The sequence below is a fragment of the Sciurus carolinensis genome, chromosome 8 (genome assembly GCF_902686445.1).
Source record: "Sciurus carolinensis chromosome 8, mSciCar1.2, whole genome shotgun sequence".
NCBI lineage: Eukaryota > Metazoa > Chordata > Mammalia > Rodentia > Sciuridae > Sciurus > Sciurus carolinensis.
Genome location: NC_062220.1, coordinates 132,503,013 through 132,637,370, shown reverse-complemented (window position 1 = coordinate 132,637,370; position 134,358 = coordinate 132,503,013). Strand labels below are relative to the sequence as shown.

Sequence of the window (134,358 nt, the reverse complement as noted above, 5' to 3'; positions counted from 1 at the left end):
CTGAGCCACTACCCCAGCCTCCCTACATTTATTTATTTTAAATCTTTTTTTTTTTTTTTTTTTTTTAGTTGTAGATGGACACAATATCTTCATTTTTTTAATGTGGTGCCCAGGATCAAACCCAGTGCCTCACACGTGCGAGGCAAGCACTTCTACCACTGAGCTACAACCCCAGCCACCTACATTTATTTGTAGAAGTGTTTTAGACACGTAGGAGGAAGGAAAAAGATGAGAAGGAAAAAAAATTGTCTCTACAATTTTTATTTCTAGAATTCTAAGGGAGAGAAAGCCAGCGTGACCGGAGGGCAGAAGTTGAGGCTGTTGAGCCGGGATTAGAATCCAGATTTCCTGGTACCGATTCTGGTTTCAATCGCTATTCATTCATTCATTCAGCAAATTGTACTCAGCACCTGCTACGTGCCAGGCACAACTCCAAATGACACCATTTCCAATAGAATTGTGAGAATGCGGCAATGGCAAACGCCCGATAACACAGAAGTTGGATTCCGACGGGGGCGGCGAGTCAGAGAAAACACTGCAATGATGACAGTGATGATGGTGTCAGGTGCCATGAAAAAAACGCAGTCAGAAGATGGCGAGGAAGAGGAATGGCATGTTGGCTACGGTGGTGCGCGCTTGGAACTTCCACCGCTGTCCCTGGACTTCCATCGAGGGAGCTCCAAAGAGATGTCGGTGCCCCCGACCCAGGTGGTACCACACGGAGACTGGAGGCAACACGCATGCGCTGGAAGAGAGGGCGAAGCCAGGAGGAACCCGCAGAGCGCACCCTCCCTTTAGCTCGGCTACTCGGAGGATTTTGACACGGACTCCTTCGGTCGGGATGATAGCGCGCAGGCTCCGCCGTCTCCGTTAATGCTATTGAGAAGGCGTCGTCCAATGGGAACTTCTATTTCAGGTCCTGGTCCCGCCCTCAGGGCTCTTTTCCTACTTCCGCTTCCGCCGCTTTGGTGATCCAGGTCAAAATGGTGGCGGCGGCGGTGTCTTCGTCCCGTCTTTCTAGGCTGCTGGGTCGGTCCCGCCCACAGGTGGGGCGGCCCATGTCGAGTGGCGCCCACGGCGAGGAGGGCTCAGGTACTGGGGCTGGGGTCGGCGGGACGTGTCGCATCCCCACGCTAGCGAGGCGGGGCGGGACTGTGACCTTGGGGGAGGGAGAATGAGATCCGGCTGGTCTGCTGGGGCTGAATGGTTGTGGCCCCTCTGCAGCTCGCATGTGGAGAGCCCTCACTTACTTCGTCGCGCTCCCGGGGGTGGGAGTGAGCATGCTGAATGTTTTCCTCAAGTCGCACCACGGAGAGCACGAGAGACCCGAGTTCATCGCCTATCCCCATCTCCGCATCAGAACCAAGGTACGCCCTTGCGGTCCTTACGATTGTCCATTCCCTTTTCATTGTGTATGCCCTAGCACAAGTTCTTCAAGCTCCAAATGCGTGGGTGCCAGGAGTGTACAGTTTCTTGTTTAATTTTTGCAGTCAGAATATTTATATGCCCCCATTTCATGGAAGAGAAATACATTTGGGGTCATATCTTTTTTCCCCCAAGGTCATAACAGTGAATGCCCTTCAGGTTTCCTTTTTTCTGATTCATCCAATGTTCTGCCTTGTGATGCAGTTTTGAAACAGTTGTTTATTGCTATAAAACTTGGGAGATTTGGGAAACCTTTATGGAGTGACATGATCTGAGCATTTGCCAGGTACTAGCTACATAAAGAAGAGAGTGACAGCTTCCTCTACTCCCCGCAATACCTATCTCCTTTTCCCTGTGGCTATTCAGGTATGATAATCATTTGTTTAGCATTATCCTTGGACTCTATCCACTAGATGGCAGTACTGTCCCCCCACCCCACCCCAAATGTCTCCAAATACTACCTCATGTACCCTGGAGGGGCAGAAATCACCTTGGGCTGGAAATCATTGCCCTAGAGCAATGCTTTTCAAATGCAGTGAGCAAAGTAATTGAGGGTGGGTTGTAGTTTCCCAGTACAGAGAGTGTTTTAGGTCTGGAATAGAGCCTAAAATCTTATTTAAATGAGTATCTTCTCCACTGTGCCTACTGATACCATTCTGGTGTAGGCGGTTTGAGAATTACGCTTTTTCCTTCTTTACTTTTCTGCAATGCTGGGGCTGAACCCACAGCCTCACACATACTAGACAAGTGCTCTACCACTGAGCTATATCCCCAACCTGACTCCCCACCACCTCCCCCACCCAGAGGTGGTCTTCACTGTATTGCCCAGGCTGCTCTTGAGTTCATGGGCTCAAGAAATCTTCCTGGCTGATTGCATTGGTGCAGCTGGTAATCCCAGCAATTTGGGAGGCTGAGGCAGGAGAATTGCAAGTTTGATGCAAGCCTCAACAATTTAGCAAGGCCCTGTCTCAAAATAAAAAATAAAAGGGCTGAGGGATGTAGTTCAGTGGTAATGAACTCCTGGGTTCCAAAAGAAAGAAAGGGAGTGAGAGAAACAAAAGGAAAGGAAAGGAAGAACGCTTCCTGCCTTAGCCTCCTTAGTAGTGGGGGGATTACAGGCATGTACCACCATGGCTGGTTTAAGGATTACACTTTCACAAATACAGCACTAGATATACTAGTTACCAGGGAGAGTCTTGTGAGTAACAACTAACTTGAGCTTTCTTTTCCTACTTCTACTTTAAGAATGGCCCCTGGGCCAGTGTGGTGGTGCATGCTTAAAATCCCAGCTACTCGGGAGCCTGAGGCAGGATGATCTCAGGTTGGTTAGTGGCCATCCTGGGCAACTTGGACCTTATTTCAAAATAAAAAATTTAAAAAGACTTGGGAATATATCTCAGGGGTAAATCACCAATACTGAGAAAAAAAAGAATGGCCCCCCTGGAAGGTAGTTATAGGAGCTCCCTTAAATTATGGGAAGGTTGGAATATGCCAAAAAAAGGACTTAATTTCCATTTTGCTTTTGTTTTTTTATATATTACCCTGTTGTAAGCAGTTCATGGCAGTGTTCTTTCTGAACCGTTTTCTGGAAGTATTAACTGACATCTTCATTCCACAGCCCTTTCCCTGGGGAGATGGTAACCATACTCTATTCCATAACCCTCATGTGAATCCACTTCCAACTGGCTATGAAGATGAATAGAGAATCTGGACCATTACCCAGGCACCAGGGACCACAGCACTGGTTTGGACCATTACTCTGCAAGAAGACCAGAAAAGTATACGGGACCTTAAACTACCTTACTTGTATCAAATGATGACCATTATACTGATCTTCCATCTCTTTGTGGCAGGAGATGGCTTAAATAAATAACTTAAACTTAGATTGCATTGAGCTGAAAGTTGCTTTTTTTGAGCGGGGTCGGGGGGCTTACTGGGATTGAACTCAGGGCACTCAACCACTGAGCCACATCCCCAGCCCTTTTTTGTATTTTATTTAGAGACAGGGTTTTGCTGTGTTGCTTAGCACCTCACTGTTGCTGAGGCTGGCTTTGAACTCATGATCCTTTTGCCTTAGCCTTCCAAGCTGCTGGGATTACAGGTGTGTGCCACCACATCCGACTGAAAATTACATTCTTTAGTGTATTTTTCCTTAGAAATTAATATCGTTATTTCTATTTCTGTACTGAAGGTCTGTGCTTTTTTATAGTATTTAAGGTCCACCTCACAGAAGAACTATAACAGATCCTTGGTTTCTTGTGCCTAGGATGGGTAAAGCCAAAGAACCAGAGTACAGAGCAACAGATCTAATTAAGTATTAAGAGAGGCCCCTGACAGACTTGGGGTGCCAAAGACATTGAATGGCCAGCAGATTGGCTGCAGTTTACACCTGAGATACCTGTGATTCTCAGTAAGAGGTGCTTCCTCTGGGTTTCAGCTTTCTCATGTCCTAGTCCAGAAGCTTTTGGTGCAGAATCCTCTGCATAGTTGGAAAATTTTCTCCAGAGGAGTCACGTTTTTAATCTTGGGGTTAAGATTTAGCATCTTCAAGGTTGGCAAGGTCAGAAACCTTTAGAGAAATAAAGGCAGTGGGACACATTTCTGCTTAATAGTCTTGGTTTTATTTGTTTCTGAAATCAAAATTATCCCATAGCCATTAAGAATTAGGAGAAACAGGGCTGAGATTGTAGCTCAGTGGTGGAGCGCTTGCCCAGCATTTGTGAGGCACTGGGTTCTATCCTTTCAGCACCGCATAAAAATAAATAAAATAAAGGTATTGAGTTCATCTACAACTAAAAAAATTATTTATTAAAAAAAAGAATTAGGAGAAACAGTATTAGTTACAAAATTATCCTGAAAGGGTGATAAATTTGTCATTAAAATTGAAAACTTTTTGGTCTGGGGTGTAGCTCAGTGGTAGAGTGCTTGCCTACAAGTGTGAGGCACTGGGTTCAATTCTCAGCACAAAATAAACAAAAATAACACTTTTTAAAAAATTGAAAACTTTTAAAGCTGAGCTAGTTGGAGTCACTTTCTAGAGAGGATGAAGTCAAAGTAGGATGAAGAACAGTTGACATTTAAAAAAAAATTTTTTTTTGTGGTTGTAGATGGACAGCATGCTTTTATTTTTTATGTGGTGCTAAGAATCGAACCCAGTGCCTCACAAGTGCTAGGCAAGCAGCTCTGCCACTAAGCGACAGCCCCAGCCCTGAAATTATTTTTTGAGTATCAATTTTATATAGTCTTTTTTGCCAGGATGTGAGAAGTCTATTAATATGTGGCCTTTTTAGGCTTAACAGTAATTTGAATATGGTAAGCTTTTGTGGTTTTTTTTGTGTGGTGCTGGGAATCGAACCCAGACCCTTGTGCATATGAGGCAAGCATTCTACCAACTGAGGTATATCCTCAGCCCTGAATATAGTAAGCTCTTAAATTATACATCAGAGAGATTTCTGGAGATGGGATCTTACTATATTGCCCAGACTGGTCTCAAGTTCCTAGGCTTAAACAACTCTGCCTCAGAATCCCAAGTGGATGGAACTATTGGCACATGCAACCACACCCTACTATTTGAAGGATTGTTGGGGTTTTGTTTGCTTATTTGTTTCTGATACCAGGAATTGAACCCAGGAATGCTTTACCACTGAGCCACATCCCCAGCCCTTTTAATTTTTTGAGAGGGTCTAAGTTGTTTAGGGCCTCATAATAAATTGCTGAGGCTGGCTTCAAACTTGTGATCCTTCTGCCTCAGTCTTCTATTCACAGGAATTACAGGTGTGTGCCACCATGCCCAGCAAAGAATTTTTTGTTGTTTTTTGGGAGGTGGGTACAAGGCATTGAACTCAGGGGCACTCGACCACTGAGCCACATCCCCAGCCCTATTTTGTATTTTATTTAGAGACAGGGTCTCACCAAGTTGTTTAGCGAAGGCTGGCTTTGAACTTGTGATACTCTTGCCTCAGCCTCGTGAGCCACTGGGATTATGGGTATGCACCACCACGTCCGGCTAGCAAAGAATTCTTAACAGATCTGTTTTGGTAATCAGTGACAGTATGTGCAGTGTCACATACCTGTAACCCCAGCTACTCAGGATGCTGAGGCAGAATTGTAAGTTCGAAGCCAGCCTGGGCAATTTAGTGAGACTCCTGTATCAAAATGAAAAATAAAAAGACTCAGGTAATTACAGTGTCTCAGGAGGCTAAGGCAGGAGGATCACAAATTCAAAACCAGCCTCAGCAACTTAGTGAGGCCCTAAGCAACTTAGCGAGGCCCTAAGCAACTTAGCAAGACCCTGTCTCAAAAAAGGGCTGAGATGTGGCTCAGTGGTTAAGCACCCCTGGATTTAATCTTCAGTACAAAAAAAAGAAAAAAAATGGGCTGTGTATGTAGTTCAGTGATAAAGCACCCCTGGGTTCAATCTCTGTACACCCCCCCCTCCCCCCCGCAAAAAAAAAATCTGTAGACTACAATGGATATAAATTTTAGGAAAAAGTCAGGTTTCTATACCTTACCTCTATATGGTTCTATACCATATTACCTACCTTACACAAATCTTCACTTTTTCTTTTTTTCCAGTATTGTGAATTCCATCCAGGGCCTCACACATGCTAGGCAAGTGCTCTACCACTGAGTTACATCCCTATCCCTTCTTATTTTTTACTCAAACTGTCTCACTAAGTTGCTCAGGTTGGCCTCAAAATTGCGGCCCTCCTGCCTCAGCCTCCCAAGTAACTGGGATTATAGGCTGTGCCACCACACCCAGATAATCTTCACTTTCTCTTCAGCTTTAAATTATAAAGCACAAACCTCTCTTCAGTATATATATAAGATTATGTGGGATAATAGGTATTCCATAAAGTAAACCAAGTTCCAGGGGCAAATAATGATAAAAATTAAATGTTAAAATTTATTCCATCATGATTACAGGCATTATAGGGCAGGGTGGGCAAACAAGGCAAATAAAGCAAGCACCTTTCCCCTCCATTTAACCAGATGCAGCATTTTGACTTTTTTATTATATGCAGGTTGACTTAATTTATTAACTTGGGATGATAATTGGCAATAGCAAACTTTTGTGGTTTGGGATCTTTTGCCACAGCAACTCCAAGTAACGTAATTCCAGAACTATGCTGTGAATTCTGAAATGGTGTTCATTTTAACATTCTTGAAGCTTCATGTCTTAATTGGACAAGAAGGCAGGAAATTGTCTGCTAAAAAATGTCTTCCTCTTTGCTAACCCAGGCCACCAACAATCTTTGTGAGTTACTATATAAAAATAAATTAGATGAGACTGTTGTGCCTGGATCCCGTTTTAAAGCATTAGCTACCTGAGAGAAAAAAGAGGTCCTAACTGATTGCTTTCATGAACAATGACCCCAGTACAATGTACCTAATGTCTTTTGCAGCAAAAACCAAGAAGTCAGGCAACCCTGATCATCTTGACTAGTTTATCAATAATTTATATACAAGATATATTTAAAGCTGATTCTAGATCATGTATTGCAACCATAATCCCGAGAAACTGTTCAGTTTTAGCCCACTGAGGTTCTGGAAGATGCCAGATCAAGTGAGAAATCATCTCAAAGCAGAGCGGTGGTTCATCATCTTTTACAAGTGAGAGGAAAACATCAATAGAGAAGAAATAAAACAACTCCCTCCTAAATTCATTGAATCCCACAGCTATCTTCACAGCCTTAGTTGACAAAATCCAGAGTCCTCAATTTCCTGATATAGGAATCCATTTTCAAGGTGACAGTCAATATCAAGAAGAGTTTTCAGGCTTTTCTTTGCCATGGCCCATGAACTCCAGTCCTTCAATAGGAATCTCTTTCTCTTTTATTGCTTTCTGATGGAAAAAGAAAACACATTATAAAGCTGCATAGGAAGCTTAAAGTCAAAACTTTGCAAATAAAATATGTTGGCACAACAGTAAAATCAGATTGAACCATATAGACTCAGAACCCAAGATTCAAATGACATACTTTTTAACAGTACCATTATAAAGAAATCAAATGTATGAACAGAAAGATTCAAAAAGGAGTTGCTAAAGGAACCATTAAAATTCAGAATTCAGAAGAGAAATCTGACAAAGGGCATCCTCACTATTTTAGTGATAACATGGGTTCAAATCTGGATTCCAAGGACTTACTGGCTTTGCCAGCCTTGCTGTCATCATCTGAAAATAGGGTAAAGACAGCAACTCCCTGGTGGAATACAGAAGGCTGTTTTAGGTTAACTCAGTGAAAGTGCTTTTCCCAGGACTGTTTGAGCCAGAATGAAACTTTACTAGCTCCATTTAGGAAACTGTTCGAGAAACAGGCCAATAAAAGAATTATAACGAAAATAATAGGACCGTTCACAGTGTGGAACAGGCCAGAGGATGGTAATCACCGGAATATCTAACAGTAATTGGTGGAAAGGTGCACCACGGGCAAAAGAATCAAGGAAACCTAATACTAGTGAGTTAAAACCAGTTAATTTGTTTCTGGGTGTCAGTTCTCCATGTATGAAATACGGATAACTGTGGCCACTTTGCAAGTTCAGGATGAGCACAAATAAATGAACCAAAGAATGTACTGTGCTCCGTAAAAAGTAAAGCATTGCAAAAATATTTAACTTTGTCAACCGGAAAGGCATCCAGGCGGCCTCAGTGGTAATGGTAGGGGAAAGGACTCCTGCCACCGGCTTCACTGCGGTCTTCCTCCACCCTCCCAATCCCAAAGTCCGCCAGACACGACGCTAGTGGCTGGGAACACAGCGGAGAACACGGGGCCTGGGGGTAGTCGGCGCCTCCGGTGCGGCTCACCTGAACGCACTGCTGGTAGCGCTTGAAGAGATCGGTGCACGGGTCCCCGGAGCCGTCTCCTTTGAGGAACTTCTCGGCAAACCAGCGATTGAAGCACTGGTCGTACTCGCGCTTCATGTCGGTGCATGCCTCCCCGACGCTGTTCATGGCTATGGCGGAGGCGACGAGGCGCACTCTGATGTCATCACTCTTAGGCGCGTCGCTCGGCATTTCGTTTGGCCTCACTACGGAGACCGAAAAGGGAAGAAATGTGCGCACGGGCGGTGTGGCTGGCTTTTCGGGCCCCGCTGGGCGGGCGCCGGGGCTTCACCTGCCAGGCGGATTCTCAGGTAAAGGCCATGAGCGTCTAGGTGGGTGGCTGACAGACGGCGTAGGCCTCTCCGCGACCCACATCCCCTTTACCCCAGGGAAGCGGTCGGATCACGGCCGAGGTGATCGAGCACCTGGAACGTCTAGCGCTGGTGGACTTCGGCAGCCGCGAGGCGGTGGTGCGGCTGGAGAAAGCCGTCGCCTTTGCTGACCGGCTCCGCGCGGTGAACACCGATGGGGTGGAGCCCATGGAGTCGGTACTGGAAGACAGGTAAAGTCGCTTTTGCGGTTCCCAAAGCCCTCACTGTGGACCCTTCGCAGCGGTTTGTGGTGGCGACTGATGTACCGTTTCAGGGGGCGAAAAAGCTGTAGCATGGTTAGGAATTTGCCCAATGTCACCTCGCTGGTAAGTGGTTTCATTCTTCTCTTTGTTCATTATGGATCGTGTTTAGAATCAACGAGTCCTCCCAGTTTACGTAGGAACAAAAGCCGAACTGCTTGTTAATCATCGCCTTTCAGGCCTTACTTTAGAGTCCTTGCCTAACCACTCTGACATACTATTCCCGCTGTACCCCCAGCCACACTTTACTTTTTGGTTTTGGGAACTACAGATTAAACGCAAGGGCGCTTAACCACTGAGCCGCACGCCCAGCCCTTTATTTTTTGAGACAGGGCCTTGCTAAATTGCTTAGGCGGTCTTTGAACTCCTGAGCCTCCTGCTTCAGCCTCCTGAGCCGCTGATTGTACAGCATAATGGCTTTCTTAATTGCTTCCCCACTAAGTCAAGTTCATTCGGTCCCTAGGATTTTTGCATTTGCTGATGCTTTTTCCTGCAGTCCCCGTCCATATTGTTACATAGCATTCTCCCTCTTGGCACTCGATTCTCTCTACTCAGGGCTGCAACTTCTGTGTCCTTTCAGTCACCAACTCTTGTTTTCTTCACGTTTTGTTTTGTATTGATTTATGTCTGTTATTACAATGTGAGCTCATTTTCCGACTTGATTAGTGTTATTACTGTTTCAAAAATTTAAATGTACATATTTTCTGACCCAGTGTTTCCTTATGGAAAGTATGTGAAAGACCATCAAGATACAGACACAAGGAGTTGGGAGTCTAGCTCAGAAGTAGAGCACTTGGGAGGCCCTGGATTTAATCCCCAGTACTAGAGGGGGGGAAAAAAAAGGAGGAAAGAAAAATGCACAAGTGACCATTGCAAAACTGTTTAGAACACCCAAAACCAAGCCAAACCCAGAAATCACCTAAATAAATAACAAATATATCCTCATGCAGTGGAATATTTGTTCTTCAAAATAATTTAACTAGCTGGGCAGAGTGATGCTTGCCTGAAATCTCAGTTACTTGGAAGAGTAAGGCAGGGGGGTCACAAGTTCTAGGCAAGACTCGGCAACTTAAGACAGACCTTGTCTCAAAAAATAAGAGGCTGGGGATGTGGCTCAGTGGCCCTAGTACCAATAAATATATAAACATTAAAATAAGAAATAAAATAAAATAAATGGGAAGTTCAGTGTGGTGGCCAACACCTGAAGTTCCAGCTACTCCAGAGGCTAAGGCTGGAGGTTTGCTTGAACCCAGGAGTTCACAGCAAGCCTAGGTAACACAGGAGACTGGTCTCAAAAAAAAAAAAAAAAAAAAAAAAAGTGGCAATGTGGAAGGAAACAACTTTTCATTGTATACCAGGGGCCCAAAGCAAATGCCTAATGGGACAGAATATCTAGTAAAGTACTATAGTGTAGTAAAATTGGAGGCGTGGGTCACTGACAAACTAGCTTGTGAATACAAAAAGGGTACAGCCTCTACCCACCATTTGTTGCTAAATCTTAATACAACTTTTAAAAATGTTTTTATTTGTGTTGGGGGGGTACTGGAGATTTAACCCAGGGGTACTATACCACTGAGCTACAGCCCTAGCCCTTTTTTAGTTTTTATTTTGAGATGGTCTCATCAAATTGCTTAGGGCTGAGGCTGGCCTTGAACTTATGACCTTCTTGCCTCAACCTCGCAAGCTGAGTAGAGTTGCTGGAATTAGAGGTATGTGCCACTGTGCCCAGCTAAAAATGCTCTATTTTGAAAAGCTTCCTTCCAGCAGTTTTGTTTGCTGTTTGGAACTGCACTGTCTTAAAAAGGAAGATGGGTATCTAAGGACAGGGTAATCTACAACCATCTATCCTCTCCTTTTCCTAAAGGTAATTTTAACCTATTTTTATTTTTAAAACAACTAACTATAAGTGAGACCAAGAAAGATAAGTTGTCATTAGTGACAACAGAAAGCCGGATCTATAACCAAACCTTTGTGTAAAGTGCTTTGGGAAAGTTATGTCCAGTTAGCCTCATTGTCTGTTCTTCTCACCTTCTAGTGTTTGATTTCTTTACATCTTTTCTTTACTTTGCAATCTTATGCTCAGGTTCAGAGAGTAACCATTTGCCTAAAATTACACTGTGCTTCAAAAAGAAATCTGATGTTATTTCCTGCCCAAGACTTTCCACATTAGGATACAGACAAAAGCTACACCACAGCTGGCAGGACATCCTGTAACCCAGCCCCTGCCCACCTCTCCAAGCCAGCATTTTATCTTCTCACTTCTTCAGTCTCTCATACTCTTTCCTTCTTAGAATTCTCAGCCCTTGCCTTTATCCCCAGCTCACTCTACCAATTCCTTTTTTTCTTTTTTTGTATTTGCAGATGGACAGAATGTGCTTCTTTTTTTATCTAGTGCTAAGGATTGAATCAGTGCCTCACACATGCTAGGCAAGCACTCTGCCACTGAGCTACAGCCCCAGCCCCTTCCTTTTTTTTAACCTACTTAATTCCCTTTCTTCTTCAGAGGTCAATGGCCACTTCCTCAAGAATCTTCATTCTTTGTTATTTATTTATTTATTTATTTATTTATTTATTTAGCTACTGGGGATTGAATCCAAGGGTACTTAAACTAAGCAACTTAGCGGTGGTTAAGTGCCCTTGGGTTCAATCCCTCTACCGAAAGAAAGGTGTCAAGGCCACACCCCCAGAGATCTACTTCCTTCAACCACCCCCCAACTGCATAGTTACTATCCAGTAGTTCATTCAGCTTATTAATCCATTAATCTGAAGAGGCTACAGTTCTCATCATCCAATTTTTCTCCCAAAAGCCCTCTTATCCTTGCTGCATTGAGTAGCTCAGTGGTAAAGCAACCCCCGATTTAACCCCCAGTACCCCAAAAAATCAAAACAAAAACCATGAAATTTTTTGAGATGACAGTTCCAGATCCAAACCATAATAATGAGTTAGGTTCTTTTTCAGAACATGTGGCTCTCTCACGATGTGTGATAGAGCTGATAATCTACATGAAGATTATTCCACTCCTCTTCTCATGCTCATTCAGGGAGCATGTTTGGTTTTGCTCATGTTGTTTTCAATGCCTAGCACTGAGCAGATACTCAGTCAATGTTTGCTGAATCAATTCTTTTTTGGTACTGGGGATTGAACCCCACGGGCACTTTACCACAGAGCCACATCCTCAGCCCTTTTTGAGACATGGTCTTCCTAAGTTGCTTAGGGCCTTGCTAAATTGCTGAGATTGGCCTTGAATTTGTGATCCTACTATCTCAGCCTCCAGAGTTGCCTGGATTACAGGTGTGCACCACTGAGCCTGGCTGAATGAATGTTCTTTACTAATTTCCTTGATAAAAGAAAACAACAAATTAGTCAGAATTTCCTAAGTCAAATAGAGTGGAACTATAAAGAAATGTGTAGCAACTGGGAAGGTAGGGGCAGGGGGTGGATAGATAACAGTTTTATTTCATTCCCATTACAAAGAGTTTGTGAAAAAAAATAACAAGGAAATTGGACCTGGAATCTTAATTTGGCAGTAAGTGATCTGCACTCTTCCCATAAATTTTACATTGTTTGGGTTAATAATTCTTATTAATTATTCAATGTGCTATTTGTAGGACCTGAATGTTTGGAATACACTGCCTGACTGAATATGAAAGAGAACCTAGTAAAGTGAAGACAGGTATTCACCAGGGTTTTGGGCAATAGTCATACTAGGTGTAAAAGTCCTGACTAGCCCACAGAAATCTCTTTGTCCACTAATAACATGTCATTGAGCTAAAAAGCATTAGCATGTTTAGTATTAGGGATTAAGACTTTATACGCATTATCTCAGTTATCACAACCTTGGAAGACAAGAATATCTGATTTTAGATGTAAAGGCTCAGAATTTCATAGGTAGTAGAGAACCCAGCACTTGGGATTCAGACCCTCCTCTCAACTACTACTCTATATATGCCAGCTAAAGTGAACCCCTAGGTGCACACCTATAATCCCAGTGGCTCGGGAGGCTGAAGCAAGATTGAGAGTTCAAAGCCAGCCTCAGCAATTTAAGCAAAGCCCTAAGCAATTTATAAGCTGCAACTCATTTTGAGAACCTGTCCCAAAATAAAAAGGGCTGAGGATGTACCTCAGTGGTAAAGTATCTCTGGGTTCAATCCTCAATATCACCCCACCCCACCTCTGGTAGAACTGGCCCATCAGCCAGTCCAAGGACCAGGGGAAGCACAAATGAGTCACTTTTCTTTTATTCTATGCTGGAACGGCACTTTCTGTGTTTTTTAGGAGTTATTTTCCTCAGCTTCTGGTGACGTCTTTGAGCTTTAGCGAGTGTATTTCTAGTTTCACAGCCTTAAGCCTTTCTCATCTGATCAGAATACAGAAAAAGTGAAGTATTTTCTTCAATTCTTCCAACGATAATACATAACTAATATTAGCCCAGATGCATACGAGATTGATTTATTCACAAAATGGGTGTCTCAGGAGTATTTATACTAACTTGTCTTGTAGAACTCTAATTGAGAAAGGAGGTGAAGTAGACCTTTGTCAACAATAACTGACCTGAGGCACAGCATGCAATCCCCAGCACTACAAAAACAGAAAACACCAGAATAGCTCATCTCCTCCTGTTTTAAACAAGATTCTGGGGTACAGGAAAATTAAGCAACTTGCCATGTGAAGGGGTCTATTGGGCCACTATCAGAGACCCACCCTGGGTTCATTAGCCCATGATGAAGAATATAGGGAGATGTGTATCTACTCTAGGAATAACTCCATTGTAAATAGCAATTAAGTGGAAATGTGTGGTATTTAAAGGTGTGAATTTTGTTTTCCCGGAAATCTCACTTATGTAGGTAACCTGTACCCAATGAGTGAACAAATCAATTACTATTAAGCCTGGCAGAACTGGTCCATTAGCCAGTCCAAGGGAAGCAATGGCTTTTAAGCCTGTTGTTGATAGCAGAATCTTTGTCAGAACATTCAAATACTTTGAATGAGTGATGGAGACCAAGGTATAGTAGGGTATACTTGCTCTTTCTGAAAAATGAGTAAAATGAGTGTGCCATTCAGCACCCCTTTTACTGCAGGGAATGTGGTCCCACCATTATCAAATTTTATTCTTAATACCATTATTTTTGATCTTCCCAGCAATCATATAAGGCATTTTACATGGGTCAGTCCCCAGTATGACAGCACCAAAAACTAAATAAATAAATAAATAGCAAAGACCAGTGGTTCCCTTTATGGGTGGTTTTAATTTTTGTTCTCCAAGTTGTCTTAAATGAAAGCATAATCCCATTAAAAATACCAACACAAAACTTTTTTTTTTTTTTTTTTGAACAAACTTAGGGTCTGGTAAGATCATTCTTAAGGCCACAGTTAAGATAGGTTAAGACCTGGAAGACTCCAACTCTCATAGCATGAATAAATATTTATTGTTTCTAGCTCTGGGCTGGATGCCAGGATTCTTTTAGTCCTTTCCTAAAAGAATCTTGTAACTGAGCCTTCAATGCAAGCAGCCTTTGCCCAGGTATTCATATTATTCCTACCCCTCTGTGACATGACTCAAACCCCATTAGGGCAGGGCCCAGTAGCACACACCTGTAATCCCAGTGACTCAGGAGGCTGAGGCAGAAGCATCTCAAGTTTGAGGCCAGCCTCAGCAACTTTACAACACCCTGACTCCAAAAACAGGGTGGTCAGGGGAAGAGGTGGCTAAGGATGTAATTCAGTGGTATAGCACTTAGTAATCCTGAGCAAGTTTCCTTCTCCATCCCTGCTTAGGTATCCAGCTTCCTCTTCCATCCAAGCAGACCACACAGCAGCCTGATGAACTCCCTGTCCTCTGAATCTGCTGGGCTTTTGCACTGGGATCCATGCATCTGCATCTACCAGGAAATTCACTCTCCATCCTTTAACAGTGACATTACCTATTCTGAGTACATGAGTCTCACTCAGGCTGGGTTAGGTATCCTCTTACTTGTCTGTTGGCAGGCTTTGCTTACTTGTTAGATTTAATATGACTATATTGTAATTGCGTTCCCATGTCTCCACCAAAAGTAATCTAATCATAGTAAGCTTCCAAAAACATTTGTTAAATATAGCAATCCTAAGCTGGGTACAGTGGTACACACTTATAAGCATCATACTGGGTAGCTGAGGCAAAAGGATCCCAAGTTCAAGGCCAACCTCAGCAACTTACAAGACCCTATCTCTAAATGAAAATAAAAAAAGAAATGGGGATATAGTGATAGAGCACTTGCCTAGTTTGTGTGAGACCCTGGGATGAATTCCCAGTACCAGGAGCAAAGAAAACTAAATTCTGAAAAATAATTACCACTTACCTTATAGTTGTTGGGAGAATCTATAAACTGTAGATGAGTATTTGGTCTACTCCTGACCATAGCTCCTCTATCCCGGAGCAGTGACCATAAATCAAGAATATGAATATGCTGTTCCCTTGTTCTCCCATTCTTTTTTTTTTTTTTTTTTTTTGGTGGGGGGTACCAGGGATTGAACTCAGGGGCACTTGACCACTGAGCCATATCCCCAGCCCTACTTTGTATTTTATTTAGAGACAGTCTCACTGAGTTGCTTAGTGCCTGGCTTTTGCAGAGGCTGGCTTTGAACTCGCAATTCTCCTGTCTCAGCCTCCCCAGACGCTGGGATTGTAGGCATGTGCCACAACACCTGGCTTATTCTCCCATTCTTGACCCTCTCCACTGCCTTAGAAGCCTCATTCTCTGAAAAAGTAATCTTGAGCTTCTGGGTTTTATAGATGTCTGTACTTGAGATCCGATAATGTAGCAGAAGGCAACTGTGCTGAAGAACTACTGCAAAACTCCCATTTCGTGGTGGAAGAGTATTTTGTGGCCCCCCCAGGTATGTGCTGCATTAGGAGGGCAGTAGAGTGCAGGTATCATACTTACTCTAAGGTCTAATCAGCAATGAAAGAGCAAAACAGGGCTGGGGGTTTATGGTGGGTGGCAAATCTGGAGCTCTGCCTAAGGGAGCAGCTGGCATTCAATGCCTCTTTTGAAGCCAACCAGGAACGTAAGCCCATTTTCCCAGAAAATGGGTATTTGGCATTTTGTGTGATACTTCCAAAATTTTAATTGTTGGCAATCAATTCAAATTAACAATAATAAAGTGCTGTGCGGGCCAAATCAAACATACCTGCAAGCTAGATGTAGTCTGGGAGCCATCAGTTTGCAATCCCTGGTTTGAGACTGTCATCTTTAACCTCACTACAGTAGGAGTTTTAAAAGAACTCCAGGCCAATAAAATCCAGAACCTCGGGCAGGTTCAATGTTTTATCTCTGTGCATTTGGGTCAGTGCTCAGAGCTGCTGCACCCCTTGGCAATTGAGAATGGGGCTAACCAAAACTTTCAAAAGTTAATGCTTTTCAAGTGCCAGGTCTAGTCCAGGACATCTCTTGAGGGAGAAGCATTCAGACCAGCCTCAGCTCTGGTCAGTGCAGGAGTTACCTCTTCAAGATCATCCCAGTTAAGACAACTCTGGTTATCTGGTTAACACAAGGATGGGAAAGGAGGATAGCAAACTTATGACAAAACTCTAAAACATGCCCCTGCAGAGCCTGACAGTTGTCACTGCTTCAGCAAATGCCTACTGATCATATGTACTATCTCCCAAACAGAACCTTGTTTCAGACTGCTTATTGGAACAAAAAGAGTGAAGTCTTAGTTTCTTCTTCCACTCCTTCCTGTGCATAAATGGCTAATTAACCTATCTCTACTCCTTATTGAAGTGTACAATAACTGTAATTCTTTCAGATACTCAGGAAAACTGGAATGAAGCTATACTTACTTCCAGTGTTTTCCATGAAAACCAAGTGATTAGTTATATCAGCAGAGCAGATGGACAGCAGGCTCAGCTGTAACATTCTTTCCTATTATTTTCAAACAGGTAATATCTCTTTGCCAAGGCTGGGTGAACAAGAGCCTTCTCAACAGACCTGAGTAGCCATTCTGGGAAGGGGATACCCAGTGAGCATGTGGAAGAGCAATGATGGTATTTTGTTATTGTGAACCCTATCCCACTTGTTCAGTCACCTAAAAAGAAAAAAATGGATGTTTAGTCATTCCTTAGTAACTGACTCTTCTGAAGACAGAATTGGAAAAGATCTAACCAAAACAAGGCACTGAGTTCCTGATGCTAACGGAAAGCAAAAAGTACGCTTCCAAGGAAATGAATCTAATATTTGCTTGCAGACCTGTTCAGTTTGGAAAACATTATTTCCCTCTAAAAAACTATCTAACAAACTACATAAGTGAACTTTTACATATATACCTGGTAGATAGTATCTGATCACTGTGAAAACCTGAGCTGTCATCTATCTTTACCTTATCGGTCAGAGCTGCATTTGTTCCTGGGTACCTATTCTATTCAGAGCAGCAAGAGGGCTAACTTTCTGCTCAGGTCTTAAAAGTGTTCAAAATAGCTGGGTGTGGTGGCACACACCTATAATCCCAGCCACTTGAGAGGCTGAGGCAAGAGGACCACAAGTTCAAGACCAGTCTCAGCAACTTAGTGAGGCCCTGTCTCAAAATAAATAAAAAGGGCTGAGCATGTAGCTCAGTGGCAAAGTGCTCCTAGGTTCAATACCCAGTACAAAAAAAAAAAAAAAAAAAAGGCGGGGGGCGGGGAGATTGTTCAAAGTAGACTAAAGCTTGAGAACTCCTTATCTAAAACCAACCTCCATCCCACAAAGTGATTATATGCAAATGGGTTACTAGTCCCACTTGTATTTTTCTCTTTCTGAAAAAAGAATTATAAGTAGCCTTGGAGGAGGGCACAGGAGTGCCCACCTGTAATCTCAGCAGCTCAGGAGACTGAGGCAGGAGGATTCTGAGTTCAAAGCCAGCCTCAGCAACTTAGGGAGGCCCTGTCTCAAAAAAAGGGGGTGGGGGAGGTTTAGGGATGTGGCTCAGTGGTTAAGCACCCTGGGTTCAATCCTGCTACCAAAAAAAAAAAGCCCCGGGCATCTTGATTCTTCATTCTCTTATTTGCAAGCCTCCCTTTTTCTTTTAGGCAATTTAATTTACAAGGTTGGCCTTGAATTATAATAGAACTTTAAATCTACACTTGAGGTTGAAGTTCTTAAATCACCATCAGATCAACTCTCATTATCTCCAAGCAAAATGATCCATCCCTATTCTTTACAAATTGGGTACAAGAGGATCCCAAGTTGAAGGTCAACCTCAGCAATTTAGTAAGGCCCTAAGCAATTTGGTGAGATCTTGTCTTGAAATAAAAAATAAAAAGGGCTGGGGATGTGGCTTAGTGGTTAAGTGCCCCTGGGTTCAATCCCAGCATCAAAATACAAAAACAAATTTGGTACAAAGTGCTACTATAACTCAGTGATTTTTTTTTTTTTTTTTTTTAAAACCAGTGTACCTCTTAGGTGAAATCTATGTACTTAATCAAGGACAACGACACATGTCAATTACTAAACGTTTAAAATATATTTCTAAACAGAATGGGCCGACTCAGTCACAGTAACTGCTGATCTCCATAGCAGACCAACCCACAAAGACGTAGCACTGATTTTTTTTCCCATAATCAGGGGTGAAAAATATACAACTTGTTTCTGAACCAAAACCACAATTTCTGCAGTTTAAACATTTCACTGCTAATATGGCCCTGGTAGAAATTATGTAGTTTCTTTTTTCCTTAAAAAAAAATTAAAAAAATTTCCTAAGACACTAAATCATCAATCTGGAATGTAGATTCTGAGCACAAAGCAGCTCAGTTCTTCTAAAAAATAAAGAAAAAAATTCCCATCACCTGTCTCAGTAGGGCCTGAAAGGAGAGTAGTAGTGTGGGGAACCCCTGCTTTGGTATGGAGAGTCACGGCCCCTTGACCCAGATCGAGACCGTGAGTAGCCATAGCTGGTGCTTCTCTCAGGATAAACTCGGATGTAGGAAGTTTCACCCTGAAATTCAGAATAAAGAAAAAAATAAGAGCCAGAAGAATAAGCAAACCAAGGCAGCTAATCAGCTGCCTAAAATAACAGTTATTAAGTCCTTAGCCCTTACTATATACCTGGCAGTGCTCTCATTAAACCTTCACAATGTTAAAGAGGTAAGTATTCTTCCTATCCCATTTCAAAAGGGAAGAAAATTAAGATTGACACAATAAGTGGCAATTTGACATTTTAAATGGGCATCTATAGAAGCTACCCTATATTTAATACCTCCTAGGTGTCAGGACCTAGGCTAGATGCTCTAGTTATCCTCCTAGATTAGTTTCCTGGTAAGTTTAGTGACCAGGCTATTATGAAACTATTTTTCATATGGACAATCTAAGAAATTAATAACCAACAGAAGAATCATGTCTAGGCTGGACAATCTCCCAGCCCTCTGTCCTCAACCAGCAAAGCATCTGGCTTCTTTTACCTTAGTATCTTTGGATTCAGGTGAGATCCAAAGATACTAAGGTAAAAGAAGCAAGATGTTTTGTTGCCTTAGATACAAGCCAGTCATTGGATTTACCCTTACTGAAGTCCTGCTTTGTAGGGAGAACCAGGTACTGTTCTGTTTCCAAATTCAAGTCATAAATGACAATCTGAGCAAAAGCATTATTAAGCCATGCAAGGACCAGCCTCCAAGCCATAAACTAGAGAATTATATGAATTCTCAGGGGGGGAAAAAAAAGCCCAGAGATCTATTTCCTCCAGATATCCCCAAATATCCCCAAACACCACAGCAACTTAGGATAGATAATCAGGAAAAAGGTCAATGTCCAATTGATAGTCTGGTATCTGGGCAAAATGGTACCACAGCAGTCACCACTTGAATCAAATTGAGAGATCCAAAGCAGCAGCTGTCTTCCTGAAAGGAAGAACACCAAGAACTAAGCCCTAAGGATGAGGTGGCCAACTACAAGATGATGTCAAGGTGGCTTAAGTTTCAAAGAGAAACCTGCACTACAATGGAAAAGGAAAAGTGAAGTACAACTCAGTCCTGCCAGCACTGCCAAGAAGGGAAGAGGTTGGTTGTAGAGCCCAGACTAGACCCAGAAGGGGAACAGTCATAACAGACATTGCTGTTTGAGCCAGCTGTATAAGCGGTAATATCACAGAGTAGTCTACCACATTATGACAGATTACACCAGTATTTTTTTCCAGGTTAAAAATATGATATAGGCCTGGTGATATAACTCAGCTGGTAGAGTACTTGCCTTGCATACACAAGGTCCTGGATTCAATACCCAGCACCACCACCACAAAAAAAAAAAAAAAAAAGGCACACTTCTCTCTCCTGTGGCTCTGCAAAGCTTAGACATGGCAAATTCTTGCTTTTTTCACTTAAAATAGATCTTTAATAGTATTATGAGACCATCAAACAAATGGCAAATGCATAACCTATTAGTACTACTGCTAGGTTAGAGTCGGATAGAGTGACCTAGAAATAGATCACAAGAAGATAAGAAAGGACCTACCTCATGAGAGCGGAATTTGGTGTCATCCAGTTTACGCAGGGCATATTCCATGTCTTCTTTTCTGAGATATTCAACCATCCCCATTCCATCCTTCTGCACATCTGCATAACAGACATCTCCAGCTTCTCGCATGTGATCTTTCAGGTCCTGCCAGCTGCCTGAGGGAGGAAGTCCTAGGCACAAAAAACATAAGAAGAGCCCACATCCTTCAGCCATGTCTACAGCCCTGTTAAGAGTCAGCAATATCTATGGTCTCTTCTCTATGAATCACTTAATTCCTAAGGGTCCCCAAATCACAAATATTGATAAGGGACACAAAGACAGAGAAAAGCACTGAGATATGTGTGGTAATTGAGAAGCTGGTCCTAGGCTTATCTTCTAGAGACCAAACCTTCCCAGCAGAGCAAAATTCATAGACTCTTTTCTTTGTCCTTCATAGTCAATGTCAAACTCCCATAACTAATTCCAATTTTTCCCATTATGAAATTTATCAGTACCAATTATTTCTTGTTTGCAGATTTCCCAGGACATGAAATTTTGAAATAAGCCAACAAAATAACCAAAGTGTAGCTGAAGTTTAACAACAACAAAATCTAAAAAGTTTGCTTTCTTATAGGAGTGAGTGACTGACAAACCAGACAAAGTACCTCTTAAGAGATCACCAACATTCTCCACTACAGTGGGGGAAAGGTAATACTCAGACGCTAAAACTAGTCGGGAGTCATACAACCCTACCTGGTGTCATGAAAGGGAAATGTGCTCCTGCTCTCAAAGGCTGTGTTTACCGCTCACAGCTCAGGACTGCAGCCATTTCCTAATAGTTTTCTAAGCAGGATTTCAGAGCAGCATGGAGAGAAAAAAAGATAATGTATGACATCCTGAAGGAGGGAATAGAGTTCTAGGGTTAAAAAATTACAAAGGGAAACAAGATAGGCAGATACTGAGTATCACTCTTTTAAGCACATGGTTAACTGGCTGTGATTGTAGGACATTCACATCTTAAAAAGGCACCAGGTTCCTCAATACATTTCACTCCACTAGGGTTCTAAAATTTCCCTGCAATGTGTAGTAGGCCTTGGGTCTTTACCACTGTGTTAATATTGACATATAAATCTCTGAGATAAGTATTTTATCACATCAGACAGAAATGTTTCCTACTTTCCAACATAATCCACAAGATTCCAAGTTGTGGAGTTTTTTTTGGTTTGTTTTAATATAATTCCAAAATCACCACAAAATCTCGCCTTTTTTACGGATCCAAGGCTGAGTAAGTTGTTCAAATCTGGCTCCTGTAATGTCTTTCTACCAAGTCTGACATCAGGCTATGTTCCTAGAGAAAACATCTTTAGATTTCAAGCTCAAAGGGTTTTGACATCACCTTCCCTTTCACCACTAGGAAACTCCTTTAAAAGCAGGTTTATGTTCTACCAAGAGTAAACTACTGCAATTTCATTTGCAGGACACCTGCCTCACTGGCAAGCCAGAGCAGGGCTTCTGCACAGGTTATTGAAAAGAAAGTCCATGTATTCCATTGCAGTGAAAAGTAACAGCTAACATTCCTTAGAAGTCAAACTCTAGTTTATGTATCATTTCATTAAGTTTGAAAGGAACATACCTGAAACAAGAACTCGGAAATCAGATCTTCTTGTAGGAGGGCCATTCCTCCCACCACGGGGCCACCCACCCCGACCTCCATAAGTCCTGGGGAACTCCACACGAAGCCGACACTGGCCATAATCATAACCGTTCCTTCCATAAATTGCATCCTCAGCATCTCTGCAAAAAAAGGTTTGAAGTTAGTGCTGCCCAAGAAGCGGATTGACTTCCCAATGAAAGGCATGAGTGAGTGTAAATGGAGAGTAAAGGGGAAAAAACAATAGGATCTTTTTAGGGATTGAACTCAGGGGTGCTCTGCCACTGAGCTACATGCACAGCCCCTTTTAATTTTTCACTTTGAAACAGGGTCTCACTAGATTGCCCAGGCTTGCCTCCAACTTGTGATCCTTCTGCCTCAAACTTCTGTCACAGGGATTATAGGTGTGTCACTGTGCCCAGCACAAAAGAGGATCTTGATGTACAGTTTGCTCTGGTTGAAAACCTTTCATGGTACTGAATTGAACTTTACAGCTGTCACACATAGTCTTCTAGGTATGAAATGATAATGAACAATGAAATGATAATGAATAATGAAAAGGATAAATTATAAGAGGACTAATTTAGAGAAGACATAAAATTGTTGGCAGATGACCAATTTTGCCAATAATTCAGTTCCTCTAACCTTGATGAGCTGTTTCTCATGGTTTTTGTTTGTTTTTTAGAATGGGTCTCATTATGTTGCCAGTCTTATCTTCAACTCCTGGCTCAACTGATCCTCCTTCCTCAGCTTCCCAAAGAAGCTGAAACTACAGATGTGCACCACCACACCTTATGCAATTCCTCAAAATGCATACCAAACATTAGCCCCTTGAAGTTATTCCACAAAGCCTACTGCTTAAAGACTATAGAAAAAGCCAGGCATGGTGTCCCATGCCTGTAATCCTAACAACTCACAAGACAGGCAGGAGGATCACAAGTGCAAAGCTAGCCTCAGCAAATTAACATGGCCCAAAGCAACTTAGCAAGACCCTGTCTCAGAGTAAGTAAAAAGGGCTGGGGATGTAGCTCAGTGGTTAAGTGTCTGTGGGTTCAATTCCCAGTGACCCCCATGCAAAAAAAAAAAAAAAAATTTCCAGGATTAAAAGCAACAAGGACCACACATCACAGGGCAACCTGGATTACAATGCAATATGGGAGGAGCATAGCTGCTAGAGTTTAAGAGCAGATTTTGAATATAAATTGAAGCTGCACAGTGGTATATGCCTGTAATCCCAGCTACTCAGGAGGTTCCCGTATTGGAGGACAGCCTCAGCAATTTAGTGAGGCTCTGTTTCAAAATAAATAATAAAAAGGGGGACTGGAGATATAGCTTAGTTAGTAGAGTGCTTGCCTGTCAAGCACAAGGCCCTGGGTTCAATCCACAGCACCGCTAAATAAATAAATAAAATAACTAAATAAAATAAAATAATAATAATAATAATAAAAGGGTTAGGGATGAAGCTCAGTGGTAGAGTGCCTCTGGTTCAATCCCCAATCTGAAACAAAAAATTGACTTTAAATCATTCTGCCTCTTAGTAGTAATCACGCATGGTTAAATATAATCCAAGTTTTTACATCTCTAATGTGAGCAGTATGCTAATGTCACAGGGTTATTTTAAGGATAAAATGAGATATTAATGTGCAAAGTGTTTTGAAACTTCTCACACATTGATATCAGAATACAGCTTTTCTACTGTGAAAGGACTAAAGGAAGAAATGACAATGTAACATATCACACAGCAAGTATGTATTTTAAGGGCAGAACAAAGAGGGTCAAATTTTATTTTGAACCCTTACTAGCTTCTTTTATCAACAACTCTCCAAATCCTCATTTCCTCATCTATAAAATGTGGCTAATAGTATCTCCCCCCATAGATTACTGAAAATGCTAAGTACACAGCATGGTACCTGACACACACAGTGCAAAATACACAGTGGCACTGTTACTAATAACAGGTGCATAGCCCATTCCTGTTTAGGTGTAAAAATGCCTCCTTCCACTTTTGAGGCAAATGGTAAGACATCAGGAACCAGCTCTGTCAGTCTTCAGCCATCAAAGCCTCAGGGTGCTTCCTGCCACCTCAACCTCAGATGGTGTCCTGGCCCAATCAATACTTGCACCACCGGCTGGCAGGACATTCCTGTCAGTAAGGCAGAGAAGCCTTCCTCCACGCGATGCTGGGAAAATGGGGCAGGCTCCTGTTTAACCCCAGTTAAATAGCAGTGAACAGTGCAGAGAGCAGTAGCTTCTAAGCACCAACCGCAGTTTTGAAAGTTCCTGGCTTTTTCCGGCCAGAATGCCAACAATGTTTGCAAAATCACAAAGACCCATTTGAGCTGGTTTAGGGATCTAAAGTTTCCACATCCTTGGGACTTTAGCATCTAGTAAGGTCTCCCTCATCAGAGGAAAGGGAACCCTCAAGCTGTTGTAGAACTTCCCCCAAATCCCTGATTCCTTATCAGGACCGGGTTCTGGCCTTGTGGAGAGAGGCGCCCGCGGGCTGGAGATCGGTTCCATCACAGAGACCCCTTTACGACCTCCAAAAGCATCCACGTCCCCACAGTCTGTTCCCCCCAACGGCGAGTTCTGGCCGCGGGGAGGGGAGGGCGACGGGCCACTTCTGCTACAGGCAGGGTCTTCTCCGGGGCCAGTTCAGGCGCCCCGAGCTCTCCAAGCGCGGGTCCGCTTCCCCTTAGGGATGCCTCCCCAGCCGCGAAGGAGCGAATGCTAATTTTTACTATCCCCAAGGCCAGTTTGGGCGGGCTCGGGCCCTCCAAACGCACAGATTTGGTGTTTCTAAATAAAATAATAATAAAGGAAGTGACGACGGAGCAGAGGACGGCCCGAAGCCCGCGGCGAGAAGAGGCCTCCTCCTCCACCCGGGGGCGCCGCGAGGGGTCCGCGCTGAGGGGGAGGGGAAGCCCGCGGGGGGAGGGGAGCGGAGGGAAGGCAGGGGCGCGGGGCCTGCAGGCGGGCGGACCCGCGGGGGCCTCACCGGGGGTCCTCGAAGCGCACGAAGGCGAAAGGCACGAGGCCGTGCCGGTTCTTGAGCTCGATCTCGCGGATGCGGCCGTACTTGTAGAACAGGTCCTCCAGGTCCTTCTCGCGCACGTCGGTCGGAAGGTTCCCCACGTAGATGCGCCCGTCGCCCTCGCCGCCGCGCTCCTCCGCCCAGCCCGACATCCGCACCGCCCGACGCCGCGGGCCCGCCGCAGCCCACGTCGCGCCGCCGCCGCCTCAGCCCGGGCTCCCCGGCAGCGTCCCCGCGGGCTCCGAGGCGCTCAGCCGCACTGCATTGTGGGAACGCGGAGCGGAAGCAAAGGGGTCGGAGGCAAAAGGAATTTCTTAAAGGGGACGCGATCGCGATGATTGCGCATGCGCGACCGCGGGCGCCCCCTATAGGTGCAGGCGAGTCCCCGGGACGCCAAAGGTAGAGCAAGTTAAGGGTTCAGTTCTCTTGCAGTTCGCTCACCGCCTGCTTGGATTGAGCGAGCGACTCCGGCTCCTAGAGCTTGGGTTTCTCCCCCTGTAGCGCCGCCTACCTCACAGGCCTTTGTGAGCACTCACTGAGGTGACGCGGGCACGCTCGGGATCGGTGCGCGGCTGTCACTCTGCGTGCAGGGCGCCGGAGGGAAGGATCCAGGTCCGGTCGCAGGCCGACCCGCAGCGAGCCGAACGAGTCCCCAGCGGTGGGCTGTCGCGGCCCTCAGCCTCAGGTCAGTAGCCCTCTGGCCCACCCTGTGCTCATAATTGCTTAGACTGATAGTGTAAACCTGAAGGGGTCCTCAGATCTTGGATTTGTGGTGACGTGGGTGTAAAAGATTGCATAACATCCATCACAGCCATCATTTTTAGAATGTTATCTGGCGATCTGGGCTTTTAATCCTTACCCAGGAAGGAGAGACCCCCGAGTTACAGGGGAGAAAACTGAAGTCTCAGAATGGAGTCAGAATTAGAACCTAGAGCCATGCCCCCACCCGTCCTGAGTGCCAAGTACAGAACCCAGCTAGATTCCCACCTTGCACTTTCCCACATTCAAACCCTTTAGAGCATTGTAACCCGGGAGATTACAATTGAGGATTTGTGCCGGACGTGGTGGCGCATGCCCGTAATCCCAGCAATGAGGAGACTTAGGCAGGAGGATCTCAAATCAGAGGCCAACCTCAGCAATTTAGCAAGTCCATAAGCAATTTAGGGAGACCCTGTCTCAAAAAATAAAAAGGACTGGGGATGTGACCCCAGTACCAAACAAACAAAAACAAAAACAAAACTCAACTGGGGCCGTTCAATTGGTAAAGCATGCACAAGGCCCTGAGTTTGATCACCAAAGAAAAAAGAAACTTCCATGGCTTGATGGATGGACAAAATAGCAGAATGTTAACTGTAGGCTCTAGCCAGTGAGTATGTGGGTGTTCACTGTAACCTTTTCTCAACCTTTCTTTAAAATTTTTCATAATAAAATGTTAAAGGAAATGTGAATTTTTTTTCTTCCTCTCTCCTTTCTCTCTCTGTTTCTGTAGTACTGGGGTTGAACTCAGGGATGCTCTACCACTGAACTACATCCTCGGCCCTATTTTGTTTTATTTTGTTTTTTGAGACACGGTTTTGCTAAATTGCCCAGGCTGTCCTTGAACTTGTGATCCTTCTGCCTCAGCCTTCCAGGTAGCTGGGATTACAGGTGTGGGTCACTTTCCCTGGTTGAGGAATGAAATTTCTTAAAAACAAACTCCATTAATGCTACAGTAAGCAAGGGAATAAAACCAAACATTTAGTCAGAAGGCAGTTGATTTCTGGTTATGCCACTGAGCCTCTTTAAAAAAGCTGAGCACTGTGGCACACGCCTGTAATCCCAGAAACTCAGAGGTATGAGGTGGGAGAATCACAAATTCAACTCTCAGTCATTTAGGAGACCTGTCTGGAAATAAAAAACAGAATGGGCTGAGGATGTAACTCAGTGGTAGAGTGCCTCTGGGTTCAGTCTCTGGTACCATAAAAACAAAACAAACAACTAAAATAAGTCACCCACAAAATAACTACCGAATGATGTATAGTCTTTTTTTTTTTTTTAATGAGAGCAAATATCTTTTTTTTTAACTTAATTTTAATTTTATTATGTGGTGCTAAGGATCAAACCCAGTGCCTTACCTGTGCCAGGCAAGCTCTCGACCACTGAGCCACGACCTAGTCTTTTTGCAAGGCAAGTTAATAGTGTACATCAGGCCCTGGTAATATACATATACCTTTATTTATTTAATTTATTTTTTAAAAAAATTTTTTGGGCGGTACCAGAGATTGAACCTAGGCATGATTAACCACTGAGTGATTAACCCCTTTTTTATTTTTTATTTTGAGACAGAGTCTTGCTAAGTTGCTAAAGCTGGCTTTGAACTTGGGATCCTCCTGCTTTAACCTTCTAAACCACTAGAATTACAGGTGTGCACCACCACACCCCGCTTATATATGCCTTTTGATCTTGCAATTCTGCTTGGAGGATTTTATCATAAAAATAATTCACACAGTAAATTATGTGTGTTTATTATTGTATTTTGTGCAATTAAAAAAATTAAACTCCTGATAATAAGGGAGTGGTTCAACACAATAACATCAAATGTTGTGCAGTTATGAAGCCATGTTTTTTGTTTTTTGTTTTTGGTACCAGGGATTGAACCCAGGGGTGCTTAACTACTGAGCCACATCCCCAATCTTTTTTTTTTTTTTTTAATTTGGAGACAAGTTCTCACCAAGTTGCTTGGGGCCTCACTAAGCTGCTGAGGCTGTCTTTGAACTTGCAGTCCTCCTGCCTTGGTCTCCCCAGCCGCTGGGATTATAGGCATGCACTACCACACCTGGCTCAACCAAGTGTTAATATGATATTAGTGTCACACTAATTTTAGTTACAATTAAAATGAATTTAAAATTGTATTTAAGCTGGCAATGGTGATGCACGCCTGCAATCCCAGCAATTTGGGAGGCTGAGAGGGGAGAATTGCAAATTCACAGCCAGTTTCTGCAACTTAACAAGGCCCTAAGCAAATTGGTGAGACCCTGTCTCAAAAAATAAAAAGGGCTGGGAATGTGAATCAGTGGTTAAGTGCCCCTGGGTTCAATCCCCAGTACCCCCCCCCAAAAAAAAGTATTGAATATGTATACTTGTAAGTATACATTATGAAGGGATCTTGTAAACTTGTTGATACCAGTTGTCTATAAAAAAAAAAAAATCCAACAGTGGAGGGCTAAGCATGTAGCTTAGTGGTAAATATTTGCCCAGCGTGTATAAGGCCATGGGTTCAATTCCCACAACAAACAAAACAAGCAAACCAAAAGCATGCGACTGTGGAAACTTTTCACTTTATTTTGTATGTGTGGTATCAGAAATTAAACCCAGAGGTCCTCTATCTCTGAACCACACCCTACTTTTTTTTTTGTTTGTTTTTTTTTTGCAGTGCTAGAGATTGAACCCAGGGTCTTGTGCTTGACAGGCAAGCACTCTATGAACTGAGCTATATTCCCAGCCCCAACCCTACCCTTTTCTACCTGATTTTTTTTTTTTTTTTTTTTTTTTTTTTGGTGCTGGGGATCAAACCCAGGGCCTTGTGCTTACAAGGCAAGCACTTTACAGACTGACCTATCTCCCCAGCCCCTCTACCTGATTTTTACACAAGGTCTTGCTAAGTTTCCCAGGCTAGTCTAGAACTTGCAATCCTCCTGAGTTGCTGGGATGACAAGCAATGTGCCACCACTACTGGTTGAAACTTTTCACTTTAGATGACGTACATTTCTGTAGCTTTTTTTTTTTTTTTTTTTTGAGCGGTGCTGAGGATCGAACCCAGGGCCTTGTGCTTGACAAGCAAGCACTCTACCAACTGAGCTATCTCCCCAGGCCCCCATTTCTGTAGCCTTTAAGATGACTGCAACTATATAGAAGAAAATAACCTTCCAAATATGTGTGGACATGTCTTTCTTTTTCTTTTCCTTTTTTTTTTTAATTTGTGGAGAAGTCAGGCACAGTGGCACCACCTGTAATCCCAGAAACTTGGGAGGCTAAGGCAGGAGGAGCACAAGTTTGAAGCCAGCTGCAGCAACTTAAGGAGACTCTGTCTCAAAACATAAAAAGACCTGGGGATGTAGCACAGTGGTAAAGCACCCCTAGGTTCAATCTCTAGTACCAAAAATAAGTGAGTAAATTTGTGGAACTAACTCTTAATGGCATTGATTTCTCTTAATTTTATACTGTTGTGTATCAAATTTTATCTAGCATGTACTACCTTTAAATTTGAAATAAAAATAAATGATTTCTAAAATAAAACATCAGACTGTGTGTTGTATCGTGGATTATGTAATGCCTCTAGCTGCTCTCTGCTGGGCTTCAGAAGGCAAGCAGGAAAGATCCCTAGTGAAATATGACTGTGTGTGTGTGTGTGTGTGTGTGTGTATGCACACGTGTATGCCTGCATGTGTGTGCTACTGGATATTGAACTCAGGGCCTCACACATGCTGGGCAAGTGCTCTACCACTGAATACTACCCCAGCCCATTTTTAAATTTTATTTTGAGACGAGTTCTCACCAAGTTGCCCAGCCTAACCTAACCTAACCTGCTCAGTTTCCTGAGTAGCTGGGATTACAGATGTGCATCACCATGCCCACCCCAAATATCATCCTAAATCTAAGTATGCAATCTTATAGTAGCTTACATATCCTAAAGGCATCCCAAAGTCCATATGCCTCCTCATTTTTAGGGGTGTACATAGGTGTGTTAATACCATTCTCAGGCTTACCACTCCTTTTTTGTTGCTGGTAAAGATTTTATTTTTTTTAAAGAAAAGTGCTGTTGGAGACAACTGGACAGTCCCCTAGGGAGAGAGGGAGCCAACTAAATGACCTCCTAGATCTCTAGGTGGAAAACGGACTACTGAGTACACTGTATTGTGCAAAATCTTCCAAAGGGATTTGGTTACCTAGCATAAAAGATGCAGGATTTCTTGGATTAGAAAGAGAACAGCTAAATTTGTTAAGAGGCATTTATGGTCACTCATGAAACTCCAGAGGTGAATTTTGTTCTTCTGAATCCAGATACTGACTTTCAGGTTAGAACACAAATAAGTATAAAATTATGACTTCATGCACAAAGGGTTCAGGTTCTTTGCTAAAACCACAGAGCATCATTTGTGCATCTAGTTATTCAATATCTTTGAATACCAACTATTATTTAGTTCCTGTTTGAGACCCAGGACATGCAGTAATTAAACTCTGTTCTCAAGTTCTATATATAATGTACTATTCAAAGTCATGTAGAATACAGTTGTGATAAGGGTAAACTGCTTGAGACCACATTAGAAGGCCATCTGGCACTGTCTTAGAGATCCTAAGGAAAAGTCCCAGGAGAAAATGTGTAGACTGAGTCTTTTTTTTTTTTTTTTTTTTTTTTTTGTACTAAGCGTTGAACCCAGGGCTGGGGTTGTGGCTCAGTTGTAGAGTGCTTGCCTGGCATGCTTGAGCCACTGGGTTCTATCCCCAGCACCACATTAAAAAATAAATAAATAAATAAACAAAATAAAGGTATTGTGTCTATCTACAACTAAAATAAATAAATAAATAAAAATAATCGAACCCAGAGGTGCCTTACCATTGAACCACATCCCCAGCCCTTTTTTATTTTGAGACAGGATCTCACTAAGTTGCTTAAGGTCTTGGAAATTGCTGAGGCTGGTCTCACCCTCATGATCCTCCTGCTTCAGCCTCCCAAATTGCTCGAATTACAGGTGTGTGCCACCACCCCCAGCTTAGGCTGAGTCCTAAAGGACTAGTAGGGGTTAACCAGAGGGAAAAGGGAAGGGCATTTCAGACAAAAGGATAGCATGAGTGATCACCCAAATAGAAGAAAATATGGCAGGCCAGGTAAAATCTCTACCACCCTACACTGTGGCTAACTCCAGGAGGTCAAGCAAGGAAGTGAGGAAAGGAGCAGAGGCTGAGGCTTACAAGGTCTAGTGGATTGTATGGAATTTGGAGGCTGGGAATATAGCTCAGTGGTCAGGTGCCTGCCTTGCATTCATAAGGCCCTGAGTTCAAGCGCCAGTCCAAAAAAAAAAAAAAAAGAATTTGGAAGAGATTCTCAATGAGGAGCGGCAGCTAAGAGGGTTGGAGAAGTAGAGTAGCTGAGGAGACTGGGAGCTAACTTGACTGGAGGGCAGCTACAGGATAGCAGAGGAAGGGAATGGAGTGAGGGGGAGATGGGACTGCAGCTGGCATTATGGGGGAATGGTTTAGGGGACAGCATAGGAAGTACACTGTGTATCAATAGTGTGAATTTCCCTCCTGTGACTTCAGAGATACTTTTGTTTAAGATTCTCTACATTCTCTATGAATGATTTTAGAGTTGGATTCTTAGTGCTCTCAGGGATACGCCAGTGTGCTCCGGTTAACCGAAAGGTGAATATAGGGTAGTCAGGGAGAGCCCCAGATGGCCCACTGACTAGCAGGTTACTCAGGAAAGCACCAGGGTGGAGTGAAAGACTTGGGAGTGGTTACAGGAAGGCCGTGGCTGTCTTCCAGGCATGCCCATGGCCTGATGTCAGATGATGACACAGGCGCCAGGCGCCATGGCCTACACTTGTAGTCCCTGCCACTTGGGAGACTGACGCAGGAGGATCGTAAGTTTGAGGACAGGCTGGGAAACTTAGTGACACCCTGTCTCAAAATAAAAAGAATAAAAAGGGGCTGGGGATGTAGTTTAGGAATAGAGTGCCCCGGGTGGGTTCCATCCCCAGTACACGCCCCCTAAAAAAAAGTGATGGAGGTAAAGAGATACTAAGGAGATTAGAGATCTCAGAGGAAATCCCAGGACTTGGAGATGAATTGGACATGGGGACTGAGAAGGGAGGAAAAGTCTAAGTTGATTCTCAGGCTCCTGGCTTGACGAACTGGTTGGGCAATGGTAACATTCTAAGGTGGAGAATAAAGTAGAGGAGTTGATCTGCAATGGGGGAATTGATCTGCAGGGGGCGAAGCGATCGGCAACGGTGGAGCTGATCTGCAGGGATGGATAATGATGAGTTCAGATGCATGTGGCGAACATAAGGAATGACGGGAGGTTCAGTGCTGAACCCAACTACTATGTATGACCATAAACTTCTAATAAAGAAAAAAAGAAAACATAAGTTCAGATATAAAACCTAATGATGGTGCCAGGCATACCTTGATATAGGGAAAAGCCTTCACTTAAAATGCACAGAAGTTTAATAAATATTCATCATTCCTATTAAGATAATAGGAAAGGTACCCATGGGCTTGTTCTCAGATTGCACCCTGGCCTACTCTTAAGAGTCAGTAACAGGCAGGGGTTGTGGCTCAGGGGTTGAGCACTTGTCAGCATGTTTGAGGCACTGGGTTCCATCCTCAGCACCACATAAAAATAAATAAATAAAATTAAGATACCGTGTCCATCTACAACTATAAAAAATATTAAAAAAAACAAAACTCAGGAGACTGAGGCAGGATGATCTCAAGTCAGCCTCAAGTCAGCAACTTAGTAAGGACCTAGGCAAGTTAATGAGACTCCGTTTCAAAATAAAAAGTAAAAGGACTGGGGATGTAGCTCAGGGGATGTAAAATGCCCCTGGGTTCAATCCCCAGCACCAAAACAAACAGAGTCAATAATTGCTGGAGTAATAACACACACCTGTAAGCCTAGCGACTGGAGAGGCTGAGGCAGGAGGACAAGTTTTAGGCCAGCCTCAGAAACTTAGTAAGGCCCTAAGCAATTTAGAGAGACCCTGTCTTTAAAAAAAAAAATACAAATGGTTAAGGATTTAGTTCAGTGGTAAAGGGCCCCAGCATTCAACCCCTAGTACCCACCCTCTACTCCCCACCAAAAAAAAAAAAAAAAAAAAAAAGACACTTTCCACAGCCAATCCTTTACTGTCTACCAGAGAGTAGGGCAGTGCCCATTTAAAAACAAAAATAATTTACTCCTGGGTTAAAACATCTTTCAAACCGGCCCATCTGGTTTTCTCCCTTTTCTTGTGACATCAGTCTCCTCTGGCAACCCAGCAAAATGTGTCCTTCTGTGTTAGGCTCAGTGATGAGCTTCTTCCAGATCTTGGCCCTTGGCAACAGTAGGCAGAAGGGGAAGTGATAAGGAGTAGATCATCAGTGGGAAAATGAGTCATCTCAGAGAAATTGGTCCAGTCTGGCAGCGAAAGCAGTGGACCAGGTCACTGTGGAATGTGTTCCTGATCACAGCAGCCTGGGAGCTTGTTCTCTGTCACGTGCCACTATATTTGTGAGATGGGCTAAAATAAAACATTTCTGGGCCAGGCGTGGTGGTGGCCGCCCATGATCATCTCAGCAGCTTGGGAGGCTGAGGCAGGAGGATGGTGAGTTCAAAGCCAACCTCAGCCAAAGTAAGGTGCTAAGCAACTCAGTAAGACCCTTTCTTTAAATAAAATACAAAATAGGACTGGGGAGGTGGCTCATTGGTTGAGTGCTCCTGAGTTCAATCCCCGATACTCAAAAAAAGGCAGGTGCTGGGGATGTGACTTTGTGGGTTAGCGCCCCTGGGTCCAACCCCCAATACCAAAAAAAAAAAAAAAAAAAAAAAAAAAATTCTGGGCTGGGAGTGTGGCTCAGTCATAGAGTGCTTGCCTGTGTGTGTGTGTGTGTGTGTGTGTGTGTGTGTGTTGTGTGTGTGTGTGTATGTGTGAAGCCCTCAATTTAATCCCCAGTACTGCAAAAGAAGATAATAATAAATAAAATATTTCTGGAGAGCTGCATATTAAGTGAGCTATTCAGGGGAGGAAAGGAAGAAGCAGAATTGGAGAGTTGGAGAGTTTGGAATGGGGGAGCAGAGAGCTCTAGGGAAGCATGTGCCAGGCGTGGGAGGATGAGGAGACAGAGATGGGAAAGATGATTCAAGAAGATTTGCAGTGTGCTGTGAAAATGATTCTCCTTTGGTGGTTTCTTAAGAGACTGCAGAAAATCTTCAACATTGTTTTCCAATTATTTTTAGATAATGAAGGAAATGATTTTCCTTTGAATGTGGCCAAACAGGTGGGAAGACAAGGGCCTGGTTTTGTATGAGGTTATTTAAAGCAGTGAGCATACTGAATTTGTAGCAGCTTGGTTGCTTTATTTTTGCAAACTTGTTATTTTCTGAGATGTTTTCAACTAGCTTTTTATCCCCCTTCCTTTTCCTCCCTTTATTTATTTATATATGTATTTATTTTCCAACAAGTTTTTATATCTGGGCTTCTTTTCCTTGGATTCATGGGTTTCAAAGATCAGTGACCCACTATCTCCCTGCTCTTCTGACCTCTACCCCCTTTACCCCTGACCCTACAAAATTATAGAAGTTATATGGAAAATAATGTACTGGAACAGGAAAGTCTTTTCATTCTGGGGAGAATATCCATGCAGGCTGGCCAGTAGAACCCTCTGAAATGTTCTGAGTTTTCCATGGTAACCATTATAGCCTTTAGGCACTTAAAATGTGGCTACTGCAAACCAGGCATGGTGGTGCACACCTGTAATCCCAGCTACTGGGGAGGCTGAGGCAGGAGGATCACAGATTCATGTCCAGTCTCAGCAACTTAGTGAGACCCTCAACTACTTAACAAGACACTGTCTCAAAATAAAAAATAAAGAGGACTGGGGATGTAGCTTGGTGGTATAGCACCTGGGTTCAATCCCCAGTACCCAAACAAAACAAACAGAAGTGGCTACTGCAACCAAAAAACTTAATTTTTAAATTATATTTAATTGTACTTACTTAATTTGAATTTTAATAGCTAAATGTTCTAGTGACTACCATTAGGACAATATAGGTGCTCATTCTCAACTGTGTGTGTGTGTGTGTGTGTGTGTGTGTGTGTGTGTGTACACGTGCACAGGCACTGGAGATTGAACCCAGGGCCTTACACCTGCTAAGCACACACTCTACCACTTGAACTTCCCTGGAATTCATTATCAAAAGTCTATAAACTATACAACCACCACCCTTAAGAAAAGGCCAAGAATTACTAGGAGCAACTACTGTACTGGCAGGAATTTGAGACAGGAATTTGGGGATAAAAAAGAAAAGAAAAGATATACTGAGTTCCAAAGAAAACAAACAGGAACCATTGCTATGCAGGAAGCACCCATGAACCATTGAAATGCAGAAAGTGCCCATGAACAGTTGAAACTCTTGAGTGACCCAAGCCATGCCCTTGGACCTTGACCTTGACCTGAAAAAAAGAAAAACAGCAATGTGCAAATGCAAGGAAAACTGGCCTAACATTGTGTGACTCTGCCCTGACCCCACTTCAAGTCCAGTCCCTAGCAATTGTCCCTCTATAAATTTTAACACCCCACAACTACTACAGTGTGCTGTCTCTCCCTCTGGAGATGGCCAGCCTTCTCCCCTGAATAGGTAACTACTTTCCTATGCCTGTTTATACTTTGGACTGGCACGTGCCTCAACTCTTTTCAGTTATACAGGCTGGTCCTGCACTCTTTTGTGGGGGTACTGGGAATTTAACCCAGGGGTGCTTAACCATTGTTAACCACTGATCCATATCCCCAGCTCTTTTTATTTTTTATTTTGAGATAGGTTCTTACTGAGTTGCTTAGTGCCTCCCTAAATTCTGAGGTTGGCCTTGAATTTGCAATCCCCCTGCCTCACCCTACTTGGCAGCTGGGATTATAGGCCTATGCCGCTGCGCCCAGCCCGACCCCTCTTTGGAGACGTCTCTTCTCCCCTGGCAAAAGTAAGTGCTTAATAGCCTGGAGCAGTGGTACCCTCCTTGTAATTCCAGCGGCTCAGGAGGCTGAGGCAGTAGGATCCTAAGGTCAAAGGCAACCTCAGCAAGCGAGGCCCTGAGCAACTTGGTGAGCCCCTATCTCTAAGTCAAATATGAAAGAAGGTTGGAGATGTGACTCAGTGGTAGAAGTGTCCCTGGGGTCTATCCCTGGTAGCAAAAATAAATAAATGAAATAAATTTTAAAAATTAGGTGCTTATTAAACACTTGTTGATTTTATTAAGTAGTACATAAAGAAGAGTTACTTTAGTTCCAGAAAAAGGGAGCTGAAGTACAAAATGGAAAATGGGTTCTTCACGTTCACTGACTTTCATTTTTTTTCTTTTCAAATGTTATTTTCTAAACCCCATATTCCTCACCCTCAACCCAAAACTTTTCCCTAAATGTACTCCATTCTATCCCATAACTTGGAGACTTAACCGTATGACACAGCAAACCAGAAACACAAGCAAAAGGTAGAAGGGGTGCAAAAAGATAAACAGCAATGCTAAACTTTTTTTCCTGGTACTGGGGATTAAACCTAGGACCTCACACGCTAAGCAAATGCTCTACCACAAAGATAAATCCTCAACCCTTTATAAAATTTTATTTTGAGACAGGGTCTCACCAAGTTGCCCAGCTGACTTCAAACTTGTGATCCTCTTGCCTCAGCCTCAGGAGTAGCTGGGATTTACAGGCGTGCACCTGGCTAAGACTGTTTCTTGATGCAGCAAAAGGATGCATTTATTTAATAAAATCCTAATTTTTTTGGACCCAAATCAATTTCCTACTAAGCAGATTTTTAATGAACTGTATCAATATAATCTGGTAATGGCACCTCTAAGTCAAACATATTCTTTAAATGTAAAAAACAAATGTGAACTATCTGGAGGTTTTGTTTTGCTTTGTTATTTTTGGTTCTGGGGATTGAACCCAGGGGTGCTCTATCACTGAGCTATACCACCCACCCACCCACCCCCCAAAAAAAAAAAGAGAGAGAGGTAAAGAACAAACTGAGAGGCCACCTCCCACCCCACAGGGCTCACACTTGCAGGATGACTGAATTTTCTGCATGTCTAGCTGAGGCTGGCTCTCCCCACCTGGTCCTGAACAAGGACAAGGCTTCTGTGACTGTCCCAGTGACAAACATTCCCTGGAGCTAGGCAGCTGGGGACCAGTTTACTTTGTTGTTCTGATCATCTTTTAGCTGCCAGTTTGTCTTGCTGAGGCACACTCTTTGAAAATGGTGGCAGGAGACCATGATACGCTTTGACCCCAACTCCAAGAGTTCAAAGTCATGAATATGGCATCCAGGACCTTGGCAGCTTCCTCATTCTGCCTGGTTCTGTAGTGGATACTGAGTGCTGACTCAGCAACAGTGACTAAGACCCAAAGAGCCCTCGCTCCATTCACAGACAACTAAAAGGACAATTATAACAAAGTGAGATAGGTGCTGTAAGAAATAAATACAGGGTAAGACAGATATGGTGGTGCACACCTGTAATTCCAGCAACTCAGGAGGCTGAGGCAGGAGGATCACAAGTTTGAGACCAGCCTCAGCAACTAAAGGAGGTCCTAAGCAACTTGGCAAGGCTCTGTCTCAAATAAAAAATAAAAAGGGAGCTGGGTACTGTGGCGCACACCTTTAATCCCAGCAGTTTGGGAGGCTGAGGCAGGAGGATTGTGAGTTCAAAGCCAGCCAACAGTTTAACAAGACCCTGAGCAACTCAGTGAGACCCTGTCTCCAGATAAAATACAAAAAAGGGCTGGGAATGTGACCCAGTGGTTAAGTGTCCCTAGATTCACTCTCCAGTATTCCCCCCTAAATTAATTAAATAAAAATAAAAAAGGCTGGGGATGTGGCTCAGTGATTAATCACCCTGGCTTCAATCCCCTGTACCAAAGAGGGGCAGGGAGAAAGGAAGGAAGGAAGGAAGAAGAAATAAATTCAGGGATTGTTTCTTGGAGGGCATAGGTTCTAACCTGAGACCTGAAGAGAGAAGAGAAACATTCCAGAAAGACAGAAAAGCATGTGGAAAGAAAGCTGGGAGGACAGAAGAGAGTTTGGTGCTTTGAGGAAGCTAAATAGTTCTACACCATCAGGCCATGGGGTGGGAGTAGGAAGTTCTTTTTTACTCTAGAGCCACAGTGACTTATGGTGAGAATACCCTAATGTAAATCAGACCCCAGGTAGGTTAGATTATAAGTATTTTGGCTGCTCAATAGAAATCAGTGTGAGTTGCCTCTACCATACAAATGTTTAGTGTGTATCTCTGAATAGGATGATTATAAATGGGACTTGATACTCAGTCAGTCTGGGGGTGGAAGATACCTTAGAGGAGTATGGTCTCAGTCTTCAAAGGGAAGATGTCAAGACCAAAAGTGTGCTTGTTTGGAAGGCAGAAGGGAGAGCAGAATGGGACTGATGGAAAGATCCCTCCTGACCTGAGGAAGAAGGGTCTCAGGGGTAGCTGAATTCAGAATGCTAGAATTTTTACTAATAACTAGGATCCTGCCCAAACTGAAGGCAACCTGAGGGTCCTTCCAGAGGTGGCTTGTCAAATGGAAAATGTACAGTTCTAGTTCTGAATACTAGAACTTTGCTAAGTTGTGTAGACCTTTAAAAGACCAAGACCAAGACCAGCCAGGTGTGGCGCACATCTGTAACCCCAGCAACTCAGGATGCTGAGGTAGGAGAATCACAAGTTCAAAGCCAGCCTCAGCAACTTAGCAAGGCCCTAAGCAACTCAGTGAACCCTGTCTCAAAATAAAACACCAAAAAGGGCTGGGGAAGTAACTTAGTGGTTAAGTCCTCCTGGGTTCAATGCCAGATACAAAAAAAAAAAAAAAAGAAAAAAGAAAAAAAAAAGAACCAAGACCATAGCCAGGCACAATGGCACTTGCCCAGCTGCTGGGGAGGCCCAAGCAGGAGGATCTCAAGTTCAAGGCTTGTCACTAAGTTCAGTAACTTAGTGAGACCCTATCTTAAAATAAAATAGATAAATAAAAAGGGCTGGGAATGTAGCTCAGTGGTAAAGCACCCTTGGGGGAAAAAATAGACCAATACCATGTGTGCTGATAAGAAAAGATCTTCAAGATATCCGCGGAATGCCTCTCATGTGCACTGTGTTAGATACTAGGGACCCAGAAGAGGAGGAGACAGAGGCTCTGTTCCCTGGAGAGGGCCCCATCTGTCTCCACACCCTTACCTTGGCCTTCATGATTTGCCTCCAGCAGCTTCTCCTTTCTGAATGCCACTCCCCTGCCATGTTCTGTAAGATCTGCTGGAAGCCCAGGCCTCCCTTCCTCTGAGCCTTTGCCTGGCCTAGTTCCCCTCCCTAGAACCTGTTTCTTTCTCTGCCTCTGCCTCCCCAGTCTGCCTTGCCAAGCTCTCCTGGGCTTCACTTAGCAAGGCCCTAAGCAACTCAGTGAACCCTGTCTCAAAATAAAACACAAAAAAGGGCTGGGGAAGTAGCTCAGTGGTTAAGTCCTCCTGGGTTCAATGCCAGATACCTCTGACCAATCTAGAACCTTTCCCTCAGTTTGTACCTCCAAAAGGCCGTGTACCCCAATGTTCCTTTATTATCTTCAGAGTATTTTTGCCTGTTGACTTTTATAAACACAATCTAAAATCATTTTATTCAGTCTGTATGGCAGCTGGTTGGCATTTTAATTAGAACAATATTAAATTTATAAATTTAGACAGGGCATGATTTTTCATGTTTGCAATATTTGACCATGCCGTCCAGCAAGTTGGTATCATGTCCCATTTACTCACACAGTCAAAAAAAAATAAAATAATTTGATTTAGCAATTTTTGAGGGGGGGTATCAGGCATTGAATCCAGGAGTGTTTAACCACTAAGCTACATCCCCAGCCCTTTTTATTTTTTATTTTGAGATAGGGTATCCCTAAGTTGCTTAGGTTCTTGCTAGGTTGCTGAAGTTGGCTTTGAACTTGCAATCCTCCTGCCTCAGCCCCCCGAGTTGCTGGTCACAGGATTAGCACCACCATACCTGGCCTTGATTTAACAATCTTCATTGGCTTAAGCACATTGGTTATTTCAAAGTTATTTTCCTGGTAAGGTGGGGGACAGAGAGACAGAACAATAGCAAAATAACTGATTAACTTCAGGTTACTTTTCATAATGTTTTTTTTCCTACTAATTATTATTGTTATTATTATTATTATTATTATTATTATTATTTTGCAAGGTTGGGGATGGAACCCAGGACTTTGTGCATGCTAGGTAAATGCTCTACCATTGAACTATACCCATATTTAAAAAATATTTTTAGCAGTAGATGGACACAATATCTTCATTTTATTTATTTGGGGGGTTTTTTACATGGTGTTGTGAATCGAACCCAGTGCCTCACACATGCTAGGCGAGTGCTCTACCACTGAGCCACAACCCCAGCCCTGAGCTATAGCCATTTCGATTTTTAGTGTGTTCTGCTTGGACCCAGTGCAGGAATGTGGTCCAAAACAGTTTTTTATATAACAGATATGAGGTTGAGGAACATATAGGAGTCAAGGAAAACTTCTGGATTTCTTTCCTGAGTAGAAATGGAGCAGAAGAATGGATTGCTACTTACAATGAGGAAAACTGCAGGATCAGCAGGTTTGGTATTGAAGCAGGTCTTTTCTGGGTGTGTTAGGTTTGAGATGCTTATTAGACATCTTGGAGCTATTTCAAATAGGATTTAGAAATATGGAATGGTCGTTTAGGGAAGAAGTTTGGGGTGCAAATACAAAATGTGGGAGTTGTGAACATAGGATGGTATTTAAAGTTCTGGAGACTACCCAGGGAGAGAGTTTAAACAGAGAAGTGACCCAGTACAGGAAGACCTGGGACACTCCTTACTTTTGGTCACAGGGAGAAGAGGTGGAAGAACTGGGAGACTGAGAAGGCACAGCTAGTAAGTAAGGGGAACTGAGAGTGGAGGAGTGGGGGTCCCAGAAACCAGGCAAGGACCCCAGTAAGCTTCAGAGAGGAGGAAAACAACCATGACAAGGTGTCGATGAAGGGCACTGAAGATGGCCAGTGTGCTTAGCAGCATGGAGCTCACTGGTGGCCTAGATGAACTGTTTTGGTGCAGTGGGCAAAAGGAAGAATAGGAGGAGCCAGGTGGCAGCAAACTCCTGTAATCCCGGTGACTCTGCAGACTGAGGCAGGAGGATCTCAAGTTTGCAGGCAGCTTCAGCAATTTAGCAAGACCCTGTCTCAAACTAAAATATAAAAAAGGCTGGGAATGTAGCTTAGTGCCCTTGGATTCAATTCCTAGTACAAAAAACCAATAAAGTGATACTATGGGTATACACACACACTGACACACATATGTGACACACATATATATATGTTGGCACATATATATGGGATAGTATATATATGCACATACATGCATAGAAAAATCTTGATGTATTTAGGGCAAAATATTAACAATTGTTATCTCTGTACAGTTAATATTTGTAATTTATTCTTTGTGTTCTTCTGTATCTTCTACTATTACATTTATTATTTTAATAAAAAATGGTTATCAAGGGACCGGAGGTTTAGCTTGGTGGTAGAGCCCTTGCCTGTCTTGCACAAGGCCCTGGATTTAATTCCCAACACCAAAAAAAAAAAAAAAAAAAAAAAAAATCAGGAAAAAAAAAATGATTGGTTAAGACATCTATAAATATTCCACATGTAGATTGGCCATGACATCAAGTCTCCGAATGGCTGCAGTTGGTTGCACTAATTACATTATTTTACTTTATTTCCTGGCAGTAAAGGGCCCATAAATCCAAGGGGAAGCTGATTTATATGAACTCAAATGGAAAACGGTCAGAGAGGCTCTGTCCAGAACCACCTGGCACCCCTGCTAATGAAAAATGCAGCACCTTTGGAAGCTTCTCCAGGGAAGAAAGTTCTGGAAGAAACACATTTTTATTTCCAGTTCTGGCTTTGTGATCCCCAGATGACAAGTTCAGGGTTACCAGGAGTTCTGCTTTTACTGAGAACTTCATGCGCCCCACCCCCCACTCCAAGAGAACAGGCCGGCACACAGATGTGTACAGTGGAGGAGCTGCCAGACTGAAGCAAGGACCTCCTCACTGGAGTCTTGCTGGGCCCTACGGACCCACCCTCCGCAGTGGCCCTCTGATTACGTGGGCCGTACCTAAAACCGTAGGGTCACTGGTGGCTCAGGATGAAGTCCTTGTGTCTTAAACAGGCTCACAAGACCCAAAAGGCCTCACTGCTGGGCCACCCCTCCAGCCTCATCTCTCCCACACTCCCCTCGCAACTTCTCTGTAGCCCAGGTGGCCTCTTCTGCTCCAGCCTCCTTCCAGCTTCAGGTCTTTGAACACGTGTTCCTCCCTGCCCTTCCCCTCAGTCGAGTTCCCTGCTCTCACAGCTCAAGTGTGACTTCCTAGAAAAGCCTTCCCTGACTCCCAGGCCAGAGCAGAGGCCCAGCAACAGCAGCCTATCCTCTCCTTTGTTGCCACTGGCCCGGCTGGAATCATGTCCTGTGAACTTGCCTCATCCACGAGGACATATGTGACTTGTTCCTTTTCATGTCCCTAGTACCCACATGGGGACTTTGTATCAAGGAGATGCTCAATAAATGTTGAAAAAAATGAGCGAGTGACTAAACAGCAGGGCACAAACTCTAAAAGCTCCGTCCTCTAAGTGGCTCAAGCATTTAGGCAGGAAAACAGTCAGTTAGCAATGGGACTCCCCTTGGGAAGATGCGCAGGAAAGTGCATCCGTACCTTGCACCTCACTCAGGGCCTGGCCCACAGTAAATGCTCAGAGAATATTGTGAGCTGAATAAGCATTGCCTCTTCCGTCTGCACGTACTCCTCCCTCAGTGGTGATCTCATCCAGTCCCATAACTTTAAATGCCATCTATAAGATGATGACTCCCCGAATTATAGCTCTAGCCTGGAGCTCTTCCCAGAACTCGGATAGCCAACTGTATATTTGACACCTCCAGTTGGAATGTCTAAGGGACATCTCAAATTAAACATGGCCAAAACGGAACTCTTTGTTTCTCCTGCCAATCTTCCCTGTCCCAGTCTGTCCTTCTCATTGTTCAGGCCACACCATCTGTGACCGCTCTCTTTCCCTCATATTCTGCATTCAGTTTATCAGCAAATATGTCGATTCAACTTTCAGAATACAGTCAAAGTCTGACCACCTCTTTTTTTTTTTTTTTTTTTTTTTTTGGTGCTGGGGATTGAACCCAGGGCCTTGCACTTACAAGGCAAGCACTCTAACCACTGAGCTATCTCCCCAGCCCTCTGACCACCTCTTATCCCACCTGTGTGACTACCATCCTGGTCCAAGTCACCATCACCTCTCACCTGGGTCTTGCTATGGCCTATAACTGGCCTCTGTTCCTACCGGCTTCCCCAGACTCTGTCCTCCACCTGGTAGCTAGGTCATCACAATCCTGGCTCAAATGGCACTTTCTCAGAGAAGCCTTCCTGGAAATTCTATTCAAAACAAGACTCCTCACCCGGTAATCCTTGGTTCTCTTGTTCTACTTTGTTTTTATTCATTGCACTTAGGGGTCTGAATTTTTTTAAATCTTTTTTTTAAATTTTAAAATTTGTTCTGATTAGTTATTCTTCTGCTAGAATATATATTCCAATAAGAAGGAACTTGACCTGTGTGTGTATGTGTGTGTGTGTGTGTGTGTGTGTGTGTGTGTGTGTGTGTATCAATACTGGAAATGGAACCCAGGACCTTGCACGTGCTAGGAAGGCACTCTACCACTGAACCACATCCCAAGCCTGACTGTTATGTTTTCTTGTGTTTCTGTAGCACCTAGAACAGTACGTGACACCAAGTTGTCGCTCACATCTCTCTCAGTCATCCTGAATAAGGTCTGAAGGAACTCTTCAGTTCTGGAGAGTCAGATTTTGTCCTGGTGAATCAGAATGGAGATGCCTTTCTCAGATACCAACTACCTGTTCCTTTGTTTGGAGCCCTAGAATAATTGAGAGTTAACTGGGGACCGCTTTGCATGTAATTGAAGAGTGACACTGAAGTCATCTACTGAGTCAAAGGAGTCGCCAGAGCTCCTGGAGTGACTGCAGATCCTGCCTCGTATTCTATACAGGAGCCAGCCTGATCTGTAATTACTGGACGTCCCATCCCTTCATCTCTAAGTGGGCCTGCCCATCTGTGGCTTTTACATGGGGTTGTGAGCGTGAAATCTGTAACATCAGACTCAGTCCAGATTGTTTGGGGTGGTGGTTATTAACTGGGGGTGAGCGATTTCACTCTCCAGAGGACATCTGCCACCATCTGCAGACATTTTCTGTTGTTGATACTGGGAGTGCAGTGGGACTGGTATCTGGTGGGTAGAGGCCAACATCCTCCAATGCACGTTGTAGCTCCCCCAACAACAAAAAACCCTTCTGGTCAAAAAAACTTTTTGGTACTGGAGATTGAACCCAGTGGTCTTTTACCACTGAGTTATATCCCCGCCTCTTTTTATTTTTTAAGACATAGTCTCACTAAGTTGCTGAGACTGGCCCCAAACTTGCAACCTCTTGAGTCGCTGAGATTACAGGCATGCACCACCATGCCTGGCTGGTTCAAAATGTTAACAGTGCCAAAGTTAAGAAATCCTGATTTATGCTAATGATAATTAGTAGTAAGCTTCATTGACCTTTGACATATGCCAAATACTATACCTACATAGTAAATGGGGACCATCTCAATCTCTACATTGTCCCTGAGAAACAAGAAATATTGGGGCTCGGGATGTAGCTCAGTTGGTAGAGTGCTTGCCTCCCAAGCATAAGGCCCTGGGTTCAATCCCTAGCACCACAAAAAAAATAATAATAAATAAATAAATAAAGAAGAAGCATCAAAATCCTTTTTACAGATGAGGTTTAGAGAGGTGGACTCACTTGCCTAAGGTCACACTAACATGGGTAGAGTTGAGAGGTGTACTTGAGGTCTTCTGGCCTCAAAGTCTTTTCACCTCTGCTCCAGGTTGCTCCATTAGGTCTTTCTAGATGCACTTGACTTATCTGCTGCCTCCATGGACAGCAGAGTATCTGTCCACTCAGGCCATGCTTGGTTATTGGCCAGAGCGGGGATTCTTCCCTGAGTTTTCTCAGCCAGTCTGGCCTCACTCTCTGCACTGCAGCACAATCCTTGGCTCCAAAGCTCAGTTTCCCTGCCAGCCCCAGACTAGTGCCAACCCTTCTCCACAGGGAGGAAGCTTCCAGATTCAGACCTAGACCTTGCTGTCTGTCCCCTGGGGACCCTCCTTTCCAGAAAGGGTGCCTAAATCAATTCTGGAGTTACAAGATCACCTCACACTTCCTTTCAGATTAGGGAGGATTTGAGCTGCAAGATTGGTCACAGGGTTCAAGATCCCAGAAAGCTTGAAAAGTGAGTGCTGGTCACAGTTGAGACCACAGCTCTGCTGGGGCAGTGGTGGGGTGGAGGTGAAGCAGACCACTGCCCTTTCTAGCCTCGTTTGTGAGTGGGTAGAGATGTAAGCCCTGCAAGGAATTCCTTAGCCTGTTTGTGAACAACAACTCTGAAGAGCTACCTGGGAGCCGTGGAAAAGTCTGATGGTCAAAAGGGAAAGGGACTTCTGTCCAAAGAAGATCAGGAAGTAAAGGACCAATCAGGGTCAAGTTTGTGGTATGTGTTGCTGAGAAAGCAATGCAGAATTAGGTAGAAATATTCATCCGTGAGGGCTGGGGCTGTAGCTCAGTGGCAGAAAGCCTGCCTAGCATGTGTGAGGTCCTTGGATCCCCAGCACCACAGAAGGGAAGAGAAAGGAAGGAAGGAAAGAAGGAAAAAAATCCATCCTTTCTTTCATCCGTCCATTCATCTGCCCAACATATATTTAGGGAGCTCCCACAGGGACCAGGGATGCTCTGAGTTGCAGGGACACTATCCTCTTCTGAAGCCTCAGCCTGATTATCTAGGAAGGCGATGTAGCTCACGGTTCCTTCGGCAGTACTTCAGTATGGGACTCTGGAGTCAGACACACCAGGATTCAAATCCCATCCTTGTCACTTTCTAGTAGTGTGACTTTAGGTGAGGGACTTCACCTCTCTGAACTTTATTTTCCTTATCTGCATTGTGGAGAGACCAACAGTTCTTATCTCATAGAGATTTTTTAAATTTAATTTTATTTTATTTTGAGATACGGTCTCCTTGAATTTCTGAGAGCCTTGCTAAATTGCCCAGGCTGGCCTCAAACTTGTGATCCTCCTGCCTCAGCCTCCTGAGTCACTGGGATGATAGGCATGTGCCATCATGCTCAGTTTGGCTACATCTCTCCATGAATTATTTAATATAAATCTTGCCACCACCCTATGAGGAAGATGTAAAAAATTAGGAACCTACATGTGGGAGAGGTTAACTAACTTGGGGATCACAGTTTAGGTTTACCCCAGGTCTGATTTCCAAAGCCTGTGTTCTTAGTAATCTTTCCTTTCTCTAAATTATAATTTCCTGGGTTGAGATTGAAAAATGCAGGCAGTGGCACATGCTTGAAATCCCAGCAGCTAGGGATGCTGAGGCAGGAGGATGGCAAATTCGAAGCCAGCCTCAGCAACTTAGCGAAACCCAAACAACTTCATATGAGACCCTATCTTAAAATTAAAAATAAAAAGGGCTGGAGATGTAGCTCTGTGGTAAAGTACCTCTGGGTTCAATTCCCAGTACAAAAAGAAAAGGAAAGGGCTGGGGAGATAGCTCAGTTGGTAGAGTGCTCACCTTGCAAGCACAAGGCCCTGGGTTTGATCCCCAGCACCGCAAAAAAAAAAAAAAAAAAAAAAAGGAAAAAACTTAAATGCAAGTTTTCAGGCAAATTTAGCAGTCAGGAGTGAAATAGAGTTACCAAAATATGTTATGGGCCAATTCAGTGGGACCTGGTGAAGGCAATCTGGCACTCATCCCAGGATTCTGGATTATTCTAGAATAGGTGTTTTCAATACTCCTCAGGCTCTGAATCCCTTTATAAATCTGATGGAAGTTATGGCTCCTCTGCCTGTAAAAACGCCTTGGAATCCAGCACACATTTTTTTTTTTTTTTTTTTTTTTTTTTTTTGGTGCTGGGGATCAAACCCAGGGCCTTGTGCTTACAAGGCAAGCACTCTACTGACTGAGCTATCTCCCCAGCCCAGCACACATTTTTATGCACAATTCCAGGGGGCTTCTGAAATCTTTGAAATCCATCCATGGACACCATTTTAGAATCCTCCTTAGCTGGGTATGGTGGTGCACACCTGTAATCCCAGCGGCTCAGGAGGCTGAGGCGGGAAGATTGCAAAGTTCCAAGCCAGCCTCAGCAATTTAGCAAAGCCCTGAGCAAAATTTAAAAAAGGACTGATGATGTGGCTCAGTGGTTAAGCACCCAGGGTTCAATCGCCTAAACTAAAAATAAATGAAATAATATAAAAATTCATTTTTTGGATCAGGGATGTATGTCAATGGTAGAGTGCTTGCTTAGCTTGTCACAGAATCTGCGTTTGATCTCTAGAAAATTTTTTAAATTTCAAAAATTAAAAAAAAAGTAATAAAAAAGTAATAAAAAAGTAATAAAAATACACGTATTCGGTCAATGAAATTGAAACAAAATGTAATGTGACTTTCCCTCTGGAGATAGCCCGCATTCTTCCTTGAATGCATAGACCTTGCTTTACTTCAAAGGGGTCTCTTGAAACTACCCTCCTCCCTTTAGTGTGTATGTGTGTGTGTGTGTGTGTGTGTGTGTGTTGCTTGGAATTGAACCCAGGGGCTCATTTGTGCTAGACAAATCATTTGTACTAGGTTATCAGTAACCTATATCCCCAGCCCCTTATTCTCCTTTGAATGTGTCCACTTTCCTAAATAAACCTCTATCTATGCCTTTGGGTGGGAAAAAAAACAACAAAATATAAAGGGAGTTTAAAGAAAAATATTAAATATTATATAAAATACTATTAGTAAACCATAATTATATTACAAATAAAATTTTAAAATAAAAATATTAAGTAAATAATCATAGAGGGTAGTATATGGATATAAAAAATCATGAGGATGATTTAGAAAATCTCTCTGGCATTATTTTGTCTTTGTTTCTTTGTGGTACCCTGAATTTAACCCAGAGGTACTTAACCACTGACCTACTTCCCCAGTCCTCTTTTTATATTTAATTTAGAGACAGGGTCTCACTAAGTTGCCCAGGCTGGCCTCAAATGTGTGATCCTCCTGCCTCAGCCTCCTGAGTTGCTGGAGTGACAGGCAAGTTCCAGTCACACTAGGCCTCTCTGGCATTTCTACTTGGTAGAATCACAGAAGCTTTAGTTTAGCATCAGCGGCACTTCCAGAGGACGTTGGAAATGACCTAGTCTTGTTTTTTTCTGAATCCGATGGGGTGGTTCTTATCAACCAAAGACAGACCACTTTTTTCTTGTTTTTCCTGTGCAATTCCCCTACTGTCCACATTGAACGGAATCTTCTTGATGCCAGTAAAAACTGCACTAGATACTGCCTTCATGCGGCTCTAAGTGCAGGCATTTTGCTGCTACACCCATTCATTCAGGATTCATTTAGCAAACATCATGTGCCAAGTTATGGAGTCCATGTTCCACGTATCCCCAGGAAGTATGCAGTCCCTGGTTCCCAAGGATAAATGAGTCCATCTGATTACAATGGAAAAAGAACTAGATTTGGAATTAAGCTGAATAAGAGGTTGCTAACTGGAAGTCCTCAAGCCATATTTAAACTGTACCGTGTTTTAAACGAAGTTGTAATCTACTTTTTTTTTTTTTTTTTTTGTAATAGGGATTGAACCCAAGGGCATTTAACCACTGAGCTTCATCCCTAGCCCTTTTCGTTTTCTGTTTGTTTTTTTTTTCCTCGGGGTGTTGGGGGCTCAAACCCAGGGCCTTGTGCTTACAAGGCAAGCACTCTACCAACTGAGCTATCTCCCCAGCCCCTTGTTTTCTGTTTTGAAACAGGGTCTTGCTAAGTTGCTGAGGCTGGCTTTGAACTTGCCATCCTCCTGCCTCAGCCTCCCGAGCCACTGGGAGTGGTGCGATCATGCCCGGATTCCTAACCTACATTTTAAAATGGGGTATTTCCCCTTAACTGTCTATGCCACACCTGATAGAAAACAAGGACTTCAGGTCACTTCTCCCAAGGTGGCCTCTCTCAGCAGGAAGCAGCTTGGAGACGTTGTTCTCGCCCATTTTCCATAGAAATGGAATGTAGAAATTGACAGTGGGGAAACATAACCGTGGTCCAATTTATGCTTTGATTATAACACTTGCTGCTCTGCCACTGTGACATTTTTAAAATGGACATGTTCTTTTCTCTTCCTTTCTCCATCTCCCTTCCTAACCCTGCCCCATCCCTAATCTCAGGGGAAACAGAATTGCCTTTCTTCCCCATCCTAGGCAGAGATATCTGTCTTTGAGCACACACCCACCACAGGAACAAGTAATTCAGACTTTGGGGATGGCACCAGAGATCTAAGAAATGACAGTCTCCCAAATTAACAAGGGAATTACAACTCCAGACAGAGAACACCCTTTGAATCATCTCTTTAAATCACTCACCCTATCCCAAGTGGGCGGGGTGGTGTACACCTGTAATCCCAGAGGCTCAGGGAGGCTGAAGCAGGAGGATGGAGAGTTCAAAGTCACCCTCAGCAATTTAGTGAGGCCCTATCTCTAAATTAAATATAAAAAGGGTGGGGATGTGGCCTTGTGGTTAAGCTCCCCCTGGGTTCAATCCCTAGTACCAAAAAAACAAAACTAAAAAAACCCTGTCCCTCGTGATGGGCAGAATCACCTCTGGGCCTGGAGGCCCTTGTGTTTTTTCTTTTTGCTAGCAAAGCTTCTTTTTTCTTTTTCTCAAAAATAAATAAGCAGGGGCTGGGGAGATAGCTCAGTCGGTAGAGTGCTTGCCTTGTAAGCACAAGGCCCTGGGTTCGATCCCCAACACCAAAAAATAAATAAATAAATAAGCAAATAAAAAGGGGTATTTACCTGGGCCCAGTGGCAAATGCCTATAATCCCAGCGACTCAGGAGGCCAAGGCAGGAGGACTGCAAGTTCAAGATCAGCCTCAACAACTTAGTGAGGCCCCAAGCAACTTATTGTGACCCCTATCTCAAAATCTGAAAATATAAAGGGCTGGGGATGTGGCTCAGTCCCTGGGTTCAATCCCCAGTATCAAAATAAAATAAAATAAAATGGAGTACTTCCCATGAAAATAATCCAGGGAAATTATCTCTCTCTAAAATCAGAAGAAGTAGCAACTGGGCCAGCATTCCAAAATGGCAACATATACCTTGTACCTTTAAAAGGGGTTTTTCAACTTACCACACTCCCCACCACTCCCTGTTGTGCCACCTGCCTTCCTTATTACTGTTATCTCCTGAATCCTGTATTTCTAAGATTTCTTAAAATATCCAAAACCTAAGATACTAAAAGGATTAATTTGTTATTGACTAGAAGCTCCTAAGAGTGGTTTGTGACTGATTCTAGATACAAATTTTAAGCATTTAAGTGCAGCATGGTGATTTTCTCTGATAATTGGGTTATTTACTGCCCGTCTTTCTCTGAATGAGTAGATAGATATTAAACGGATCTACAGAAGTGATTGATAAAGGAATGAAAAAGGCAGAAAGGTCTTTAATTCCCAGAAACAATTCCCCACAAAGAATCTTGGGGGTTAAACAGGCCAAGAAGGCATTGGTTTCTGATGGCACCTTCTTTCAGGTTTAGAGCTGGTTGAGATGAGCATTATAAATACAGAGATGTCAGGGAGGGGTAGGAGTCACAAATGAGAAATACCTATCATCCTTTATGAGATGAAATCCTGTTATGTTTTAGAAAACCTTACCATCATTCCATTTCAAACTCCTTCAAAGTCATAAATAAGAAAAAGGCAAACTGCCTACTCTGCTAAATGTATGAATATAATGCCCAAGTTTAGAGAATGAATTTTAGGGTAATCCAGACATGCAACTTCATTTATTAACAGCATGTCCTTGGAAATCAATTTTCTAATATGTAAGATGGGGACATAAGATCTGGTAATTCTTAAATTCAGTCATTTATTGAGTGCCTGTTATGTGCCAGAAACTAAATTTTTTCTTGTTTTTCCAGAGCTAGGGATTAGAACCCAGAGCCTTGAGCATGCTAGGTAAGAACTCTACCACTGAACTCCGTCCCTGGTCTTAAGAATTAGATGCTAAAGATGGAATAGTGAACAAAACAGACAGGGGCAGATGGACAATAACCAGGCAATCGATACAAGAGGTAATTCCTCTGAACGAATAATGAAGCAAATACAGTGGAGGAAATAGCAGGTGTTGTAGAGGTGGGACCAGGGGCGCACACGTAATCCCTGCAATTTGGGAAGCTGAGACAGAGAATCACAAGTTCAAGGCCAGTCTCAGCAATTTAGTAATGACCCTCTCTCAAGATAAAAACAAATGGGATGTGGCTCAGGGGTAAAGCACCCCTGGGGTTCAATTCTCAATATCTACCCCCCCAAAAAAAAGTGTTTTAGAGGAGTTAGGAATGTAGCTCAGTGGTAGAGTAACATGCATGGGGCCCTAGATTGGAACCTACCACACATACACACACACGTGTTGTAGAGAGTAACTGAAAACTGGTGGTGGGGACAAGTAGAGAGGGAAGTTCAGGGAAGGTGACCTTTGAGCTGAAATCCACATGAGGAGACAGCTTTGCCAAGAGGGAGGTAAGAGGAAAGGGGTCTCCGGCAGAGCTGCCGTGAGGAGTGACAGTGAGAGCAAATGGTGCACTGGGTGCTAAGCAGTCACTCAGTGAACAGCTGCTATTATTACCTCATCCGTGTTAAATACTCTCAGCTCCTCTATCTGAAGAGGGCAAAGTTGGTTAAGTCACAGTTGAGAGGGAGAAACCCACACAGATCGCCCAAGAGAGGTTCAGGTTCTGGTATCAGCAGCAGATCCACTGCTCACAGGCCAAGCTGGTAGAGGCACTAACCCAGCTCACTGGACAGCTCCATTTCTTCCTCAGGACAGACACCATGTAGAAATATCCTCAGATTCGTAATCCCACCATTAGAAACATAGAACTGGGGAAAAAGGCTTTTAATTTGATTTACACATATGTTTAACTAAGGACATCTCATTGTCCCCATCTTTTTCTCTTTGGATCGTATGTCTGATCAAACTGGCATAAGGCACTCTGGGCTAATGAGAGTAGGTGGTCAAGAGAAAAATGCAGAAATGTAAACGGTCAGGTGTGATGGCACACTGGTGTAATTCCAGCTACTTGAGAGGCTGCAGGAGGATCACAAGCTCAAGGACAGTCTGCCAGTTTAAAAACACCCTGTCTCAAAACAAGTTAAAAGGGTCCAGGATGTAGCTCACTGGCAGAATTACCCCTGGTTCAATCCCCCGTACCAGAAGAAAAAAAAAAAAAAAAGAAAGAAAGAAAAAGAAAAAACTAAACACTTCTGATTACATGATTAACCTGAAACTCATGTAAGGAATTTCAAATACACCTTATAGGGCTGGGGGCAATGGCCAAACATGTAATCCCAGCTGTTCAGGAGGCTGAGGCAGGAGGATTACAAATTCAAGGCTAAACTGGGCAATGTAGAAGAACCTCTCTCAAATTAAAACAAAAACAAAACCAACAAAAACCTTATAGGCAATAAATGGTGGCACACCCTCATAATCCCAGTGGCTCAGTAGGCTGATGCAGAAGGTCAAAGTCAGCTTTAGCAATTTAGTAAGGCCCTAGGCAACGTAGCAAGACCTTGTCTCAAAATAAAAAATTAAAAGGACTGGCGATGTGTCTCAGTGGGTAAGTGTCCCTAGGTTCAATCCCCGGCACCACAAAAACAAACAAACAAAACCAACCAAACAAACAAAAAACAAACAACAACAACAAAAAACCCTTGGCTTTACCGCAAAACTACATCCTCAGCCCTTTTAATTATTTTTATCTTTAAGACAGGTTCTTGATAAATTGCTTAGGTCCTCCCTAAATGGCTGATGCTGACCTCAAACCCCAATCCTCCTTCCTCAGCCTCTTGTCCTGTGCCACCGTGCTGGACTGGGGCTGTTTCTTAAACTGACAATAACTTCTAAAGCTAATTAGGCACTTATTATGTGCCACATGTGGTGCTGAGAATTTTAAAGTGTTAGTTCATTTAATAATGCAAACATGCCTATGAAGTGGTTTCCTTTCACATCTAGTTTCCGTTTACAGATTTAAACAAACTGAGGTTCAGACAGTGCTGAAATTTATTTTTATTGGTGCATTAAAATTATATCTAAAGCAATGCTGGGCTTTAGATCCAGATTTGACCACTTTCTCTAAATCCTTGCTATTTCTTTCTTTCTTTCTTTATTTATTACTAGGGATTGAGCCCGGGGTGCTTTAACACTAAGGTACATTCCCAGCCCTTTTTATTTAATTTTATTTTTTGAAACAGGATCTCGGTAAGTTACTGAGGATCTCCTTAAGATAATAAAGTGGGTCTTGAACTTTCCATCCTCCTGCCTCAACCTCCTGTCACTGGGATTAGAGACGTGCGCCACCACACCTGGTTCCTTATTTTTATTTTGAGGTCTCCCTAAATTGCTGAGTCTGGCCTCTCTAATCTGCCATCCTCCTTGGCTCAGCCTCCCTGCTGGGATTACTGGTGTGGACCACCACCCTGGTTTGGCCTCAGATCTTCTAAATTGTTGGGATTTAGAAATCTGCTGGGTTTTCTTTTTGCTGCGTGGGTTATCGAATTCAGGACTCTTTCACTGAACTATATTCCTAGCCCAAGATTTTTCTTTTTCCTTAGTGCTCAATCTCCCTAAACCAAGAGACATCTCGGAGGACCCTGTTCTTGTCCATTAGGGTCCAACCCTGCTCTGGAAACATCCCAAGGCTCAACACTCCCAAATCCACCTGGAGCTTCCTCCCTCCCTCTTTTTATTGCAGTACGGGGCCCTGGCTTCACAAATGCTAGACAAGCGCCCTGCCACTGAGTTGCATCCCAGCCCTCCCCAATTCACCTCGAGTCCCTGAAATTAAGTCTGCATTGCCTGGCAGAGAGACCCCACTCCCGAGGAAAATTCCTTAATTCAGAAGGAAACTCATTTCCTTCCTGAAACTCTCCTTCAATTCTGAGAATGTCCCCCAATCCTCCCCCACGAAACGAATATTTCAGAGCAGGACCGACCAAGCAGCGGGCCGAGTGCAAAATGAACATGTGGGGCCCCTTGTTAAAAAATCGAATTTCAAGAATGAGACAGCAGAGTATTAAACCAAGCCCGAGAACCTCTTCTGTGCGACTGCATTGGTGGCTTGCCCAAGAAGCTGGCCCTGCTTCAGAGATATCCGTTCAGTGAAGGGGAAGCCACCTCAGTCAAAATTCGTAAATTCTGATCTGGGATGGGTGGGGGTGGGAGGTACATGGGGAGGTAGCCACCCAAGCCCTCCGTGAATTTTGAATCACTTCGTTTGGCTAGGGCAAAAAGCTCCCCTGGCAGCTCTCCAGACAGCTGGCAGTCCTCTCCACCCAGCCCAGGCTCCACCTTCCGGGTGTGTGGGCCTCACCTCGTGCGCCAGCCCATTGCCAGGGCAACCGACGCCGTGAGCGGTGCATTGTGGTCTGCAACAAAATGCAGGAGAAAGATCCTGAGGGAACCATTGAGTCCATGGACCAATGGGAGAATTCTGGGGGCTGCCTTAAGCCAATAGGGACGTGCGGTGGGGGCGGGGCCGGCGGGAGCAGGGCGGGGCCTGAGCACTAGGCGGCGGCGGCTGGCGTGGGGCTGCTTAGATGCGCCACGGCTTCGGTAGCGATAGCAACTCCCTCTGGGCTTGAGCTGCGCCAGCACCTCCCTCAGGAGACCGTTGCAGTCGCCCAGCCACTGCCCCACGGTGAGACTCAGGCGTCCTCGCTACCTGGCTTCACCCCCACCCTCTGGACTTATCTTGCTGTGCGAACCGCGCGATCCGCTTCCTGAAAAAGTGGGGTGGGGGCGGCGTCCCGGGATGGCGCGGGCCGGGGGTGGGGAACCGGCGCCTCAGAGGCTATCCGGGAACCCCATTCCCTGACCCCTTTTCCCGGCCTCGTCCCCCAGGTAACCATGTGCGACCGAAAGGCGGTGATAAAAAATGCGGACATGTCAGAAGAGATGCAACAGGATTCGGTGGAGTGCGCTACTCAGGCGTTGGAGAAATATAACATAGAAAAGGATATTGCGGCCCACATCAAGAAGGTGAGGCCCTGCGCGCGTCATAACTTAGTTCCTTCTCCCCAATCCTACGTCCCCAAGGCGCCTGGCAGAGATTCTTAGGGCTCGGGGCATAGAGATTTCTAGAAAGAACGCAAATGGATTTTGCGCTTCTCTTGGGAAGACCTGACCCTCGGAGCCCTAAGTTGTTGTTTTTTTTTTTTTTTTTTCTTTTTTTTAATTACCCATCTCCTTGGAAGAAAGCGCCACCTAGCAACGGTTTCCAAGATCAGGGAGCAGCGAGCGGTTCCCCCTTCTGTAGGATTCCTGCACCGGGGATCCATCTGGGTGTTCCGGAGGGAGGAGCTGCGTGGGTGCTTGCAGCCGGGCCAGAGGGAGATCTTGCCAGCCTTCCAGGGGGGATTAGTCGGCAGTTAAGGGAAAGTGGGTGGTGGTAGTGGTTGGCGCTAGGGGTAGGGGCTTAGTACGTGTAGTCCGCAGAATCCTGCCAGGACTGCCGACTTCTCGATCTACGTTTGCTGGAAGAGAAGGAAGCTAGCAGCCTAAGCCGTGGGAAGATTCCTTCCAGTGGAGAGTGGAAGATGAAAGACTCAAGATGGAACAGAAATCAGCCCCTTTCTTAACAAACGCAGCAGTATGTGCGAATAGCTTGTAGGACAGATATCCTCCTTCCTTTTTAAAAAAATTTAGTAGTTGTAGATGGATAGAATACCTTTATTTGTTTATTTTTATGTGGTGTTAAGGATCGAACCCAGTCCTCACACATGCCAGGCAAGCGCTCTAGCACTGAGCTACAGCCCCAGCCCCAGGTATTCCCCTTAATAGAGCTAACAGGTTTTCACACTCCACGTAATATAAGCTAAATTTTGTGTGACCTACCATAAAAAGAATTGTAAGAATTGATTTTATAGAGATTATCTTTGGCCTCTGCCTACACATTCATTTAGTGAAGCAGTTGACACAGTTGGCACAGGTTTTCTAGTCCCAGTGCCTTTTGGAGTGGGAGAAATATGGGAAGAGTTGCCAACCTTGAGGACCAGGTAGTAGGTTTAGCACTGTATAGATGTGGAAAGGAGTTTTTTTTTTTTTTTTTTTTTTTTTTTTTTTTTGGTGAGGGGTTTTAAATTATAATTAAAGATAAAATCTAACCAGCTTCCAACATTGTTTTCATAGGAACAATGGTGTACCTAGGGTCTTATCCCCTTAAATCTAAATTTTGGTCTATACTTGTTTGGTTTAGTTGCTAATTGAAGCTTTGTCCTTTGGCAGTCTTGTTTATAGTAGTGCAGGCGTGCAGTTAAGATCCTTGTGATGTGAAACTGGCTCAATTTTCAAGTTTTTTTTTTTGTTTTGTTTTGTTTTTTTAAGGCATGACATATATAGTGGGAGGACAATTTAGTTCTGTTTATCCAGAGGAATATAATAAACTACAACTGTTGATGTCACCTGCTGTCAGTGAGTTAAGAATATTATAGAAGATAGGAAGGTGTAATCACCATTATGACAAAGCACCCTGTCTTTGAGGCTGACCTTTCTGACTTTGGCCGCCTCAGCTCCCATTCCCATCTCAGCTCAGACTGCAAGCATGTTTGCATTAATGGACTATGTGGGCGAATTGGAGCTAGAGAACATTCATTCTTTCATTCTAAGAATTTGCAGATGCCGTTGTTCCTACTTTCTGCTCCTACAGGTTCTGGTTTAGAACTAAAATGCTAGTTTTTTTTTTTTTTTTTCTTTCTTTTTTCCCAGGAGTTTGACAAGAAGTACAACCCCACCTGGCACTGCATTGTGGGGAGGAACTTCGGTAGTTATGTGACACACGAAACCAAACACTTCATCTACTTCTACCTGGGCCAGGTGGCCATTCTTCTGTTCAAATCTGGTTAAAAGCATGGACTGTGCCACACACCCAGTGATCCATCCAAAAATAAGGACTGCAGCCTAAATTCCAAATACCAGAGACTGAAATCTTTAGCCTTGCTAAGGGAACAGCTTGATCTTTGAACATTTATTGTGTTTTGTACAGGGAATTCTCTGTACTAGTTTGTTGTGGTTATAAAACAATTAGCAAAACAGCTTACATTTGTATTTATTTTCTATTCCATACTTCTGTGCCCCATGTTTTTTTCTCTCAATCCATTCCTTTAAAAAATAAATCTGTTGGAGATGTATATGTGTGTGTGAAGTACAATTTATTCAAATAACAAGGTTGAAGATGAGGTTGGTGAGAGTGAGTCTTCAAAGTTGTTTCTATGGAACCACCCATTAGGGTACTCTTGAGTCTTCTCATCCATCCTGCAACAGCTGTGCATGTTAAATGCACGGCAGAGAAGTTTGAGATTGTTAGTTCTAATCTGAAGAAATGACATTTAAGCATAGTATTCTTTCAAAAGTATTGCTATAGAATATTCTGGGCTTCAGGCCCCAGTGGTGCTGATGGATGGATGCATGGTGTTCCTTTAAGTTTTTTTTTTTTTCATTCTTTTGGGTTGGGTACCAGGGATTGAACCCAGGGGCACTTGACAACAGCTACATCTCCAGTCTTCTATTTTTTGAGACAGTCTCGCTAAGTTGCTGGGGCTGGCCTCCAAGCTGGGATTACAGGCATGTGCCACTGTACTCAGCCTTCTTTAAGCTTTCTATGACTGTAAAATGGGAATAACTTGTAGCAGAGTTGGGAAATGAACTGTATTGCTAGACCGTAGACTATCCCCCTGCCCTTACCCTATGCCCTCAAAGGCTATGCTTAATGATAGAAGTTGGTTTGGTTTTGATGGTACCAGGGACTGATGACAAGTGCATTCTACCACTGGACTATATCCCCAACCCTTTGAGACAGGGTCTTATTAAATGGTCCAGCCCATCCTTGATCTTAGGACCCTCATGCCTCAGCCTCCCAGGTAGCCAGGATTAACACACGTGCCACCCTGCCTGGCTAGAAGGTAGTCTATTTTTGCTGAAAGTTGAACCCAGGGCTTGGCATATACTAGGTAAGCATTCTACTGTTAAGCTACATCCCCAGCTCTGGAAGGTGGTCTTAAAAAGGGAAAAGAAAAGTTTCTGAGCAGTCATCCTTCATGTTTACTTAATAAAGGCTGAGGTTGTGGCTCAGTGGTAAAGCATTTGCCTCACACCGCATATAAATGAATAAAGTCAAGGACCATCAATAATTAAAAAAATACAAAATACTTGTAAAAAAAATAAAAGCCCTTGCAGGATTTTAAACTTTCTGTACTCACTGTGTTTTAACTAGCTGTGGTCAAACTGATTCTAACAAATGTGAATTGAAACTTTTTTTTTGGGGGGGGGGCAGTTCTGGGGATCGAACCCAGGGCCTTGTGCTTACAAGACAAGCACTCTACCGACTAAGCTATCTCCCCAGCCCCTGAAACTTTTTGATTAGCCCAATTAAAGTTGTGGACAAGTAACCATTGCCAGGTATGATGCACATTTGTAATCCCAGTGACTTGGGAGGCTGAGGCAGGAGGGTTGCAAGTTCAAGGACAGCCTCTGCAATTTAGGGTCACCCTATCTCAAATTAAAAAGGATTAGGAATGTAGCTTAGTGATGAGTGCCCCTGGTTCCATTCCCGGTACCAAAACAAGTCACTATCAAAGGTTTCCTCCCAGTTTTATGGAGACTATAGTCTTATGAAGAAAAGCATATATATGAGAGATTTAGCTTTTTTTTTTTTTTTTTTTTTGCGGTTCTGGGGATTGAACTCAGGGCCTTGTGCTTGCAAGGCAAGCACTCTACCAGCTGAGCTATCTCCCCAGCCTGAGATTTAGTTTTATTTTTTGATACGGGATTGAACTTTGGAGCTCTACCAGAGCCTCATCCTAGTTTTTTTTTTTTTTTTTTGAGACAAGCTCACTAAGTTGCTGAGGGTCTCTAAATTGCTGACACTGGTCTAGAACTTGGATCCTTGGAGCTTCAACCTCCCAAGTTGCATTGATTGCGGGTGTGTGTCTGGGCGCCAAGGCTTTGAGACTTGGCTTTTGTAGGTAGCAGGGGAAAAACGTGGGTCTGGGTGGTACATGTGCAATTGCAATCTCAGGCACTCTGGAAGCTGAGGCAGGAAATCCCAACTTCCACAGCCACAGCACCTTAGTCACTGTTTCAAAGTTTTAAAAAAGGGATGGGGATTTTGTTTGTGGTAAAGTGCCCCTGGGTTCAAACCCTAAAACCACACCAAGAAAGCTAGAGCTGAGATAACCCATACCCATCTTGAGAAATTTCAAGAATAATCTTGACTTCTAGGTTTTCTACATAATTTGCACATGAGATAAAGCTTTTTGTTTCAGACGTGAGATCTAGAAGATGAAAGATCTGTAAGACATCTATGATCTACATCCCCAGGGTTTTGCTAAATTGCTTAGCACCTCACTAAGTTGCTGAGGCTCGCTTTGAACTTGTTTGCAATCCTCCTGCCTCAGCCTCCTGAGCCACTGGGATTACAGGTATGTGCCACCATGGCCAGCTGGTCTTGTTTTTTCTTAGCAAGGCCTCCTAGCCTTAAGCTTCAAGCTCTAAATATTTTTTCATGTCAGATGGGTAATGTGCCCACGAGGAAACAGGGGAGGTGCACCTCACAATATTGTGAACATCAAGTCACAACCCCAAGGGATTCACAAAAATATATTTCTGGCCTCCCCCCCCCTTTTTTTTTTGAGACATGGTCTTGCTAAGGTGCTCAGTATGGCCTTAAACTAGTGATCTTCCTGCCTCAGTCACTGGAGTCAATGCGATGTGTGCCCAGTTTTTATGGCCTCTTTTAACAAACAATGAACTGTAGTAAGGAGATGAGCTCTGTTTGGATCCCTCCCAGAGTACTGAAGTTGGGGGTTAGGCTACATAAATAGTTTTCGAACTTTTTTTTTTTTTTTTGCTATAAAGCCCTTTCTTCAAATGTATTTGGACCAAGAATACATTTATAAGACATGAAAATAGAACTTTGCTAGTATATTTAATATATCAACAAGGATTCAGTAGTGAATGATTTTATTTTTTGTGTTTTTTTTTTTTGTGAACCAGGGCTGCTTGTGTGCTCTACCAATGAGGTACACCCCTAGCCCTAGCCCTGTTGTTTTATTCTTTCTTTCTTTACTAGTAGTGGGGATTAAACCCTGGGGCACTTTACCACGGAGCCACATTCTCAGCCCTTTTTACTTTTTACAGCCAAGTTGCCCAGGCAATCCTCTTGCCTCAGTGTTCCAAGTTGATGGGATTACAGATGTGTGCCCCGGTGTCAGGCTTGTTTTGTATTTATTTTGAGATGTGGTCTCACCAAGTTGCCCAGGCTGGCTTCAAACTCGCCATCCTCCTGCCTCAGGCTCCTGAGTAGAAGGGATTACAGGTGTGTGCCATCACACCAGGCTGAGTCCTTTCCTTTCTGACAGACACTGAGTATACAATAGTGGCTTTTGGTAGAAGAGGATTGAAAGAATTATAAAAAAGTGTATTTTCCTAATCACTCAAATTGTAAACTCATTTACTGGTTCAACATACAATTCAAGGTGTTTTTTTGTTTTTTAATTCTGGAGGTGGGGGTGGAGGTGGGGGGTGGGCATGCTGAGCATAGAGCTCAGGGTCTTACAAGTGCCAAGCACATAATCTACCACTGAGCTATATACCCCCAGCCCAAAATTTGAGTATTGATTATTAGCCCTCTGACTTGGGCTTTGGCTTCTGGCCCTAGATTCAGTCCTAGGCTAAAAGGTGATTGAGGTGCAATTAAGTTTTCTGACTCATATCATCATTGGGTTCAAATGATCCATTATTCCTCCAGGAGGTAGCACTGTTAGAAAGCTACAAAGGTGCCTTAAAACTCTGCTTTAGTGCTCAGTGCTGGTTTTACCTGAACCCAACAATGCATAGCTAAGAGAAGTTGGCAGGAGTTGAACCAGAAAACAAACCAATGCCTTTGAGAGAAGGCCTGAGCAGCTTCTAATGAAAGCTGCAAAAAATGACAGAATTTGTTTCTTCCATTTTGAGACTGGTCGATTCAGAACTTGAGTCCAAGGTACTTATCCTTAAGAGGAGATGCTCAGTGGCTGCCTCATAGGCCAGATTATCCTTTAGCTCCAGGTTTTAACAGGTATGACTGGTTCATGTTCCAGGATAGAAAAGGAGTTAAAGTTTGAAGCCAGAATGAATGGCCACAATGCCTGAAGTTAGGCTTTCATAAGTCACCTTCTGAAAACCTGCATCTTCTATCATCTCCTTGAATGCTTCCTAAAACAGAAGGAAAGGCACAGCAAGAATTATCTGGATTTCAACTTCAGGCTTTTGTTGTAATCTACAGAAATACTGTACCTGAGATGGGAACTTTCGGATGCTCTCTACAAGGTACTGATAGGACTTCCAGTCTCCTGCAACAACCTCTCCTAGTACAGGAATGACCTGAAAGCTATACAGATCATAAAGCCTAAGCAAACAAAAAAGGCGAGAGATTAAGAGTAGAACATGCTTGGGGTTCATTCCTTGGACCCTCCATCAAAAATTCTTTTAAAAAAAGAAAAAAGTGCCCTGAATTCTTCCCTTGAAGCAAGGTTCTGTGGGCGTGTGTTGAGTCAGGGGTGTGGCTCACACATGTAATCCCAGCAACTCAGGAGGCTGATACAGAAGGATCTCCAGTTCAAGATCAGCCTCAGCGACATAGTGAAGCCCTCAGCAACTTCGCAAGACCCTGTCTAAAGAAAAAAAAAAAAGGGGGGGCGGGGAGGGGCACTGGGGATGTAGCTCAGAGATAAAGTGGTTCAATGTTTTTTTTGGTACTAACCAAAAAAAAAAAAAAAAAAAAAGAAGCAAGTCAGACTCAGATCACAAGTCCTCTAATGTCCATAGGGGGTCAAGCAAATACCTGAAATAAGGGAAGTAGGGGAGAATTACAAACTCTGGGATAGGAGTCCCCTGTGTTTCTTCTTTGCTAGCAAAGTAATACAACTTCTTTTTCCTTTTTCTCAAAAAATTAAGCGAAGTGGGTCAGGTGTAAGACCAAGAGGTATAGTGACTAGGTTCAGTTAGGAAGCACCATAAACGTGAGAAGAGGCAGTGAATACTCAGCTCTGACTACTGCATGTGGGAAGACGGGCCTACCAGGGTTGCCACAAGGCAGCTGATTTCCCAAGAGAAGCTGAACTCCTGATTGTCACATTAAACTTTCATTTTTTAAATTTAAATTTTGAACTGGAGATTGTGAGATTGTTTCAGGGGGCACTTTACGACTGAGCAACATTCTCAGTCCTTTTTAAAATTTTTTACTGGGAGATAGGGTCTCACTAAGTTGCTGGGGCTGGCCTCCAACTTTGGTACTAGGGATTTAACCCAGGGGTACTTTACCACTGAGCCATCTTCCCACTGCCCCCGCTTTTTTGTTTGTTTGTTTGTTTAAGTTATAGATGGACAATACTTTTATTTTATTTTTTTATTTTCTGTGGTATTCAGGATTGAACCCAGTGCCTCACACAGGCTAGGCAAAAGCTTTTCCAATGAGCTACAACCCAAACCCCTCCCTAGCCCTTTTTGTTTTATTTTTTTATTTTGAGACAAGTCTTATGAAGTTGCTTAGGGCTTCGCTAAGTTGCTGAGGCTATCCTTGAACTAGCAATCCTCCTGCCTCAGCCTCCTGAATTGCTGAGGTTACAGGCATGCACCACTATGCCTGGCGTAAAATTTCCATATTTTTGAGTCAATTTCTTAAAATACCATATGAGTCAAACAAAATATATAACGTGGGCCACCTTGGATCTCTGGATACTGGTTTGAGATTCTTCTGGCCTAAATATTGTCACTCACAATTGGCTGACCTCTAAGGTCTTTCAGGGCCTCTGGGACTCTAAAAATATACATTTATCATTAAAGCTTACTGGCTATTTTCTATCCATTTTGGGGTGGGAAACCCTTTGAATAGACAATGAAGATAAAGCCCTGTTATTTTTTTTTTTTTAAAGTCCTGTTATTAATACCTACCTGGATATGAGGGGGTTGTTCACTTGGCTAAACTCCAGACAAAGAAACCGCCCTCCTGGTTTCAGGACCCGATGGGCTTCTTGGAGAGCCTATGAAAGACAAGAATAGGACACACACTTCAATAATCTCACTCAGTTCCATGTGGCTGAGACATCATTAGCTTTGTGGGCATTATAAATGTTAATTCCTACAAATCCCTTATTTATTCTCAGTTGGAAAATGATAACAGCAGAAATAATCCTACATATCCTAAATGCTGCCCTTAACTAGAGAAGTTTACTGACCACAGATTGGTAAAACTCCATGAAGAGCAAGTTTAGAATTAGGGATCAAAATCAATGGATATTTTCTTTTTTTTTTGGTACTGGAGATTGAACAAAGGAGCACTCCATCACTCCATCACTGAGCTACATCCCCCCAGTCCTTTTTATTTTAGATTTTGAGGTGGGGTCTTGCTAAATTGCTAAAGCTGATCTCTTAAACTGTGATCCTCCTGCCTCAGTCTTCTGAGTCATTGGGATTACAGGTGTGTACCATCCATCTGGCTGGATATCCTCTTCAATATAACAATTTTACTTTAAGTAATCTATCTTACAGAATGCTTCTGCTGTGGAAATGACATGTATATGGGTAATTTGCTATTTGAACAGCACATGATTAGAAGCATTTTAAATTAGCCATTAATGAAAGCCTAATTAAATTAGGGAATAGTGACACAAAAGGAATCTATTCAGCTATTTTAAAAAGGAGAAATCAGCCGGTCCTGGTGGTGCATGACTGTAACCCCTATGACTTGGGAGGTTAAGGCAGGAGGATTACAAGTCTCAGGCCAGCCTTATCAACTTAGCAAGGCTCTCAGCAACTTAGCAAGACCCTGTCTCAAAATAAAAAATAAGAGCCAGTCACAGTGGTGCACGCCTGTAATCCCAGCGGTTCAGGAGGCTGAAAAAGGAGGATCAAGAGTTCAATATCAGGGGCTGGGGAGATAGCTCAGGTGGTAGAGTGCTTGCCTTGCAAGCACAAGGCCCTGGGTTCGATCCCCAGCACCCAAAAAAAAAAAAAAAGACTTCAAAGTCAGCCTCAGTAAAAGTGAGGCACTAAGCAACTCTGTGAGACCATGTCTCTAAATAAAATACAAAGTAGGTCTGGAGATGTGGCTCAATGGCTGACTGTTCCTGAGTTCAAACCCCAGTATCCCCCCCAAAAATAAATAAAAATATAAATAAATAATAAAGAAAGAAAGAATAAAACAAAATTAAAAAAATAAAAAATAGGATTGGGTACAGTGGCACATGCCTGTAATCCCAGCAACTCAGAAGGCTAAGGCAGGATAATGACAAGGTTGAGGCCAGCCTCAACAATTTAGCAAGATCCTGTCTCAAAAAAAAAAAAAAAAAAAAAAAAAAATTACAAGATTGGGAATGTAGCTCAATGGTGAAGCACCCCTGGGTTCAATCGTCAGTACAAAACAAACAAATAGGAGGAACCAGTGTTCTTTATGTACTAATGTGGAAAAAATATATAGATACTATGTTATCTATATATTTTAATATATCTGTATATTTAATATATGTGTTATTTATAATAAACATTTATTATTTATAATATAAAAATCACATACACACATCATTTTTTTTCTTGTACTGGGAATTGAACCTAGGGACACTTTAAGACTGAGCTATATCCCCAGTCCTTTTAATTTTTGATTTTGAGATAGGGTCTTGCTAAGTTGCTAAAGATTTTGCAAAAGATGCTAAGGCTTGCCTTGAATTTATAATTCTCCTGCCTCAGCCTCCCAAATCGCTAGGATTACAGGCATGCACCACTATACTCAGCTAGCAAATGTTTTGAACAAAATGTTAAAATAGAAATAAAGAAGAACTGAATCAGATTAAGAGATGAACAGTCCATTCTCCCTGTAGAGGAACCATGAATCTACCTTCTGCCAAAGTAATACCTAAGTGTGTTTTTCAGTGTCAGTCTCTGACCATAACCATACCTCTGATCTTCTGTAAGCTCAGATAGTTTCTTTTTTTTTCTTTTTTTTTTTTTTTGGTGCTGGGGATCGAACCCAGGGCCTTGTGCTTACAAGGCAAGCACTCTACCGACTGAGCTATCTCCCCAGCCCCTCAGATAGTTTCTTAAAGCGAGAGGAAACAGATAAAATGCCAGGGCAAGACTAACCATCCCAAAGACGTAAAAGCAACGAATACTTCTATGGGAGCTGCTCTGTGATTTTTGTCCTTTTTAATTTTATGACTAGGTAAATTGGCTTTTTTTTTTTTTTTTTTTTTTTGTACTGGGGATTGAACTCGGGGCACTTAACCACTGAGCCACATCCCCAGTCCTTTTCTAAATTTTGGGACAGGGTCTCACTAAGTTGCTTAGGGCCTAAGTTGCCAAGGCTGGCTTTGAACTTGTGATCCTCCTGCCTCAGCCTCCTGATGGGATTACAAGTGTGCACCACCATGCCCTATGAAAACTGGCAATTTTAAGGAAGTAGCCTCTAAGCTGAAAATATTCACACCACTCAAGTGCTGAACCCAGAGTAGAATCTCTTTCCTCACTTGCTGTGGATGCACTCCAGGAGAACTGATGTTCTTTTATATCTTCCTTCAGTACCGGGGATTAAACCCAGGGGCGTTCTACCACTGAACTACATCCCCAGTCCTTTCTAATTTTTAAAATTTTGAAACAGGGCTCATTAAATTGCCCATGCTGGCCTTGGACCTGCAATGCTCCTGCCTCAGGCTCCAGAGTTGCTGGAATTTCAGGCATGCACCATTTTGCCTGGTGAGAACTGATATTCTGAGAGTCAGACAAGCTCAGAATGCAGGCATCCATACCCGATCAATGTGTGTGACATTCCGGATCCCAAAGGCAATGGTGTAAACATCAAACTTGTCATCATCAAAGGGCAGTTCTTCAGCATCTCCCAGTACCCATGCAAGTCCTGGAAGATAAAATCAGTTTTGGGTCTCAGTTTGGGTAGCTGTCTCCCCTGCACCCAGTGAATTACTGAACCTGAGGAATTTGTAGTCTGCCAGGCAGAATTGTGAGTAGTCTAGGCTAGCCAATTTATGACTAGCGTCTGAAATGGAAGCAATCTTGGGGTACTGGGCCCTTAAACCTGTGGAGTATGATACAAACTTGGTACTGTCAGAACTGAACTGAATTGAATTGTTGGACACCTACTAGATATCAGCAAACTAAAGAACTGTTTGGTGTTTGGAAGACACCACACATCTGGGGTCAGAAGTGATGTTGGAAAACACTACAAAACCTGCCTTCTCCATTTGATTCTGGCCACTGTCTTCACAGTCCTTCAATCTTAAGAAAATTTTTTTTTTTTTTTTTTTGGTTTTGTTTTTGTTTTGGCCTGGGGATTGAACCCAGGGCTGCTTTATCACTGAGCTATACCCCCAGGCTTAGTTTTTAATTTAAGACAGGGTCTCCTTAAGTTGCGCAGGCTGTCCTTGAATTTGTGATCCTCCTGCCTTAGCCTCGAAAATCCGCTATAACTATGGGCATGTGCCCCCATGTTCGGCTCCATCTTAAACACTTGAAGCTGGTATCCTTGTAGTTTAGCAGGATCTTAGTTCCTTCTCCTAGGGTTTCAGAGTATGACTTGATGTTTACTTAGTTATGTCTACCCTCAGCAATTATTTTTAAAAAACCATGCTAAGGATTGAACTCACACATGCTAGGCAAAGTGTTCTACCACATACCCAGCTTCACCCTCAAGCAATTTGTATCCAACTAAGAGTTCTGGGTAGAACATGTGGTTAAGAGTCCTGCTCCTAAGGTTTGACTGCTTGGATTCTAATACCAGATTTGTCATTAGTTGTATATTCTCTTTTTTGTAGTGCTGGGTATCCAACTCAGAGCCTCAAGCATGCTAATCAAGCAATCTATCATTGATCCTTACTTTCAGCTTTAGCTGTGTGTATTTATATTTGGGACTGGGGGTTAGATTTAGGGGCACTGTACAACTGAGCTACAGCCCTAGTCCTTTCTATGTTTTATTTTGAGATAGGGTCTCACTAAGTTGCCAAGGGTCTTGCTAAATTGCTGAGGCTGATCTCAAACTTGCAATCCTCCTTCTCAGTTGCTGGTATTGCATGTGCCACCACTCCTGGCCCTAGTGCTACATTCTTTTTTTATTTTTATTTCTTTTTAGTTGTCAATGGACCTTTATTTTATTTATATGTGGTGCTGAGAATCGAACCCACGGCCTCACACCTGCTAGGCAAGCGCTCCACCACTGAACTACAACCCCAGCCCCTAGTGGTACATTCTTGAATAAACTACTTCATTTCAGTTGTTTCATTTATAAAATGGAGTTAATAATAGTGCAAATTTCATAGAGTTATTGCAACTATTAAATTAGTTACTCTACAGAATTTAGCATAGTTATATAGTTGGTTTCCTGATCCACAGGTTCCCCATCCACTCATTCAACCAAACTCAGATCAAAACTATATGGAGGGGTCAGGTGTGGTGGCACACGCCTGTAATCCCCAAGGGCTTGGGAGGCTGAGGCAGAAGGATCACAAGTTCAAAGCCAGTCTCAGCAACTTAGCAAGGCAACTTAGCAAGACTTAGTGAGGCACTGAGCAATTTAGGGAGACCCTGTCTCAATATAAAAAAAAAATTAAAAACAGGTTGGGGATGTGGTTCAGTGACTAAGTGCCTCTGGGTTCAATCTCTGGTACCAAAAAAAAAAAAAAAAAAAAAAAATTGAAGGAGCCAGAGGTGGAGCTCAGCAGTAGAGCACATGCTGAGCATGCATAACGCCTGAGTTCAATCCCGCGCACCAAAAAAAGGGGAAAAGAATATGTTTGAAAAAAAATTCTCTATGTATTGAACATGTACAGACCCTCTTCTTGTCATTTCCAAAACAATACTGTATAACAATAATTCTCATCATATTAGGTATTATAAGTAATTCAAAGATGCTATAAAGCATATAGGAGGAAGCCAGGTAGGTGGCACACGCCTATAATCCCAGCACCTCAAGAGACAGAGGCAGATGGATCACAAGTTCAAAGTCAGACTCAGCAACTTGGCAAGGTACTAAGACTTAGTGAGGCACTAAGCAATTTAGTGAGACCCTGTCTCAAAATAAAAAATAAAATTGGCTGGGGATGTGGCACAGTGGTTAAGCACCCCTGTGCTCAATCCCTGGTACTGGGGAAACAAAAAGTTGGATATGGAGCTGGACACAGTGGCACATTCGTGTGAGCCCAAGGGCTCAGGAGGCTGAGACAGGAGGACTGTTGAGTTCAGAGCCACCTCAGCAACTGAGGAGGATGTGTAGAGTCTGTGCAACTAAGGGGTTTGAGCATCTGCAGATTATATCAGAGGGAGTTCTTAAAACAAATTCTTTGTGGCTATTGAAGAATGACTGTATTGGTTCTACTGGAGTCATAGAGAAAGCGTCTAGACCCCAAGCATGGTCCTGAATTCAGAAGCACCCTATCTCCTCTAAGGACACGATTTGACTTTAACACCATTAAATAAAAATTACAGGATGATACTATTTTGGAGTTCCTGCACTAAGTCCCAATGGACCAGGCTAAAAATAAAAATGGAGTCACTCACACTAAAGTTCTACATCACCAAGCCGAAAATAAGCTGTTTATCTGACCTTCTGAGAAACCGGGAGAAATGAAAAATAACAGCCAAATTTCTCATACAGTCTAGTTTTGTTTTGTTCTTTAGGGACTGGGAATTGAATCCAGCGGCACTTTACTACCGAGTCACATCTCCAGCCCTTTTTTATATTTTACATAGAGACAGGGTCTTGCTGAGTTGCTTAGGGCCTCTCTAAGTTGCTGAGGCGGGCTTTGAACTCACAATCCCCCTGCCTCAGCCTCCCACGATGCTGGAATTATAGGCATTACATGCCTGGCTCCTTCTTTTTTTTTGTAATTTTGAGACAGGATTTTAATTGCTTAGGGCCTCACTAAGTTGCTGAGGCTGACCTCCATCTCGCAATCCCTCTGCCTCAGCTTCCCAAGTCACTGGTACTACAGGTGTGTACAATAGTGCCTGGCCCCAACAGTCTAGTTTCAATCAGCATGGTCATGAAGTTTTCTCTGACTTTAATCCTAACAAAGAAATAATCTGAAGTAATCTGATGTTGATCAATCAGTCATTTTTCTATTGCTTTGGCCTCATTTTACAAGTAGAGTAACTTCAGTTGGGCACTATGGTGCATACCTATAATCCCAGCAATTTGAGAGGCTGATTCAGGAGGATGGCAAGTTCAAGGCCAACCTCAGTTACAAAGAAAGTAGCTTTGTGGTACTGGGGATTGAACCCAGGAGTGCTTTACCATTGAGCTACCTCCTAGCACTACATATATATATGTGTGTGTGTGTGTGTATATATATATATATATAAAAAAAGATATATATATATCTTTTTTTTTTTTTTTAAACTGTGAATTGGACTCAGGGGTGCTTAACCACTGAACCACAGAGTCATATCCCTAGCCTTTTTATTTTGTATTTTAAAACAGGGCCTTGCTAAATTGCTGGGACTGGTTTGAACTTTTGATCCTCCTACCTCAGCCTCTGAAGTCACGGGGATTACAGATGTAAGCTACTGAGTCTAGTGAAAAGTAACTCTGAAATAACCAATCTGCTTTTTGTACTCATTTCTGCTTTCTTTAGCCTTTATCTGTTTATGAAACCAACATCCTGCCAGGCAGGGTGGTGCATGCCTGTAATCCCAGCTACTAGGGAGACCGAAGCAGGAAGATCACAAATTTGAGGACAGCCTGGGCAATTTATCAAGATTCTGTCTCAAAATAAAAAATAAAAAGGACCCAGTCCCCAGATATGGCTTGGTGGTAGAGCTCCCCTGAGTATAATCCCAGTACCACAAAAAAAAACAATAAAAAATAAAATAAAAAAATTAACCTCTTATTCTCTTTTATGGAATGAAGTGTTGCCCAATTACAGAATTGCAAATGACACCAATTAAGATCTTTTAAGGCTGAGGAGATAGTTCAGTTGGTAGAGTGCTTGCCTTGTAAGCACAAGGCCCTGGGTTCAATCCCCAGTACCACAAAAAAAAAAAAAAAAAAAAAAAAAAAAAAAAAAAAAAAAAATCTTTTAATCAAACTGTTATAATTTTGTCCTTTTCATCCTGTATCCAATCACACATAAAATATAAAAAGAAGGCTAGAGGAAATCAAGTGAAAACAAACCATCCAGAAAACAAATAAGCAATATCTAACTAGAACTAGAACTTTTTTCAAAACTTTTTTTTTTAGTTGTAGATGGACACAATACTTTTATTTTATTTATTTATTTTATGTGGTGCTAAGGATCGAACCCAGTGCCTCACGTGTGCTAGGCAAACGCCCTACCACTGAGCTACGCACGACCCCAGCCCAGGAGCTTTTTTTGTTTTGTTTTGGTGCCAGGGATTGAATTTGCTCCCAGGGTGTGCATGGGTGAGAACATGCACACACACACATATACACAATATATGTATATGTACCTATAAAATATATAATAGTATTAGACAGGGGTTGGGGCTTTAGGTCAGTGGTAGAGTGCTTGCCTAGCATGTGTGAGGCACTGGGTTTGATCCTTAGTATCAAATAAAAATAAAATAAAGGTTAAAAAAATAGTATTAGACATATAAAATTTCCTTCAATATTAACTTTTACATCTGTTAAATAACTTCTAAGATCCCCTTCCTTCGTTTCAACTTGTTTTTGCATGAAATGTTTTACAAAAGCATTACTGGATATTACTAAAACAAAAAGGAAAGAAACCATTCCTTTGCAGTGCATTGGCTGTTAGGGGAGCCTAAAGGGCAAGCTACTACTGAAGAGATGATTCCATAAATGGAATGTTACCTCTCATTTCAATATCTTCGTTCTCCATTCCTTATACATGGTTATCAGTAGGAGTTAGAAAACAGTGCCTTTGTCTAAAAACACTAGTGACTGTCTGCCTTCTGGTTAGTGTGGATGGTTAACAAAAGAGTCCTTCATCTTGGGGGCCAAGTGGGCTGCAGTTCGTTTAGGCAGCTCCTTCTGGAGGCGGAAGGAGAAGGAGGAAGAAGAATTGGGCTAAAATAACCACAGACACTCAGGGTGGGGGAGGGGAAAGGGACAAGTGCTGATGTTGACTTGTGGGACTCTCTACTTTGTTGCATACTATTGCCTCTCTGTGGCTGCCTGCAGTGCCTGGCCAGCTGAGAAGAGGGCAGTGCAGTGGCCCTGAAAAGCTGGGTTAACAGGGTACAGCTACCAATTTGAAAAAACTGGGGGCAGAAACACTTCAAAATATTAAAATAAATGGAAAGGCAAATGTAAAATTTATGTTTTTTGTTTGTTTGTTTGTTTGTTTTTTTGGTTTGTTGCAGTGCTGGGATTGTACCCAGGGCCTCACATATGCTAGGCAAATGCTCTACCACTGAGCTACACCCCCAGCTCCCCTAAAATTTATATTTCATGCTGCAGCTCAGCTGCTCCATTTTGAGCTTGCAGTGGGATCCTGCAGTCACCAACTTACCTGGTCTACTAAAGTAAAGAAGATGTTGTTCTGGTGCTGGGGACTGAAACCAGGGACATTCTACCACTGAGATACATCCCTAGTCCTTTTGTGTCTTTTTGTTACCAGGGATAGACAGGGTCTCACTAAGTTGCTTAGGAGCTCACTAAATTGTTGAGACTGGTTTTGAACTTGCAATCTTCCTGACTCAGCCTTCTGAGTCACTGGGATTACACATGCACACCACTGCGCCAGGCTCATCTCTAGCTCTTTTTATTTTTTATATTGAGACAGGGTCTTGCTAAGTTGCTGAGGCTGGCCTTGAATTTGTAATCCTCCTGTCTTAGCCTCCTAAATTGCTGGGATTACAGGTATATGCTAAAGTAAGGACGTTTGAGGAATACTGTATGGACGTTTCTCTGGGTCACTGTGACCTCTGAGAAATAGATGTCCAAACAGAAGAAAGAGTAGAAAGATCTGTTTTCATTTTTTGCTTTTCTGGTGGTGGCACTGGGGACTACTTAGGGAAGTTAAAAGGTGAGATAGCAAGATGAAGCAGGAAAAGTCTTTAGACCTTGATGCAGCTGTGATGAGGTCTCAGTCTACCCAGTAGGGATATCTGGAGCAAAGACAGCTGTTAAGAGTCCTGCTTGGGGACTGCTTGGTAGAGTGCTTGCCTCTCATGCAAAAGGTCCTGGGTTCAATCCCTAGCACCACAAAAAGAGTCCCACTTGGGAAATGTGCAGGCCCTGGACGCTTCACAGTGCTCAGTCATGGCCTGGGGGCTGCCAGGAAAGAGCTTGGTCTTGCTTGAAGCTGAGGAAGGGAATGAATTACTAGTAGGGAAGAGGCTAACTAAGTGTAGTCCTTGCGGTTGAAGGGCAAGTTCTGTCTTCACAGGAAATCTGAACAGTTTGCTCATGTTCCACATAAATCAAGCCACCATCCTAGTACTGATAGGGAATGGAATGAATCAAGAATAGGAATGATATGCTGAGGTCATCCTGGAGCTGCTCAGAATTGGAAGCAAAACTTCCATTTTAGGGTCCAAGAGCTGAGAGCCAAAGATTCAGCTCCAATTTAGGATCTGCCACTAAGTTTTGTGACTTGAGTAAGAACCTTAACCCTTTTGGGCTCTGGTTATATTCCCTGTTACATAGGGCTGATCATGTAGCTCAGTGGGTTGCGAAAATAAATGTATAATGTATATAATGCCATATTAAGGTGGAATCAGTCACACAAATGATTTTCAACTCCCTCCTAACTACAAGTTTCTGAGACCTGGAATAAAAAGCATTTCAAGAACTGGGTGTGGTGGCACATGCCTGTAATCCCAGTAACTCAGGAGGCTGAGATGGGAGTATCACAAATTGGAGGCCAGCCTTGGCAACTTAGTAAGACCCTGTTTGAAAATGAAAAATAAAAAGGGTTGGGGGTGTAGTTCTGTGGTAGAGTGTCCCTGGGTTAAATCCCTAATACCAAAAAATTGGAGGGGGAAAAAAAGGCATTTCAGTATGAATATGTAACAACAAATTTCATCAATATGCACCAACAAAAAATGTGAAAAAAATAAAATAGTATATTATATTTTTTTTAAAAAGCATTTCAATGTTTTATGTAATCCTCTTAATTCTAAACATAATTTGTGTCAACTTTCTGTAGGACTCACCAGCTTTATATCCTCGGTCAAAGGCTTTCTGCTTTCCAACCTTTAGCATCTCCCTGTTGATGTCACAAACCATGACAAGGGAACCACCCAAAGAATCCTCTTCATTCTGGTACTTTTTGGCAATTTCTTCCCAGGATAAATTTTGTTGGGCCCTTAACTGCTTCTTCTGCTTTCCTTGATGCTGTGCCTGAACATAATTAAGGAACCGGAATGCAATGTCACCTGTGGGAAGCCAACGGGAGGAAAGATACAAACAGAAACAGAAAAAAAAAAAGCATTTCCTAAACCCAAAGGGAGTAACAAAAGGAATGAATGAGTGCATGAAATAGAAGTTTCTACTTTTTTCAATGGTAACCTTTTCTTCAAACAACTTTTGTTTTGTTTTGTTTTGTGAGTTACATCCCCAGTCCTTTTTATTTTTATATTTTTTGGTACTGGGGATTGAACATAGGGACACTTAAACACTGAACCACATTCCCAGTTCTTTTTATTTTTTATTTTGAGATAGGGCCTCACTAAATTGCTGAAGCTGGCTCTGAACCTGTGATCCTCTTGCCTCAGTCTCCTGAGTCGCTGGGATTACAGGTGTGCACCACCACACCTGGCCCATAAAACAGTTTTTATAACAGAAACTAAGTATATACAAATGGTCTTCTGTATCTCCAGATTCTGCATCCAAAGACTGAATCAACCATGGATCAAAAATACAGTTAGTCAGGCACGGTGGCACACACCTGTAACCCCAGTGGCTTGGAGGCTGTAACCCCAGTGGTTGAGTGGCCCTGAGTTCAATCCCTGGTACCAAAAAAAAAAAAAAAAAAAAAAAAAAAAAATGCAGTTAAAGGGCTAGGGTGTGGCTCAGTGGTAGGGCACTTGCCCAGCATGTGTGAAGCACTGGGTTCGATTCTCAGCACTGCATGTAAATAAATAAAATACAGGTCCATTGACAACTAAAAAATATTTTTAAAACAATGCAGTTAGGGGCTGGGGAGATAGCTCAGTTGGTAGAGTGCTTGCCTTGCAAGCACAAGGCCCTCCTGGGTTCCATCCCCAGCACCCAAAAAAAAAAGCAAACAGTTAGAGGGCTGGGGTTGTAGCTCAGAGCATTTGCCTAGCATGGGTGAAGCACTGGGTCAATCCACAGCACCACATGAGCACAAATAAATAAAACAAAGGTTAAATTATTTCTCTTTTTTTGGGGGAGGTACTCTCTTTTTTTTGGGGATTGAACTAAGGGGCACTCAACCACTGAGTCACATCCCTAGCCCTATTTTGTACTATTTTGTATTTTATTTAGAGACAGGGTCTCACTGTGTTGCTTAGTGCCTCACCACTGCTGCAGCTGGCTTTGAACTCGAGATCCTCCTGCCTCAGCCTCCCAAGCTGCTGGGATTACAGGTGTATGCCACTGCACCTGGCTCCCCAGCCCTTTTTAATATTTTATTTAGAGACAGGTCCTTGCTGTGTTACTCAGGGCCTTGCTAAATTGATGAGGCTTGCTTTGGACTCAAAATCCTCCTACCTTAGCCTCCTGAGCTGCTGAGATTATAGGTGTGTGTCACTGGGCCTGGTTAAGGTTAAATTCTTAAAAAAAAAAAAAAATGCAGGTAAGAGTCAGGTACAGTGGTGCATGCCTGTAATCCCAGTGACTGGGGAAGTTGTGGCTGGGTGGACTATAGTTTTGAAGCCAGCTAGGGCTACTTAGTGAGACCCTGTCTTAAAATAAAAAAGTAAAAAGGGTTGGATATGTAGTTCAGTGACAGAGTCCCCTTGAGTTCAAGCCCTAGTACCAAAAAAATGCAGTTAACACTGGATGTGGTAGTACACACTTGCAGTCCTAACTCAGGAGACTGAGGCAGGAGGACAGCAAGTTAGAGGGAAAGCCTGGGCAATTCTGTGGGACTCTGTGGGACTCTGCCTAGGCTTTCGGGTGGGACACAGCTGAGTGGTACAGTGCTTACCCATCATGCATGAGCACAGGGTTCAATCCCCAGTACCCAAAACCAAAATTTACAAAATGTAGTAGGCCTATGATGGTTTTGACTGTGCTGAGCATGTGCAGATTTTTTCCCCCTGTCATCATTCCCTAAACAATTCAGTATAATAACCATTTAAATTGTACTAGATTTCTATTTTGCAGTGCTAGGGATCAAACCTGGGACCTCACTGCATGCTAGTCACCAACATGTGTTTTAGAAACCCTGGACATTTTTCTCCCCAGATGCCCAATGTGCAACAAATCACAAAGGACCGTGCGCAACAATTCAGCTTTTGATAACTGACGTGATTAGGCAGAAAGGGCTACCTAGAAAGCTTAAGCAATGTGATAAAAGGCTTTCCCCTGAATGGGGAGGAAAAGGGGGTTGAAGGCTAAAAAGAAAATAAAACAGGTTCGGGTATAGCTCAGAGGTAGAGCACTTGCTCGGTATGTTCAAGGTCCTGGGTTCTGACCCACATCCCAGAAAAAAAGAAAAAGAAAAAAATTAACCAGTCATCATTTAGGTGGGAAGTGTTTGGAATCAAAAATTGGTCATTTTACTTTTCTACTTTTTGTTTTTATTTTCAAAGAAAAGTGACAGGCACAAAATTGCTCTCTCTCTCTCTCTCTTTTTTTTTTTTTCCAGGGCTGGGGATTGAACCCAGGACCTCCCACATGCTAGGCATATGGTCTGTCATTGAGCTACACCCTAAGCCTTTACTGTTTTTTTGAGACAGGGTCTTAACTAAATTGCCCCAGCTGGCCTTGAACTTGCAATCCTTCTGTCTCAGCCTCCTCAGTAGCTAGGATTATAGGTGTGTGCCACTGTGCCCAGTTTAAAGCTGCTTTTGACTAATATTTTTGCAAACCATTCTCAGACATTTTAAGTATTCAGATTTTCAGTTACCACCTTCAGCCTAATGGCAGGTGTTATGGTTTAGATGTGGTATCCCCCAAAAGCTCATACATGAGACAATGTAAGAAGGTTCAGAGAAATGATTAGATTGTAAGAGTCTTAACCCAATCACTGAATTAATTCCCTGATAGGGATTAGAGTGGTAACTGAAGTGGAAGGGTGAAGTTGGAGGAGGTGGAAATTAGGGCATAACTTTGGGGTATATATTTGTATCTGGCCAGTGGAGTCTCTCTCTCTCTGTGCTTCCTGACCATCCTGTGGGCTACTTCCCTCTGCCACAGTCTCCTGCCATGATGTTCCCCCTCACCGAGAGCTCCAAGGAACAGAGCTGGACTTCTATGGATTAAGATCTCTGGAACCGGGGCTGGGGAGATAGCTCAGTCGGTAGAGTGCTTGCCTTGTAAGCACAAGGCCCTGGGTTCGATCCCCAGCACCAAAAAAAAAAAAAAAAAAAAAATCTCTGGAACCATGAGCCCCAAATAAACTTTTCCTCTTCTACAATTGTTCTGGTGGGTGTTTTAATCACAGTGGCGAAAAAGCTGGCTAAAACAGTAGGTGAGTTAGCTCATTCTGATAAGAGAAGCTAATTTCCACAACACATGCTCAATGGTACCTAAGGACACCAAATCCAATATTACCTGTGCCTCCAGCAACATCGAGCAGTTGGGTCCCAGGTAGTGGGTGCATCTTCCTGAGTAACAAATCCTTCCAAACACGATGGATACCAAGACTCATCATATCATTCATTACATCATACTTCTTGGCCACACTTTCAAACACCTGATAGACTGATATGGGAGAAACACACAATAGCTATTAGTAGGATTAACTTGAGAAAATCTTAACTGGAAAAGAGGAAGCTTTTCCCACTCCCCTGAAATTGCCTGTCTTTGAAAGGTGAAGTTAAATCATAGTGCTTGATGCCCAAATCTATACCTTAAGCTGGGTGTGGTGGTGCACATTTGTAATCCCAGTGATTTGGGAAGCTAAGGCAAGAGGATTGCAATTTCAAGGCAAACCTTAGTAATTTAGTGAGATCCTAAGTAACTTAGTGAGAACTGTGTCAATATAAAAAATAGCCAGGTGCAGTAGCACACACCTGAAATCCCAGTGGCTTGGGAGGCTGAGGCAGGAGGATCACCAGTTCAAAGGCTGCCTCAGCAATTTAGCAAGGCCCTAAGGAACTCAGTGAGACCCTGCCTCTAAATAAAAAAATGGCTGGGGATGTTGCTCAGTGGTTGAGTGTCCCTGGGTTCAATCTCTGGTACCAAAAAATAAATAAAAAATAAAAGGGGCAGGAGTGTACTCTCAGTGATAAGGTGCCCATGGGTTAAATCCCTAGTATCAAAAACAAAACCTAAATCCCACTTTAACATTACCTCTTTATAAGGAGGCTTGAAAGTACTTCATTGAAGAAATCAATTTCTTTTTTGCTGTCTTATTTTTTTTCTTTTCTTTCTTTGGTGCTAGGGATGGAACCCAGGGATGCTTTACCACTGAGCTACATCCCCAGCCCCTTTACTTTTTATTTTGAGACAGGGTCTCACTAAGTTGCTGAGGCTGACCTGGAACTTGAGATCCTCCTGCCTAAGCCTCCCAACTCTCTGGGATCACAGGTGTGTGCCACCACATCCAGCTAGTTATCTTTATCTAGAACTACTATCTTATAATAACACTATGTACCTATTTGGTGCCAAACAGGTATTTGTTTCCTAGAGGATGGGGCGCTAAGGGATTTGAAATTTTTCTTTCTTCTTCCTTTTTATTTTGTTTTCTTTTTTTGCTATGCTGGGGATTGAATCCAGGGCCTCATGCATCTCATGCATGCTAGGCAAACACTATATCTTTGGGCCACATCCCCAGCACAGGAATTGGAATTTTTCTAATTGCTATTATAATAAGACAAAAAAAAATTGGATAGATGTATGATTAAAGGATGGGAAGACCTCCACTCATCTCCTGTCTGCATCATGAAGAACTTGAGGAACAATTTGGTGAGCAGATGGATAACAGGATGTGAATCAGGTCCAAGTCACACTGTAGATCATCATGAATTTCCTGCATAGGATCAAGACAGAATGTGGAATCTAGGATAGCCAGAGAGAGGAACCTACTATCCAAGACACTCAAAACAGTGTCCCTTTAAAGGTACATTTAAATTCTTTGCACTCCACAGTTTCTCTGCCCATAAAATGAGAATATCAGTATTAGCTCCCTGCCTCTCTAACTATGATGCTGAATTAGATAATGAAGAGGAGATGCTTTGAGTTCCTCAGATGAAATGTAATGCACATGTGGAAAACATTGCTGTCCTCTGCTGAATCAGACTAGAGTCTCCCTTTAACTGAATCTGTTTTTTTTTTTTTTTTTTTTTGTACTATGGATTGAACCCAGGGGTGTTTAACACTAAGTCACATCCCCAATCCTTTTTTTTTTTTTTTTGCGGTGCTGGGGATCGAACCCAGGGCCTTGTGCTTGCAAGGCAAGCACTCTACCGACTGAGCTATCTCCCCAGCCCTCCCCTATCCTTTTTACATTTTATTTTGAGACAGGATTTTATGAAGTTTCTTAGGGCCTTGCTAAGTTGTTGAGCCTTCCTTTGAACTTGGGATCCTTCTGCCTCAGCCTCCTGAGTCGCTGGAGTTACAGGTGTGTGCTACCACGCCCGGCACCTTTAAATGAATCTTGAATGTTTATTCTCAATTTTGTAATCTCCAACCTTGCTGTTTTCTTTGGAGCATATTTTGGGGTAACTGAGAGACAACAGGGTTCAACTTGTGAAGTATAACTATGCTTGCATGAATTTCAGTTATTGTTGTTTAGTTAAATAGCCAGTCCCCCAACATCACCATTCAAATACAATGGTATATTAGCTGGAACTGCATGAAGTACAAACTTCACTAGCAGAGTTCTTCAATCCAGGAATTATCATGTAAATGTAAATAACAGATATGCATTATTATCAGTGACCAATTGTATCACTTCTTTCACAGACAGGTGACTTGCCACTTTGAATCAGTTCTTCAGTTCCAACACAGCAAAGCCTCTTGTCTCTCAGTAATAAACCTATGTGGCATAACTGGATAAATGAAAGAAATAACTGGGCATCAAAAATAAAAGTGCAGGGCTTGGGTTGTGGCTCAGTGGTAGAGTGCTTGCCTAGCGTGTGTCAGGCATTGGGTTCGGTTCTCAGCTCTACATAAAAATAAATGAATAAAATAAAGGTCCATCAACAATTAACTAACTAAATAAATAAATAATGAAAGTGTAGGGGCTGGCATTATAGCTCAGAGGTAGAGCGCTCGCCTTGCATGGGTGAGGAACAGGGTTTGATCCTCAGCACCACATAAAAATAAATAAATAAATAAAATAAAGATATTGTGTCTATCTACAACTAAAAAAAAAAAAAAAAAAAAAAAAAAAAACGAAAATTCACAGGACTGTTCAGGTAGCTCAGTCGTGGAGAACTTGCCCAGCATGAATAAGGTCCTGGGTTTGATACCCAGCACCATAAAACAAAACAAAACCAGCTGTGGTATCACATGCCTGTAATCCCAGTACTGGGGAGGCTGAGGTGGAAGGATCACAAGTTCAAGGATAGCCTCAGCAATTTAGCAAGACTCTATCTCAAAATCAAATGAAAAGGGCTGAGGATGTATTTGGGTGGTAGAGCAACCCTGGGTTCTAGCTCCATTACTGCCAAAAAATTTAAAAAGACAAAAATGAAAGGCCACACGGAAATGGAGTGATAAAGGTGGAACTGAAATTGGAATCAAATTTCAGTGGTGTCATGGGAGAAATACATAACCATGTTGACACTCTTGCTAATGGAGGAACTCAAGATACACAGAGTTAATTACATTAGTTAAATTAAAATTAAATCAATTATTATTTTTTTAGTACTGGGATTGAATCCAGGGGCACTCTACCATTGAGCTGTATCCCCAGTCCTTTTATTTTTATTTTTTATTTTTGCACAGGGTATTACTAAATTGCCCAGATTGGCCTCAAACTTATGATACTCCTGCCTCAAGTTCCTGAGTAGCTGGGGTTACAGGCAGGTGCCATTGCTCTCAGCTTAATTTTAAATTACAGAGTACTAAATAAATATTAGCTTTATTGTTTTTTTTTTTATTTCCTTATACCCTTATCACTGACACAAATGTTAAATTTTGAGGGGGAGGGTTGTTTCTGGGAATTGAACAAAGGGGGCAGAGCATGCTCTACCACTGAACTATGCTTCCAGGCTCAATATATATATATATATATATTTTTTTTTTTTACCAGGGATTGAACTCAGGGGCACTCAACCACTGAAACACATCCCCAGTCCTTTTTTGTATTTTATTTAGAGAAAGGGTCTCACTGAGTGGCATAGCACCTAGATAAATTGCTGAGGCTTTGAACTCACTATCCTCCTGCTTCAGCTTCCTGAGCTGCTGGGATTACAGGCATGCACCACTGTACATAGCCAGGCTCAACTGTTTTTAAATATTATGAAATAATTGTAATTTCCCCATCAGTTATTAAGATCATTATGCGTGATTTCAGCTTAGTGGCTATTTTTAAAGTCTTATATGACTACATAAGATGAAGTCTGCCTATACTTCAACCTCAATTCCCCATTTGGAATGCATATTTAGTTCGGATGGTAAGTCTTCCCTTGTGTGCTGTTGTGGGGAATAATTTTTAAAAAATTTTTGTTTTTAGTTGTAGATGGACAGAATACCTTTTTGTATTTATTTATGTGGTGCTAAGGATCGAACTCAGTGCTTCACACATGCAAGGCAAGCACTCTAACACAGAGCTACAACCTCAGCCCCGGGAAATATTGATTATATATTGTAAAGAACAATACAGAAGTTAGGTATTGTTATTATTGTTATTAAACACTGGGTAAGAGCACATGCTTTGGGAGCAATGCACCTAAATTCAAATCCCATTCTGCCACTTATTAGTAGAATCTTGGGGAAGTGACTTGATATCTTTGTTTCACAGTTTCTTCATTTATAAAGCTAGGCTATCAATTCTACCTCACAGGACAATATTTATAACAATTAAAGTACTTAAAATGTTTCAGACCCTCAATAAATGTTCACTATCATTTTACTTGGGTCCTCTTATTCCACTTCACGAATAGTTATGAAGTTTTTAATGTGCATCAGGTACTAAGGATACAAAAATGAATGAGCCATTGTCCTAGCTTTCAGGGCATTTACAGTTCTGTGCAATAAATGATAATTTCAATTCAATGTCTGAAGAATTCCAGTAGAACTATATATTTAGTAAGGGTGAGGTGAGAGGTAATACAATGTACTCCTTAAAAGGATGGGAAATTCCACTGTGGTTTCTTTTCTTATTGTCCGAGTGACCTTACCTTTTAGAACTTTACCTTTTCCATCGGTAAAATAGGCATAATACCTTACTCATTATAAATGTAATAGTTGTAGTTTAAAAACTGTCCTTTTCCCTTTCCCATGCCTGTGGCACAGTGCTGACATAAAGAAACTGCTCAACAATATCTAACATTAGTTGAGCATTACTAAGTGCCAGGATCCGTTCAAAGCACTTTAATGTATGAAGTAATCTCATATTCGCAGGAACTCTGAGAACGGTTCCTACTATTCCTATTTGGCAAATATGGAAGACAAGACACAAAGAAGATTGTTTCTTTTCCTCTTTCTAGAAAAAAAAAAGGGGGCTCTCTTTTAAGCAGAGGCTAAAAATGTGGCCTCTGAAGTCAGACCAAACTGGGTTGGAATGTACACTGGTTCAGTCACTTACTAGCTGTTAAATTAGAGAACTTCTTGCTTAACCTTTAAATCTCATCATAACGAGACTTCCTCATATGTAACATAGGGATAGCAATACCGACCATCAGAAAGCTGAAATGAGAATCGGAAGAAATGTCTACACGGTCGATTGATGGTTTAGTGGTAATTATTCTGCTTAAATGGAGGCTGGCGTCTAAGCTCTGCGGGTCCGGCAGTGGGGTACTCCTTGGATGTCAGGACTTTACAGAAAACAGAACGGGAGTTAACAGGAGTTAAATCAATCCTTAGTTGAGCAGAAGAAACCAGAGCGCGGACTGACAGATCCCGCCATTCGCCCTCTCGCCCCTTTCACCTTTGCCCCCCTTCTCCTCTTCCGACACAGTCTCAAACCCGAAGTGTGTTTCCGTTGCTCGCTTCTCTTGGGACAAAAGCCGCGCACCCAGCGGGCCCCAGGGCCAAGAACTACGAAGCCCTGGGAGCCCGCAGTTCCGCTTCGCTCTCGACAACCCACGGCCGCAGTAACTCCATAGACCACAGGTCCTGGGGGCCGCCATCTTGACAGCTGGGCGACAGGAGCCGGAGCGTACGTCCTGTTGCGTCACCAGATGCGTGACGGCTGCCGGCTGGAGACATTATTTATTCGAATGCGTCCTGAAACCAGGTGTTAAGGAGGCATGACTGATCTCTGGGACTCAGAGGCTACTTACTCTTTGAATATCCGAAAGCCCTTCCTCTTTCTTTTTGCAGATTGAATTTAGAATTCATCAGGAATGAGGAGAGCTCAGGGTGAGCCTTCAATCACCTCTTAGCAGAGATGACTTTTTTTTTTTTTTTAGTTGCAGATGGACATAATACCTTTATTTATTTTTATGTGGTGCTGAGGATCGAGCTCAGTTCACTCAGCGCTTTAGCACTGAGCCACAACCCCAGCCCCAATTCTGACAAACGGTATACCAGGACCAACTTGCAAGATAATTAGTGATTTTTTTTTTTTTTTTTTCCTTTCTGGTGCAAAAGGGGAAAACAGAGGCATGGTGTAGTTAAAAAACCAAGATCACAAGGTCAATTCCTGCAAACTTCGGTCTAAGAATCACCTCGTTGGAGCTTTTTTTATTGGTACCGGGGATTGAACCCAGGGACACTCAGCCACAGGCCTTTTTATATTATATTTAGAGGCAGGATCTGGTTAACTTGCGATCCTTCTGCCTCCTGAGTCGCTGGATTACAGGCCTGCCTGGGTCATTTGAACTTTAAAATGCAGATTGCTGGACCCCAACTACCAGAGATTTTTAAATCAGTATATCTGGTATGTATCCCTAGAGTATGAGAGTGAAAGTGTGTGTGTGTGTGTGTGTGTGTGTGTGTGTGTGTGTTGGGAATGGAATCCAGGGCCTTGGGCATGCTGGGCATGCTAGGCATGCACGGAATCTTTATTTGAATAAACTTCTCTGGTAAATATGATGGAAGGAATTTACAAACCTTTTTTTTTTTTTTTTTTTTGGTACTGTGGATGGAACTCAGGGACACTGTACCACCAAAATACATCCCCAGCCCTTTTTATTTTTTGAGACTAGTATTGGTAAATTGCCCACATTGGCCTGCAATTTGCCATCCTCCTGCTTTAGCCTCTCAAGTTGCTGGGATTACGGTCCTGCACAACCTTGCCTGTCTTGCACACCATTCTGGAAAAACATTGAAAAATAAGACTGTTCTTTGGCCTGTGCATTTTATGAACCTAGGAAGTTCTAATGGGAATGAAAACTTTGGTATCATTTTAGAAAGCTAGAACCAAAAACTATGCACATTTTGTTTCCTGCTGATACAATCTGAATTTGTAGCTTCAACTGGCATGTCCTGGGTGTTTTACTTAAACCCCATATTTTCAGTCTTTTTTTTTATGGAAAGGATAATGTAGACCATCTTGTACAAAAAAGAACGTAGGTTGTTGTTTTACTTGAATTCTGTATGTTTCTGCTTCAATTCCCTGTTTAAATGTATATTTTCTGTAAATATTTTACAAGGAGAAAGTGCCAAGAATCCTAAGAAACTATTTTGAAATGAAAAGACTCTTCCTGGTTTAATATAGCCTGACAGATGGACACCTACTACTCTGTGGTTTCCTTCTCTTTTATTTTTATGAATGATAGAAGGAAGAAATGATTCATCCATGCACTCAGAATTTAAAGGAAGTAAAGGTTCATCAAGGAATTGGTATATTCTCCACATCTAGTTATATAAAAGAATAGACCCCATGATTTGGGGCCAATCCTTCTCTACATAAAATTAAGTTTCCAGACCGATAGTGTGAAGCTATTCTCTTACTTCAGCATTATTTGTTTGTGTGTGTGGATAGGAACTGTAAAAAGGGAAGCAGGAAAAGAATTGATGGAGGTAATTTTATGGAAATTAAAAAATATGAAACTCAGCCAGACATAGTGGCACACACCTATAATCCCACCAACTCTGGAGGCTGAGACAGGAGAAATGCAAGTTTGAGGTTAGCCTGAACAATTTGGGGAGAACCTGTTTCAAAAATAAAAATAAAAATAAAAAGAGCTGGGAATGTAGCTGAGTGGTAGACTGCCCCTGGGTTCAATCTCCAGTTCAAAACACGCGCGCCCGCTGCGCGCGCACACACACGGAGATACTTTTCTCTGTTTTCATTCACCCCAGTTTAAACTGTTAATTCCAAGAAAGTTATTTATATGCCTATTAATGTCTTATAAACCATGTGATGACTAATAAGGAGCCAAGAAGGGCACAATTAGAAATTCCTTCATTATTATTTTGCAGTACTAGGGATTAGAACCCAGAGATTCACACTTGCTAGGCAAGCACTCAATCAATAACTTACATCCCCAACCCCTTTTTCAGTTTTTTTACTTTGAGACAGGGTCTTGCTAAATTGCCCAGGCTGGCCTTGAACTTGCCATCCTCCTGACTCAGTGTCTCCAGTAGCTGGGATTACAGGTGCAAGCTATTATGTCTGGTCATTCATGAAATGACTGCTAAAATTCTACTTATTCACCTCAGGTGTGGTTCAGTGGTAGCACACTTGTCTAGCATGCATGAGGCCTTGGTTTGATCCCCATTATCACTAAAATAAATAAATAAATAAAATTGCACTGATCTTTCTATGTTCAACTCATGTGACACCACTTTTTTTTTTTTTTTTTTTTTTTTTTTTTTTTTTTTTTTTTTTTTTTGGTGCTGGGGATCGAACCCAGGGCCTTATGCTTACAAGGCTAGCACTCTCCCGACTGACCTATCTCCCCAGCCTGTGACACCACTTCTGAACTGTGTCTGCTCTAATCAGCATTTTGTAGTTAACTGTGTTATAGCCCTTATCATGTTCTTGTATTGTATTTTTAACTTTATAATTTAGAATACTATGGAAATATTAAAGGTCTCAATGTATTTGGCATTCTCTGTGCTCAGCAGAGTGCTTGGCACAGAGTAAGTTTCTTTAATTTTGTGGTAGTGGGATTGAACCCCTGGGACCCTTTCAGTTTTTTATTTTGAGACACGGTCTTGATAAGTTGTTGAGGCTGATCTTGAATTTGAGATCCTCCTGCCTCAACCTCCCGAGTCACTGAGGTCACAGGGTTGAGCTACTAAGTCCGGCAGGTACTGTCATTATTAACACTAGTATTAATAGTAACTTGAGAGGTTAAACGCCATACGTCTATTGATATTAATACTAGAATAAGAACCATAAATCAAATGAGTCCATAAAGGATTCTACAGGTATTTCAATATTTGGCTGCGTTGTTGATAGCATCTGTCACTATTATATAGGTTGTCAGAGTACTAACTAAGACAGCCTGGACCTGGCGGTAACTACAAGTTCCACGATCCCATGCTCTTTTAGCTGGGCTGGGCGGTGTGTGTGTGTGTGGGGGGGGGGGGGGGGGGGCGGGAATCATTGGACCCGGATGTAAATGAAAACTACATTTCCCAGAGTGCTTCACTCCTACTTCTTCACTATAAATAGTCCATCCGGGTTCTTCGAGATGCTGTTTGGCGACTCGTCGCCATTCCCGGAGCAGCTCGGCCTCGGCCTAGAGGCGAGTGTCGGTCGCTGTGTCGGAGACACTCGTCCCCGACACCAAGACAGCCAGCTCTCTCTCCTGCCCCGCGGCGGGAGAGCGTGTCCGGCCGGCCGGCGGGGCTCGCGCACCCTCCCTCGCCTACCCTGCCCCTGCAAGCCTCCGCCCCGCCAGGCCCGGCCCGGACCCCCGAGCCCCGGCCTACTCCTCCTCCTTGGTCACCGCCGTCGCTGGGCTCAACAGCCCCGCCTGCCGCTTCTCCACCCAGTTTGAGAAGCCAAGGAAGGAAACAAGGAAAAATGTCGCCATGAAGGCCGAGAACCGCTGCCGCCGCCGACCCCCGCCGGCCCTGAACGCCATGAGCCTGGGTCCCCGCCGCGCCCGCTCCGCTCCGACCGCCGTCGCCGCCGAGGCCCCCGTTGATGCCGCAGAGCTCCCCCAGCGCCGCCGCCACCGCCTCCGACATGGACAAGAACAGCGGCTCCAACAGCTCCTCCGCCTCTTCGGGCAGCAGCAAAGGACAACAGCCGCCCCGCTCCGCCTCGACGGGGCCCGCCGGCGAGTCTAAACCCAAGAGCGGTAAGAGCGGGCCCACGGGAGTGGGCGGGGGGCGATTGCTGTCTTGTTGGGTCACCTAGGGACAAACTACCCTTGCTACTCCAGTTCCTTCCTCCCCATTTCTGTGGCTCCCATTATTTACAATTAAGTTAATCAGCACCAGCGTGATTTACGTGGATTCTGGCATCAAAACTCAAAACAGCTGGTAAAGTAGGTGCTATTTCTTTCCCCATTTTGCAGATGAGTAAGGGTAAGTTCACTCAGCTGTGAACAGGCCTTGAGACCTGGTTTGACTGACTCATCAGTCCATGCTCTAAAACCACTAGGATTGTTCTACCTTTAATGTTGAATTAGCACTGGAGAGTGTTCAAGTTTAAACAAGAGGGTGGGGCCCAAGGACTTGTCACATTCAAGTCTCCTATTTAATAATTCGACCCCAGATATGGTCCTCATATTTCAATCGTTTTATTTAATATGGTTAATAGTGAAGAGTGCAGACTCTGGGTTCAGTATTTTTTAGGTTCAGTTCTTGAGTGTCTGAGTTTCCTTACCTGTAAAGGTGGAATTAATATAATATTAAATAAACTTTAAAAAAATAGTGAAGAGATTGGAAGAGTACCTGACTCCTATTATGCACCAAAAACATTATACGTGTTTTTGTATTTTAGGCTGTAGTATTGTCTTTTAACAGGGAAGATATTGTAATGACAATTCAGTAGTCATGCTTCTTAATGTTAAGTTGTGACCATATGATAATAGCTGCCATTTATTGACGGCTCCCCAAGCACCCAGTACTTGGCTAGGCTATTACATCTGTTATCACTACTCCAGTCATTAACTTGTCTGGCAAGGTGGAACTGTTCCTATTTAAGGAAGGAACAAGCAGAAAAGGTAGAATGTTAGGAGTTGACGAGTCTGGAGTCCACTTTTCTCCTTCTTATTTCAAAGCCCGTGTACTGATCTGTTTCTTTTTGTGTTTCCATTATATTAATGATACTAGGAAGGTGTTTTTGGTGAGAGTAGGGGTATTTAGCAGAGGGAAACATTTGGAATCCCTCAATGTAGAGATCCAGTTACTTAACTTAAAATATTGGAAAGCTTACTTAAATTGTAAGGCTTACTGGTGAGTTCAACGTTTACCAGCTGGTTATGACAAACTTGTTTACCTGGTGTACTTGAGGACTTGTAGAGATTGCTTATGAACTCCATAATAAACTAATGCTTTAAACAGCTAAGCAGGGACTGACATGAACTCTCAGGCCAATCAGGAACTGGTGTGTAGACTAACTTGGGGGTGTTGTACATATGGATCTTCATCATGACCCCTCCAAAGATAAAAGATAGAAAGTCTTCTTGGCCATTGTTGGGATTGGTTTAGTGTGACCTGCATATTTCTCAAGGTAGTTGATAATAACCTTTCTTTTGCACTCTGTTTTCAAGTATAATATATAATTTGGTTCTGTTCTTCAACTACCTGAATTCTCCATTTTTCTAGGGCCCTTCTTTAAGCCACTACCACACATTCCTCAGTCAGCTGCAATAAGTGTCTTAAGTTTATTCCTTAGTAAGCAGTAGGTGAAAGCTTGTGATAATCCATACAAAACAACAATAAAAACTTAGGTGTTTAAGGCATTTTATTCCTGTGCCTTTTGAATGTTTAATGAAACTCATTACCTAACAGTATGAATTCTATTGTAGTTTGACCAAAGCAAATAAATTATCAGTGTTAACTTTTTGTTTGTTTGTACCAGGTATTGAACCCAGTGGTACTAAAGTACTGAATCACATCCCCAGCCTGTTTTTAATTTTTTGTTTTGAGACTGGGTCTTGCTGAGGTGCTGAGGCTGACTTTGAACTTGAAATCCTCCTGCCTCAGCCTCCTGAGCAATCGGGATTATAGGCATGCACCGCTGCGCCCAGCTAAGTGTTAACATTTCAAACAGTTGTATAGAATGAGTATTGTTTGGTTCATTCTGACTTTTTATTTTCTTGTTCTGGGGATTGAATCCAGGGGTGCTTTACCTCTGAGATACATCCCCAGCCCTATTTTCTTTTGAGATAAGGTCTCGCTAAAGTGCTAAGGCTGGCCTGGAATTTGGGATCCTTCTGCCTCCACTTTCTAAGTCACTGGATTGTAGGTATACCCCATATACCTGGTTCATTTTGACTTTTTAGAGTGATTTGTTTTTTATATGGTGAAATACTATAAAATGAACTTAAAACCCTTGTTCTCTTTATTTTTGTGCTGGGACTTGAACCCAGGGGCACTTAACCATTGAACTACATGCCCAACTCGTTATTTTTTATTTTGAGACAGGGTCTTGCTAAATTGTCCATAGAGTCCTCAAATGTGCCATCCTCCTGCCTTAGCCTCTCAACTGAGATTATAGGCAAGCACCACTAGTCCACCTTCTTAATTGGAAACTTCTGAGGAAGTAAAAATGTCAAGGATGTTTTGTTAGATTTCAGGAAACAGGAAATACACAAGTGTGCCTTCAGGTGGCATTAGTTTTTAAATGTGTTAGAAAGTTTGGCTATGTTTGCCCTTGTCAGCACTTACTTTTGTGGCTTGAAAGATGTTGCTTATAGCTGAATACATACTTTTTTTTGTTGTTGTTGTTGTTGTTTTTGCCAACTATAATCTGTGGCTTGCATTTGTATAGGAAGGGGTTAAAAGGTTAGGAAATTGTCCATATTGACTGATTTTTAAAGTTGAACTGAAGGGTAGAAAATGCTGCCTGCCTTAAGAACATCGTAGCTGGCTGGGGCAGGGTAGCAGGCACTTATAATTCCAATACTTGTGAGGCTGAGGCAGGATAGCAAGTTGGAGGCCAGCCTGGGCAATCAATAGTGGGCAACACGAGGAGACCCTGTATAAAAAAGCAAAACTGGGGAAAAAAATTACAACTGATGCCAGTGCTATTATAACAGATATTTAGAACTTCTGATACAATGGCTTTGAGATGGTTGTACTAACTAAAGGGTAGACACAGATTCTGTAGAATTCCATGAAAAAGTTTGAGGTATTTCAAAAGCTGAGTAAACACCTGATAGAGTCTGTCATGCTGGAAATTGTTGAAAGGACCTCTTCAAATTTCAGAGTCTTGAATTAAAGGAAGAACTGAAAGGGTGAGATGAAAAGATATAGCTTGACTTTCTTTTGTAAAAGTAAAAAGAACGAAAAATTTTTAGTGTGTAAATATTTAATCTTTTTCTCTCTCCCAGCTCATGAGAAAAAAACTCTGGTTTCTGTACTTTAAATTGTGTAAAACATAAATGGTCATTTGCTTCCTAGCTGCATGATTAATATGCTTGAGCCTTTGTTTCTGTGGCTGATTTTTTTGTCCTTCATTTGTACACAGGAAATGGGTAAATTTGGCTACCAGGATTTACTTGTTCTTTCCGGCCAGAATTGCACACTGTTTCTTTGCTTTGGCTAATTGCTTCAGATATTTACAGAACATTCTTTTTCTTGAGTGTATTTCTATAGCTTTATTCCAGTAGGGCTAATATGCTATTCTTAGAACGTTTCAACATTGGGTATCCCATGAATATATCTCAGAGGGGAGAGATGTTTAGGGGTGGAGGAGTTCATATAGAACAGAGAAAGTAAAAAGAGACAAGAAAGAGACTAGGCAATTTATAGCCTAATAATGGATCCTGTCCAGGAACTAGACTCTTGCCCCATCCTGGGCCTGTGGCACTGTCATGGAGGTTAAGGGAAGGTCAGTTATTATGAAGCAGTTATTTTGAGGTTGGTGGTATGAAGCACTGTCCTGACATTCTTCCTGTTATCCCGGTAACAGAAGCTAGGTTACTAGGTAATCTGCCTTGAAGAATACTTCTGAGTTGTAAATGGACCTGGCAATTTTGACTTTGAAAATTGTGATTTTAAACCTTCAGTAAAACCACTTAGATAAGTTATAAGAATTTGAGGATCTATTGGCTGGAGTCCTTGGTTTATTATGTGAATTAACAAGTTGGAAGTTTAGTGGGTAGTCTTGTCAGGAATGATTTTTATTTATTAGACTTTCAAATCAAAGCAACAGTAGCCACTTTAGTAGGCATCTTATACAAGTTTTCTCTTAATTTCTTATTCAGTGATGGAGGGTGAAGTATTAGTCCTATTTTTTAAAATAACTATTTAATATTTTTATGTGGTTCTGAGGATTGAACCCAGTGCCTCACACATGCTAGGGAAGTGTCTACCACTGAGCCACAATCTCAGCCCCGTGTTAGTCCTGTTTTACAGACAAGAAAACCAAGGCTTAAGAGGCAACAGAGTTGGTTTGTCTAAGTAAATTAGGGAGTCATAGGGGACATTTATAAATATACTTTATATAATAAACTCACTTGTCAAGCAAACTATTGGCACATGCATCATTCCTGATACCACCTCTCTCTTCCTTTCATTCAGAATTACTAATTACAGCTGGATTCAATTTGTTGTCAGTTGATTCTGTAGTAAGGCCATATGTTGCCCCTCTGGAGGTGCTTGTCAACCACTCTGGACCATGGGTAAGCAACTTGCTTGTGATTACAGCATGAATCAGCAGCAGAAACTTCCTGGCTGGTATTCTGACCTCTAGGCTGTGCCACCTGTTAGAACTAAAGCTAGAAATGATGATGCCAAATAATTTTAACTTTGAAAAACTCATGATCCTTCAAGGGGGAAGAGACTGCTGTTACTTTCCATTTGGGAAATGTTGAATAACCAAGACACTGGATCTGAGCCATTTAACTAATGGTCTTGTCCATTCTGGATTGTGTCTTGACATTATTTGCTCTTGGCAGTTGTTCTCAGCTCTGACTGTGCATCAGATTATCCTGAGGGCCTTTTTTTTTTTTTTTTTTTTTTTTTTTTTTTTGCTAATAAGGATTGAACCAGGGGGCTCTTAGTACTGAGCTATATCCATATCCCTTTTTATTTTTAGAGACAGGGTCCTACTAAGTTGCTGAGGCTGAACTTGAAATTGTGATCGATCTTCGTGCCTTTATTGCTTGAGTTTTTGGGATTACAGATGTGGGCCACTGTTCCCAGCCTGAAGACACTTAAAAAATAAACATGGGGCCTTTTCCTGGCAATTCATTCTGATTGGGCATTCATAATTTAAAAACTGGAAGTGACTTTGTTGTGCAGCAAGGATTGAGAGCCATCATACTGAGGTTTAAAACTTCATAAAACAAAAATAACAACAAAAATGAAAAAGTAAAAATAAAGATGACCAAAAAGAAAACTTCATAGGAGTTTTTTCTAAGAACTTACCTTTTTATTTTTAAACCCCAAATCTAAAGTAGATCATCTCATTGCTTCTATTAGAGAAAAGAGGATGAATTCTACCTCCTGGGTTATACACATATGTATATCCTGGCAAGTGTGTGCAAAATATATCTCAAATAGCACTCTTAAATTTTATCTTTGGGACCCAGGCAGGACAGTTCCTTCAATCTTTAGCTACTCATTGCCTGGATTGAGAGATAAGAGCCAGAGTCTCACTTGAGAGGTCTGACTTCATATTCTCAAGTAAGTAGAAGATGAGGGAGTTGATTTTAGCCATTAAAATCATGAATTCTTACGTGATCAGTCATTGTAATCGGATTTAGAAATGAACAGTTCACTGTCCCTCAAAACATTTCTGTAAGTGTTATGAAATAGTTTCCTTGCTAGTGTGGTAATAAGTGAAGAAATAAAAATGGCCCTTTTACTGAATGCCAGTTTATTTTCTTAAGCCCTTCCAGTGTAGAATTTGGCTTTACCTAAATTTGGAATCCATGAGGTGCCTTTCTTGTGGAGGATCCCCCATCGTGTGTGTGTGTGTGTGTGTGTGTGTGTGTGTATGTATGTGTTGTTGGAGATTGAACCCTCTTGCTAGGCAAGTGCTCTACAATTGGGCTACATCCCCAGAAAGGTGCCTCTTGTTTGTTTTGGGTTACTGAGAATTGAATCCAGGGGTGCTTTACTATTGAGCTATATCCTCAGCCCTTTTTATTTTTTATTTTGAGACAAGGTCTTGCTAAGATGCTGAGAATCTCATTAAATTGCTGAGGCTGGACTCAAACTTGGGATCCTTATGTTTCAGCCTCCCAAGTCTGTGGAATTACAGGTGTGTGCCACTGTGCCTATAGAAAGGTGCTCCTCTTGAAAGCAATTTCAGTCAAATTGAGGATCATATAAAATAGCCTTGAATAATTAGGTTTGGGCAATATGTTTTCTTTCTTTGTTGGGGAATTAAACTCAAGGCCTTGCATGTGCCAATCTCTTATTACTCAGTTTTATGTCCTCAGCCCCTATTTTCTTTGTATATCTATTCTTATACAACCTCATTTGTTATGAGTTGATGTGGAATGGGGTTAAGAAGAGCAAAGCAGGAAAGTGGCTGAGGTTATTTTTCAGTGGTAAAGAGTTAGCCTGGAGATTTGTACACTCTGAATTCATTTATATGGGAAAAAATTTTTTTTTTTTCCAGCACTGGATATTGACCTTATACATCTTAGGCAAATGCTCTCACCAAGCTACACCCCCAATTTCAATTCATATTTGAAATTTTTTCATAAAACTAATTCCATTGGTTGGAGGTAAGGCAAAATAGGAGACCTGAAGCTTTACTTTCTGCTTTTGTGTGTGTGTGGTACTGGGGAGAGAACCTAAGGGTGCTTTACCATTGAATTACCTTCCTGCTGCCCTGAGCCCTTTAATTTTTTGAGACAGGATCTTGCTAAATTGCCCAGACTTAACTGAAACTTGGGATCCTCCTGCCTCAGCCTCCTAAGTTGCTAGGATTATAGATGTGTCACCCACTCAGCTTAACTTTCTAATTGCTGTCATTGATGCCATGTTTGATGTTAATTGTTGCTCACTGGAGGAGTAGGTAAAAGTCTAGTTTGTTAGGTTAAAACTCTGGTCACTCTTTGTTTTATGGGTCGTTAGTAGGCGTGAACCTACCCTGACTGTGTTTCTGTAATGGTATATTCTGTTTACAATGCTGTCATCTCATGTTATTAGCTTAATTTCCAGGTTGTAGTTGGTTAGGTTTGGACAGGATGGTATATCTCTCATTCATCCCATGGGTTGGTTGAACTCACATTTCCTTTTATTTGATTTGATTTACTCTGCTATAAAATAAGCTAGTGAATTTACTTGTATAGAAAAAATTTCTTGTAAATACTTAGTTTTAAAAATTGCTCAGATATGTCTTCAGAACAGCAATTCTATATAGTTAAGTCACAATCTTAGAGGTAAGACCTGTGCATAGGAATCCCTTAAAGAGCTCATCTGAGTATTCCTGTGAACTGGCAGGATTGGAAACTACTGTCATAGGATCAAAGTGAATAGCTCCATTTCCCCCAAAGTAACTGTCATTAACAGTGTGGTGTAGTTCCTTGGTATACATGTTTCTGTTAATTATATATATTTTTAATATAAATAAGATAAAACTATATTTGGGAGGTTAGGAATCTTTGTAGTTTCTGAAGTTCATGCTGGATTCCTTAATTTTATAAACTATCACTACCATCCCCTTAAGTCTGAGCATAAACCTAATGATTTTCTTTTTCTTTTTTTTTTTTTTTAATGAAAAGTCTTCCAGCTTCATTTAGGCTCAGTGGTTCCTATAGTCCCAGCTACTTGAGAGGTTAAAGCATGAAAATGGGTTGAGCCCAAGAGTTCAGGTCTGCCTGGGCAAATATCTCTTTAAAAAAAGCCATCCCCACCTTCCATTCTAAGTTTTTGCTTTTAGCCATTAGATTATTATTAGATTAGTTATTAGATTATTGACTTGTTCAGATTTGCATATTGCAATAGTACAACATAGGGTGATTTAGGAAACACTTTTTTTGGTAGTACTGTGGACCTTGTGCACCTAGGGAAGTACTGTACCACTGAGCTTTGTCTTTGACTTTTTTCTATTTCAGGTGTATGTGTTTATCAAGTTCTATTTTGCTTTTTTTTTTCCCCTTAAAACTGGTAAACTTAGCATGTATGAAATGTGCTGATGAGGGTTCTTTTTTTCAATTTGGGCTGAAAAAAAAAAAAAGAATCCGTGCAATTAAGTTTCCTAGTGGAAAAAATGGAGCAAAGAATATAAGAAGACTCTACACAAAATGCAAATGGTCAATGGATTGAAAAAGTATATATTGCTAGTTATGAGAAATTCAGATTTAAAATCAGAAGGCTATTTTTTTTTTGATACTGGGGTTGAACCCAGGGGCACTCAACCATTGAGCTACATCCCTAGCCCTGTTTTCACATTTTATTTAGAGACAGAGTCTCACTGAATTAATTAGGACCTCACCAAGCTACTGAGTCTGGCTTTGAACTCGCAATCTTGCTGCCCCAGCCTCCTGAGCCACTGGGATTACAGGTGTGTGCCACTGTTCCAGGTCAGAAGACATTTTGACCTTTCACTTCAGGTATTAGCAAGAGTGTAGTGAACTAGCATTCTCTTTATAGTGCTGTTAGAATATAAATAAATTGATATACCTGTTCTAGAAAGCAACTTGAAGATATATAAAAGGCTTTCATGACAGTACTTTATCAGCTAATTTCATTTTGAGAATTTGACATAATAATATTTTAAAGCTGCAAAAAGTTAGAAGCTACCTAACTGTATAACAATAGGGAATTAGTTGTATTGTGCTCTAAGTGTATGACAGACAATAGTGCAATCATCAGTTATGCTTCTGAAGTCTAGGAATGGGTGAAAATTCTCAGAGTAACAAGTAAAAGACCGCACATCTTGTATGTTTGCCATTTTACATAAGACATGTGGTAAGAATATTGAAATTAAAACTATTAATAAGTCAGTGTTTTGTGGGTACTGGCAACTTTATTCTTTGATATTTTCAAAATTGAGTATTCTTATGAAGTTGAAGGAAAAAAGCAAGAAACTTTTTCCTTGTACTGGGGCACATCCAGCTTTTTCTTTTTTTTTTTTTTTTTTTTTGCAATAGTTGAAATTTATCCCAGGGTTTCCCTCAAAGCTGGGCAAATGCTTTATCACGAGCTATGTCCCCAGCCCTTAGTTTAAATTTTGAGACGGTTTTGCTAAGTTGTCCATATTGACCTGGAACTCATGATCCTCTCTCACCTCAGCCTTCTGAGTAGGTGTGTATCATTGTGCCTGGCATAAGAAACTTTTTTTTACCCCCATTACTGGGGGTTGAACCCAGAGACACTTAACCACTGAGCCACATCCCCAGTCCTTTTTTTTTTTTTTTTTTTTATATTTAGAGACAAGGTCTCACTGAGTTGCTTAGGGCCTCACCCTAATTTTGCTGAGGCTTCTTTGAACTCTAGATCCTCCTGCCTTAGTCTTCAGAGCCATTGGGATTAGCACCTGGCAAGAGACATTTTAAAAAAGGATATAACTCAAAACTCATCTAGTATTCTCTTAGAGTTCAACTTTTGTTCTGTTTATTTAGTAGCTTCTCAGTTTGACTTCTAGAACGTACATAAATGTTTTGCTTTTGTGCCTCTTGAATATATCTGCTGAATCTAGGCCAACCCCTTACAGTATGGATTCTGGCTATACTATAGTAGTTTAAGGGTAATAATGTCTTCTGTCCTGCTGCCAGATAAAGTACTTTTTCCTAATATAGAATGACTGTTTCCTTTCCTCTTAACTTTATCTGAATGAACTTTTACAAGATAACATGCCTAGGCTTGTAAAAGAGACATTATGAACTGGTAATTGATGTGGTTTGATCTGTACTGTTTGTCCTGAGGGAGGGACTTCTTAGGCTTTATCATTAAAACAAAAACCCCACCTCAGGGTTGGCTTGCTCAAAAGACCAATGGCTGGCCTGAACACATTTCTTAGAGGTTGTAAAAAAGTTCATTTTCTCTTTATTTAGACACAATTTTGCTGGGAGGTGAAGAGAAATTATTTTACCTATTTAAATATGTATCTTCTTAACTAATTCTTTTGTATTTCTTCTTTTCAGATGGAAAGAATTCAAGTGGATCCAAGCGTTATAATCGCAAGCGTGAACCTTCCTACCCCAAAAATGAAAATTTTAGCAACCAGTCCCGTCGCTCCAATTCACAGAAAAGCAAAACTTTTAATAAGATGCCTCCTCAAAGGGGCGGCGGCAGCAGCAAACTCTTTAGCTCTTCTTTTAATGGTGGAAGACGAGATGAGGTATGGACTTTGAGAATGTCCTTCCTAGACTATAAGCATGAAGGTTTTTTTGGTTTGTTTTGTTTTTTCCCTTGTAGTTGAGGGAGAAGAGCAAGAGGTAGAATGGGTAACCAAAGTAATCTGGTAGTTTGAGATTAACTGGGTCTGGAACTTTGCTATCTCTTTTCCTCTGGCGGTTATGAAAATTTCCTGAGGAAGGGAGATATAATTATTGTTTGTGAGAAATTATGGCATATTTGGGGACCTTACCTGTGTAATCTCTTAACCTGAATGCCTATGAACAAGACTGATTAAATGGTCCTGTTTGAATGGTCTTGTTACATGTAAGAGTAAAACAATTCACTCAGTCACTGAGAATTTACTCCTTGCCTTCTACAAATCAAATAGTATTTAGGAGTTTGGAATACAGCATTAAACAAAACATTGTTTTTGTCCTTCAGGAGCTTATATTCTAGTTTGGAGAGACAGTAATTAATTTTTGGTTTTGCCTCAGGGATTGAACCCAGAGGCACTTAACCGCTGAACCACATCCCTAGCCCTTTTTAAATATTTTACTTAGAGACAGGGTCTCGCTGAAGTTGCCCAGAGCTGGCTTTGAATTTGTGATCCTCTTGCCTCAGCCTCCTGAGCTCCTAGAATTACTGTTGCGCACAGCCACACCTGGCATTCTTTTTAAGATTGGGTCTCACTAAGTTACCTAAACTTGCCTTGAACTTTTGATCCTTCTGCCTCAGCCTTTTAAAAATATTTTATTTATTTATTTATTTAAAAATTTTTTTATAACTTAAACTTATTTTTATGTGGTTCTGAGGATCGAACCCAGTGCCTCACACATGCTAGGCAAGCACTCTACCAGTGAACCACAACCTCAGCCCTGCCTCAGCCTTCTGAGTTGCTGTTTTTTTGTTGTTTTTGCTGATGCTGGAAATTCAACCCAGGATTTCATTCATGTTAGGCAAGCACTCCTCCTGAGTGAGCCACACCCCCAGCCCAATGAAGATACTCTTGGTGAGAGTGATGCAAGTGTTGAAACAGGGTGGTGATGGTGAAGGCAGTGAGAAATGGTCAGCTCTGGGAGATTACTTTAAAAGTAGAGCCAACAATATTGTATTTGTTAGATGTGGGGACTAAGCAGAAAAAAGTCTGAGTAATGTTTTTGGCATGAGACCAATTCAAGTACCATTTGCTGTAATGGGGAAGATTTCAAGAGGAGTACAGTTTTGTAGGAAGGTATAAGGATTGAAATAAAGAACTTTATTTTGGAAATGGTATATTTTCATTGGAATACCTATTAGATATTTAAGTAGAGGTAGACAATTATGAATTTGTAATTCAGAGAGGAGACCCAGATTGGAGAACTGGCAGCATATAGTTGTTTTTTAGAACTATGGAACTAAGTGAGACATATTATCAAGGAGTTATAATGCTAAGTCGACAATAGGTTGCTGGGTGTGGTGGTGCAGGCCTGTAATCTCAGCTATTTGGGAGGCTGAGGCAGGAGCAGGATCGCAAGTTTGAGGCCAGCTTCAGCATCTTAGCAAGACCCTGTTTCAAAAAGAGCTGGGAATATAGTTCTGTGGGAACATTGAAACATGGGTTTAATGCCCAGTACCACAAAAACAAAAAACAAAACTGATCAATATAAATTCAAAAGAGAGAGGGCTGGGGTTGTAGCTCAGTGGTAGAGTGCTTTTCTAGCACGCGTGAGGCACTAGGTTTGATCCTCAGCATCACATAAAATAAAGGTATTGTGTCCATCTACAACTTAAAAAAAAAAAGTTAAAAAAGATGGTCTGGGTGTGGTGGTGCATGTCCATAATCCCAGCATCTTGAGAAGCTGAGGCAAGAGAATTGCAAGTTAAAAACCAGCCTCAGCAACTTAGTGCGTCTTTTGTCTCAAAATAAGAAAAGGGCTGGGGGATGGACTCAGTGGTTAAGTGCCCCTTGTTTCAATTCCCAGGACCAAAAAAAAAAAAAAAAAGGATGGAAAGAAGAAACAACAAATTTTGATGATCTTTTGTAGTAGCTTTGCTCTGAGGAGAAGTAAAAAGGTGACATAGTAGCTTGAAGGGAATATGAAGAGGAATATTAAGATAAGGTTAGAGCTTGTCTCTGCTAATGGGGTGGTTATGATGAGAGGGATAAAATAAGAGGTAAAAAGGGGAGAATGCTCAACAGTGTCCTTGAGTTCTTGTGATCTAGTGCAAAAGTGAAGGAATTGGCTTAGGAGTTGTGTCAGCTTATCCATAGTAATAAGAGGAAGACTTTTTGGCAGGATATTGGACTTCTATCCAAATTGTGCTTATTTTCTTAGTTGAAATACATAAAGTTAGCTGAAAGAGGAGGTTGGAAGCATGAAGGGGTTGTCTGGGAGAATAGGGGACTGAAGGGACTGTGGAAGAATAGTAGGATTGCAGTATGATTCTTAGGCTGTGTAAGTGGCTACTTTGGTGCGAACAGTAATGTGTTTTTAGCTATGTCTTGCCTCTGTGGAGGGGAAGGTTTTGCTGGGTGATACAGCAGAGGAGAGAAAGGGCCATGGACTACAGGATCTAAGCCAAATAAAGGAAGTTTAGGGGATTGGATCTCTGGTTTGTAGACTTTAAAGTAGGGACAAAGAATTAAAATAAGGACTAACTCTGGAACAGAATGAGTATCTGGTTGGACAGTAGGATGCTCAAAATTAATGATAATGGACTGGAGTTGTGGCTTAGTGGTATAGCGCTTGCCTAGCATGTGTGAGGTACTGGGTTTGAATCTTAGCACCGTCTATAAATAAATAAAGGTCCATTGACAACTAAAAAAATTAAAAAAAAAGATGCTACTAAAAAAATGATAATGACGTGATCATTAACAGCATGGTCTATATTATAGAGCAGTCATTAACAGCCTGGTCTATACTATAGAGCAGTGCTCTGTAGTGCAAAAGCAAATCATGTGTGATTAATATTTTCTGGTTGCCACAGTAAAAATAAAAACCAAAACAAGCTTGGGCCGTGGCATGCACCTGTAGTCCTAGATATTTTGGGAGACAGAAGCAGGAGGACTGCTTGAACCCAGAAGTTCCAGGCCAAACTGAGCCACCATAGCAAGACCCTGTTTGCAAAAAATAAAATAAATGGAAAAAAAAATGAAATTAATTTTAACATATTTTAAGTTAAATATGGCACATCTAGCTAGTGGTTGCTGTATTTGACAACAGCTCTAGAAGGTATGCCTGTCTGTAGGAGCGGGTGCCTGAAATAGGGTGGGGGGCATGCTGATTGGAAGAGAGGAGGTCAAGGCCTTGAGAGGTCGGCATATTGGGAAAATGATTAGGAATTGACAGTGGGTGGTACTGTAGAGAGTGGACCAGTGAGGACGACAGGTGAATTCAGAAGATTGAAAATGGGTGTGATTTTGTTGACTGAGCACAAGCTCTAAGATCTAAGTTTGGGGCATGGGGATAGAAGACTAATTAGGGGAGATCAGAGCCATATAGACGTGAGTCCAGGGCACGAGAGATAAGGGATGATCTGGGAAGCCTGGTGCTTCCTGTGGTGACTTAACATAAACATTGTGAGACAAGGTCCAAGATAGGTTAAGATTAAAAAGTTATCTGTGTGGTATGCCGTGGCTTTTATTTGTTTTAAAAGGTGATCTGCTATGGTTCTGTATACATAAACTGATTCAGGGCATATTCGTTACCTCTGGAATAGAATGTACAATTTTCCTTTGTGTACTCCTTAAGACTCTTTTATCATGTATGTGCATGGTGGTTTGAGCAGCAAAAGTCTTGTGTTTCCTTTGGTCCAATAATTCTTGTATGTTGTAAAGAAATAATGGGGGTTTTGGGATATAAATCAGTAGTAAAGCACTTGCCTAGCATGTGTGAGGCCCTGAATTTGATCTCTAGCTCTGAAAAAAATAAAAAATAAAAAATTGCAGGTGCCTGCATATTTGTGTACAAAGATCTATTCACAAATGTGATTATCAGAACATATTTTGTAACAGTGGAAAAAACTACAATCTGTCATAAAGTAGGGCATTACAATATGGCATGCCCATATTATGTAATGGTATATAGCCATTTAAAGTGACAGTGTACTAATATAAACATGACAGTGTGTTATAATAAATAGGAAAGTGAGGGTGGGAAATGTACTTAACTGACTTAGCACTTACCTTTATCACTTCAGTTTGGAATTGTTGAGGACTGAAATGTGTCCTGACATTTCTTCCATCTTTGTATGCAGCACTGTTTCTTATATATTGTTTCTTGCCACTTTCTAAACTGTTTCTGAATCTGCTGTTTGGGTTTATTTATGGACACAGGTAGTCTGCCTAAGTGTTCTATCAGTTTTAATTAACCAGGAATAGCAGTGTGTCTTACGAAGTCTCTGGCAGGATCCAGAAACCTATGGCAGTTAGCAGTGGCCTTCAGGCTACCTCCAAAGGGTGACTCCACAGACTTGCTATGTCGGGGGGTGGGGGGTAGGGGGGGAGGGAACAGCTAATAAGGATGAAGGTGTGGACCTCAGGTTTTAGTTCAGAGATAGAGTACTTGCCTAGCATGGTGAAGGTGCTGGGATGGATCCCCAACACCACACACAAACACACACAAAAAACAGAAGAATGAAGGTTTAGGAGTCATGTAGGACTATGGGAAGATTAATCCAGTAAACAGATCTTTGTGCTTTAAGATAGCTAGAGGAGTTTGTGCTGGACTTTGTCTTTTTTTTTTTTTTTTTTTATTGTAAACAAATGGGATACATGATGTTTCTCTGTTTGTACATGGCGTAAAGGCATACCATTTGTGTAATCATAAATTTACATAGAGTAATGTTGTTTGATTCATTGTTATTTTTTTCCCTTCCCCCCCTGGGCTTTGTCATTTAATGATTATTTGCCATTTAGCAGGGCAGACTAAACAGTGTAAGAAATGGGAATGTTAAATGCTCCTTTTCCCCCTCTTCACTCCCATCTAGGTCTTGAATAGACTTTTGTATTACCCCCTCCTTGGAAGATTATTTAAGTCCGTTTTAATATTTTAAGCTGTGTCAAAGGAGGGGTTGTGCTGGTTTCTGCTGTAAATTGGTGTTGTCCTAATCCAAAACACTTGTAATTCTCCCTAGGTAGCAGAGGCTCAAAGGGCAGAGTTTAGCCCTGCCCAGTTCTCTGGTCCTAAGAAGATCAACCTGAATCACTTGTTGAATTTCACTTTTGAACCCCGTGGCCAGACAGGTCACTTTGAAAGCAGTGGACATGGCAGCTGGGGAAAAAGGAACAAGTGGGGACATAAGCCTTTTAACAAGGAACTCTTTTTACAGGCCAAGTAAGTATTGCTTTTCAGGGAGAAAGTGGAATTGAGAGACTCTGGATAATTGGGTTGCTGTGAGGAGACTTCATTTAAACTGTAGGAGAGGGGCAGAAAAGAAACCGATGCCTCTTTTTTGCCTCTCTCATTTTCTTGCCAGGTAGATGTTCCTGGTACTTAATATAGTGCTTAAACAAATGGCATGAGTATTATGAAAAGGAGGAAAAAGTGGAATTGAACCTGATTTGAATATCCTTGTAAAGAAGAGACCCCCCCCTTTGGTACTGGGGATTAGCCTAGGGTGTGAAGCACACCAAGCATGCCCTCAACCTCTACCACTAAGCTATATCTCTGTCCCTTTTTATTTTTTATTTTGAGATGGGATGTCAAATTTAATTCTCCTGCCTCAGTTTCCTAGTAGCTGGAATTAACAGGTGTGTACCACTGTGCCTGGCTAGAAAAGGAAATTTCTTGAGAATTTAATGACAAATTGAAATGCTTGGCATACATTTGCTAAAATACTGATTCTCTTTTGTTTTTCATTGTTGAGGATAAAAACCAGTGCCTTGACGTGCTAGGCAAGTGCTCTGCTACTGAGCTAAATCCCCAACTTCTTTCCACCTCTGCTTTTTTGTTTCGGTACCAGAGATTGAACCCAGGGGACACTTACCCACTGAGCCACATCCTCAGCCCTTTTTATTTTTGAAATTTTGAGGCAGTTTCTCATTAAGTTGCTCAGGGTCTTGCCAGGTTGCCTAGGTGGCTTTGAACTTTGATCTTCCTGCCTCACTTCCTGAGCCGCTGGGATTAGAGATATGCACCACTGTGCCTATCTCTCCCCACTTTAAAAAATATAAATATATATATTTTTAGTTATAGATGGACACAATACCTTTATTTATTTATTTATTTTATATTCCTAAATTTGTATTTCAGGAGAGTAGGGTCAGCAATTCAAAACAACAATTTTACATGTAGTCTGAATTATGTACCCCCAAAATAAATGACCACATCATACCCCTCAGTATAGTGAATAATGCCTTATTTGGATATAGTATCTTTGCATATATGATTAAATTAAGGGTCCCGCTGAATACCTGAATACCTTTATTTTTTATGTGGTGCTGAGAATTGAACCCAGTGCCTCACATGTCCAAGGCAAGCACTCTACCACCGATCTACAACCCAGCCCTACTCCCTGCTTTTTGAGATGGGATCTTGTTGTTATTCAGGCTGGCCTTCAACTGCTGGGCTCAAGTGATCTCCTGTCTCAGCCTCCTGAGTAGTTGGGACTATAGGCATATGACCCCATGCCTAGCTCCCCATCGTTTTCTCTTATATAGCATTAGTTTATGATGGTTTGACCTTGGACCTAGACTGAAGTAACCGTTCTATACTTTATACAAACTGATCAGAGATGATTTGAGAATAGTTCTAAACTTGAAGATGAGCCACATTCTAGGATTCCAGGGTTTGAGGGAGGAAATCTGTTTACTTCTGGTTCAGAGACCCATGGTCTAGGTTAATTTTAGTTCAAAGGAGACCAACAGGGAACTTGACTGGGTTTAGACCTCTGTCTGCTGAGTCTGAATTCTTTCCAGAGTCAGGGCTCAGAATCGAGGCATTGTGAAGATAGTGCTTCACAAATGATGACTGCTAATGACTTACATTTGAATTCTAAATGAAGAGATGATTGTATTTCAGCTGAGGACTTGATGAGTCTCACTGTTGTCCTGTTTTCACCCCTATTTCTAGCTGCCAGTTTGTGGTATCTGAAGACCAAGATTACACAGCTCATTTTGCTGATCCTGATACCTTAGTCAACTGGGACTTTGTGGAACAAGTGGTAAGTAACTCAGCCAAATTTATAAGTTGTTAGTGGGTGAAGGAGCACACAAGGGACAATAGTCACAAAGCAGCCGTTGGCTGTATTCACTGCTGATTGATTTCCTTTTCTGCCTTATGGTAGACATTCCAGTCCCTGGTTCTTCCTCGAGTTTATTTTGTGACTAGTGGCACTGGTCTTAGGGATGGAGTGTGGAAGGTTCTGATCTGAAGTTAGATAAGCAGATCTGTCTACCAGTTCTCCTGGAAAGTAGTAACCCAGGAGAGAGACTCTTAATTTCCCTCCTTACCCAGTGGGGATTGATTACATGGACATTTCTTCACTGGTAGTCCATTGTGTAATCAGTGTCAAATTAGCACACAGCTATACCTTCTGTCAAAGTCACTGTTGTATTTGTTTTCCACCAAAGTTATGAACTCTAGGTGTCTCCTTGTTGATCTTAACAGGGTATCTGATATAGAATAAATTTGAAAATTACAAGTATTTTTCTTTTTCTTTTTTAAAATAAGTCCCCCATAATAAGTCTCATTATTGTGAAAATTCATAAAATCATCTGAGAATGACATAGAAAGCCTATAAAGTTTTACATATGTATTGGTTCAAAAATATAGCCAGGTAGTGGCACATGCCTGTAATCTTACCTGCTCAGGTTGAGGCTAGAGAATTGCAATTTTGAGACCAGCCTGGGCAGCTTAACAAGACCCTATCCCAAAAAATAAAAAGGGAGGGGATATAGCTCAGTGGTAGAGCACCCCTGAGTTAAATCCCCAGGGAGGGATGTGTGTTGTATGTGTACACACCCACACCTGCCCACTCACACACACTGCTAAACATAAAGTGAAAGTTTTAACTCCTGTTGGAAATTACCTGTAGATTATTGCTGGTCCTTTCTTAATGCTTTTCTGTATATGTACCTATGAAATTTTTTTTTTTGTTAATGGATTCATGTGATTTGTTATATTTTCCTTTAATGTAAAACCTCCAAAATGTCAGTTATGTATTTGTTTTCCTTCTTTCTTTCCAGTACTGGGGATTGAACCCAGGGGGTGCACTACGACTGAGCTACACCCGCTCAGCCGTTTTTATTTTGATATAGGATCTTGATAAAATTGCCCAGGCTTACCTTGCACTTGTGATTCTGTTGCCTCAGACTCCTGAGTTGCTGGGATTATAGACATGTCCCATTGTACCCGGCTATGTATTTTTTTAATTTTATATTAAACCATTGTTTTAGTTTCCCTAATGATTTGCTTAAAGTGTTGTCATCCGCCAATGACTTGGGAGGCTGAGGCAGGAAGATCACAAGTTCAAGGCCAGCCTCAGCAACTTAGTGAAGCCCTAAGCAACTTGATGAGATCCTGTCTCAAAATAAAAAATACAAAGGGGTGCAGGATGTGGCTTAGTGGTGAAGCACCTCTGGGTTCAATTCTCTGGTCCCCCTCCAAAAAAAGAAAAGTGCTGTCATCTATAAACCTGCATTTTTAACAAATTACATGAGAATGTGTTGAGTGGCTAGGTACAGTGGCATACATTTGTAATCTCACCAACTCGGGAGGTTTGGGCAGAAGAGATTACAAGTTCAAGGCCAGTGTCAGCAACTTATACCCTGACTCAAAATAAAAAAGGTTGGGGATGTAGCTCAATGGTAAAGCACCCAGTTCCCCCCACTGCCCCTGAAAAAAAGAATATGTTGAGTATAAGTGTGTGGGAGTGATATAGGAGAGGCATTTAACTTTTACGGGTCTTAGTTATTCCAAAAGTAATGAAATTGTGGCATTTTGTTTTAGCGCATCTGTAGCCATGAAGTGCCATCTTGCCCAATATGCCTCTATCCACCTACTGCAGCCAAGATAACCCGTTGTGGACACATCTTCTGCTGGGCATGCATCCTGCACTATCTTTCACTCAGTGAGAAGACCTGGAGTAAATGTCCCATCTGTTACAGTTCTGTGCATAAGAAGGATCTTAAGAGGTGAGATGGAGCTATTTATTAGGTTAAACATCAGTCTGCCAGCTCCTTATTCTGCTTCACCTAAATGTCCATGTTACAGTGTTGTTGCCACAGAATCTCGTCAGTATGTTGTTGGTGATACCATTACAATGCAACTGATGAAGAGGGAGAAAGGAGTGTTGGTGGCCTTGCCCAAATCCAAGTGGATGAATGTAGATCACCCTATTCATCTAGGAGGTGAGTTCCATTAATTTTGAGGGCAGATAATCTCAAGTGTACTCTCTGAGATTGTTGAATATATCTTCATATTGTCAAACAAATATTGAGCCTTTGGCTAGAGGTGGTAGCACACACCTGTAATTGCAGGTATTTGGGAGACAGGGGGATTGCAAGTTGGAGGCCAGTCTGGGCAATTTAGCAAGACCGTGCTCAAAAAATGAGGAAAGAGTGAGGTGGGGATGTACCTCAGTGTTAGAGAGTCTCTGACTGGGTTCATTACCTAGCACTGCCAAAAAAGAAAGAAGTTTAGCTTTGGGGCAAGCCAGTTCCAGCATTTCAGGATTAGTCAGAAGGGTTCCAATAGGTAGAGCTTGCATGGAGTGGTTTAACTCTGGCTTCAGATTTCTTTCACACACACACACCCTCTCTCTCTCTCTCAAATTTTTCATTTTATGGGGCTTTTTTTTTTTTTCCCCTCATAGTGATGGAGATTGAACCCAGGGTCTTACACATGCTAGGCAGGTGCTTTGCCACTGAGCTATATCTCCAGTACTTTTTTTTATGTTTTATTTTAAAACGGGGTTTCACTGAGTGTCCCAGACTGGCCTTGAACTTGGAATCCTTTTGCCTCATCCTTCTGAGTAGCTGGGATTGCAGGCATGTGCCCCCACACCCAGCTTACTAGGCTTTCCTGAACAGTGTTTGGCATTGTGCCCAGTCTTGGGGGTTTCACAGTCAGCCGGTCTTGGCAGTTTCAGTCAGCCAGTCTTGGCATCTGTCATCAAGGAACTCAGTAGTCTAAAAGAAGAGGCAGATGGTAGACGCATATAAGGCCATCAGGATATAGAGTGTGATAGGTGCTTACAGTGGGGAACGTACAACAGGTTGTATTTCTTGAAGTAGTGACCTTTTTACTGAAGTGGCATTTCAGTCTTTAGGACAAAGGTGGAACTCTCATAAATGGTATTGGAATAGTCAGCTGTTATCATGGGAAAAATATAAAATTAGATACCAGTTTTATACCGGTTATAAAAAGTACTTCCAGCTGGGTGCTGGTGGCATATGCCTAGTGGCTTGGGAGGCTGAGACAGAAGAATCTTGTTCAAAGCCAGCCTTAGCAACAGCGAGCCACTAAGCATCTCAGTGAAACTCTGTCTCTAAATAAAATAGAAAATAGGGCTGGGGATGTGGCAGTGGTTGAGTTCACTTCCCGGTACCACTCCCCCACACCCCTGGGGGAAAAAAAAAATTTCCAGATAGGTCAAAGAACTTAATGTCCAAAACTTTTAAACCTTAAAGGAGAATACAGGAGGGAGGAGTGGCTAGATGGCTAGATCAACAACAGCCAAAACTGCTAATTAAAGGGAAAAAAAAAAGGAATGTAAAAAAGCAAAATATAGGATATCTTTTTTAAAAACTTTGGTGCTAGGGTTTGAACCCAGGGCCTTAATTATGCTAAGCTGATGCTTTGCCACTGAGGTGGACCCCCAGCTTTAAGATAATATATACAGTCTTAAGTAAGGGTAGATTTTTGAACCAGGCTGAAACCGTAGGTGCTATAAAGGAAGACTGGTGTGTTGGTCTTTTGGTGTGTGTATGTATATTTGTACTGGATATTGAACCCAGGGGTGCTCTGAAGATTAATGTCCAAAAAATAGAGATGTTCTAGAAATTATTTTAACCCAGTAGAAGAATGAGTTAAGCATATGACACAGCATTTCCCAGTAAAAGAAATCCACCTCTGCATATCTGAGATGTCCATCAGATTTTTCACTCACTGCCCCTGCCAAAAATATTAGTAACACTGGGTTTTGTCAGGAATTGGGAAAGTGGGGACTGTAGTCCTTGGGAGTTTAAATTAATCACAGCCTTTTGCGATTTGGTAGGATTTAAAGATAGGTGTAATAGTTATCAATGAGCATATGAAAATTTTCGTTAGAGTGTAATGATGAGAAATTGGCAATATAAATATTGTATAAAAAGAACTTTATTATAATGCATCATTGTGGAACACTGGAAGGTGAGGATAGAGTAGGTCTGTTTCAACATACAAAATTTATAAAGACATTGAGAAATAAGCTGCAGAACATGATGTACAGTTTATTGTATAAGAAATCCTTTTTTATGAACATGTGAATAAATGTATAGGAAAAAATTGAAGGCTACATATTCAAATTTGTAAATGGCATCTTTTAAATGGCACCAGAATAGGAGGACAAGAAGATATTAGGACATTTTAAGAGGGTTTCAAGATAACTTTTTTGGTAGCAGGAGTTGAACCCAGAGGTGCTTTATTATTGAGCTACATCCCCAGTCATTTTTAAATTTTTTTATTTTGACACAGAGTCTCTCTAAGTTGCTTAGGGCCTTGCTTAGTTGCTGAGACTGGCCTCAAACTTAGATTCCTCTTGCCTCAGCCTCCCAAGCCACTGTCAAGATAACATTTTAAAACTTTGTAAAAGTACAGAAACTATGGGGAAAGAAAGTAAAGGAAATAAATCAACCATAATCCTCTTAGGTGCCCCCAAAATGTTAAATGCAGACCTTTTTTCTGTGTGTGTGTGTATTTCTGTGAGATTGGATTAGATTGGTCTGACATCTCCTTTTTTCACAGAACATAGGTCTCCAAGTCTCACTGATTGTTTTCTTAGAAAACCATTTCTAGTGTCAGGAATTCACTTTATAAATACGTCATTGTGTAATGAACCATTTGTTATTGTTGGATATATGAATTGGTTTTCTGATACTGCATGTAATGCTGTAATTAAACATGATACAAATAAATACTTGATTATTTTCTCTATTTTCTTAGACTTATGTTATAAGGTCAATTATAAACCTTATTTTGAGGTTATTGTTAAATTATTTTCTAGGAAGTTAAATTACCCCATCTTAACCCTAGCAAAAAAGGGTGTGTGTGAGAAAGTTGTTCAGCTGCTCTGACACATTGAGTGTTGCATTTTATGATCTTACTTTCTTGTAGATGAACAGCATAGCCAGTACTCCAAGTTACTGTTGGCCTCTAAGGAGCAGGTGCTGCACCGGGTAGTTCTGGAAGAGAAAGTAGCACTGGAGCAGCAACTGGCAGAGGAGAAGCACACTCCCGAGTCCTGCTTTATTGAGGCAGCTATCCAGGAACTCAAGGTCAGAGGATGCATTAGAAACTAAAAAACCAGAGATGTTGAACCTTTCTACCCAGGGATAGACAGTGAACCTAATTATTTCAGACCCACATTGAGGCGAATGAATCTAGGAATGGCTTAAAAAAGCATTCTGCTCTGGGCTTTGTAATGGGAAGGAAGGGCTGGAGATTTTTCAAAGTTTTTCTAGAGCTGAAAGGAGTGGTTCAAATGATTTTTATGCAGCTGGGCATGGTGGTGCACACCTATAATCCCAGTGGCTAGGGAAGCTGATACAGGATTGCAAGTTCAGGGACAGGTTCAGCAACTTAGCCAGGTCCTAATAAGCAACTTAGTGAGACCCTGTCTCAAAATAAGGACTGGGAATGTAGTTCAGTGATAAAGTGCCCTGGGATAAATCTCTAGTCCCCCACCTCCCCAATTTTATAACTAATTGTGACAGTGGAGTTTCTTAGGTTGGCTCTGCTCTTAGTTAAACAAGATAGGCTTTTAGATTTGTTTTTAGAGGTGTTTTATTTGAGAGAAATGTGAAGAAAGTACTATTGCTTGCTCATTTGTTCCTTGGCAATACTGCTGAGGATCTTGGAGTAGCAAGAATCGCCCAATTAAAGAAGTTCCTTTTTTGTATTTTGGTACCGGGGATTGAACCCAGTGCATGCTGTGTAAGTGCTCTGCCACTGAGTTATATCTCCAGCCCCCAACAGGGATTCTTAAACTTGATATGTAAGAATCAGTAATAGACTCCTCCCTGAGAGTGTTTTAGAAGACCTGGGCTTGGTAGGCCCACTAATGTACATTGGAACAAGTTCAGAGTGATGCTGATGTGCTCATCCCCAGACCACACTTTGAGAACCACTGGTCTAGATTGGGACAGTAAAAACCCTTACATTGATGAGAGATTCACTTGTGAAAGACCCAGTGTTACATTTGTTTCACTTTTGCTTTATAACCCGCTGTGGTAAATTGGGCTGCCAACTTTCATGGGTAAGGAAAGGGAATCATGGGACAGGCATTTTGTTTTGTTTTGTTTTATTTTGTTTTGTTTTGGTACTGGCAGTTGAACCCAAGGGCACTTTACCATTGAGCTACATCCCCAGCCCTTTTTATTTTTTATTTTGAGACAGGGCCTCGCTAAGTTGGCTGAGACTGGCCTTGAACTTGTGATCCTCCTGCCTCAGCTTCCCCAGTTGCTGGGATTATAGGCATGTGCCTCTGTGCCTGACAGGATAGGCAATTCGCTTAAGGACACATAACTAAGAAGGGGTTAAGCCAGCATTCAAACTTTTCTGACTTTCAAGTCTCCTTATCATCCCATATATTATTTTCTTCCTGTAATTGTAGAACTTTGTTTAAATGCCTTCAGGTGGAAGAAATACCTTTCGGAGCATAGTTTGTAAAAACCAGAATGCTAGGTTTGGTGTCCCCCCGCCCCGCTTTTAGTAGTATAGGGGTTTGAACCCAGGGTATCACACGTACTAGTCATGTACTCTACCACTGAGCTATATTCCCGTTCCTGAAAGCTAATTTTATGTTCTTGGATTTCTTTTCAGGAAGCTTTGTGTAATGTCAGGGTCAAAGATTCTAAGCAGAATACCATCCTTTGTGAATACCAGATGTTTTTTGCTGCCTATTTTCCTGAACTGAATCTTTCCCATTGAGTCTCCCTAAATTAGTCAGGCTGGCCTTAAACTTGTAATTCTCTCTCCTCAGCCTCATGAGTAGCTGGGACTACAACCATGTGCCACTTCACTGGGCTTCTTGTTCCCTCTTTAGCTCTTTACACTGAGTGTGCTTCTGGAAATTTAGCTTTCTCTGGTCTTCTCTCTGGCCCTAGACTCGGGAAGAGGCTCTGTCAGGATTGACTGAAAGCAGAGGGAAGGTCACTGGTGTTGTGGCTGCTCTGGAACAACTGGTGCTGATGGCTCCCTTGGCGAAGGAGTCCGTTTTTCAACCCAGAAAGGTTAGTGTGCCCCTGTTGCAGTCTTAAGTGACTGCCATTCCTCAAATGCTGATAGTAAGCTGGTAGGTACTGCTGTGAAACTTAACTTTATTTGGAGGAGAGGGAATATGACTATTGCTTGTATGTTATTTTTCCCTGTGGATGTTAAGTCAACGTGAAAAACATCTAGGGAGCTTCTTAGGTCTCCTTATATCTCCTTGCTTTTTTTTATTTAATATTTTTAGTTGAAGATGGACATAATACTTTTATTTATTAATGTGGTGCTAAGGATTGAACCCAGTTCCTCTTCTGTGCTAGGCAGGCTCTCTACCACTGAGTTACAACCCCAGCCTATCATATTGCTTCTTGAAAATAGGATATAGACTTTCTGTTGACCTAGAGTTTGTTCCAACAGGGCATGCTAGAGTATCTGTCTGCTTTTGATGAAGAAACGACAGAAGTTTGTTCTCTGGACTCTCCTCATCCTCTTGCTCTCCCTCTGGTAGAGGAAGAGGAAGCAGTATCTGAACCAGAGCCTGAGGGGTCGTCGGAGGCCTGTGATGACTTGGAATTAGCTGCTGACAATCTTGGGGAGGGGACCATTTGTATTGAGTCCAGCCAGCAGGAACCCATCACCAAGCCAGGCTTTACACACCTGAGCAGCTCTCCTTGTTACTACTTTTACCAAGGTGAGGGGCCCTGAGGAGGAAGACCAGGTTGCTTGCCACAGAGGTGTTCGAGAGGGACAACCTGGCTTTCTGAGCAGAAGGTGCTTCACTGGATCCTGGGGGTGCCTTTTAGCATTGGGAGGGAAAGGTAGGCCTAGCAGTGAGAGGGTCTGTGCTGAGAGGCTGGCAGAGACTCTTGGATAATAAAACTCTTGTCTTCAGCGGAGGATGGGCAGCACATGTTCCTGCACCCTGTGAACGTACGCTGCCTTGTGCGAGAGTACGGCAGCCTGGAGCAGAGCCCAGAGAAGATATCAGCGACTGTGGTGGAGATTGCCGGTTACTCCATGTCTGAGGTAAGGGCCTGCCTTTAGAGGAGGAGGAGGAGGTGGTTGGGAAGCAACATTGACCTAATTTCTTTGTATAGGCTGAGCCAGCCTAAGTTCCTAAACCTTCAAGGCCTTTTAAGTTGATGTATCCCGTGTGTGTGTGTGTGTGTGTGTGTGTGTGTGTGATGTGCTGGGGATCAACTGCACGACCTTGTGCATTCTAGGGAGCTACACTCCCAAAAAGTTTGTTTTTTTTGGTGATGGTGCTGTGAAAAAATTTTTTTTTTTTTTTAAATTAGATTGTTCTTCCTTACTGTACCAGTGTATTGGTAAGTCCGTTTTCACTACCCCATTTCTCAGGTACATTTTTGGGGGGGATATAGATGTCTTCTCCTTTAATTCAAGTTAGAGTTTGTCTTGTTTCTCTTTCTCCTCATTCCCTGTTTATTTGGTACTTGGGATTGAATCCAGATGCGCTTTACCCAGCTACATTCCCAGCCCTTTTTATTTTGAGAAAGGGCCTTACTAAGTTTCTGAGGACCTCTCAGCTAGGATATTTCTTTTTTTTGTGAGAAGGAGGGTACTGGGGATTGAACTCAAGGCACTTAAGCACTGAGCCCCATTCCCAGCCCTATTTTGTGTTTTATTTAGAGACAGGGTCTCACTGAGTTGCTTGGCACCTTGCTTGCTGAGGCTGGCTTTGAACTCGTGATCCTCCTTTCTCAGCCTCCCGAGCTGCTGGGATCATAGGCGTGTGCCACTGTGCCCAGCTTCAGCTAGAATGTTTCTTAAGCAATGAGAAAGCTGGGTGTGGTGACGCACACTGGTCACAGTAACTCAGGAGACTGAGGCAGGAGGACTGCCAAGTTTGAGGCTAACCTTAGGAACTTAAGGCCACCCGGTTTCAAAAGTGAAAGATAAAAAGGGCTGGGAGTTAGGCACAGTGGTGCATGCCTGTAATCCCAGCAGCTCAGTAGGCTGAAGCAGGAGGACTTCAAGTTTGAGGCCAATCCCAGCAACTTGGTGAGGCTGTAACCAGACAGTCTCAAAAAGGGCTGGAGATAGAACTCAGTGATAAAGCACTCCTGGGTTCAATCCCTACTACAAAAAAAAAAAAAAAAAAAAAAAAAAAAAAAAAAAAACAGGCTGGGGATGTAACTCAGTGGTAGAGCACCCCTGGGTTCTAACTTGAATACCAGAGGAGTCAGGGGGATGTCTTAATAAAGAAGTCTGGAGTGGGAGTAGCTCAGTGGTAGAACACTATGCGTAGCATACCAGAGGCCCTGGGTTCAGTCCCCAGCACACACATACACAAAAAAATGAACAAAAGAGAAACCTTGAAAAGTCCTTGTCCTTTGGAGGCTTTAAGCTAGGTACACGAACTTGAAGTGCATTTTTAGCTTAGCAGATATCTGAATTATGGTTTTTGTTTTTTTTTTTTTTTGTCTTTTTTTTGGAACTGGGGGTCAAACCCAGGGCTTTACAAATGCAGGGCAGATGCTTTGCCACTGAGCTACATCCCAGCTCCTGGATTATGGTCTTATAATTTACATATGTGTATTTTTTCCCTTTGGGTATTATCCTTGTATTGATGACAAATTTGTCATAAGCCTCAAAATTACAAACTTTGGGTACTATCAACTTTTTCAAACATGTGAAGAAAAAGAATAGCAAAATAACTATAAATTTTTGTTTTTGTTTTTAACTGTTGTAGGCTAAACTGTAGTAGGAAATCTGTTTTATCTTCCTTCTTTAATATCATTTGTTTTGTCTGCTGTTTCCAGGTTTCTATTTTTCTAACAAATACTTCTATTTTCCCTGTTCTTTCACCTCAGTGGTGGACCCTAGGAAATCAGAAATAGCTGATTAGCTTTAGATTGTTACCAGGCTCAATATATTCACTTTTAGCACAAACTGAATTTAGTTGCTTACTCTGACTATGTCCACAATTTCTGTTTTGCTTTTCAAAGAGATGATAATGAGAAGTGCTCTTTAAATCTCTGTGCTTTCTATGAGTGTATGTATACTGTTGGAAATCTGAGTTGGCAGCCTTTACTCTCAAGAGTTAAGCTAGCCTTACTTGAGTATTGGTCACTTTTCCCATGTAGGATGTTCGGCAGCGTCATAGATATCTCTCTCACTTGCCTCTCACCTGTGAGTTCAGCATCTGTGAACTGGCTCTTCAGCCTCCTGTGGTCTCTAAGGAAACCCTGGAGATGTTTTCAGGTGAGAAAGCTCATTTTGCTTTTCTTTATAGTGACTGGAAACCAAGCATGGGTGGAGACTTAAGACTATCTAGAGTCATTCCTCTTGAAAGGCCCCACCCCATTCATCTGGTCCAGCCAGGCCCACTGGTGTGGGCTAAGCAGCTAGTCACCTGGGAAGAGTTAATGGCCAGATGGTCTGGAATCTGCCTTCTCACAGCTTGACTAACCCACAGATGACATTGAGAAGAGGAAGCGTCAACGTCAGAAGAAGGCTCGGGAGGAGCGTCGCCGAGAGCGTAGGATTGAAATGGAGGAGAACAAGAAACAGGGCAAATGTAAGTTCAGGTGCTCTCAACAAGGCTTTGTGCCCAGGAGCCAGGCTGCATGTGTTCATGTCTCAGCTCTGTCATTTGTTTCCTCAGTTCTTAGACCTGAGTCATGAAAATACGTCCTTTATAGGCTTGTTTGAGAAATTAAATGGGTTCATAGGGTCACAGTGAAGATGAAAATGAAATTCACCCTGGCATGGTGGGTGACAAAAATCTCTTCCAAGGAAGGGAATTGGAGTTCTGCTGAGAATGCTGGGGGCAGTTGTCTCATGCGATCTGTAGGTCACAGATCTCACCTCCCAACTATTAAAGGGAACAGTGCCACACAGTGAGTGCCACAAGTGTCTGATAAAGTAGAAACTTTGAAAACCAGGAAATGCATGCAGGAAGTTAGACTTGAGAGCTCTTGTGCCAGTAAGCATCTCAAGAGTATTCTGATCTGGTGCTGTATAAGCTTCATTGAATCCAGTGGATTTGTGTGACCCTCAGGCCTCACTATGCACTAAAAAATGAAAATTTGAGTCTTGGATAGGAAAAGGACTTAGTTGTGATTCCACATGATAGGGCAAACACTATAAATTTTACTTCTCAAACTGGGCCAAGTATATACCTGGGGTTCCACTACTCTGTAAATATTTGGCTCATGTCTTACACTTGGAGAAAACAAATGTTTGCTGAACAGGATTTTTGTTTTAACTTTATTATGGAAATAGCCAGACAAGTGGGTTGAAAGCACCCCATGTTTATTACCCACCTTCAATTATGAGTAGTTAGAACAAGCATTTTTATATTAAAAACATAGGATGGCAATTTTTATAAATTGGGTTATTAAATTTCTGTCTGTATCCTTCAGAACCTTAAGGTTATTTATGCATATTGGCCTCCCTCAGCTGTTGATAAAAATTTGAGGAATTGTAAATGGACCTACCATTACTGTCTTTCCTTTGTAGATCCAGAAGTCCACATTCCCCTAGAAAATCTACAGCAGTTTCCTGCCTTCAATTCCTATACCTGCTCCTCTGATTCTGCTTTGGGTCCTACCAGCATCCAGAGCCCTGGGGCCCTCTCCTTTTCTCCTCTTAGCAGAAGTCCAGGTTCCCATACAGGTAAATAACTGTTGAGATTTAATATATTCAGCCACTGTCTAGGCTTTAAACAAAACCCTTTAAGCAGCCTCTGACCTACTCAGGTGGTATAGTCTCAGATAACTTTTACTTGGATAGTTAGCTCTAAACTACATCAAATTCTTGCCATTTGATTTACTTTTTACATTGACTGTACTGACTTATTATGACTTGCCAATCTCTAAAAACCTCAAGGTAGCCAGGTGGTGGCACTTGCCTGTCATGCCAGTGACTGGAGAACCTGAGACAGGATTGCAAGTTTAAATCCAACCTCAGAAACTTAGTGTGGCCCTTAACAATGTAACAAAACCCTGTCTCAGAATTTTAAAAGAAGTTGGACAGGGTTGGGGGGTGTGTTGCTGAAGTTGTGGCTCAGTAGTTAAGTGCCCCTGGGTTCAATCCCCAGTACCAAGAAATAATAAATAAAAAAAATAAAAACCTCAAGGTAGCTCACTAGGTAGGAAGTTTCTTTTGACACAGCTGTTTTATCTCTAGTTTTTACATTTGGGGTACTACCCTCTATTTCAACCTTTTTTTATACACCTTTTTTATTCTAGTAGCATATATAATAAAGAAGAAATGGCTTACAAACTCGATTGATAGGGAAATTACTAAGTTGTAGCATTTATGCTATGAAGTACCTCACACTTATTGATGAAGGAAATAGCTATCTTTTTGAAATAATGGAAAGATAAAAGGAAATTGTAGAGGGCTAGTTGTAGCTCAGTGGTAGAGCATTTGCTTAGCATGCACAAGGCCCTGACTTTAATCCCTGTACCTCACTAATTGTAGAATTTTGTGGATTTTTTAAAAATTATAGGGGCTGGGGCTCTAGCTCATTGGTAGAGTGCTTGCTTCACATGTATGAGGCACTGGGTTCAATCCTCATCACTACATAAAATTAAAGATAGTGTGTCCACATACAACTAAAAAAAAATTTTTTTTTTTAAAAAAGCATTTTATTGTACATTTATCTACATGTACTGGGACAGGTACATTCCAAACTGGTACTCCAAGGAGAGAAGGATTGAAAGTTTGTTCAGTTACCCTTGTCCTTTTTAAAGTTAGTAAATGAAGACACACTTTTTTCTTAAAGAAAAATTTTAGTTTGTTTCTTTTGTTTTTAAAGCAGTACTGGGGATTGGATTTTTGTCTTTGTTTTTTGGCAGTACTGGGGATTGACCCCAAGGCCTCACATATGCTAGACAAGCATCCTACCACTAAGTGTAATGAAATGAAATACTTGGAGTTATTGACCAGGGCTGGAGTTGTGGAGCGCTTGCCTAGCATGTATGAGGCACTGGGTTCGATCCTCAGCACCACATTGAAATAAATGAATAAAATAAAGATATATCAACATCTAAAAAATATTTTTATATAAATAGAAAGTAAAATAAAGGTCCATTGACAACTAAAAAAATGTTAAAAAAAAAAAAAAAAGTTATTGATCATAAACTTTTTGGGGGTGGTGGTAACTTGGAAGTACACCCAGAGGCTTTTAACCACTGAGCCATATTTCCCAGCCTTTTCTGTTTTTTTTTTTTTTTAAAAAGGACAAGGTCTTGCTAAGTTGCTGAGGCTGGCTTTAAACTCATGATCCTCCTGCCTCAGCCTCCCAAGCTGCTGGGATTACAGGTGTGTGCCACTGTGCCCCACTGTGTGTCTTGAATTCTAACCAGACATTTCCAGGTTATATATGTGGCTAGAACATAAAGGCTGACCTAATTAATTTTTATTTATTTATTTATTTTTAAAGCTTTTCTAACCTCATAAAAATCAGTCTGTGATAGAATATCTGGGCATTGAGAGCCAGCCTTTGGAAATTGTAGCATTTCATAAGGAAAAGGGTTATTCTTGCTGTGGAAACAGATTTCACCATGACTTCTACTATTACAACTATGAAGCTTTTTCTCTCCCTCCACTGATCACTGATGTTAGCAGTCAGTAATGTTCTTGGCTTTGTCAAAACATGGCAGAGTTGAAGGTTGGATCAGGGTTCTCTTTGGGGTGGATGGGTGTTGGTAATTATCCAGATCTGACTCGAGGGTTCATCTCTCTTCATCTCAAAGGCACTAGCTTTTTGGAATTTGACTTATAAAATCAGGTTCTTTTTCAGACTTTCTGCTGACTCCTCTATCACCCACTGCCAGTCAGGGCAGTCCTTCATTTTGTGTTGGGAGTCTGGAAGAAGATTCTCCCTTTCCTTCCTTTGCCCAGGTAAGTCATTTGCTTGTGAAGCAGCCCATAGTATTTAGCATGAATTTGGCTGCTGGCTTTTCTGGGAACCTCATCCAGGGATTGTTGTTCCTCATCTAATAACAACTGAACACATTGAGTCATCTGATAGGGAAATTGTCTGCCTCTTGGAGATGTATGCCACGAGGAGTGGCAAAGAGTAGAATCTGTGGGTATCCTCTCTGTTAGAGGCAGGGGGCTTATAGGCTAATGTTGCATTGTGTTGATTCTAATACATATATGTTGGAGGTTTTTTGTTTTTTTGTTTTTTTGTTTTTTGTTTTTTTGTACAAGGGATTGGTACAGGGGCTCTTAACCACTGAGCTATATCCCAAACCCTTTTTATATTTTCTTTAGAGACAGGGTCTCATGAAGTTGCTGGGACTGGCTTAGAACTTTGGGATCCTCTTGCCTCAACCTCCAGAGCTACAGGGAGTAGAGGCATGCACCACCGTGCCTGGCTTTCAGAGGCTGTCTTAAGAGGAAGTTCATGGTTTTAGTCTCAGCAGTTACTGTAGACATACCCAGGAAAGAGGCCAAGAGTAACAGAGAAAAATCTGAGTTTTAGTTATTTTTTAAAAAAAATCACTACATTGTAAAACTAGACACTGTTCCAGAAACTGGGGATATATCAATTAATTTTAATAGGTTTTCAGTTCTAGGATCTCTTGTTCAGATGGTATTTGTTACAAAGAATAAACAATTCCTCTGCACTTTGGGAAGGAAAAGGTTGTCTGGGTTATCCTGTAACTAGTCGACGCATCATCCTTGGCGAGCAATGTGGGAAAGCACCAAGCTAGTGAGATTTGATGTCAAATCACCTTTTTTTTTTTTTTTTTTTTTTTTTTAATGTTTTTTAGTTGTATGTGGACACAGTACCTTTATTTTTATGTGGTATTGGGGATTGAACCCAGGGCCTCACGCGTGCTAGGCGAGCATGCTATCACTGAGCCAACCCCAGCCTTCAGATCACTTTATAAAGCAAAATATTCATTTGTTAACAAGCTGACTTCAGCATTCCTGCATCCATATAACTGAAGATGATGGACAGATGCCCCTATAAGAAGTCAGTGTTAACTTCTTTTGGGCTAGTTTGGAATAATTACCTCAACAATTCTTAGAGAGTAAACATGACTCAACTTACAATGCAGTTACATATGATAAACCTATCATAAGTTGAAGTATTGTAAGTCAGAAATGCATTTGATACCCCTAACCTCCTGAACATCATAACTTCCCTAAAATATGCTCAGAACATTTATATTACCTTGCAGTTGACCAGAATCATCTCTTAGAATGTGTTGAATGTTATTTAATTTATTGAATATTGTTCCAAAAGTGAAAAATCTTTAGTTAAATCATCTTAAGACCTACTAATATCTGTAGTTGATATGGATTTTTCTCATGTAAAAATGACAGTTTGTGCTGACAGATAAGTAGAAGTTAAACTTTTGAAAGAAAGGTCCTAAAGGCACGAGAGATGAAAATAATTGGGTGCATTCTGAAAATAAACTACTGAATTTTAGAAGCAAGTACCGAGTGGCTTTCAGGAATTAGGCCAAATACTTAGGTTGTTTTGTTTATTGCTGTTGCTTTTTTTTTTTTTTCCTTTTGTGGTACTGGGGATTGAACCCAGGGGTGATCTACCACTGAGCCCACATCCCTAGGCCTTTTAATTTTTTTTAGATTTTTTTTTTATGATCTATTTTCTTTGAGCTTAAATTTGAGAAACTTAAGTCTTAAAGAGTTGAAATAATAGTATTATGAACAGACACCTTTTTGCCTAGATTCATCAATTTTAATTTTTGCTATATTTGCTTTCTCGTACCACTTATGTGATAAGTTCTAGATATCATGACATTTCATTACCTCTTAGGTGATACATGGCAAATAAAATGACGTTTTCCTATAAACTATAGTTAATCACAAAAAAAATCCAACTGCTATACCATGTAATATAGTACATATTTCTATTTGCCTATTTGTTTCAATATCCCTTATTTTTTTCAGTTCAGGGTGTAATCAGATTACTCATTTGTATTTAATTGTCAAGTCTCTTTAGCTTCCTTTGGTCTGTAACAGCTCCTCTGGCCCCCTTCCCCTCCTCCTTGAATGGATAATTTTGAAACAGCCAGGCAAGTTGTTTCATAGAATGTCAAATGGTATAGATTTGTCTGATTGTTTTCTCATGAGTGGTTTCAGTTTAAACACTTAAAAACCATTTTCGGTAAGAGTAAAAGCACAGGTGATACATTTAATCACATCTTAAGATGATTCAGATGCCATGCCACTTGGACTCACTCTGGGGAGCAAAGGAAGAGGATCCTCAAAGTGAAATGATAAAGATTATTCATTGAAAGCAATACCTACTGACTGTGGTGGCACATGCCTGTAATTCCAGACTAGGGATGCCAAGGCAGGGCGACTGCAAGTTCAAGGCCAGCCTCGAGAACTTACTGAGACTGTCTCAAAACAAAGGCCTGGAGATACAGCTCAGTGGTATTGTGCCCCTGGATTTGATCCCCAGTACTCTCCTCTCCGACACACCCAAAAAAAAAAAAAAAAAAAAAAAAAAAAAACACCCTGGCCCTGATGGAGATGAGGACAGTTCCCCAGCGATTGTTCGGATTTACTATACTTGAAGAATTTTACAGGTCTGTGGGTGGATCCAAAAGTTAATGATTTAAGCTATTGGAAAATCAAAGATTAAAAGGTAATGAGGAGGGCTGGGGTTGCTCAGTGGCAGAGCGCTAGTTAGCATGTGTGAGGCATGGGGTTCGGGCCTCAGTACCACATATAAATAAATAAAGGTCCTTCAACAACTAAAATTTTTTTTAAAAAGTAATGAGGGTAAAAAAAATAAGAAGGTAATGAGGGGGCTAGAGTTGTGTGGTTCAGTGGTAGAGCACTTGCCTGGCACGTGCGAGGCCCTGGGTTTGATCTTCAGTGCTGCATATAAACAAACAAATAAATAAATAGATCCATTGACGACTAAAAAAAAATATATATATATATATATATTCTTTTTTTTTTTTTTTTTTTTTTTTTTGGTGCTGGGGATCGAACCCAGGGCCTTGTGCTTACGAGGCAAGCACTCTACCAACTGAGCTATCTCCCCAGCCCTAAAAATATTTTTTTTTAAATGATGAGAATGTTGTGCTCTTTCTGGATAAAATTTAGTTTTCAGTAGCCATGTGGTTTGTTTTAAAAGTTGAGTGTACCACATTGCTTGTTTGAGCAGGTTCATGTTTTAAGGGGTTTTAAGGAGGACAGGAAAGTTGATGAGAAAAGTCAGCATTTCCAATTTGAGCGCCTGAGTAAGAACCTCTTGTACCTTCTCTGTAGCGTTCTTTACCTATTTTCTTAAGGAGCGAATTAGCCTTACCACTTCTTGGGTTACACTGCCATTTCCATTGTGGGATACACAGGATAACAGAACATGACTGAAATGGCGTGTTAATGAGAGAAGTGTTTCACAGGTGATGGTTGGTTCTGTGTCCTCCTAACCAGTTGTTAAGTTTGTTGTCTAGAAAAGAAGTTGGGCTAAAAACTTACATCATCTCACTTCCCACTTTTGCAGATGCTAAGAGTTGGAAAAGCAAAAGCAGATGTGTGGCCCAAAACTGTTCCAAAGAAAGGTGAGGAGGGCCTACTGGTGAAGGGTGAGTTTGGTCCTTTTCATTGAAAGTGCTAGTTCATAGAATTATAACACTGCTTTTTTTCTAGATGAAAACAGCTTAATTCCTCCTGCCCCTGTAGACAGCGATGGGGAGAGTGATAACTCTGACCGTGTTCCTGTGCCCAGTTTCCAAAATTCCTTCAGCCAAGCTATTGAAGCAGCCTTCATGAAACTGGACACACCAGCTACTTCAGATTCCCTCTCTGGTAAGGGCAGAGAACTGGAGTGCTCAACGTAGGACCTGCACACTTAACACAGAGGTGCTGTTGTTCCTGCCTGCACTCAGGAGCAGGCACCACAGATTGGTCGACCAGTTTAGGTTTTCAACATATGATTATCAACTAATGTTCCATTTGGTTTGGCAGGACCTATTTACCACCTCAGATAAATTCTTGAGGCCTGGAAATGAAATTTGAATATTTTTTCTTCCAAGACAGTGGAAAGTAGATCCTGCCTATACTTTAGAATCTTGAGTTGGTAAAGGGTGATTCGTAGATAAGAAAGTCAGTACCCACTGTGTGATACTCATAATTAGATAAGAATGACACGTTTATGGTGTGCTTTGTATGTGCCTAGAATTGTGCAAATTTCCCCAACAACCATTTTAAATGGGTGTAACACTTAAAAGAGTTGAGGAAGCAGGGTCAGGGAGGTAGTGCCTCACCCAAAGACAAACATGTAATATATGCCATAATTGGCATTCGAATCTAGAAGTTCAGAGTCTGTACTTTAACTGACATTGAATGACTTGGTAATGGAAAGGCCAGGAAACAGAGATGGCATTGTAAACTAAGTGAGCTCTTTCTGTTTTCCTTTAGAAGAGAAAGGAGGGAAGAAAAGGAAAAAACAGAAACAGAAGCTCCTGTTCAGCACCTCAGTTGTCCACACCAAGTGACACTACTGGCCCAGGCTACCTTCCTCATCTGGTTTTCTTTTTTCTGTGCTTTTGTTTTGCTGCTGTAATTTTTAAGTATTTTGAGTTTGAACAGATTAGCTTGGGGTTGGGGGAGGGGGTTTCCACAATGTGAGGGGGAATCAAAAATTTTAAATACAGTGTATTTTCCAGCTTCCCGTCTTTACACCAAAATAAAGTATTGACACTCACAAGAGATCTCTCCCTGCCAAAGCTTTTAGTTTGTTGCCAGGTTAGTGTTTTTGATCCATGTGTAACTTAACCCAAAACAAGTTTGAGCTTGAAGCAGCCCAAACCAGTGGTACAGCACTGCTCTGCTGCGGCATCATGTGTCAGGCTTCCTGGTCTCTCTGCATACCTATTAGTTGTCTTTTTAAAAATGGTTGAATCTTTCCTACCTGTTCAGTTCTCCTTGTTAAACAGAGGATGGGAATAAAATGAATTTAGGACACCCATTTTGAATTGAAGTTTTTCTTCTAAGAAATGGCCAGGGTGTGGTGTCAGTCCTGTTGCCATGTGTGAGGGAGTTTTACCTCAACTTGGCTCTTCTTTTTAAAAAAAAAAAAAAAAAAAAGGTACCTGTCACTAAGAAATCCTTGGGATGTGCCATCCCTTTGGTTAAACTGTTTTGACAGTGGCCTGAGTTGTAGGAACAGGAGTCCAGCATTCCTGGACAGCAGGTTGACAGCAGGAACACATTGCTTTGCCTCCCTCGTCTAGATCAGCTCTATCCACCCAGCCCCGACATCAGGTGCTGGGGCTAGAATCCAGGGCGTGGGCAAGTGGCCTGCCCCTGAGCTATATCCCCAGCCTTTTATTCTTTTCTTGCTAAATTGCCAGGCTGGCCTCAAAAAATTGGAACCCTCTTGCCTCCCAAGTAGCAGGAATTGTAGGCATTTGCCACCACACTGAGCCCTTTTTACGCCTTGATTTTTAGCTCAATTTGAATTCTGCTGCTTAAGTGATCTCTAGGTGTAACAGAATGAAGTCAAAGTTGCAATAAATCACCTGCACAAGTAATGCTGAGTTTGTTTGTTTTTTTAAGTTCTGTTTACAGGTCAGCTAGGTACATTACCTCTTAAATACAGGTTAAGGTAACAGCTGCTTTGAGCTTGATCAGTTCTATCATGGGACTAACATCTCTAGTATGAGGCTTAAAGCTGGATTTAGGGGCTGGGGTTGTGGCTCAATGGTAGAGCGCTTGCCTCACGTGTGTGACACTGAGTTTAATTATCAGTACCATATATAAGTAAAGGTCCATTAACAACTAAAAAAAAAACAAAAAAACTTAAAAATGGCAAGGTAAAGCTAAATCCAGCTTTTTTTTTTTTTTTTTTTTTTTTAATCCTGAGTCAAGAAGGGTGTTTATCCTGTAGATAAAGGCATATGTTGAACATCACAAATCTTTCTATTTAATGTGGTGGTGCACCCCTGTAATCCCAATAGCTCAGGAGGGTGAGGCAGGAGGACCTCAAGGTTGAGGCCAGCTTCAGCAATTTAGCAAGGCCCTCAGCAACTTAATGAGACCCTATCTCAAATTTTAAAAAAGCTCTATATATGTGGCTCAGTGGGTAAGCACCCCTGAGTTCAATCCCTGGTACCAAGAAGAAAAAAAGTTCTACATCCTTTTATTATGGAGACAAGAGATCCTTGGGGATGTCATTAGGAGGTAGCAGGCTAAATGTGGTCACAAGGCTTTTACCCATCCTAATTCCTATGAGTGTGGCAGTGTTGGCTTTAGGTTTAAGGCCACAAAAAAAGAGTAGAACTGCAGAGAACTAACTGAATTTGGCACATGCTCCAGGACCATGTAATAATGAGGGCAAGTGAAGCCAGTCCCCCAATCCCTAAGTGCAAAAGCTGCATTTCTTATCAAGTCACCTGATGAAATATTGGGAAGGAATCTGGTATTTATAAAGCCCAGATTAGATTAGCTATAGATCTGTATAAAGTTTAGTTGCTGTGTCTTAAAATTTTTATTCCAGATGATTTATTTTGCTTAAGATCCAGCTTGGGGGTTGAGAGTACAAAGCCTCAAAGGAATGCTAAGTATTTAAAAAAAAAAATACCACAGAGGGAGTCAGTCTTTCATCTACAGTCAGTCAGGCTGTAGATGGGGAGACTTGGCCATACATGAATTCTATAACCCCTTTTTGTAATTTATGCTAAATGCTATAAAAGTTAAATATATTTAACCTGATGTCAACCAAGCAATTAGGTACAGAAATGTAACTACAGAGCCTTTACAATCTGCAGAACCAATGAGCCAAGGGATGTTAAAGGCAACTTAATTAAGTTCTCCATTTTGCACTGGTCACTTGTCTTCTGGTTGGTAGTCTTCCAGTTTGGAGAACTGTAGATGCTGCTGCCTCCTAGAATGTTCTGTTTCCATAAGTGGGCCTGGACACAGTAGCCACCTTTGTGGCAAGCAGAAGTTCATTCCATTGCTTCAGCAGCCTCTTCACCACCATTGTCTGAAAGCTCTTCCTCACCAGAATCCTCTAGTAAACAGCTCCTTGTGACAGACTTCTGGATAGCTTCTCGCTGTCCTGGAGAAAAGCATACAGACCAGGGATGAAGGGTTTCTTTGGGAGCAATCTCCTGTTCAACTGAAGCTCAATCACTGCTTGGTGGGTTAGTGTTGCTTACCTTCATCAGTGCAGTTATGTAACAAGATTAACAACTGTCTCCTGTTGTACTGAATCAGAAACTTCTGACATGTCCTAATTGTACCTGAAAGATTTTTTTGTGGTCAACAGCTTGTGAAAGACCAAGAAACAGGCAAAAATGCCTTGTTCTCAATGGGACAACAGGACGACCCACCCACCCACCTGTTATGATTGATAATTGAATCTGTCATTTACTGAAAATCAGCAGCCATACCACATGGCACTCCTACCTCCCACGTGTAAGGTGTTGAAAAAACAAGGGTAACGGTGTCCTTTGTTCTCCAAGTATGTGATGAAAGGAAGAGCTGACCACACAAGTTGGTAGAATTCTTTTCGGCATCGAAGTAGCACTATTCCAGTATAGGCATTGAGGTATCGAACTATAAATAAAGAAAAACTTGGAAAACCTTGGATTCACAACAGGTAAAATATTTTAGGGAAAAAGCTTATGTACCAGAGACTCTTCTAGGAAAGTGGCACTTGGGAGGATGCATCAGGGAGTAAAAACAAATCCCTGAAAGAAAACCTTAGAACAAATCATTTATAGAGAGTAATTCATTGCTTTGTACACCACTCAACTGGTAAATGAATTTAGGATTTAAAATACTCTTGTCCAAATGGGATGGGAGAGGTCAGTCTTGAGGGGAAGGGGGGACACCTTATTGGGCTTTTTTAAAATTAGTTTTGGTGGTGGTACTGGGGATTGAACCCTGGGGTGCTTTACCACTGGGTTACCCACCCCCACCTCAGTCCTTTTTAGGTGTGTTTGAGACAGTATGGTTAAGCTGCCCAGGCTGGCTTCAAACTTGGGATCCTAGTGCCTCAGCCTCCCAAGTAGCTGGGATTATAGGCCTATACCAGTGCACCTGGCTCTGTGGTTTCTTTTAGCACTTGGGAGCTGAGACCTCACCTGAGGTCTCCTATTCTTAGTTCTCCAGGATTCAAGATTGGGCTTAGGATGAAAGAAGGAACTGTAAACAATGTGGTACTTGGAAAAGGGCCTCTGCCTGGGCTGATTTCCACATTTACATATACAGCAATCGTGTTCTGTACTACTCTTTCAAGGTTTTTCTAGATGTATGTGGGGGGGGGGTAATTTTGACAATATACATTTTTCCATGTGATGTCAATGTATCCAAATAGCTCTTAGTAGGGACTATATATGGTTCCCCTTAAATATATTAAATTTAATTGCAATCTTAAAGAGAAAAACAGGTACAGAAAAGATTTTTGTCTAAAGACCCACTCACTGCCTTCAGGTCCCTGTCCTTAGCCCTCTGTCCAATTCGGACTCCTCCCGATCCGGGTCCCAGACACCTAAAACCTCCAAAACGAGGGATGGTACACGGACTTGGCCGCTTCGGGTCGCTCGCGCCCCTTCTTTCTCCCTTCTACGGCGCCTGCCTGCTGCAAATCCCGCGGTCCCCCAGCGCCCTCGTACCCACCCGCGAAACCGATCGAGCAGGCGGCTGCGCCGAAAGTCCCGTGTATCCTGGCAATCGTGTCCCGAAAAAGGCCACCCAGCACTCGGTCCTCTAGACTTAGGCGACAGCGAGGGTCGTCTGACACCAATTCGCAGAGCAGGTACCTGCAGCAGACCAGAGGGAGGTGAGCATGAGGCGGGGGCGGGCGGGGCACCGTGGGGGGCCCCGAGCCGCCGCTCACCTGTGCTTGAACCGCACCATGGCGGCCTCCGCCCGGGCCGGCACGACGTACTCGCCGGATGTCGGTCCCGCCTGTGGCCAATGGGAAGTTTGCCTCCTCAGCCTTGCAGCCTGTCGCAGAGGGAGGCAGGATGGGGGCGGAGCTAGGACATTGAGAGGTCGAGTTCTGTGTCAGTCTCCTTAAGCCCCGCCTTTGCGTTTGTAAGAGCGCATGCGTTCTACTGAGAGTTCCTAAATGTGTTTGGGGGCCGGACTCATCAATTGAGTGGCGTGTTGCTGTGATGGGTGGTTCTACTCCACGCCGGAATTTATAATACTGGTGGACAGCCGCCCATTTGGTGCCCCCAGGATCCTGCGATTCAATTATGTATGCCATTATTTTCTCTCCCCAAGATGGACGGTGGAACTTTTGAGGCCAAGACCCTGAGGCCCAGGGATTAACACTCGGGAAATCGGACCCTTATTTTCAGGTTAGAGCTCGGTTTTTCTTCCATGCAACCAAAGTTCTATTATTGTTTGGACCTTTCAACAGTCTTATGAAGGTGAGTGCTTTGGTAACGATTTTTGTTTGAAAAACATTATGTGGTCATTGTATTTTTCGGATTTTAAAAAAAAAAACATGCAGAGAAAAGCACAAAGAAGCAAATAAAAATAAATTCTAATCCCAGCACGGGAGAGAGGATAACTGTCATGAAGTGTTTTCTTTCATCATTTTCCCCCTGTGCCGGCGATTCTCAAAGTGTGGACCAAGGCCCACAGAGACTGTTCAGGGAGTCCCCAACTTCAAAATTACTTTCACAATAATGCGAAGATGTTATTTGCCTTTTTCATTCTCTCAAAATGGACAGTAAAGTTTTTCCTGAAGCTGAGTGACAATGTGATGACACCATTGCCCTGAAACCTAATGGCTTTAAACATTTCTCCGTTTTAATGTTCCTGGTAAAGATTGATAGAAATAGCCGGGGTGGGGGTGGGGGAGGGAAGTCCTTTGGAATCCTCAGTAAGACTACAGGAATCTTGAGACAAAAACAGTTTGAGAACTGTACCCTATGTTAAATTATGGACTTCCTTTTGTTTTCTTTTTAAGAATATAGGATCATATTCTTTCTTTCCATTTGAAAAAAATACATATGTGGCATATTCTTACGTGTACAACTAAGTGAATTTCTAAGTGTGTGTAAACTTGTGTGTCCACAACGCAGTTTAATATAATAGAGTATTTCAGTATTCCTAAAGATTCCCAAGCCCTCTTCCCAAAAGCCCTTACTAGACGGAGCTACTGACTTCTATCACAATAGATTAGTTTTGTTTATTCTTGAATTTTACATAAATAATCTCCAGCATATTTTCTTTTGGATCTGGCTTATTTCACCCAAAATTATTGTAAGACTCATTCTTGTTTGACTATTTTCATATCAGTTGTTCTGCTACAATATTATTTCTTATGCATTATTACATTGAATGAATCACTGTTTAGTCAGTGTTCCCTTGATGGCCGTTTAAAATATCTCCAGATTTTTTTGTTATACCCAATGCTTGGATAGATAGCCCTGTAGCTACCTAGGTCTTTATGTCCATCCCTAGTTATCACGGCATTGGCTGGTTCCGTGCGATTCATGAAGGGAGACAGGTTTCACAACTCATAAATTGGGAATGATTTCCCACTCTTTTCCGCCCGGAGGAACTAAGGGAAGGGGTAGGTGGTGGCGCTGCGGAGGGATCAGTGACTGTTTCTGCTCACCCTAGAACAACTTATCATCCACAAATACGATCTCCGGCGTCCTCCTTTGAGCGGCAGGGGGCGCTAGAGGTCCCCCCCTGCGTAGAGCTCAAGACCCTGCCTGACCCAGCTTCCTACCTCCCTAAAAATAACCGTCTCTAACTCTTCTCAGCCACAGTTCGCTTAATCCTAGTGTCGCGTCCATTTTATAGATGCAGATGGGGCCCAGACCAGAGTCCAGTATTCAGTAAGGAGCAGGCTCAGAATTCGAAGCCCAAACCTTCCGAGTCCAGAGTCCCTAATCCCATTTACGCGACTGTTGTCCTCCTGCGCCCTGTTTCACTGTCCACCTCGTGTAATCAAGTGGAGCGACGACCGACGTAGGTTCCAACCCTCCTTGCTTCACTTCCTAGCCAGGTGTTGTCGAGGCGGTGAATTCACGGCTCTAGATCTCAGTTTCCCCATCTGTGCAATAGGATAATAACGGTGTCTATTATTAGGAAGTATTAGAATGGAAGTTTAAGCAGGATTACGTGGGCACTGTGCCCGGCACCGTGAGTGCATAGTAAACGATGTTTTGAATGAACGATTTACTCCTGGTGCACAGCATAGCCCGGGGAGCAAACGCAGGTTCCGTCTTGGGTTCTCGAAGCAGGTCCGGCCCCTCCCGGCCTCACTGGGGTGCAGACGCGCGGCGGCGGAGCAGCCTCTCCCACGGTAATTAGACTGCGCGACTCGGGTTCCATCAACCGCTAATTACACGTCTTCTAATGAGGCCGGCGGCTGTTTGCAATCACCCGGGTCCCCGCCGCGCGGCGCGGGAGGCCGCTGGGGACTCCGCCTGCGAAGGCGTGGAGGGGCGGCGGCCTCCAGGCCGCAGACGCGCGGGTCGGTCTCCTCCTCTTTCCCAGCCGCGCCGCAGAGCCGTTTGCCCCGCTTTAGGGTGAGGAAAGGGCTGAGGCTGAGAGAAGTGAACTCCCACGGGCACGATTCACTCCAGAACAGAACCTATGGTGGGTCTGAGCCAGAGCTTCTGCTGTTAACCGATGCATCTGCCGCCTGGATCAATGGGATACTTGGCTGTCATTACTGTCTTTGTTACAGTCGTTCTGGGACTTCTCCGCAAGAGTAGACCCTAAATCAGATCAGATAAATGGCAGAGGGCCGCGGGGGGCTGGGGCTTGGGAAACCTTTACGTTCCTCCCCTCCCCGTCTGAGGGTTCCTGCTCCCATTTACCCTTTTGGATCAGACACAAAACCGAATGTTCACTCGGTTTTAGAACTCACTGGGAAACAACGCACACAGCCCATTTCCCAGGCAGGGAAATCCGGAGTCTTCCCTAGGAGGCGGTGGGGCAGCTGCGGTTAGGTGAGGGTGGGAATCTGCAAGAGCGTAGCAGTGTTTCCTGGGCCTTCTGCGGTGGGATCCTCGTCCCTTCCGTGGCCCTTCACTAGGCTGTCGCTATGAACCAGGCACTGCGCTAAACACTTGACTGGGTTTGGCTCCATACCTAGGAGGGGTAAGTCCCATTATTTCCTGAGGCTTAGAAAGAGAAATGATTTGTCCAAGGTCACTGTAATTTGGGCCAGCTTCTGTCTTACCCCTAAACCTGTGCATTTATCATCTTTTTCTCTACTCCTAATTCTGGGATGTCCAGGAACTAGAAGGATGTTCAAGGAAGAACCTGATGGGCACCATTCTAAAGTGCCTTTGGCATCTAGGTATTCCCTGCCAGCCTCTGGATGCTGCCTTGGAGGATGGAGGCAAAGGAAATTATATGTGCTTCAGCATTTTGGAAGGCAGCCACTGCCTCTTAGGGGCTCCTGTTCCTCTAATCCTATAAAAATTTCCTGTAAAAACTTATGGGGACAATCTAGATAAAATTAAACCCTCCATCTGCTTGGCCAGGGGCCTGGGGAGCCACCACCTCCTCCAGGTTGCTGGAGCAGACGCAGCCCTTCCCTGAACCTCAGAGACAGCAATGCATCTCACTCCTTCATCATGCTCATTCCCTTGTGGAACTCCCCCTGCCCCTGTGTCCTGTGTGATCGACTCATCCAAAAATTAATTGAGACTCCAAATGCTGTTTGACCCAGGTTTTCTCCACCAGGAATTTATCCCATAGTATTCTTGCACATGCCAGAGGACAGGTGAGCAAGGATGTATCTTGCAGCATTGTTTGTAATGGCAAAAGGTCACCTCAATGTCTATCAGAAAGGATCTGCTGTGTGTGAGGAGTGATTGGCCGGCTGTGTGCATGAGAGTGTTCTAAACACTTCGCATTTGTCCTCACAGCTACCCTATAAAGTATGTACTTTATTTTTCTGCAGTACTGAGGATCAAACCTAGGGCCTTGCACACAATATGCAAGCATTCGACCACTGAGCCACACCCCTGCCTGTACTTAGTTGTATTAATTCCATTTTACATATGGAGAAACCAAGACTCAGAAGAAGTAACTTTCCCAAACTTCTTGTAACTAGAAGCTCAGGGCCAACGTTTTGACCAGGTAGACTGTGTTTTTAACTACTCTTCCATTTAGTTTTTCTTTCTTTCTTTCTTTTTTTTTTTTTTTTGCATGGAACATTTCCAAAAGGTGACCCAAGAAATTATTGATGGTGGTTACCTCTGGAGAGAGAAATTAAAGGTGTGCATTAAGAAGAGGGACTCACTTTTTACTGTGTGCCCTTTTGTACCATTTTATTTTACCAGTTTTTACGCTCTGAATGTTTGTGACCCCCACCCCTGACCAAATACCTGTGTTGGAATCCTAACCCCAACATGATAAGCGTCAGGAGGTGCAGCCTTTGGAAGGGATCAGGTTATTAGGGCAGAGCCCTCCTGAGTGGGATCAGTGCCCCGATGGAAGACAGCCACACTGCCGTCTCACGCTTCCCTCCATGTGAGTGCACAACAGGAAGATACCGCCTGTGAACCAGAATGAACCAGGCCATCATCAGACGCTGAATCTGCTGGTGCCTTGATTCTGGACGACCCAGTGTCCAGAACCACGAACAATAAATTGTTGTTGAAGCCTCCCAGTTTGTAAGGTTTTTGTTATAGCAGCCTGGACAAACGAATGGACATGTACATATGTTAATTTCACGATTTCAAGAAGTGACTGAGCCCCAGTCCTTAAACGTATGTTACTACTATTGTTTACTTCCACTCTGGAAGTGGGCACTATCCTTATCTCCGTTGTACAGGTGAGGGAGCAGAGCTCTGGGTGGAGACTGACTGAGGGGGGCTGACCCTGGAAACAGTGCTCCTTCTCCTTATTCACATGAGTTCCCTGGGCCTGGAGGGCTCCAGGGAAGAAAAGCAGTTACAAGCATGGACTCTGGAACCAGCTTGCCTGGGTTTGAGTCCCAATTCAGTCACTCACCAGCTGTGTGACCTCAGGCAAGTCAGTTTCCTTCTCTGAACCTGTTTCTTCTGTGCAAAGGTGAAATCACTATTCTATGTCAAGTGCTTAGAACAGAGCCTGTCTCATCATGAGCACTCAAGACCTGTCAAGTATTTTTATACCGTTGCCCTGATAATCCTCTCTCCCAACTTCAAGCTCAGACCAGCTGGGTGGGCCTAGCTATAGCTGCTGCAGTCCCTTCCCCAAAGGGCCAGACCCAGTCACCCTGTGCTCTAGACACCACTGGATCAGTTCTCCTGGGTTATCCCAGTGTGGTGGCTCTGGTCAGAGATGGTCACATCACCTTCGCTGGGAAATGAGGCAGAGCCACGGAGGCCTGGGGTGGCCAAGATCCAGGGCAAGACTGCGACGGGCAGCCTCCTAGTTCGGGATGTTCCCAGCGCCTTCCCACCACTCACGCTTGGAGGGAGAAGGGCCTCAAAATAGCTGTTGCTTCCCCAGCACGGCACTAGGCCAGGGACAGGAATAGACATCTGGGGGTGGCTGCCTCAGCCTCTCTCAGGGCCTTCAGGGGGCTAGGAAGAGGCAGAGGCTAGACCCCTCCCCCAGCGTGTATATGTGGGGATAGTGCAGCAGTCCACATGTGGTGACCCCCCGGTGACAGTCCAGACCATGAACCCGCCCGCCAGTCAGGTCACTAGCAACAGCCAAGGCCAGGATTATTAAACCGGGCGGAAGCGCCCTCAACACGAACTCCTACAGTCCTCTTTTGGCAGGTTGGGTGACTGGCCCAGAGAGAGGTGACATGATCGAGGTCATAGAGGGGCTAGAGGCCACACTGACAGGAGAGGTGAACCTGGTGCTTAGAGAGGCAGCACAGACTGGTGGCTCCAGGACTAAGGACCTGCCTTACCTCCACTCCCTAGATCCTGCATGCCCTCAAGCCTCAGTTTCCTTACCAATAAAGTGGGTACGATAATACTATCCACGTCCCTTAGAAGTTATAAAGACTGAATAAGTGCCTATTTTTATGTGATTATGATCACTCCTGTTTTCTCACCAGATTCCTCGCTCCTTCATTCCTCAGGCATCTGCCGAACACCTTTCACACGCCAGGCGCAGTGCTAGACCTAGATTGGTGCAGCTCACAGGGTGACAGGAAGAGATCTCATTAACATTTTAGGGAACCTGCCATGTGCCAGCAACTGTGCCAAGTGTTTTTTTAGACATATTATCTCATTTAATCCTCACGACAACCTACAAGGTGCCATTGTCATGCCCTATATTACTGATGAAGGGAGAATGGATCAGAGAGGTGAAGTCACTCCTCCAAGGTCACACAGCTGGGAGCTAGCAGGGGTAGGATTTGAAGCTGGCCTGCCTACCTGCATAGCCTATGCAAATAAGCTCTGCATTGCACTCTGTACTGGGGAGATGGATAGGGCATTCAGTTGTTCCAGTCCAGGGTTTGGGTAGAAGGTGTTGGGCACATAGAAGAGGACTCCACCCGTCACGCCTTGACATGTATCACTCAAGCCCCTAGCAGCTCCTCGCTGACCTCTTCTCCAGGCCTCTCCAAGTGGCCAGGGTCTTTGGGGAAGGAAGAAGGAGGTGTAGGGAAGCCCTCCCACAGTCCCAGCCAGTTCAGCCATACTGCAGGCTCTCTCTTCCCTTCCCCGGGTTCCATAAGTAGCTCCTATGTGCCGGCCCTGCACCAGGCTCTGAAAACAGGCTTTGTCTCTGTCCTGAAATTGATCAGGTGAAATAGACAGATTGTTAAAAAGGCAAGAACAATCCAGAAGCTGCTGCTGCGATGATGGGGATGAGAACAGAGCCGGGGACCTCCCAGAGGAGGAACCCAACGCTCTCCCAGGGGGCGCGGGCCAGGGAGGGCTTCCTGGAACTACTGAGCAGAACCCAAAGGAGAAAGAGTGAGCGGGAAGAAAGGTGGTAGGAATGTTCCCGGTGCAGGGAACTGCCTTGCTCAGGAGGGGAAGTGCTGAGTCCCAGGAACAGCAAATAGGAGGGTGCAGAGGTGACTGAGGGCGCTGGGGCCCAGGAGATGGGTGGGGGGGATGGTCGTGCAGCTCACAGTAAAGAGCTCGGTCACATCTGGAGGACTGAGGGCACGGGATTGGGGCGAGAAGCTCCCCTCTGGCTGAAAGAGAGGGTGAAGCCCCAGAGGCCGGACTCCAGCCAGAGCCTACTGCTTGGAGGGAGAAGGGAGACTCAGACTAGGGTGGTGGGGGATAGAGAGAAATAGTCCTTGTGAAGTTTTCATTTGGGGGTTAGGTACCAGGGATTGAACCCAGGGGCACTTGACCACTAAGCCACATCCCCAGCCCTTTTTTGTATTTTATTTAGAGACAGCGTTTCACTGAGTTGCTTAGGGCCTTGCTAAGTTGCTGAGGCTGGCTTTGGACTCCCGATCCTCCTGCCTCAGCCTCCCAAGCTGCTGGGATGACAGGTAGGCACCATTGTGCCTTGCTGACCTTGTGAAGTTTTCAGAGGTAGAATC

The 134,358-nt window shown here is 42.5% G+C and overlaps 8 protein-coding genes across 13 annotated transcripts; 4 read left to right on the top strand and 4 right to left on the bottom strand.

Annotated features, from left to right (window-relative positions):
* Nucleotides 1-930: 930 nt before the first annotated feature.
* LOC124991034 (cytochrome c oxidase subunit 6A1, mitochondrial) lies at nucleotides 931-3,310 on the top strand. Its single transcript, XM_047561690.1, has 3 exons — nucleotides 931-1,092; nucleotides 1,225-1,367; nucleotides 3,044-3,310. Exons 1-3 carry the CDS (start codon nucleotides 984-986, stop codon nucleotides 3,125-3,127), a joined length of 336 nt encoding a protein of 111 aa, XP_047417646.1. The 5' UTR covers nucleotides 931-983; the 3' UTR covers nucleotides 3,128-3,310.
* A 2,995-nt stretch (nucleotides 3,311-6,305) lies between these two features.
* On the bottom strand, nucleotides 6,306-10,054 carry Triap1 (TP53 regulated inhibitor of apoptosis 1). Its single transcript, XM_047561602.1, has 2 exons — nucleotides 8,231-10,054; nucleotides 6,306-7,270 (listed from the first exon to the last, which is right to left on the bottom strand). Exons 1-2 carry the CDS (start codon nucleotides 8,438-8,440, stop codon nucleotides 7,187-7,189), a joined length of 294 nt encoding a protein of 97 aa, XP_047417558.1. The 5' UTR covers nucleotides 8,441-10,054; the 3' UTR covers nucleotides 6,306-7,186.
* Nucleotides 8,419-16,973, top strand: Gatc (glutamyl-tRNA amidotransferase subunit C). Its single transcript, XM_047561601.1, has 4 exons — nucleotides 8,419-8,559; nucleotides 8,638-8,810; nucleotides 15,650-15,753; nucleotides 16,799-16,973. Exons 1-4 carry the CDS (start codon nucleotides 8,479-8,481, stop codon nucleotides 16,849-16,851), a joined length of 411 nt encoding a protein of 136 aa, XP_047417557.1. The 5' UTR covers nucleotides 8,419-8,478; the 3' UTR covers nucleotides 16,852-16,973.
* Nucleotides 16,974-18,334: 1,361 nt separating this feature from the next.
* Nucleotides 18,335-25,278, bottom strand: Srsf9 (serine and arginine rich splicing factor 9). The gene is made up of 4 exons (XM_047560240.1): nucleotides 24,968-25,278; nucleotides 21,952-22,112; nucleotides 20,337-20,509; nucleotides 18,335-18,828 (listed from the first exon to the last, which is right to left on the bottom strand). Exons 1-4 carry the CDS (start codon nucleotides 25,153-25,155, stop codon nucleotides 18,685-18,687), a joined length of 666 nt encoding a protein of 221 aa, XP_047416196.1. The 5' UTR covers nucleotides 25,156-25,278; the 3' UTR covers nucleotides 18,335-18,684.
* A 257-nt stretch (nucleotides 25,279-25,535) lies between these two features.
* Dynll1 (dynein light chain LC8-type 1) lies at nucleotides 25,536-57,142 on the top strand. Of its 2 annotated transcripts, none has more exons than XM_047560242.1 (3): nucleotides 25,536-25,688; nucleotides 54,858-54,995; nucleotides 56,721-57,142. In XM_047560242.1, exons 2-3 carry the CDS (start codon nucleotides 54,864-54,866, stop codon nucleotides 56,856-56,858), a joined length of 270 nt encoding a protein of 89 aa, XP_047416198.1. In that variant the 5' UTR covers nucleotides 25,536-25,688; nucleotides 54,858-54,863; the 3' UTR covers nucleotides 56,859-57,142. The 2 variants fall into 2 exon arrangements, with proteins under 2 accessions (XP_047416198.1, XP_047416197.1); XM_047560241.1 differs by lacking the exon at nucleotides 25,536-25,688 and adding an exon at nucleotides 54,513-54,654.
* On the bottom strand, nucleotides 57,044-82,366 carry Coq5 (coenzyme Q5, methyltransferase). Of its 4 annotated transcripts, XM_047560238.1 has the most exons (8): nucleotides 82,151-82,366; nucleotides 76,663-76,812; nucleotides 73,131-73,352; nucleotides 65,789-65,895; nucleotides 62,943-63,031; nucleotides 61,287-61,398; nucleotides 61,164-61,205; nucleotides 57,044-57,275 (listed from the first exon to the last, which is right to left on the bottom strand). In XM_047560238.1, the coding sequence occupies exons 1-8, from the start codon at nucleotides 82,350-82,352 to the stop codon at nucleotides 57,258-57,260; spliced, it is 942 nt and encodes a 313-aa protein (XP_047416194.1). In that variant the 5' UTR covers nucleotides 82,353-82,366; the 3' UTR covers nucleotides 57,044-57,257. The 4 variants fall into 4 exon arrangements, with proteins under 4 accessions (XP_047416194.1, XP_047416195.1, XP_047416192.1 ...); XM_047560236.1 differs by lacking the exon at nucleotides 57,044-57,275 and having other exon boundaries at nucleotides 60,449-61,205; XM_047560237.1 differs by lacking the exon at nucleotides 57,044-57,275 and having other exon boundaries at nucleotides 60,449-61,205; nucleotides 61,287-61,380.
* Nucleotides 82,367-85,822: 3,456 nt separating this feature from the next.
* Rnf10 (ring finger protein 10) lies at nucleotides 85,823-123,439 on the top strand. Of its 2 annotated transcripts, none has more exons than XM_047561535.1 (17): nucleotides 85,823-86,426; nucleotides 96,348-96,544; nucleotides 101,659-101,858; nucleotides 103,596-103,686; nucleotides 105,474-105,658; nucleotides 105,738-105,874; nucleotides 108,840-109,000; nucleotides 110,831-110,956; nucleotides 111,351-111,624; nucleotides 111,826-111,959; nucleotides 114,041-114,158; nucleotides 114,373-114,474; nucleotides 115,419-115,574; nucleotides 117,709-117,809; nucleotides 121,408-121,465; nucleotides 121,554-121,712; nucleotides 122,325-123,439. In XM_047561535.1, exons 1-17 carry the CDS (start codon nucleotides 86,270-86,272, stop codon nucleotides 122,399-122,401), a joined length of 2,433 nt encoding a protein of 810 aa, XP_047417491.1. In that variant the 5' UTR covers nucleotides 85,823-86,269; the 3' UTR covers nucleotides 122,402-123,439. The 2 variants fall into 2 exon arrangements, with proteins under 2 accessions (XP_047417491.1, XP_047417490.1); XM_047561534.1 differs by having other exon boundaries at nucleotides 117,697-117,809.
* Nucleotides 123,440-123,954: 515 nt separating this feature from the next.
* On the bottom strand, nucleotides 123,955-126,830 carry Pop5 (POP5 homolog, ribonuclease P/MRP subunit). The gene is made up of 5 exons (XM_047561529.1): nucleotides 126,754-126,830; nucleotides 126,534-126,676; nucleotides 125,319-125,468; nucleotides 125,069-125,152; nucleotides 123,955-124,968 (listed from the first exon to the last, which is right to left on the bottom strand). Exons 1-5 carry the CDS (start codon nucleotides 126,771-126,773, stop codon nucleotides 124,856-124,858), a joined length of 510 nt encoding a protein of 169 aa, XP_047417485.1. The 5' UTR covers nucleotides 126,774-126,830; the 3' UTR covers nucleotides 123,955-124,855.
* Nucleotides 126,831-134,358: the final 7,528 nt, after the last annotated feature.

Excerpts from the sequence above, each read along its gene's own strand:
- Rnf10 (XM_047561534.1), top strand. The coding sequence starts at position 86,270 with ATGCCGCAGAGCTCCCCCAGCGCCGCCGCCACCGCCTCCGACATGGAC. Across the intron at positions 109,001-110,830 it reads CAGCTATCCAGGAACTCAAG|ACTCGGGAAGAGGCTCTGTC; the intron begins GTCAGAGGATGC and ends CTCTGGCCCTAG. Across the intron at positions 114,475-115,418 it reads GAACAAGAAACAGGGCAAAT|ATCCAGAAGTCCACATTCCC; the intron begins GTAAGTTCAGGT and ends TTTCCTTTGTAG.
- Triap1 (XM_047561602.1), bottom strand. The coding sequence starts at position 8,440 with ATGCCGAGCGACGCGCCTAAGAGTGATGACATCAGAGTGCGCCTCGTC. Across the intron at positions 7,271-8,230 it reads GCTACCAGCAGTGCGTTCAG|AAAGCAATAAAAGAGAAAGA; the intron begins GTGAGCCGCACC and ends TTTTTCCATCAG.
- Coq5 (XM_047560236.1), bottom strand. The coding sequence starts at position 82,352 with ATGGCGGCCCCCAGGACCTGTGGTCTATGGAGTTACTGCGGCCGTGGG. Across the intron at positions 73,353-76,662 it reads CGATGTTGCTGGAGGCACAG|GTGACATTGCATTCCGGTTC; the intron begins GTAATATTGGAT and ends GGCTTCCCACAG. Across the intron at positions 61,206-61,286 it reads TCCGAAAGTTCCCATCTCAG|GAAGCATTCAAGGAGATGAT; the intron begins GTACAGTATTTC and ends CTTCTGTTTTAG.
- Gatc (XM_047561601.1), top strand. The coding sequence starts at position 8,479 with ATGTGCGCACGGGCGGTGTGGCTGGCTTTTCGGGCCCCGCTGGGCGGG. Across the intron at positions 8,560-8,637 it reads CCTGCCAGGCGGATTCTCAG|GGAAGCGGTCGGATCACGGC; the intron begins GTAAAGGCCATG and ends CCTTTACCCCAG. Across the intron at positions 8,811-15,649 it reads GAGTCGGTACTGGAAGACAG|ATGTCTGTACTTGAGATCCG; the intron begins GTAAAGTCGCTT and ends TGGGTTTTATAG.
- LOC124991034 (XM_047561690.1), top strand. The coding sequence starts at position 984 with ATGGTGGCGGCGGCGGTGTCTTCGTCCCGTCTTTCTAGGCTGCTGGGT. Across the intron at positions 1,093-1,224 it reads CCACGGCGAGGAGGGCTCAG|CTCGCATGTGGAGAGCCCTC; the intron begins GTACTGGGGCTG and ends GCCCCTCTGCAG. Across the intron at positions 1,368-3,043 it reads ATCTCCGCATCAGAACCAAG|CCCTTTCCCTGGGGAGATGG; the intron begins GTACGCCCTTGC and ends TTCATTCCACAG.
- Pop5 (XM_047561529.1), bottom strand. The coding sequence starts at position 126,773 with ATGGTGCGGTTCAAGCACAG. Across the intron at positions 126,677-126,753 it reads ATGGTGCGGTTCAAGCACAG|GTACCTGCTCTGCGAATTGG; the intron begins GTGAGCGGCGGC and ends GGTCTGCTGCAG. Across the intron at positions 124,969-125,068 it reads ACATAACTGCACTGATGAAG|GACAGCGAGAAGCTATCCAG; the intron begins GTAAGCAACACT and ends GCTTTTCTCCAG.
- Dynll1 (XM_047560242.1), top strand. The coding sequence starts at position 54,864 with ATGTGCGACCGAAAGGCGGTGATAAAAAATGCGGACATGTCAGAAGAG. Across the intron at positions 54,996-56,720 it reads TTGCGGCCCACATCAAGAAG|GAGTTTGACAAGAAGTACAA; the intron begins GTGAGGCCCTGC and ends CTTTTTTCCCAG.
- Srsf9 (XM_047560240.1), bottom strand. The coding sequence starts at position 25,155 with ATGTCGGGCTGGGCGGAGGAGCGCGGCGGCGAGGGCGACGGGCGCATC. Across the intron at positions 20,510-21,951 it reads TTTCCGAGTTCTTGTTTCAG|GACTTCCTCCCTCAGGCAGC; the intron begins GTATGTTCCTTT and ends TTTTGTGCCTAG. Across the intron at positions 18,829-20,336 it reads CCAAATTCCGCTCTCATGAG|GGTGAAACTTCCTACATCCG; the intron begins GTAGGTCCTTTC and ends TCTGAATTTCAG.